The following is a 123,298-nucleotide window of genomic DNA, read 5'->3' on the forward strand; positions in this document are numbered from 1 at the left end:
TGTGCTGTCCACTGACCATCTTACCACAGCCATCACACTCGACCTGTCAAAGTGAAAGTGAAAGTGAAAGACAAATTAATTACTATTTAAGGGCAAGTTGGCAGGAAGGTATTACAAAAACATCAGTATTATATCATTTAAACAAATGCATTTATTGATGGTCCCTAAATCCTGTGTCCTCCTGAAGCTAGCAAGGGGAAACTGATTAAGAGGATGCTGCCAGAATAAATATCAGTATATATTTCTACAGTTCACTTCATTTTCTTGAATGAAAATTAAATTTAATCTGTGGTAGTTTAAAGCAACAGTTTTAAATTGGACGGTGACTTAAAAATGTGACATCTAAATTGGATTTATTTCATTGCAGTGACAGGAGAAGGGCTAGTGCACTCCTGTAATATTCAAAATGATACCCTGGGAACAGCTAAGCCAAGCAGCCAAGCAGCCAAGCCGAAGAGATGTTGTATTTGGAATCAATATAAAGGATTTGGATTATAGGACATTTCATATAGAATGATGTTTAATGATGTTCACATTTTTAAGTTTTATTATCAGGTTCATTATCTGATGTCATTTTATATTTTCACACAGTTTAGCCTAGTGTAATACGTTAATATTGTCATATTGCATTATAAAACATGTATTATCCGAATGTCATCTTAGAGCAAATGGAGTACTTCGGTAATGAGTTGAAAATCTGCCTGATTTTGCAGACATCGATAAATATGCAAGTCACTGAGGACTCTGGGAAATGCCTTCAGAAAAGGAGGCTAGTAGAAAGGTAGTGCTGTGGAATGACCTGTGAGACTGGATTGTATTATCTTTAAGAAAGCTGATGCTTAGCCCTGTGACTCAAATACACTCCCCAGTGTGCAATATATACATTTTTTTAATATATATACATTTTTTTTTCTTTATTAATGAAAAGATGATTACACGACAGGCAGAAGCTGGGGCTAATAGAGCTTTATTATCTCTGGTTGCACAAAGAAGAGAAGCAGTCATCTATTCTTGTGCAAGAGGTAGCTTTGTTGTCATAGCAACTGATATCCATTTTTATCCTACATCTGACAGATTGAGTGGGCGGGACTTCCGACTGCTACGGCATTTCCAAAGATAATTAGACTACATGAAGATAGTCATCCTCCTTACATGCTTCACAATGCTGTTTCAAGTGTTAATTTCTGTACATTAAATAATTCCAACTGTAGGCACTCAGGTTATTGACTAACCGTAGCTGTAAATAGCCGGCTGCACTACCAGAGACACAGGCTGTCATTTAAAATAATCAGTGGGAGGAAACGAGTGACAGCAGTGCAGTTATCTTAGCAACGTTTGTTAGGGTTGCGACACATTTACGCTGCATTAACGAGCAAAAGTATAATAGTTTATTCGAAATAATTTGCTCGCTTGCTCCGACCGTTAACAAAGAAAACCGAAGCCGTTGTAGATTACTATCTTGTTTCTTTTCATCATCTCCGCTTCGAGAAATCAACGACATTTCCCAGAAGTCTTTGCCGGTGAACTGTCACCCAAAATGTCAGCACCCTAGCAGCTCACGCACCGGGGTGATTACAGGACTATTTACCTCCAACATTCGTGTATTCTTACCGTCGTGACAGGACAACAATGGTCCGCCAATGTGGCGATAGCCCGGAGTTAATTCATTACAGTGCGGAGGTATTTCACAGCTAGCTTAGCTAGCTAACCCCAGCTAACGTTGTTTATCCTTCATACTGTTGGGTGACTTACTGACTTGGTAGCTTAACGGAAAACATGACGTTCTCTTTAGTGAGACGATGGTGTGAAACACCCCTGTTAAGACGTGTTTTACAGTTCAAAATGTACAGGAGGAAAATACTAAACTACAACACGACCTACACGCTGTTCAGACACCGGTGGATGAAGAGGATGCCTGTGTTCTCCAGCAGCGTCAGGATGATGAGCACACACACAGACAAGGTAGCCAACATCAGCAACAACAACAACAACAACAACAAAACTTAAAACATAGCTTCAGGTAACGTGTTAACAGCATTAGTTTGGAAAATTAGGTGTCTCTGAATTCTGTAGTGTCAGAAACTGTGTACATAAAGAGGCTGAAAGTAAACTGAAGGGTTGAGAAGCGCTGAGAAACTTAATATTCATTAAACAGTTAACAGCCTAATGATGATGCCATGTATGGCTCTGTACCTGCCCCAAATAGAAATAGACAGACTTTGTGTGTTAAAGAAGGTTACTGTAACAATTCAGCAGTGCTGAAGTGGCTGTCATAGACATTAACAGGTTTCTTTCCTTTTGCGTTAAGGAGTCTATTGACCTGTCCAAGTTCCCTGCAGACAGAATCAGGAACTTTTGCATCATTGCTCATATTGACCACGGGAAAAGCACTTTGGCTGACAGGCTGTTGGAGATGACAGGTATGTTTCCTCATCGCATATCACCTATTAAATTACATAATAAAAAAACACTTTTAAATAACCATCAATAATAAATGCTAATTAAACAGTTGATCAAACTTAGCTTAATAAAAAGAAAAAAAAAAGAAGAAAAGACCGCTGGATAACAATACACCTCAGTTTTCTTAGGTTGCTAAAACTACGTAAGCTAGCGGTCGGAAAACTTGATTTCTCCGGGGGGGTCTAACTCACGGTGTGTTAGACCATGGATTAAATTTACACCGGAATATCCCTTTAAGTCAAGTTTGATTAACTTCAAATTAACCCTGTATCAATGATGGTTATTATAAAGTGTAATAGGCATTGGTCTGAAACATACTGATATTAACAATAATAACAATAATAATAATAATTTATTTTGATTCAGCTGGATAAGTGACACTGTGATCTGTGTGTGACTGTTAATATCCACATAGTTGTTAATGACATTGCTATGAGAGCTTGCATCTGTCTTTCTCTCTCTAATACACACACACACACACACAAACACAAACGACCAACAATGGACACTACCGAAAATCAGATTTGGCAGGTATATTATCTGTTAATAGATAGATTACAGTAAACACAATGTGTCACTAATGGATGCCATTGACAAACAGGTGCCATAGCAAAGACTGAGAAGAACAAACAGGTGTTGGACAAGCTTCAGGTGGAGCGAGAGAGAGGGATAACAGTGAAGGCCCAGACGGCCTCTCTGTTTTACAGCCATGAGGGAGAGCAGTACCTCCTGAACCTCATCGACACACCGGCAAGTGCACCGCTCCTGTCTGGTGCTTCTGGGTGAAAAAGTGTATAATTACAAATGTTTGTATGACTTTGTTTGAACCTGCATATCCTTACCTCCACTTAGATTGTAATTCCACCTAACGGCTTTGCTTTCTCACTGTTTTCATTCATGTTGTCACTGCTGGGAGTTCTCTGTGGCTCTAAAATAGATTTCAGATGTGGAATAGCTCAAATCATTGTTTCGTGGTCATCCTGTTGCAGGACAGTTGCATGTCGCAGATTTCTGCTTTAGAGAATCAGCTCCCTCATCTAAAATTAATTTATTACTGTAACATTAGACCAAAATGAAATCTAACTTCAAACGTGGGTAAGAGTTGACTGAAACTTTTTTGTCATTGCCATGTCTTTCAGTTTTTTTTAAATCTATGGCTTTTCCTCTCTGAAGGGTCACGTTGACTTCAGTTATGAAGTGTCTCGATCCATTTCTGCATGCCAAGGTGTCCTGTTGATTGTCGACGCCAATCAGGTACAAAACCAAATTTCTAACTCCTGGTTTTCTCAGTGATTTGTGATCAAATTTAAATACTGTATCTGAAGGAGTCATAATAATTGTGTTGTCATGCAAAGGGGGTTCAAGCTCAGACGGTGGCCAACTTCTATCTGGCTTTTGAGGCTCAGCTGGCAATCATCCCTGTCATCAACAAGGTACACTGAGGCTAAGTTGTTTTTAGTTTAATCACACGTTGTTTTTCTAATTCTAATATTTCCAAATTTATTTTCTAATTTAATGTGTTCTGTAGATCGATTTGAAAAATGCCGATCCAGAGAGAGTGGAGTCACAGATTGAAAAGGTGTTTGATATTCCACGTGAAGAGTGCATCAGGGTGAGTTAGAGCTTTTTTTCTGTTTTCAGTATCACTTATCTGAGAAATTTCTCTTAATTTGCAATCTAACTTTTTTTTCAGATTTCTGCCAAACTTGGAACAAATGTTGAAAAAGTTCTCCAAGCAGTTGTGAACAGAATTCCAGCGTAAGAAAATTAATCTGGTTTAATTTCTCACTAAAACATATCTGAAACATAGAAGTTAAGCTTTTTTTCATCACTGTGTCCTCAGACCTGCAGCAAGTGTCGATGACCCATTCAAAGCCCTCGTATTTGACTCCAATTTTGACCACTATAGAGGAGTGGTGGCCAACATCGCTTTGTTTGGAGGTCGGGTCAGAAAAGGGGACAGGATCGTGTCTGCATATCTCGGCAAAACCTACGAGGTCAACGAGCTGGGGCTCCTCCGGCCAGATGAGCTCCCCACACAGAAGCTGTACGTGACAGTCTTTATCCTCGTTTCATTTCTCACTGTGGACGGTGAATGCCAATCATGCTGGTTTGAGCTCTTCAGTAGTGAGACTTTGCTGCTTAGTTTGTCTTTTTTGATAATAAACTAAATATCTTTGAATTAGGAAAGAAAATTGGAACGCATCCTTAAATACTGTATAGTATTTTTTTTATTGATTGAGTGGTATTCTAATGGGTAATCTTTATAACACCTATGTAGAGAAAGGAAAACAGTCGGATGCTTGTTTATGTATCTGTTGAAGGCTATTTGGATCAAATGCATGAATATCACACTGCATGAAATATAATAGAGGTCACTGAATGAGATCCACTGACTGTAACAGTATACCCGGTAAAAAGTAGGAGGTATCAGCTATTTTCCAAAAAATATAACTGAAGGAGTAATGCAACATGAATATCAACACATTAAAAAGCTTCAAGGTTGTTAAACAATCCTTCTTGGGAAAATGTACAGTTATTAAAAAGTGAGTTTTTCAGCCAGGAAGCTATGTTTAATAACATCTGTGGCATTCAGTTTAATATACAGGACCAAATAACTTCTTAGATATGATAAAACTACATTAATACCACACTCAAAATTTAGAGGTGTTCATTTTTGAAAATGAAAGATTCTTTGTTTTGGTAAAAATAAATATTTATTGTCATCAAGTAGATTAATGTAGCTATTCTGTAACAAATATTGAAATGAATATATTGTGGCACGATTGACTGAGAATACACAGACAAAGAATCAAGAAAATGATTCAATTTAGCTCTGAGGGTCACACAATTAATGAATTAAATAATTAATGATTTGAGGTGCACTATGTAATTTTTTTGGCAAACAAAACTGTAGGATTTCCAGATGCTCTGTTATTCTATTTTTGATCTCACTTCACATTAACTCAAAATAGAATCTGTTTTTGATCTAATGTTTACCATTACCTATGTAAACATTGCTTTAAAGTGCATGAAGAACTAATTTTAGCTCTTGGAAACTACCTGTCTCTTTTTTGTTTTTAGAAAAGTATTAGAGTAAAATGATTTTGCAAGATTACGTGGTTCAAAAGATGTTTTTACATGACATTTTTTTGTGAAAATCCATGACATGAGCTGCAAAAAGCTCTGAATTCTGGGTGAGTTGAAGCGGGAATGACCCTTGTCTGTAGATGCAGATTCAGGAAAAGTTCATTTAAAGCCACTATTTTGCAACATGTAGAATAACCTAAATTTGTGATAATACATGACATGTTTTAAATGTAGTTAGAACAATGCCTCTACAGCCGCCTTTGACTACCAAGCCAGTTTACTGTACTATCCAACTTTTAGTACTGTTGGAATTTTACTGTAGCTCAGAATAAGACTCCAAGTAGATTTTCACATACAAGAAATCTGCCTTTGTATTTTGATGCGTAAGAATAATCATATTTCGATTGTTTTGCAGGTTTGCAGGCCAAGTGGGCTACATAATAGCAGGGATGAAGGATGTGAAGGAGGCCCAGATTGGCGACACACTGTACCTCCAGGAGCAGCCAGTGGAATCTCTTCCAGGGTTTAAACCTGCCAAAGCCATGGTCTTTGCTGGTAGGGAGTGTCCTCATATGCAATCGACTCATGTTGTCAGATAGAACTGTGATAAGAGCTGAAATTAAGGATACCGTTCTGCATAACAACATAAGTTACTTGTTATATAACTGTACATCAGTGGTGGATATTCCAATATCATTTGACATGTAGTCAAACATAAAACCCCTTCCGTGTGTGTTTCACTGGCTAGTACAGTAAGTGCAGTCAGTGCCTTCTCAGGAGATGAAAAGAGTGATGTGCACTCTGTGTTTTGTTTTCCTGTCCCTCAGGCATGTATCCGATGGACCAGTCAGAGTACCCAGGCCTCCGCAGCGCCATAGAAAGACTGACCCTGAATGACTCAAGTGTCACAGTGCATAGAGACAGCAGCCTGGCCCTGGGAGCAGGCTGGAGGTTTGGGAGGACTTGCTTTGAATTAAAATGAAAAATGGCTTTCAGAGCACAACGGAGCACAACGGAGGAGGCATTACATACACTGTGATGGAAAGAAAACAAAAGTGTGGACACTCAGCAGTGTAGCTACACAAAAGTTAAGAGCATTTTGGATTCTTTCCAAGTGCTTCGTTGTGACAGAAATGCATTTTTCCTAATAGGCATCCAACCTAGGGGACATAGTAAGATATATCTTCTTTCTTATTGGTTTCTACACAACACGTGACGTGATTGATTGAGCAATATGTTCCTTGGGACAAACTCTCGAGTATAGCCAGGTAAGAGTTTATTTATCATCAGGGGTCATATCAGTCCAGATGGTGAACATTAATAAGTGGCTGTGATTTAGATCATTTGGATTGGTAGAAAACTGCACTGGAAAAACAATGAATCTCACTCACTGTTGAACTCTTTCCAAACCAGCTCTTTGTAAAAAAAGCATGAATGTCAATAATACATTTTGAGTGAACCTGTGAACCTCCCTGTCCCCCCGCAGACTTGGCTTCCTGGGTCTTCTCCATATGGAGGTATTCAATCAGAGGCTGGAGCAGGAATACAATGCCTCTGTTATAGTAACGGCGCCCACTGTGCCCTACAAGGCCGTCCTCTCCTCAACCAGACTCATCAAGGTAAGAGCCGCTTCCTGCTCGGGGGCACGTACTGTAATTTCAGCAACAAGAAAGTTTGAACAAACTTGGAAATGAATAATAAATGGAGGCTCTCTATTATTGCTGGCATGCTTCCCTGTGAAATGACATCAGCTACTTGATGGGAATTATTTCAGAAGACCATTAAATTGTCCTGTTTCAAAGGCAAAATCAGAGCCACAAGTTGAGTTGCCTTTAGAGGAAATACTTTGTCATTCCATAAGTTTTTTAATATTTTTTTGAAGAGTAACATTTGACTTGATTTAATGAAGGGGAATCCTCATTTTGCTAGCTGAATGAACATCTAAAATATTGGATTGAAGCTCAATTCTGAGGCTTTTCTGTTAGTAGTTATCTCATAGATAATAAATGCAATAACGTAAAATAATTTGGGACCTTTAAATCACTTTAAAAAGGTCAATTTATAATCATCACAAACATGATGTTTTTAAGGAAAAAGATATTTTCATACTGCCACTTTCGACAGTCTCTGTAGATGCATTATTTATAAAGAAAAGATAACGAAACTAAAACTAAACAATATTACCTTAAATTAACATTTTGCAGTTAGGTCCCACCAATCAACCACTTGGGGTGTAAGCCTTGCCCATCCCCAGTATGCTTAGAGATGGACATAATGGTGTACTGTACCGCATGACTGTACAGGTCACCTTTTACAACAATATTTCAAGGCCGCAGGCAATGAGTGTTTCAGTCTTCTGATATCGCTTTTAGTAGAGTATCACTGTAAATTCCTGAAAGCTTCTGGAAAGATGTTTACCAGTTTCACTGGGAGGTTCAGATCTCATTGGTTCTCCCGACAGGAACATGGCAGCGAGGAGATAACCATCGTGAACCCCGCTCAGTTCCCAGACAAATCAGTTGTGTCGGAGTACTTGGAGCCGATGGTACTGGGGACCATTCTCACTCCAGATGCTTACACCGGCAAGATTATGACTCTCTGCTTGGTAAGAGGAACATGGAACATGCAAATATAATTAATGAAAGACTGTTGTTTACACAATTTGTATTTGTATTTATTATTTCTGCTTCATATTGGGTTCATTTATTTGCCTGTGCACCTGCCTTGAAAGCGTCTTGTTTAAAGGGTAAACCTTTTAAGTCAAAGAGGGATGTTGTCTCTGAATACTCACAGGCATGCTGGCCTGATTCTCAAGCCTGTTGGAAAATGTAGTTTGACAGGAGATACTAGAGTGCAGTCCTTTTTTTCTTACTCTTTCCAAACTAGTCTAGAGAGTAAATATTTTTTGAAAATTGGAAGTCAGGGAAACGAATCATTTGTATTGGAAAATATGTTTATATATATGATGTATACTTTATGTGCCAATGTTGAATGTAGTGGATTAATTAAGCTACAAAAGTAGCCTTTCTTTGACTGAAGAGATGGAGGAGGCAATAATGTAATCATATTGTTGTGTGTGGTTTTCTCTTAAGAATCGCAGAGCCATCCAGAAGAACATGGTGTACATAGATGACCAGCGTGTCATGATGAAATACCTCTTCCCTTTAAATGAAATTGTTGTGGATTTCTATGATCTCCTCAAATCGATATCCTCTGGATATGCAAGGTAAAATTTAGCCAAGTGAAACATCTATAAATGCATTTAGCACACAGTTATATAATTTGCATTTAGTGTTTTTAATTGATAGTGTGCAATGTTTGACTGTCATTTGGTAGGAGGTGGGAAGATATCTCTTTGCAGCCTGTAAATACCAGTGCACTGGATAGATTTATGAACACTTTGTTGAAATTGTGAAGGATTATATCCTCATCATTATAAAATCAATTTAGAACTTGCATTTTAGTTGTCACAAGGTAAGCGTTCTTTAATCAATCCTTTAGTTTTCTCTCTGTTGTGCTATTTATTGAATCTTGCATTTAAAGGAAAAGTTCACCAAAAAATGGAAATTCCTTTGTTATCGACTATGGAAAATTGGGTGAATTTAGTCTTTAACAATGTCGGATGAAGGAAATACTGTATAACTTTTGACTCAATGGTTTTATCCTCCATAGCTTTGACTATGAGAATGCAGGCTACCAGGCTGCTCATCTGATAAAGATGGATATTCTGCTGAATGGGCGACCGGTGGAAGAGCTCACCACAATTGTCCATAGGTACTGTTTGTTTGAAATCATATTTTTAGATAATCTTTTACATTTCTTTATCACAGCAGGCTCACATGGTTTAATTATTATCACTGCCGTCAAAGAAAGGAATGGGATGGTTGAGTTTACATAATTTCAAGGTTATATGGTCCGTCATTACTAAAGTAATTCTCCTGGAGCCTATGGAGCATGAAATGTATTCAACACGCAGTAGGACATTAAAAAAAGGCCTCTTGGCAGCTAGTGTTAACATTATCTATTACCATGACTTTACACTGGACAAGGACTTCACTCCATTCGGGACAAGGACGATAGAGTGACTTCACAGGCGAGAAGTGATGACGCACAGCAGATCTGTATTTAATGTACTCACTGCCAAAGCCAGTACAGACTTTGGTAATTGAAGGGCGCTACGCTTCACCAACAATGGCTACTCTTTGACCATTGACAGTGTAAGCCTTGGAGCCAAGCCGAGTGTAGCTTCAGTCTGCTATTCTTTAAGAGCAATGCAATCAGAAGTCTGAATATATATTAGAAGAGGCTTGTTACAGAGCCACTGAAATATATGGACCGTGACTGGACCTAAGTGAGACAAGGTTGACCTGTCAAGCACAGAAGCCATTTACATCTGTTTGATGTGGATGCTTTTATCTGAAGGAGCTTATATGACAAGGGCACACAGATGTACAAGTGGACCTGTCTGGCTAAAGAGCTAACCTGTCCAGGTCCAAAGTTCATGTAGAAGCAGTATCAACACCAACAGTCCTCGCGGTCCTTGAACTCCCAGGCCGGACTGCTAGCTACATGGCGAACTGAGAGACTTGGTGATATGCCCCTTATGTTTTGAGTATGAACCTGACAGTTGGCCAATTCTGTTGTGCCTTTCATTCTTAGCTAGGGTAACTGTTGATATGGTTATTTGTGTCAAGAGAATAAAAATGCTTTCATTCACTGCACAGGGCTGCTTCAGTGGAAAATGTGTCAGTGTTATGGCCGCTAATATCAAACTTTTTCCAAACATTTTTCACTTGAGAGACTTTTATAGCATTTTCATTGAGTGGGGAACCTTGATGGATTTCTTTTATATAATTTGTAAAAATGATGTGTTTTGGCATTCTGCTCTAATTTGAACTTTAACACTGATTATTTTGATGACTGCGCTGTGATTTAAAATTGATGTTTAAATAAAACTTGGATGGATGTCGCATCTTGTTGGTGACTTCCCAAATGGGTACCTGAGGTGTATTTATAATTTTAGCTATTTAACTGTCGTACAGCAGATTATTTGGATTGTGTTTTCTTTTCTTCATTGTCCTACTGTTGTTTCCGGTTTTGATGGTGCATTTTCATTACAGAGACCGTGCGTACAGCTCAGGGAAAGCCATGTGTGAGCGACTCAAAGACTCCATACCAAGGCAGATGTTTGAGATCGCTGTGCAGGCAGCCATTGGAAGTAAGGTCATTGCAAGAGAAACGTAAGTACTAAATGAAAGACTTTGGCTTTGATTGGTATGTGATGCGAAAAATGGTCATCTAAAAAGTGCTGTGAATTATATTTGTGAATTAACACGCAAACATGTGACATGACAATATTTCAGAATAAAGGCGTACAGAAAAAATGTGCTCGCTAAATGTGTAAGTGAAGATTTTTTTCTCATCTCTTAAAATTTCTTTATCTACAAATACATCACAAACACTCTGAGGTATTTATATATTCTGTTTTCTGCTGGCAGTATGGAGGTGACATAACACGGAAGATGAAGCTTCTGAAAAAACAAGCGGAGGGTAAAAAGAAGATGCGGCTTATTGGCAACGTGCAAGTTCCAAAAGACGCCTTCATTGATGTTCTGAAGAGGAAGGACTAACAGACTGCAATAGTGTTAGTATCTTATTGTATTATAGTGTCATTATCATACAATTGATCCTAAATAAAGCTGTCATTGTTGATACAAAGCGCTGAAAATATGGTGATTACTTGTGTCATTACTTCGCTCTCTTTGACATTTAAGAGATAATTTGCAGGAATTTAAAGGTAACATGTTCAAAATCAATGCCTGATAAAAAAAAATCCTGATTTCACTCAGCCTCAATTATTTTCATGCATTATTAACATTTTCTGTTGGTGAAGGTGATTTCCATGTCATCACACAGTGATAAACATTGCTTTTATAAAACTGTAGATATGAAGTGGTTTTATGTAAATGTCAAGCCTAATTTTATGTTCAGTGCGTATTGTGTTATGTACATAATTATTACTGGCTTTTGTTGCATTCTGAGAAGTTTGTCAATCAGTCAGTCAATATAATGGATAAATATGATATGATGATGTTCATCTTTTAGGTAATTTTTTCTTTGTTAATTGGACAGAATATGCAAATGTCACGTCATTCAGTCTTTAAACATTTTATAGACCATGTTTATGGATAAAATTGAAATAAAGAAGGCCTGTCATAATCAGTAAAAAATCGTAAATGCCGATGGAAACATTTCCAAAATATACTAAATATTCCTATTTGATCATGGAAGTACATCACATTGTAGACTGTGACTGAAAAGACGTTCATTCTGAGGTGACTGGGTGACAAACATATTGAGCTCCTGTGCAAAAGATGCACATGCATTGTTTATGGAAAATATTGGTCTCATATTTGTTTTGTTTTTTGTCTCTGGTCTCCACATGAGATGATCTTGAATTTAACTTGGGTCAATTATTTCTTTTGTTTTTTTACACTAATACAAAGTCAGAATTAAATCACTTTCAATTCATAAGTGGTGTTCTAATGTCTGACAGCAGTGTTTGTTAATTCCAGCCCTGGAGGCGACCTGCCCTGAATGTTTTACATGTTTCACTGCTCCAGCACACTTGATTCAAGTGAATGGGTCATTATCAGATTTCAGCAGAACTTGATGATGAGCTGATCATTTGGAACAGGCACCAGGATTCAGTAACATTTTTCGACAGTTTGAGTTTGTCATAAAGAGCATCCCTACCCTTCCTGCTGCAGGACACTGTTGTAAGCCTGAATCTCTGATGAAAAATTGAATTGTGATTATAATTTGTGCCAGCTGTGCTTGTGGAACATGAAATCTCAGAAGTCCTTAAGCAGAATCCCCAGTAGATGGCAGCAGCAGCTCAAACACACAAGCACAGACCAGGCATTAATTCCATCCTGAGCTAATTTCCTCAGCCTCAGGCTCCATAAATGTCAAGTTTAAACCATATTTTTAAAAAAATCTAGACAGTCCACTTACCTTTTACCCAGTGGTTATAGTGGCTCAATGAGGATGCCTCATCATCCCAATGTGCTGGCCTTTTTACTTTGCAAATTAAAGCACATGTGATTTAAGGACTAACTGATATTTAGCTAAAGTGACATGATGAGAGTAGTGCTAACTTTGACAAGTTGTACTTGAGCAGCGTGCAGTGAATTCAAGTTTTCATATCAGTTAAATGATAAGTATTAGACCTTTTTTCACTGCAGGCATTTGGACACTATAGCAGGTGTAGCACAGGTGTAACTCATAGGATGCAGATATAATTATTGTTATTAAATACACCTGTGCTTACATGCTGTGTCAAAGTGACATTATGAAGCCAAAATGTGTTTATTTAGTTCAGTGTTCTATCAGATTAGAATCCATGGCCATGTGTGCTGTCAAACTAAGTTCATACTGATGAAATTATCTAAGTACACTTTCTGCAATGACTGATAACAGTCCCCAACTGTAAAAATCAGCAGGCACTTGATATTTGCCAATCAGCTTATTTCCAGTTACATTCAGATGTCACTCATCTTGGTTTCAGAAGTTTTTAGTTTCAAACTATTCAAAACTTAAGTATTCAAACTTAAGCTGCACTTTCCAAAGATTTAAAAAATAATGCCACCAAGTTGACATATTAAAGTTTGTTTACATTACAGGTGTTGGGGTGAACTACAAACTAGCATAAAGCCTTTTTATGGCTCCAGAGGAGGCTGCATGGTGGAATTACCCTTTAAATGACAATCCCAATTAAAATACCTTCCTCCTCATACATTACATTACATTAATTTACTCCATTACAATTAATATTAATGACAACTTTCAGATGGATCCACATTGAGGTTCCTCTTGGGTCTGTTTTAGGAGCACTTGTATCATTCCTACATAGTGATTTATCTGGCAAATATGGCATCATGGCAATATTTACACTTTAGGCAGATTTTCATTCCCCACAACTGGCTCTCATAGATCTTTGTGGTACCAAATTTAAAGGGACAAAAGAAGCACACAGAGCCCTATGATAGCAGTTGACAGCTTTAGGACTCATCACTCATACATGACTGACCTTCTGCGGTCATTGGAGCCTGACCTGCTCTCTTTACTACATATTTCTAAAGCTCTTTTGGGAAAACTACCCATACTATATGCACACCACCAACAATGTCATTCTTTCTCTCTGGGATTGTGTGACGATTTGTGAAACAAAGCTACTGTCATCAAGTTCTTTATTTGTTACTCTCTTGATACACACTTGGCATACATGTGAATGAAATATTGTTCTCCAAAGCAACATTCAGTTGACAAGACATCTTAAAAGAAAGTCACTAAAACTAAAATACAACAAAAAACAAAGAAATCAGTCCCTTGATGTATATTTATGTTAAACCAATAAATCTGTCCCTGATCAGGTTTTTTTTTTTCCCTGATCCGAGTCCTTTGATATTTAGTATCTGCCGATACAGAGTCCCGATCCAATACTTAGCCTCAACTAATATATTCCTGTATAATATAGCTGCATTAAGAAAAAAAATACCTGCATCCAAGCTGCTCCTTAATAGTTTTTATTTTGTTTAAACAAAGTATATACTTTAATATGTGTCTTTCTTATTCTGCATATGCTATTGTAACATTGTCTGACCAGCTTCCTTGTGTTAGCAGGTGAGACTGTGACACTGCGCTGTGACAGCAGACCCTCGTGTACAGCCAGCTGAAGTGTGCAAGATGCAGCTCACACTGTATGCCTCCATATCATCATTGTTTTTTTCATATTCCTTACATTGTCGCATAAAATGAAGTTTTCGAGTTTTTTGTCTATTTCACATGCGTTCAGCATCTCCTCGGTTGCCTGTTTTGGATGCTTTGCTGTATGAGACCCACGAAACTAGTGCACATACTGGCACGTTGTAACTCGAAAGTGTAGTTGATGTAATGTAATGCCTAGGGATGCACCGATCCACATTTTTTCACTTCTGATGCAATCCCAATACCTGAATTTGGATATCTGCCGATACCGATATTCTTCTGATACCAGAGTATGATGTGTACATATGTATGCATGTATGTCCCAAAAGGCAACTTGATGTAAGTATAAGGTCAGAAAAGGAAGTCAGAAAAATAGGAAATCCTTTTAACAGGACAAATACCATCCTGAAAAAAATATGCGACTTTAAAGGCCCCCACACACCGCCCAGACTCAAACCAACAGCCAACTGCCTTTATCCGGCCACTCTGTTGCCTCTCGTCTGACCCGTTCAGCAGAAAAGTTGCATTGAACACACCGCTTTGACATGCTGCCAGCGCCACAGTAGCGTGTACGTTCTGCGCTTGCGCGAGATGCAATAAGCGAGTGGTGCTAGTCTCGTGCCAGTACTCCAAAACATGAAAACAAGAAATTATGGAATGGAGTGCATAGAAAAACAAAGCGCACACAGTTTTCTGCCCCCCCACATGCACTGCGCTGATTCGCTAGCACACTGCCAATCAGAATGGTCATACAGCTGGCACACAACCAATCAGAGGATAAAATGGCTCCGATGGCCAACAGCCAACCTTTTCAGACTTCACATGTTGAATCCAAGCAGACAACGTCCTCCACGCGGTTCCAAAAGCTTCTAATGCAGCAGAACACACCAAACAGATTTGTTCCCAAACTCGTCCGAGTCTCCCTAAACGGTTCAGACATCCAGTGGTTGGGTCAGTGTGTTCCTGCCTTGTTTCAAACTGATTGTCAATATTTATTAAAATCCAAAAAACAAAAATTACCTGTTATATTAATACAAACAATTGTACACTTGATACAAATCAAGTAGACACTACTAAAATACAAAGGGATGCTTCATCTGATCATCACAAATTAGCGTTATCTGCTGGGAGTTTACTTTGCGTTTGTAACGACTCCAGAAGTGATTCCTGGCGGCTCCTTTTGTCTTTCGGCCCCCTGGTGCTCTTCCATGTGGTGCTTTTTTAAATGTTTGATTGCATCAGTGGTGTTGTACATTACATGGGAGCTTCTGCCTCTCTGAATAACATTGCATTTTGCTGTCTTCCTTTGTGGTGTTTCAAGTGTAAAATATTTCCACACAGCAGACATGTTGGCTAGCCACAGTGCCGCTCAATGCTAGCCTGCGAGCTGGCTGCAAACTGTGGAATGGGTTTCCTGAACGGGGGCGTGTCTCATAACTCTACAGTCATGGAAAAAATTATTAGACCACCCTTGTTTTCTTCAATTTCTTGTTCATTTTAATACCTGGTACCACTAAAGGTATAATACAATGAACACGACAAAAAATGCAGCTGATCACATAATACTTTATGTCCTATTTGACATTATTAAGCTTAATTGTATTCCCAGGGTATATAAGAGGCCATTTCATGTCATAAGCAGCACTGCACATGCAAAGGCTTAGAGTGGTTTCCTGCTTACATTCAAGCCATAGCACAACTCAGAAGTTGTCAGCTCTCACATAATGCCTAAAACAAAAGAATTATGTGAAGCCACAAAGGCAGCCATCTTGGCACTGCTGGAAATTGGCATGAGTGAGAGACAGGTAGCAAAAAAACTAAAGATCTCCAAGACAGCTGTTCATTACAACAAGAAAAAACAAGCCGAACACGGCACTACCAAAGGAAACGTCTCTCTACCCCACGAGATGACCGTGCACTCGTCCGTTCCTGTGTCAGGAATCGTCGTCCGACCTCCAGGGACCTTCAAAATGAGTGGGCACTGTCGAGAAATGTGACTTGTTCGGCAAGGACAGTTCGAAACCGACTTGTTGAAGCTGGTCTGAAGTCACACAGAGCACGGAAGAAGCCCTTCATCAACGAAAGGCACAGGAAGGCCCGGTTACTCTTTGCTAGGGATCACAAGGATTGGACTGTTGATGATTGGGCTAAGGTTCTCTTCAGTGATGAATCCAATTTTGAGTTGATGCCCACTCCAGCTAACTTACTGGTTAGGAGGAGGCCTGGAGAAGCCTACAAACCAGACTGTCTTGCCCCTACAGTAAAACATGGGGGTGGATCAGTGATGATCTGGGGTTGTTTCAGTATGAGTGGAACAGGGCAAATGCAATTGTGTGAAGGGCGAATGAACCAGGTCATGTACAGGGCTACTCTTGAAAACAGTCTTCTTCCATCAGCTGGAAAACTCTTTCCTGCCTCGAATGACTGGATTTTCCAACAAGACAATGCCCCTTGCCACACAGCAAGGTCAGTTAAAGCCTGGATGGAGAACCACAACATTCGCACCATGCCTTGGCCTGCTCAATCACCAGATCTGAATCCAGTTGAAAACCTATGGAAAATCATCAAACTCAAAATGGAGAACCACAAGCCCAAAAACAAAGCAAATTTGTTTGAATTTGTGCAACAAGAATGGGCTACTGTGACAGCAGAACAATGTCAGAAGCTGGTGGAGAGCATGCCAAGACGCATGGCTTCAGTCATCAAAAACAATGGTTACGCAATCAAGTACTATCTCCTGTGTGTATCATGTGTTTAAAGCAAACAGAAAAGAAAACATGGAATGCTTAAAAGCAGTGTTTTTGGCAGTACAGTGCCATAGCTATTGATGTAAGAACTTAAGTGATTTTGGTTACTATCAAGAAAACCATGGAAAATGGCTAGATATCAGCTCTTAAATTAAACTCTTACGAGCTATTTTTGTTGTTATCATTATATTTGTCCAAACAAATGTACCTTTAGTTGAACCAGGCATTAAAATGAACAAGAAATTGAAGAAAACAAGGGTGGTCTAATAATTTTTTCCATGACTGTATGTCTCATTGAGCCGCGCCTCCATTCAGGAAATCCATTCCACAGTTTGCAGACAGCTAGCAGATTAGCCGACAGGAATCAATTGTGAAGTCATTTCAGCAGACGACATTAAAGCACAGACATGGCTCATGGATCGGAAATCTCCGCTGGTTGGATCGGAAATTTCTGATCCGTAAATTACGTTAGTAATCGGAGCCTATACCGATATTGGATCAGATTGGCCCCATTCCTAGTAATGCCGATATGGAAGGGAATACCGGGGATTCAGAAAATCTAGATGACGAAGAAAACCCTGATCCTCGACCACAGAGATGAGCTGGTTATCCAGAGCGATTAATTCAATCATCTTCTCTGTAATATTTTGGCCCTGTCACTGTCTCAAGGATATTTCTCTTTCCTTTTGAGAGTCCGTGAAAGTGTTTGTTGCTTCGGTGTCTTTGCCTGTATTGCTTGAGTGAACTTTGTTATTCCTCTGCGCAGTGGTCATATCGCAGATGTTAGGCCCCCCCACACACCGCTCAGACTCAAACCAACGGCCATCTGCCTTTATCCGACCACTCCGTTGCCTCTTGTCTGGACCATTCAGCAAAAAAGTTGCATTGAACACACCGCTTCAACGTGCTGCCAACTCCACAGTTGCATATACCTTCTGCGTTTGCGCGAGATGCAGTAAGCCTCCTTAGGAGCGGGTGGTGCTAGTCTTGTACCAGTGAAACATGAAAACAGGAAACACTCCGAACAGATTTGATCTCGAACTCGTCCAAGTCTCCCCAAACTGTTCATACAGCCAACGGTTGGCCGGGTGTGTTTCAGGCTTTACATGTCGCCGTTGGACTACTTTTGCTTTCTAATTTAAGTTATTCCCATACTTACGACATTTTATTCAGAGGTTAGCAGAGTAACGTTACACACGCGTCTGCGGTCTGCCACAAAATGTGCTCTGACATAAAAAATCAGGCTTTGGTCCACGTTCAAAATTCCCGATCCTGATGAGTGAAAGAATGCCCATATTGGCCCAATCCTGATCGGGACATCCCTATTATATGAATTAACTTTTTTATATGTATTTAACTTTAATATGTTTCTAAAAGTAATTATGAGGAACTTTGAAGTGCTAATGAAATAGTCTTGTGATTCCTCTGATGATGACCTGAAACCATCAGTCTACAGCATTCATGCCTATACATTTTTTGCTAGAACTTCTTCACAATAAAAGCCCCCATTGTTTATTTATAACATGTTGTTTTTTTCACAGGCAGAATGTTGTTTTCTTAAATGTAGTTTAAAGGTCCCATATTATGAAAAACACATTTTCTCTGGTGTCTACATATATAAACTGGTCTTCCCTGAGTCTACCAACTTCCAGAAATTTCATAGGCCTCCTCTGCGCGATGATTGAAGATATCCGAGAAGGGGGTGTTCATGCCCGAGGTGAAGTTCGGTGTGTCCAGCAGTAAGATAGCAGTGTTTTGCAATATCGTTGCTCAGAGCTAGACATGCAGATTGCTCTGTTGTTGGTTGTGTAAATCAACATAAGTGCCTTTAAGAGCTTCATCACTGTCCAAGGTCAAAACGAACATTTGTTCACATACCACAGCGGCTGGATGTAATTAAGGCAATAATAAATAATAAATAGCTCATTTCTCGGTCCTGCATCTCTATGTTCATGTGATCTTGTGTTTACCTTTTCCCTCTCTCCAGACACTGCCTCTAGCTCTTCCGGGAGGATCCCAAGGTGTTCCCAGGCCAGCTGAGGGACATAGTCACTCCAGCGTATCCTGGGTCTTCCTCGGGTCTCCTCCCAGCAGAGCATGCCAGGAACACCTCCCAAGGAAGGCATCCAGGGGACATCTGATACAGATCCTCAAGCCGCTCTCAATGTCCTCTCAATGTGGAGGATTAGCGGCTCTACTCATCCTATCTCTAAGGGAGCGCCCCACCACCCTGCGGAGGAAACGCATTTCGGCCGCTGGTATCCGGGATCTTATTCTTTCAGTCATGACCCAAAGTTCATGACCATAGATGATAGGAACGTAGATTGACCGGTTAATTGAGAGCTTCGCCTTTCGGCTCAGCTCTTTCTTCGCCATGACAGACCAATACAACAACCGCACTACTGTGATCCACCCCAAGATACTCCTCCAATTGAGGCAGGCACTCTCCCCCAACCCGGGTAGGACCAAGCCAACTTTTTCCGGTCAAGAACTATGGCCTCAGACTTTGAGGTGCTGATTCTCATCCCAGCTGCTTCACACTCGGCTGCAAACCGCCCCAGGACATGCTGGAGGTCCTGGCCCGAAGGAGCCAACAAGACAACATCATCTGCAAAAAGCAGACATGAGATCCAGTGGCTCCCATGTCAGCCAAGACAGCCCAACATCATCCAGAGACTTGAGGTACTCAGGGCGGATCTCATTCACCCCCGGTGCCTTGCCACTGGGGAGCTTCTGAACTACCTCAGTGACTTCGACTTGAGTGATGAATGAATCAACCCCTGAGTCCCTAGTCTCTGCTTCCTCTATGGAAGGCGTGTCAGTGGGATTGAGGAGATTCCCAAAGTGTTCCTTCCGACAATGCCCCCAGTCGAGGTCAACAGCTCCCCACCTCCACTGTAAACAGTGTTGGTGGAGGACTGCTTCCCCTTTCTGAGGCGCTGGATGGTTTGCCAATTTCTTTGAGGCCGACCGGTAGTCCTCCTCCATGGCCTCCCTGAACTTTTACCAGACCCGAGTTTTTGCTTCAGCGACCGCCCATGCTGCCGCACACTTGGCCTGCCAGTACCTGTCAGCTGCCTCAGGAGTCCCCCAAGCCAACCGGGCGCGAAAGGACTCCTTCTTCAGCTTGACAGCATCCCTTACTTCCGGTGTCCACCACCGGGTTCGGGGTTTGCCGCCATGACAGGCACTGGAGACCTTACGGCCACAGCTTTGAATAGCTGCGTCAACAATGGGAGAGGAGAACATGGTCCGTTCAGACTCAGTGTCCTCAGCCTCCCTCGGGATCTGTTTAAAGCTTTCCCGGAGGTGGGAGTTGAAGATCTCCCCGACAGAGGGTTCTGCCAGATGTTCCCAGCGGACCCTCACAATGCGTTTGGGTCTGCCAAGTCTGTCTAGCTTCCTCCCCTGCCAGCGGATCTGACTCACCACCAGGTGGTGATCAGTTGACAGCTGAGCCCCTCTCTTCACCCTAGTGTCTAAGACATACAGTCAGAGGTCAGATGACAAGACCACAAAGTCGATCATTGACCTCCGACCTAGGGCGTCCTGGTGCCACGTGCACTGATGGACACCCTTAGGCTTGAACATGATGTTCGTTATGGACAAACTGTGACTAGCACAGAAGTCCAGCAACAGAACACCACTCAGTTTCAGATTGGGGAGGCCATTCTTCCCAAGCATCAAAATCGCTATTTTTAAAACACTAGGCTTGACACAACATGAAACTTGGGCGCGCCACCGTCATGGCAGACAAAAAGTGTCAATCCCCGAATGCAACCTAACAGGAAGGCTTGAGGAGCAGTCCACCATTGACACTTTGTCTGCCATGGCGGCAGCGCGCCGAAGATCCAGCTCCTACGGTGAGTCATTCAGAAACCTTCTTTTTAGTAAACTCTGCATACACAAACAATGTTCTCAATGCTCGTGTTCATGTGTAGAGACCCTGGTGATACTACAAGCAAAGTTTCATGTTGTGTCGAGCTTTCTTAGTGTTTTAAAAATAGCAGTTTAGATGCTAGTGTGCCAGTCCCCCATGCACTCCATTGAAAATTAGCTTGCCCGAAAACAAAACTATGGTAAATCTAAAAAGTGTCTCTTTTGTCATAATTATGTTTTTACATGAAGGTTTGACTTATATTCAATCACAAATAAAGCCTTGGTTGCTTTTTGGCGAGAGTTTCACTTTAATGGCTGTTTGCCTGTAAAAAAAATACGTTTTTATTCTTCTGTTTATATGTGTGTGAGAGGCAAAAATTGTGGAATGTAGAGGGCAAAGCACACCACAGCACATACTGGAGACTGTGGCATCCTGGACAAAGTAATTGGAACCACTAGTCTGTTCTCACTTTGAACAACTAATACATTTCAGTGTTATGATAATCACAAGTGGAGTGAAAGAGTCCTAAATGATAATGAACTGATGATTTAGCACAAATATTTCTGTTCTTTTTCCAAGTCAGACACTTCAGTTCACAAATGTGATAAACTCTGAATGTTTGAACAACAGCTTTGAATATGTCTTAAAACAAGTAAACTCAGTTGTCCTAACAGAGATTACAGCCACATTTACTTCACTCCTTTCGCTACGTTCTGAGGTTGGCCTGCACATACTTCTATCATTTTCATGGTTACAATAATATATATTTTTAAGCTTTTTATGAAAAATGGCCCACCCTTTTTTTCCCCTAAGAATTTGACAAATATGATATACTTAAACTAAAATAAGTGTTTTCAAACTACTACACCTTTTTTAATATATTCTACACATTCTTTTTACTGCATTGTTCTTTTACTAAGATGTTAATGTTATAGCTATTTTGTCAAATTGTTTTGTCAGTGAGCATAAACAAATCATGATGTTTACAACGACATTAGACTACTTGCATGTTAGCATTGTTTCAGCTGAGTGTAGCTGTGCCATGACAGTATTTGTCCCAGCCTCATCTATGGGTCAAGCACTTCTCCCTCCACTTCCGGCGGGTGGCAACCAGCAAGTGTTAAGGTGAAAGCTCAGAAACGTAGGTGCTGACTGGCTGAAGAGGAGTCTTGTGTATCTGCTCTCGACTGCTCTTCCTCAACTAGCGGGATGTCTGTCACAGTAAACTGAACTTGAATTTTGAGAACTGCATTTTAATTGTGAGAACTGAAAGTGAAAATATATATAGATGGATAATTATTCAAGTTTAGCAATTCAAATCCAAATATAAATAATTCAAATTCAGTTTCTAGTGGCACATATTTCTGGCCACATGACATATGCAGCACAGGAAAACACAATTCTTCACTATTTTCAAGGCTGATACCAACACCCAAACAGTCAGTATTGACCCCACTCAGATGAAATAAACTGCAGCAAGATTTAAAATTACCTTTGACTGAGCTGCACCTGCAGTTGCATCATTTATGTGTAAGTGGAAGGAGAATTTAACTATTTTTTTTACATCAAAATATTGTTTTTAAATTACAGTTACAGTTCTTATGGGCTGATTAAAATGTATATATCATGTTCCTGTTTTTATTACTTTATATATTTTATTTCTTATAAACATTTCTTATATATTAAATAGCAATATTGTACTGTGTTTTTATTATTCTTTGCACACACGGCAGCAGAAAAAAAGCCAGTAACCACTTTTACTGGACCACTTACCTGCACTCACTCTTGTGTTTTTTTCCCTTTAACGCATGTTTTTACAAGCTATATAATTTCACATTAACCTCCATTGTTATGCTGTCAATAGCTGACCCTTTAACGTCACTGTGGCAGAAAAAGCGTTTTGGTTTTGTTTGGTTCTACGTCGTACCCGTAGTTTCATGCTCTCAATGCGGAAGCGGCTATAAATCGCTTGAGCGCTAACTGGTTTTAGTGTTTATATATTAATTATAGTCACAAATATCAAATATAGAGGCGGTTTACTAAAAGTTCGATATTCGTGGCTTTGCAATATGTTGTTTGAGAGTGCGTCCATCTGACATGGGATGTTATGGCTTTCTATCTTCTCCTCCATCTGGCTAACCTGTGTAGGACTCGTCCTGTCGGTTGCTAGCTAAGCATAGCGAGTTATCAAACTAAGTGAAGTGCTCGTCCCTTAAAGGGTCCGTCCAGCAGCAAGATGAAAGTGCGCTCGTCTGTTTTTGCCTCGTTCATTTTAATATCTGAAGTGATTGGCATTGCTCTCTTCCTTCGGGGATTTTTTCCTGTACCTGTCAAGTCTTCTCTTTCAGCCAAGAACAGGCTGTCAGATCTTCCAGCGGAGCCGCTGACAGGTGAGCTCAGAGCATCGCCTGCCTCTAGACTTACCTGCGTCCGTATGCGAGTGTCTGACTCCACTGTTGACTGTTAAGCTGTTTAAACTCATCAAATATTATTACTTTAATTGCAGGAGGCTCTGTCAACTCCTCTCGCCTCCCTCAACCCCTCTTTAAAAGGGTGGTTATAATGTTAGTGGATGCCCTCCGGGAGGACTTTGTGTTCGGACCCAATGGTCGCATGTATATGCCTTACACCAGACATGTGGTTGAGAGAGGCTCGTCCAACAGCTTTGTGGCCAAGGCAAGACCTCCGACTGTCACCATGCCCAGGATCAAGGTAAGTCTACCCTGTGTTAATAGTCTGTCAGCTTTCTTGTTCTATTTGACTGGCAAGTTAAGGCAGGCTGCGAATAAGTTTGCTGTAGTTAATCAACTCTTCAGATGCAGGTGATCAGTATTTTAGCAGTTGTTCCCTGTCCTTACTGTGGCTCTCAGCTCCAAGCCCTTCACTTCCAAATGAAAAAAAAATCACTAATACATAGTTTGATTTTTATAAAGGAAAAGCGGTTTCCTGAAACGGGCATGACACCTGCGGCGGTCATGTAAGCTGTGATCTACTCTCTGTTTACAGTATGTTAGACCAGCTAACCAAAGCTGATGGAGTCTAATGTCCGAATATTCAGGTGTTGGTGGAACTTTATTTTTTATTTACAGAGGTGTGGATTCGATTGGATGATCATTTCAGAGGCTACAGGTTGTGATGCTGTTCAATTGAATAATGTGACCTGCATGACATTTTGTCATATGTATACCAGTGAGGGTATGTATTACACCACAGTTTACAAAACTGGAAAATGTCTCTGTAGTCAAGAGGAACCTTCTAGCCAGCCCCTAGAGGTGTCAAACCTTTACCAATTTTAAAACAATACACGATCGTACTAGCTGTAAGACTAATTTCTCACCAGGGATATAGGTTAAACTGATACCATTTTTTGCCTTCCTGATATAGATTCTTAAATATGCTCTTTGTGCATCAGCCAATACAGAGTACTGATACTATGACAGTGTGTGAAGTTAGTCATGTAATAGCAAAATGTAAACAGTTGCCAATATGTCTGCAGTCCTAATAAATTAATAATGTTGTATCAGTACAACCCTAAATAAAAGTTGAAGTTAATGTGAAGTTTGTGCTGTTATGAGGTCTTGACAGACACACGACAGGTGTATAATGACAAACGTCCCCAGCTAGAAGTGAAAAGAGGATGCTGCAGTTCATTGTTGCCACATTAAACCCTCTGCTGCCATGGAACACACATCTATTTATTTATTTATTTATTTATTTATTTATTTGTTTGTTTGTTAGAATTTTTTGTAAGAAATCGCTATTCACAAATGGTGCAAATTGACTGATACAGATTTAAAAGTTAAAAAGTTATCTGGAATAAGTTCACACGTGTGAGTTAAACGTTTTTTAATCACTAAATGGCAGTAATATCAGATCGACTGCAATATTTGAAAATATTCATTAAATGCCTTTTTATCAGTTGTTTGCATGTTACAGCGGGACTGTAACCATTAATCACATGACAAAACATTTTGTATGATTAATAGTTAAAGTAGTTTGATGTGCAAATACTGCTCCTGTCTTCTCAGGCATAAGTTATAATGAATGAAACAGCAAAAGGAAAAAACTAAATCAGTTACTTTTCCACCATTACTTCATCCAGCCCATCAAAAGAGGTGCAAATGTTGGAGCCAAAAATGCCTCAACAGTATTCCTCCTGTGAGCCCAGAATACTCACCGAAAAGGAAAGTGTGACTTGGAATAGGCGTTAAGTTTTCAGCCTACAACTGAAAATGGGTTGGATGGCAGAATTTGGAAAGGGTGAAAACGTGGTGTGTTGTCACACTTGGGTGATGAGTCACACTGATGAGAGTATTTTGGGAACAGAGCCAGAAGGGAATCACAGTCATGTCATATGTGCCTGGCATGACAGCTGGTTGTGCTGAAACAAAGTAAGATTGTGAGCAGAAAGAGTCTGTGTTTTTGTCAGCAGTGGTGCTGGAGAGATTTTGCAAAGGGAATGGTTTTAATAGTAAAGAGAGCAGCTCAGTCTTGGTGCCGGGCAATGCTGAGGTGGTGGAAAGGCATCCAACTGAAGTTGCTAGGTGAAGCAGAATATTCAGGCTGGGTGTCAGAGGGCAGAGTAAAAGGCAGCATCCATGTTTAAGCAGTGGTAGGAGGAACAGGGATGTGCTGACAGACTGGAGACACAACTCAGTGGTGGAGTATCCTGCTGCTTAAAGATCCACAGTGTGGACAGAACCCTCCTCATTGATGGCTGATAAATGTGCTCAGGCAGGTAGTAGGACAGCCGGTGCAGACTCAGTGATCTTCAGGTCAGCGAGGGCAGGAAAGAGCATAAGTTGACCGTGTCGAAGACAGTGGGCAGAATGAGCAGTGAAGAAGAGGAGAAGAACCCCTGATACTGATTTTTTTTTTCATTAATAAATTACTTATAAAAATACATTTAACGAGAAATGCCTATTCAAGGTTATCTAAGAGATTAAATTAATTTCATTTGTAGAGGGACCATGTACAGTATTAAACATAAATTTCATTTGATGTATTGCACAGAGTTAACTTGAAGCCAGTTTACACCTTCAGCCCCCATCAGAAGTCAGAAGTGATATATTTAAATCAATGAGTCAATCAGTCACACTTTATATGACTACTTTCATAATATAAAATGAGTAAGACAGCAATTAAAAAAGTGAGTTTAAAATATAAATGATAAAACAAGCAAGTAAAAGAATGATGCAAATAAAGATATATATCAAATAGCACATGCAATAAATAATGCACAGTAAAAGAGTAAAATGTTGATTAAAAAAGGATAAATACTACAAAACTACAAATCCATTTTAGTTATTATTAAATCTCTATCAACTTGATCATTTAATCCTACAAATGTATAATATGATTGATTTTCTGTGAGCTAATGTCTTTGAGTTTTTACAAGAACAGAACAAGCGTTAAGTCGTTTTTGTTTGGGGAGAGTGGTGCCCTTCCTGTTTTTGATGATGTGTACAGTGTACAGCCACAGTTCTTGTGGCTGTGGAGTTTTATTGCGCTATGTGTTTAAGTGTGTGTCAAAGAAACTAGCTGTCGGTAACTGAATGGAGGAACGCTTTCTTAGACTCCTGTTTCAAGGATGAGTTAAAGTTGTTTGCTGTGAGACAGAGCGGGTCAGTGGTGATGTGGATGAGGGATGACGGTGGGATAAAGCTGAGCGTGATTGAGGTGCAGGGAGACAGATGTTCAGCTGTAATCCAAGGGTTTAGAGAAGGAAGCAGCGATGACGGAGGGAGAGGGCCTTAAGCCATTTTAGAAAAACAACTGCAGACCTGAGCCTCCTCAAAAGATTTGTGATAGTAGAAGAGAATGTAGGGGGAAGATCAATAAGAGAGGAAATTCAAAATAAAATCTTTCTGATTTAGAAGCACAGGCATGAAGGGTTTATATTGCAGCGGAGGTGTGCAGTACAGTACAGCATATGGAAGAGAGGAGGATTGAAGATACCAGCTCCTAAACTGTCCAGGAATGTGTAAGTTTGATTTGCAGGCTTGGTGAGACCATACAGATACACATCTATAAGCCCTGCAGAAGGGAAACTTCATCACATTTTAGGAGGCTGAACAGTTACAGTAGACTTGAGGCACAGCACTTGCAATCTTTTCAGCCTAATATAGTGACTGTACTTGGGCTGCAATTATCAGTGATTAATCTGCTGATTATTTACATTATTAATGTTAAGTCTATAAAAAAATGTAAAAATGTAGCAAATGCTGGTTACAGTTCACAAAAAAATACACAAAAGTGATTATATCTTCAAAAAGCTTGTTTTGTCCAAATAACTGTCCAAAACCAAAGCATTTTGAAATTATTATAATCTGAATCAGAAGCAGATTGTCTTACTCAGCCAATTATGCGTATACACACAAGGGCAGTGACTCCTGCTCTTAGTGTACAACAAAAAATCACATATACAGTTAGTGACGAGAACTTGACAAATGAATTAAAGTCAAAGAATAGAGGGTGTTGATTAGCACAGACATAACTGTACAGTAGCATGTTCGAAGTACACACCAAAGAATTTGTGTACAAGTCATCATTTCTACTTGTTGTAAATAATAATTGTAAGTAATGCCAAGAAACAATAGAGGTAGCGCAAAGAAATAAAGAATAGATATTATTTATATAATATAAATGACAAAGTAAAGTATAGTAAATACATACATTTAAGAAACTAGAACCATCAAAAGAGGGTTAAATTGCTCCAACCCAGCACTGAGATCTTGTGATACACCAGTAGGTGGCAGGACAAACCAGCTGCCATTTACCACCCGCTATCACTGCATTGCACCCAGTTAACTGCTATGACACAGCCAACTAACCTAAATCATAATCTCTCAGTGGCACGGCCATTAATTCACACACACATTAGAGCTAAAACTGCCTCCACTGTATACTATAAAGTCACAAGCCCCCTGCCTATATACAACACCGCTCAGTTTGAAGTCTTCTTCAGATACATAGTTGGGTTTTAGTATCTATTTTCTTTTTTGTCTATGGATCTTTTTTTTTTTATTAAACTTCCAGGCATCAAATGGGAAGCTCTACCCGGAGTCGTGCCACTAAATTTAATGGTTCCAATTTTCTTGCTCTCTCTAACCATGACAGGGAGAGAAAAACAGTTGGTTATCCTCCCCAGTCCTGTATTCACATGTGGCCGGTTGAGCCTCACTCTCAGACTGGCACAGCGGTCAGTGGACAGTACGGAGCCAGTGGATTTGGACAATGAATTCAGTAAATCAGAACAGCAGCAGCAGTACACTGAGGGAGTCTGAAAGGCTGGTTTGGTAGTATACACACACATACTGTTGTTAGATGTTAGATATTATCTGATAATAAGGCCTGAGAGGTTATTTAGAGGATAGTTTTGAGTTAATGGTACAAAGTCTTTCCTTTTCAAAAAGTAAACGAAAAGGAAACTGAACTTTTGTTTTTCCAGGCTCGAAAACTCGATGTCACAGCCCCTTCCATCTGTTTTTTGGCACCTTTACAAGTTCTCATCGCTGTACCAGAGAGTGTCTGTATACCCCACTGACAGTGTATTTGACATTTAAGCAGTGGCACATCGTAAGCCTGGACACATACTGTGGCCCAGTAATTAGTATGTTGATGAGTCACTGATTCATTTGGGCAGCTTCTCAATGTTTTTCAGTGTTTGGAGAGATTTCTAGATTTAGTCTTTTTAAAGTTTTTTCACAAAGCTCTCGTACGTCTCCAGCTGATGTTTGTCTTTACAGTAGAATTACCACCATGTACCTCTGTGTCATTTAGGCCTGTTTTCACCCAAACCACTGGTTTCATTGGCCAGACCACCTCTATTAATAGACTGTATAGGCAGAAAGAGAGGACTGCTTTTGAAGCGGAACCATCCATCGCATCCTGAAACGAGCATCTGCACCGGCAGGAGCAAAACAATCGCTAGGAAGGGAGGAAGTGGTAAATAATTGAGCTCAGGAACAAAAGCTCATACGACGATGCTCAAAATTCCAGCTCCAGTTTCCAGAAGCGGAGTAATACCTGTGAATAAACTGACAAAACTGAAAGGCTTCTAACGTTATTCTGAGATAAAGTGTGTTTATTAGTTTGCCATTGCAGGAGTGGGAGACACAAAGCTTTTAGAGTGACTGAGGAGAACTTTGCTCCAACAAATTGATAAAACACGATTGTCCTTGGTGCGCTGAAAATGAGATGCCAAATAAAAAGGTTTGAAGCTCATGACACTTCCTGAGATTATTTCAGGGGCTGTGATGTCTTCAGTTTATTGCCATTTGTCTCCTGTGTCTGTGAAGTTTGACAACAGCAACAGAGTTGCTATAGGTCAGCCACTCACTCAGTGACTACACACAAACTGCAACAAAGTGTTTAGGAAGCAAACAAAAACTGATAAGATGAACAAACAGCATGTGAACTGAAAACGGGGTAATATGAGGACAAATGCATCAACAATAAAACAGATAAAATAGTGTTAAAGGAAGTAATTTCAAAGATGACTTTGAATATGCCGGCCAAGCTCCCTCGACAGCCTCCTCTAACACTGCAGCCCTCACACAATAAAAGGCCGGTCACCTCTGATTTTTGCCTGGATCTTTGAGCGTCCCACAGGATCTCAGGCTGTGCTCCAGGCAGCTCATAGAGGGCTTAAATAACACTGTTTCCTGCCAGCATCTGCAATCTCATGTCTCCTTCAGTGCATCAAGACAAGGCCTTTGTGCTTCCCCCGCGACGATACATCAGCCTCTCTCCTGACTTCCAAAACAGCCTGTGTTTCCCTTGTCAGTCAAATGGAGGCCAGTGTTGTATTATTTCAGATTCCATGATGAAATCAGTAGAAACTGAACTTCATAAATATCATCAGTCTACCTGATTCAGCTTTCACTTTCCATTTGTGGCAGTGAAATTGTTTTGGGGGTGTGGGGATTAGTTTGGCTAACAATAATCAATTAGATAAATGGAAACAGATTTGATCTATTTCTTTTCTATAATTGATATTAAAAAAACAACAGATTTTGCCAAACACCATGCAACGCTGCGGCACACATTTTAATTAGCTGGATTAATATGATGTAACCGTGAGGTTGTGTAACACCATTAAAAGACAATTATTGTTCAAAGGACAATGGCGAAAACATATATCCCTCCACAGGCTCTTACCACTGGCAGCATCCCAGGCTTCATTGATGTGGTAATGAACCTGAATTCTCCTGCACTGCTGGAAGACAACCTCATTTGGCAGGCCAAAACAGCAGGGAAGAGGATCATCTTCTACGGAGATGACACCTGGGTGCGTCTCTTCCCCAAACACTTCATGGAGTACGATGGCACAACCTCCTTCTTTGTATCCGACTACACAGAGGTATGTCTGAGTCAAAGACACGGGGACTGACTGTTTAGAACCTACTGTATGTTGTAATGTATTTATCTGCTCTTGTGGTTGATGTGATACAGGGATTTTAAAGCTAAGCGGTAAAGAAATTATGAAACCTTATTTTCTACGGTAGCCTAAGGTTAAAGTTAAAGGAGACATTATGTTCATTTTCAGGTCACAGTTTTATTTTTGGTTATTGCTAGAACAGGTTTACATTCTTTGATGCTCATATAACACGTCAATTTTCTGGCGTAGCAACACTGTGCACTTTAGCTTCTGTCTCTCTCAAATACCCAGACATCTCTCATTGGTTAGCCCACACATAGAAGAGCCAGCGCTGCTAACAACAACTGTGTAGCTGTGCAAAATGAGTTCCTAAGCTCCAAACTAGCCGTTAAGCATAAATTATGCAAATGTGTGATATGGTGATGTAATGTGAGAAGTCAAGAAGTCGTGGAACTGAAGGTGGGGCTAATGACGATGAATTTCAGAAGCACTGTTTTCTGGAAAAGAGGAGCTTCTGTTGGGGCGGATTTTGTGCTTTTAAAATTTCAAGACCTTTAGATGCTTCCACAATGGACCTATTATTATATCTGGACACAGCCATGGAGGTGGAGTCCCATTCATTTCTATGAAAGCTGCTCAGTAGCGCAAACGAAATGTCTTGACTGTCTTCTTCTTCCGCATAGCTTCTGCATTATGGGGCCCATAGGATTTTCCAGTGACCGAGCCAGCTAACTTCTGGTTTAGTGCCCAGCTAACAATTTTACTGGACTGAATGGCTCAAATTCTTACAGTGAAATAAGTAATTTGCATCGAGTTTTGATGCTCGAAAGAAATGTTTTACAGAGGATCACATGATTTTTAGAGCAACTTCAGAAAGTTCTATACAGGCAATTTCAAACGCATAATTACAAAGACCCAGAAGTACAGTGTTCGACGGGTCTTAGTTAATACATGATTTATTGATTGATAACCCCTAACCCTTACGGATAAGGCTCCACGATCCACCATCCATTGGAGTAAATGGAGATGATGCAGCTCTCTCCACTCAAGGGCACTGGATTCAGTCTGCAACCTCATTGCTAGATGCCATTAAATCCTTCATACTGGACCTTTAAGAACCAAAAAAAGGAAGAGAAGGACGACCTGTATTACGAAACCGCTCATCCTTACTTTGATTATTCATGAAACACCTTCAATTGTTTTTGCATGCAGAACATTTCACCTGTGTCATATGATTTACACTCAGGTTCCTCCTGACGGCTGCTGCTGTACATTCAAACATTTAAAAACCATCCCAATACCCAAGACACACAGTACAGGCTATAGATAATGCAATAATGATTAGTCTCGCAGTGGGTTTTGTATCTTTTCTGAGCAATATGCCGTACATGTATGTGTGGGAATGACTCACTGCATTATCTACGAGTGATCTGCATTAAAGAGATGAAGGCGGCTGATCCACCGGGGAAGCGCGGAGATGAGATGACACAGAAAAAGGCTCATCAGTTCAGCTCCATATGCCGCAGCTACAAATCTACTGTGGGACTGTATGCAATCTGTTCTTGTTTATACTAGAATATTGGTGGTGCTGATTTCTGAGCCTTTACCTGCAATGTGGGATGATGGTAAATATCTGCTGGAAAATCTTTGTGTGATTATAATCAGACCATCAGACTTTGTCGCAGCTTTGGGTAAATCTCCTCCTAGCTCCGTTTGTGTTTGCTCTGGGGTGCGATTTTGAATAATATCAGCTGAAATTGGTTAACAGTTGAACTCCTGTAGATCGGTAATTTTGTATTGTTTATGCGTTATGTCTCTACACAGGTTGATAACAATGTGACCCGCCACTTGGATAGCACCCTGAAGAGAGATGACTGGGACATTTTGATCCTTCACTACCTTGGCCTCGACCACATTGGTCACATCAGTGGACCCCACAGTTCCCTCATCCAGCCCAAACTCCTGGAGATGGATGACATCCTTAAGAAGATTCACAGCGCCCTCATTTCAAAGGTGATTTCCCATCCAAATCCCTCTAAATTGCATGTTACATCTGTATGTTGTTTTGTATCGGTTTTGTAGGAGTGTCAAGGAAGGTATGTGAAGATTTAAAAGTAACATTATGCTACTATTTTAACCTTTTTGATGTTACACTGACTAATAGGGAGAATGGTGCCTCTGTGCCTGTTCTCGCTCCAGAGGGTTGAGTTGAGTATGATCTCCTGCGGGATGCTTTGATGAAAATAGTAGCCTGCTGGGGTCTATCACAACTAATGTTAGGGCGCTAGGGGTCACTCGATCAGAAGTATGGGATCATGGGAGTTGTTGTGTTCCTCATTAAACACAGATCATTGCCGTTTTATTTAAAGTTAGGATTTACTTCATTGTTCATTGTGCAAGACTTTTTTGCAGTTAATTTATCTACATCTACAGGTCTCTCCTAAAAACAGATATGATCATAAAAGCCAGTAATAACTCTGAATAGGCAGTTTTACATTAGATATCAGTGTCTCCCCAGCACTCTTCAGGAAACACGGCATGTCAGATGGAGGGACTGTGAGCCAAGCTGGTGCTAATGTTAGCCCAGCTTGTTTCTCTTATAATTTAAAGCAGCATTATGTAACTTTTAAACTTCAAATAACAGCTTCACAATCATTTTGATGGTTCAATGTGTTGTAATAGGCTGAATGGCGTCTGTCTCAGCCACATCGCCCTTCTTATCACTGGGTGATAGGAGAGGGTAGCATCAAATCGTTACACACATGTTTACTTCAACATACAGGTTTTCAACGTATAAGATTGTTATGATGTAATGAGCACCTATATTATGTCTGACAAATAGTTAACGACCTGGGATTTGTATTTTCCACAGTGGTGTTGCACTCAGCAACTCTGGGGGCGCCAAATCGCCCAAAATGTCAATTTCTACATAATGTTGCTTGTTCCGACCATCCAGGCGATGGACAGGACTTATGGTAACTTTCACATGATACTCTACAAGCAGTGGATGTTCAGCTAAGAAGAAGCTGACTTGGTATTCTCAGACTGCTTATATTGTTTTTCCAAATAACCCCGTGCACATGCTGGTCCTGCAAAATATGAATGCTACAGTAACTTGGAAATAGCATTTTCTTCAGTATATGATGTGACAAATGAGACAAGAATCAAGTTAACCATAAACAGCAGAGTGGAATGTTTCTGCAGGTGAAACTAGAATAGTCAGCGGGTTTTCTGAGCATGTTTTTTGTTGAATGTCTTAAATAAGGTCCATGGTTACCACAGGCTTAAGGGATTTTGTTCAGCAACATAGAATACTTAAGCAAATAACGCTTGTTTGAATTATACAAATATAGCCTCTTGTTAGCAAGATGCAGTTGCTAACAAGAGGCTAAATGAGACTACAGAAATAGTCCCAGACTGATCTTTATGGTCTTTCCTGACAGGCAAGTATTTTAACTTGTTGCTGGAGTAATTCCTTGTAACTGCATACGCCATTGGCTGGTTAGCTGGCTTAGCTCAGTTGGCTGTGCAGCTAGTGGTCTTAACAGCTGTCTCTCTCCGAACTGAGATTCAGAGTACCAGTGAGCGTTGGTGGTTACACCACCAGGACGGGAACTCTGGACAACCAGGAGGAAGAGGTTTTTAGGCCCAGTGGTGGGGGGACACAGTAGGGAATGCAGGCGGGGGAGCATAGCGTATTTGTGGATACTGGTTTGGTTTCTAATTTTCCAAACAAGTTAATTAGACTGATTTGCTCTGTGTGGCTGTGCTGCTGCTTAATTTAATTGTTGCTTGTCAACACCTGTTTCTCTCTATTAAGATTCATTAAACTCAATATACTTAAAACTGCAAATAGTAATTTCATCATTTCTTGAGGGTTTTTAGGGTTCTCATAACAATAGTTGATGCCATTGTATAGTAAATAAATGAAATATGCTAATTTGAACTAATGATCAATAGTTTATATATTAATGTGATGCTATCAGGGATTGTTCAGTCTAATCAGTCTTTGGATGGTCATTTAATTACACAGATCATTTGTAGTGTTTCCCAGTAGTTATTATGTTATCTATTGTAGCAACCCCAGAGATTTAATAAACTGTTAAGCCTTTGTGTTATCTTTAATTTTGTCTTTGATCAGCGTGCAGGTCTTGTGGCCTTGTTTTCTCAGTGCGGTCTGACAGCTGTGCATGCATATTGTCTCCACGCCGTGTGTGTGTTGCTAATGGGCATTGTCTCACTGTCATTCATCTGTGTAGCTCGTATTTAGTTTGTCTAGTCATGTCAGCACGAGCCTGCAATCTTCTTTATTCTTGTCCTCTTACGTCTGTGAAATGGCAGAGAGAGAACAGAAGCCACATGCAGATATGCTTGTAAACTTTTCTGGAAATATTGAGGCAACAACATTTCACCATATCCCCAAAGTTGTTACTTCTGTCTTGTTAAATCCTGTTTCTCCAGGCACATGGTGACATCTGTGTGTTTTGGGCAATGGCATCCTCGTGCGTGCTCCCAGTGAGCTTTTTGAATGAAATGTGTTTGAAAGTCTCGCTTCAGTCACATTAGTGAAAGCTGTGGCTGTTCTTTTCCCCAGCAGCAGCGTGACCTAAAAATAGACAGCCCAGTGGGGTCCCACAGAATACCTTAGAAGCTTCTACAAAAACAACAATGTTTTCTCTGATCAGCATATGCTTTTAACATGTCAGGGGGTGCGCTCTCAACATTTTATGGTGTTTTGACTGATGATGACTGTTATGCTTCTTGCTGCTGCACACTGAATAAGAAGACCAGGGTGTCATCCAGATGATGGCTCTCAATTAATTCACTTACATTTTTGTGAATAATGGCTGTGCGAATTTGACTGGTTAAGGTATCTCAGAGAGACAAAGTTCATGAACTACAGATTTTGCAGTGGTTACCCGCAACATGTGGCAAACACGAAATTTGCAGGTAATGCTGGCACTACACAGTTAAAACATAACACACTGGTCAAACACAGCGCTAGTCTAAGGCATAAAATATGCCATGACCTGTTCCTCAATGAAAATGCAACTCCACTGTCAGTTGCATTTAGAAGGCAAGAGGCTGGCTGAAGGCAAGGCAATGTGCTGAGGAGGCCAATTTAATATTTAAGTTTAACACGGCCTTCATCGTTGCAAAGGAAGAACTACCCTTTTCCAAATATAAAGACCAACTCAACCTGCAAAGAAAGAACGGCTGAACTCAACATATGTTATTTATTATCGTGTGTGTGTGTGTGTGTGTGTGAGTGTGTGTGTATATATATATATATATATATATATATATATATATATATATATATATATATATATATATATATATATATATATATATATATATATATATACACATACACACATAATAATAAATAACATAAATACTAAATATAGTTTAGTCAGTATAATTGATTGACGGTGTGTGCCCCTTGTGATTGGGCTAAAATTTTCAGTTAAGGCCCACTGTGCTAGTAAAAAAAAAAAGTTAGTCTGGAGCCTATTTCATCAAGTTCCTATTAAGGCAGAGACATGCTCACAACACTCTCCATTAAAACATGATTGGAAAGCAGGACCTTCTAGTCATACAGACCTCTATCAGACCTTTGTGTTAATGGAGATCACATGGCCTCAATCTTCTCTCCTGGATGTTTCAGATTTCAGAAGGTTGGGCTGCTGCCTCTGCTGTTGGAAGTGCTTAAACCTGACCGGCAGTGCAGTGTATAATCAGATCAGTTTTATTTATATAGCCCAAAATCGCAATCACATTGCCTTAATGGGCCTTACAATGTACAGTGAACGACATCCTCTGTCCTTAGACCCTCGATTCGAGTGAGAAAAAAGTTGCCATGTTGATGGAAAGAAAGACCCTTTAAACAGGGTAAAAAAAAAAAAAAAACGATGGAAGAAACCTCAGGAAGAGCCACAGAGGAGGGATCCCTCTTCCAGGACAGACAGACATGCAATAGATGTTGAGTGTAAAGAAAAAGAGCAACAAATCACAGTCGTATTGACAGAATACCTGATACAAATTATATATAAAGTGTGTGGGTCCAGATGGTGGCAGCTGTAGCTCAGCGGGTAGAGCAGGTTGACAAGGTCACTGGTTCAAATCCCAGCTCCGGGCAACCCCACATTGCTCATCAGTGGGGGCAGTGAGGGCCCTGTGATGAGCTGGCGACTTGTCCAGGGAGTACCTTGCCCTCGCCCTGAGACAACGCTGGGATTGGCTCCAGCAGCAACAACCCGTGGCCCCATGGAAAGGGATAAGCGACAAGACAATGAGACGACTGAGCAGGACGAGGCATGTGGTGCCCGAGCCACACGACGTCCTGTCCACCCTGGTGACCTGGAAGAGGGCAGGCCACACACGATAATTAGTAATAGACAGAGAAATCAGAGTTAAGAGGCAACAAGATTTACAGAAATATAGATATGTGAAACAGAGTTAATGATTCGATTTTATGATACAGCTGTCCACATACAGAGCCCCCTAGCATCTTCAAAAGGTGCCCCTGGTGCAGCAGTACCCCTGGTGGTAAACTAGAATGGGGTCCCACAGGACACCTTAGAAGCTTCTACAAAAACGCCATAAGCCTGGTAGCATACCAGAGTGAAATCCTAACGCAGAGTATGAGTCTGAGTCTGAAGACACAAATGTGGAGAAAAAGGGCAGAAAATACCATTTTCGTGAAGAATGGCTGTGCGAATTTGACTGGTAGGGTTTCTCAGAGAGACGGATTCCATGAACTGCAGATATTGCAGTCGATAACCGCAACATGTGGCGAACATATATATTTTAAATCTGCCTAAGATAACATGATTTTAATACTATGATAGTATCTGGCTCCTTATTTGTCTCCTTAACACAAATGACCTTTTCTGTTTGTTAGTTGAATATATTTGAGTTAATGATACAGCTGTCCACATACAGAACCCCCTGGCATCTTCAAAAGTACCCCCTGGTGCAGCAATACCCCTGGTGGTGAATCACTGATTGACTAATGTGATTGAAGGGTACAACTAAAAACCATTGAGCTTGTTTTTTTCTGGCTTGCTCATGGGGAACATGAGCTATCATCTGATTCCACTTGCTATCACGTGTATTGGTTTAAAAAGGTTTTTCTTTCAGTGTGAAAAGAGTTCTGGTGCCAAGAGAATAGCAGTAAGCTCTGACTTATACTGAAGAGAGACTAGACCGGCTCAGTGTGGGGCTCAGTGGTGTTTAGTACTGGTCTTGAGGTGTTTTTTGGCTCCCTCGTGTCCTATGCCATTTATAACAAACATCCATGAGGTAAAATCTAGGACAAAAGGTAGTCTTTGCTCCTTTCTTAACTGAGTAGTAGTAAATATAATGGGTCAGCTGAGCACGATGGCATAGTGCGGCTCAGGCTCCAACCTGCAGTGTATTATTGTATTCATCAAATATGTATATCATGTTTTAACAGCATCAAAAACGTTTGATCGATATGTTATGAAAGCTGTGGCTAAAAATACACTTGTGCTGACACTGGCCTTTTTTATGTCTCTGTTAGCTCACCTCTGTTAGAGGCTTTAATTTTGGCCGATTGAGCTGCTTCCTTTTGTAGATTGCAGACACGTTTGAACCCCCACTTTTCTGCATGCAGCTATATTATTTGAGCTGATAAGGACCCTCTTGTTCCATCAAGAGCTTGTTTCACTTCTATGGGGGTGGGTTTAAATTAAAATAGAGGAATCTTGAAATCAAAGTAGAATCATGTGGAATTATTGGTAACTTGAAATGCTAAAACTAGAAACAACGTAGGAGGACCCATCCAACAACATTTTACATTTAATTCATTTATGTATTACAAGCTGTTAAACTTGAATGGCACTCAGTTCAGGGCCTATGTCGACCAAGGCCCAAAGGTCTGCATGAAATTGTACTCACTTATAGATACCAGCCACCTAAATACACCAATGAGTTCTTACATCAAGACCCATGCATTATTCCCTTAAAATGTACAAAAGCTCTATTTTTCTGAAGTCAGAAAAAACCCTCACATTCAGCAGTTGCCCATCTTCTGTACTGACTCCACCAGAAGAGTTTCATGCCTTTGAGGAGCCCCAACAGCATCTGGTACCTGTAGCAAATTAATGGGACGCTTGCAAAATAGACAGCAAAAACTGTGTCCCCAAATTAAAACCTAAATCTAAGCCATTGTCCTGTCCTTGTCTGTGGCCCCAGATGTTTAACATTTTTAAATACTGCTGTAAGGAGACCAGTCATCCTAAATGAAACCAACATATTATCTGACTTGTCTTCCAAAAAGAGAAGCAGAATTTATCTCAGCCCTCATCAGTCTTTCTGTCTGTTAATCTGTGGGGTCAATAGAAAACAATTTGTTATCCGTAATTATAAAGGACGTCCTTTTCTCTTTATGTTTGACGCAACACTAAACTGAGGCGTCTTTTGAGAGCATTGTGATGCCTGGTAATATTTGTTTATTTTTTTTTTCTTTCTTTAGTTCTGTTAATGTAGTCATGTTTTTAAATCAGCCTCCACCACCATGACTCATGAGGTATTCTTGTTGAATTTCTATCAATGGAAGGTTCTCGTGGGTCTTGAAAGGGAATCACTTAAGGAAGAAACCAAGTCTGTCATCCTCAACAAACAAGTCATTCCATGTTTGTTTCCATCCTTTACTATATTTTTCTTTGTCGTGAGCTGCAGCTAAACTGTGCCTGTAAGTGTTTGTCATCACTTCCTTCCAAGTAATAATTCAATACTTTCCTCCAATCTATAGCCCAAGCAGCTGTAATCTTGTTATGCTGTTGCTCTATTTTCCAAACTGGATGTATTTTTTTTTTCTTTATGTTTGTGCCAAGTTTAAATTATTCACATCTCAGAGCTTTGAGGTTTGCCCTCCCACATGAGCACATAGAGCAGGAGTCCTTTAACCTTGGTGTTTGCTTCTCTCAGGAGGCAGAGGGATCCTTGCCCTACCTGCTGGTGCTGTGTGGAGACCACGGCATGTCGGAGACCGGCAGCCACGGAGGCTCCTCAGAGCCAGAAGTCAATACGCCCCTGGTGCTCATAAGTCCAGCCTTCAAAAGAAAAGGTAAACAGTCTAGTGTCGCTTAAAAGAGGCTGACAGCAGCAGATGTGTAATTGAATCGAAGAGATTCAAGGGCTAGTCATTCGACTACAGCTGTCATGGGCCCATGAATAAGAGTGTTTTGTTCATGAGGGAAAATTTTGAATAAGTCATGCTAAACCTTTTCAAAAGAATTCTTTTTTCTTTCATGCTCACTCTTAACTTTACAATCATTTTCGTGTGTCATCGCAAAACAGTGCATATAGAAACTCCTAAGCAGGACTTCATTTTGCGGTGATGTGGCAGGGTTGAGTGTGAAAGTGTGATCTTGATAATTGGCTGTCTCTCAGCCAAGTCTATTTCTGAGATCTTTTCATACATGGTTTATATTTATAGACCTTTTATGTTAATTAATCATTTACAGTTTAGTTGAGTTGTTGCTCCTGGTTTTGCTCATCTCCTGTGGTGCCAACTGCTTGAATGTCTTGCTGGGGGATGACATGCACATCAATTCCACAATTTTACCAGTCAGTGAAGGGAAGTAAATGCCAAATCCTGTGTTCTCTTCAATGAAATCCATCCAGTTGAATTAATTCATTAAGTCATTAATGCGGTGCTTTTCTTTGTTTCATTAACATGGAAATTAAAAGACGCTTTGGAAAGTAAGTAAAGTGATCCTCCTTAGGGCTGTCTTAACGAGTCAATAACGAGTAAAACCCAGTATATGTCAAGACCCCATGTGGTCAGTCTGCTTTATTGTGGCTGAAATTGTTACATAAAAAGTCATTGAAAGTTTCTCTGATATAAATTCTAGGATATTAAATGGTAATCTGCATCTATTCCTGTAAACCTAACCTAACTGAAAAGAGGGCCTGTCTGGTGTGATTTGATCACATTAATTGAGAGGGAATTAAAACAAGCATACAAACAAACACCTACAATCTGTCTTCATAGTCTGATTCATATACTGATATCCTGATTTGTATATGGAAATACACAAAATCACTTTCTTCCAACTTAGTGCCTCCTGTACAGCAATGATGAGAGCTCAACGGGGGGAAAAAAGAAATTAAGAACTCTCTTGTGTGGAAAAACCTAAACTGTTCCCTAATTTAGCAGAAAATTGTGTGTTAATGTGAGGTTAGTGTGAGGCCTCAAATTAGAAGCTGGTTGGGAAAATCTATTTTCAGGGCCTTTAAGTAAAAAAAAAGAAAGTGTTGTTCTGTGTAGTTGTGTTGAAGTTGTGGTGCATATCCAGCCATCTTGTCTGTGGAGAAACACTTATCTGAAAGCCTCAACCTTATGCCACATGGTCTTTTTATGTAGAAGAAATTCTGAAAGATTCTGAATACAAAAATGTCTTTTATTCACTAACTAATTATAAACAAAACTCATTACATTACAACAATGTTATGTGTTGAAAACGTGTATGTTGAAGTAAACATGTATGTAACGCTGTGATCCTCCCCTCTTACTGAAGTTAGAGAGCAGAAACAAGGGGCGGTGGAGAGGCTGAGACAGAAACATCATTCACCTATATTACAAAACACTGTACCATCAACATGATTTGAAGACGCTATTTCAAGGTGAAAAAGGTCACATTATGTTGCTTTACATTTCAAAACATGGGGTTGTTGTCTGTAGTTTTCTTGTTGAGATGCATATCCTGCTATCTTGCCTGTGAAGACACATTTTTTTGTGAACACCATCAAGCCAACATTTGAATTAGATTCTCAAACAACGAATTTAATAACTAGAAAAGAAATATGTTAATTGAATTGTATCTGTGAGTGCAGTCAGTTTGCTCATCAGAATAACTGATTATTTTTATCATGGTAAGAGTGGCGGGTCGTTAGCAGGAGACTCACCTGGCTGTTGTTTCTCATTAGAACATGCTGCAGTAGATAAGAGATCATTGCTAGCTCAGTACCTGAGCTTCATTTGTTAATCTGAGTGCGTCGTTGAGAAAACAACCCTCTTACACAGATTGGCAGAACATTTAGTCGAAATTGCTGGGAGGATCCTAAGAGGCAATGCCAGTTTAATCAGACAGTGTAGGTGTTAGAAGCCATGCAGTCATTGTTTACCTCAGTGTCTGTGCATCCTTTCCTTTTCTTACTTTCTTTGAGAAAACAAAGACAACTAACCCTAGCCAAATAAGAGAGAATGGATAAGGTGATAAGTTCCAAGCTTCAAAACCCACAGTAACAATGGTGCAACTAGTAACTGATGCAACAATGTTTTGATACATTGAATATACTGATGTGAGAGAGATATTGATGAGTTGTGTTATAGTACTATTATATACATTTCAACCGTGTGCCAGCAACCAATGTAAACCCAGCTGTGCCAGACATTGAGGTAAATGTGCTGTAATCCGTTGGAGAAACATTGTTATTGTCCCAGCTTTGGTACAAAGTATTCACCAAGCTGAGCAAATCTATGACTCTGTACAGTAATATTCAAAAATGGCTGTAACAGGGATATGTTTGAGATATCAGCAAGCTTGATACTTCAATGCACATGGCTTCCTCGTCAAATGCAGTTTTGTCATCTATGAATCAGCATTATATGTGCGTAACCTTTTACTGAGTTGTGACACACCTGTCCTGTCAGAGCGTGTGGCACTCTGTTCTATGTAAACCAAACATACTGTACGAACAGATTGAATATTTTTCTACAGAGGTTTGGTTGGATGTAGGGTTCAGCGATGGCTGCTGAATTGGCATATGGTGTTTTGGCGAGGCATTGTGTCCCCTCAGTGTTGTCGTAAGGCAGCTGTTGCGTATTAGCTCACCACTGAAGCCGCTGCTGTTTCCCACGGTTGCTCTGACATGAACCTCCAACTGTCTCACCCTGCAGAGGAAACTGACACACATCCCTGAGCCAGGTTTAAAGGTGCCCACATGTCCCTTACTTAGCTTTGTTCAGCCCTAGCCTGTATTCATAAAACAACTTTGGTCGACTAGCCAAGGAAGCTAGGAAGCTAAGCTAAGAAAACTGGGTAGAAAAATGGCATGACTGAGAGAAAGAGCTGCCTGCGGGAAAGAAACTCTGCAACACTGCTGCCACAAATTTAACCGCGTGTTGTGTTGAATGTTCACCCGACTAAGCTGGTTTATCAAGAAAATAATAAATGGCACATGGAGACCTAATGTTTTAGAACTGAGTAGCAACATACTTCTTGTTCATTTCCTCTCCCCACATGTCACAAACTACTCTTGCGCTACAGCAACTCTGCATAGTCGATGGCTGACAGCCCTTGTTGGATGTAACAGTTTGGACAGGTAACTGGACAATAGTAATCTGGCAAACTGATTGTTCTTGGCTTGTTTTCGAAGATGTATGATTTTACACATTAATATGGGATTAATGTTGAATTTTGATGAAACATCTTCAGGGTTTTAAAAATCTTTCACTTTACAAAGAGGGTTTTTTCAGCTTCACTCATTAGTGTAATTGCTGAAACTAATACCATGACTAAAATATTTTCAGTCATTCAATGCTAAGTAACAGATTTAAACATGCCTCATATCCTTGGTAGATTCATGGCATTATCCTGAAAGGCTTTGGGCTTAATACGGCAAAGTCCTTGTCTTGTTGCAAATCCGTCTCCTTTTAATATAAAATGGATAATTCCCAGGCTTATTTCATTGTGTCCAATTACCAAATTAGCTCATAGCTCTGGGGTTTGTTCCAGTCTTTAGTCTGCAGCTGCCTCTCTTCCCCACACATGTGAGCTGTGTTGTTAATTTTTCCGGATATATTATACAGCAGAAAAACTTCATTATCGCAACCTGAAAACTTTATTCAGACATAAACAACTTGGGAAATGACTCCCACTCTCTGTTTGTATTTTTGAAAGCTCTCTACAGGAAGCCAAGTGTCAACATAAAAATGTCTGTTCACTTTTGACAAGAAGGAGAGCTAATGATTTTGTGTTTTCATTCATTTTTTTGTTTTGCACATTCAACAACCCTCCTGATGGTCATACCCGCAGGCCTTTATACAAGAGTAATTACCTGGATTGTTTTTGATGCTTCTCTCAGATTCAGGTTTTCTGTTTGAATTCAGCTTTAACATAACCCTGATTCTGATCAACAAAGAATATGTCACTGATGGACTTGGTCTTAATTGATAAAGAGAATCGGTTGCAGACGTTCAAGCATAGTTTGACCATAGTTTGACTGTCCTGAAGGGACAGAAATGCTGCAGCAACTGTGATTGGAGTGAATTAGATATATTCTACATAATCGCTGGCCTCCACATACCAGGATGGCCTGGGATTGTTCACTGCTAGTGTTTGTGTCAGGTTGATGACTTGAGAAGGAACTTCTTTTTCAAAGTTATTTTAATGAGTGATTCTTTCAGACGAGCTGTTCTGTTCTTCCACCACAGACAGTACGAAAATTGAGCCATCTCCTTACATCTATCGTGTAAATAGCTTTTATCTGTAGATTGCTTCAGAGTTTGAAGAAATAAAATATGACTTGACTAGTTCTTATAAATATGCCCATTTTGCTTCCTGGTATCACAGATTGACGCAGCACAATTGTGATTCATCAATTGTTTCATTTTTAAAAGCTTTTTTCCATTTCCTGTGTCTGACACTGAGCACAGAAGGTGGTACATTTTAACGGTGAAGTATTTTTGCAAGAAATAGAAGACAAACTTGATAGTTAATATGAATTCAGGTTGAATAGGTTCCTAGAAATGTATCTGCAGGAAAGACATCACAGTACTGGACACAATGATTGACAAGTAAAAAAACAACACAGTGAAAAAAAGGCAGCCAACAGAAAAATGCAAAGAACAATGCATCAAATTCATGTATCATAATTTATCATGTATTGCAAGTACAATAACGCCTCAGTGTTTTGTTTGTTTGTTTCTTGCCCTGTGATGTCAGTGGGGATGGAGAAGCCTGGAATTGTAGAGCAGGTCGACTTAACCCCGACCCTGGCCCTGGGACTTGGCCTGCCCATATCTCAAAACAGCGTGGGCCGCCTCATCCCCGGTGTCTTGGACGAAACCTCACTACGAGATCAGCTGCGCTTCCTGCATCTAAATGGCCACCAGCTCAGCTGCCTGCTCAAAGACAGCATGCCCGAGTACGAGAAAGGTGAGTCACAAATTCACTGCGTCCAACTTGTAGACTTGTTAAAATCCCAGAAAGGCAGGACCTTGTCTGACAGAGAGTCTCATCAATATGCTATTAGTCCTTGCTGTTGACCATACCTGTGTCTACTTTTTTCTATGCCCTCAGCAATGTGACTGTTGTAACAAAACAAAGCACTTCAAGGACTAATTCAGTCCAAAATTAGGAAGCTGTCATTTTTTCCTTACACCTATGTCAGTCAGACTGTACTGAATTTGCTAGAACTACCAAGCACATGGTTAGTCAGTTCCTATTACACCATCTAAGTTTTCTCACAAATTATTGAAGGCAATGTGGCCCTACCTTACTGAGACTCCAAAAAGTACCACATATTACCCATAGCAGTGATCACTCACAGGTATCGTAATCCAAAAGTTTTTTCCTCATAACTAGCCTCAAAATTCCATTGACTGACACTAATAAGTAAATGTGTTAGCTGAACTACCAGAGTGCTGTAGTAATGAGTCCTAAAACTTGGAATTCACTTGGCATTCTTGTGCTTCAGGTTCCCTCTTGTGAAAGTCAATATGTTTTTTTAATGGGTTTTTGGTTAAACACTGCTTACCACAGACTTAAGAAATTTACACTTTTTATTCTACGATTTTAAATGATACACCATTAAATGCCCCACAAGTGAATTACAAAGTGCCCATGTCAAAAAGGGCGGTTGCGAACAAGTGGCTAAATGAGACTACAGAGAATGTCTGAGACATTAAACAACATCATGCCGAGACTCATCGACTCACTAGTCCATCTTTACAGATCTACTTAAGTTACAAACTATTCTAGCTCTTACTTTGAAACCTGTAGATTGATCAATTTATAGAAAATGTGTAAAATGTATAATAAGACACTTCATAGTGGTGATGTTTAAGTCATGCAACCACACTGTAGTCTGTTTATAGCTGCAGCTTTTTACTTCCAGTGATTTAACCAGGACGATGCAAACCTCTGAGTTTTCTATGAACAATCATTGAAATGAAAATGCTGGTTGTCTCTAAGTGACAAACCCACAGAGAATTATCACCTGACTGTGCGGTTCCCCTCATTGTTTTGGCCATATGTGCTGCTCAACCCTTTTTTCAATGTTTTTATCCAATGACAGAGCTCTGATAAACGCATTGTATGTCACACAATCACAACTAAGCAACAGACAGAGTTAGTGGTTAACTAACATAGTGGAGCAGACCAAAACAGTGTTTAGTTTTTAAAGGACTTCATCAGGTGTCTAAAAACATGTCTTAAAGGTCCCATATTATGAAAAACAAGTTTTTTCTGGTCCCACTATATATAAGCTGGTCCTCCCTGAGCCTGCCAACTCCTAGAATGAGGAAAACAAGTGATTCCTGCATGGTCTGTGCAGCCCACCCACTGGTAAAATGGCGCTCCTACAGGCTGTTAAGATTCAGCTCCTGACGTTACGTAACGAAAGGAGTCATTATCATAGACCGTCCTCCTCTGCGCACTGATAGGAGATATCCGAGAGAGGTTCGTTCATCCCCAAGGTGAAGTTTGGTGTGTCCAGCAGTGAGACAGCAGTGTTTCGCAATGTCATCGCTCAAAGCTGGACATGCAAATAGCTCTGTTGTTGGTTGTAAAAATCAACATCAGTGCCTATATTCTCTCCTAGCTATAGAGCAACTGAAGAAACAGTGGTTGCGTTTCATATTTTAAGACAACGTGCCGGCTGCGGTTCGTGTTACCTTGTGTGTGTGTCTGCTAATCGCTTCACATCGGACTGCTTCAGTAACGAGGGTCAGTGCAAAGCTGGCTTTGCCTCGATGCTGACCCTCGTAAAAGGATCAGTCCCAACCGTACTGGACCCAGCAACTGCACCCGAGCCATCGATAAGTGTCTATGGTGAAGTCAGCTGGAAATTGGCTAACTAGTTAGCTCCGCTTCGGTCCGCAATGGTGTTTGAAACGAATTTTATGTTAATAATATTACAATGGCGAGCCATAACCTTATATCCATCGCAAACATTAGCGCACACTACCAGTAGAGCAAGGGGCTTCCCCTCCCTGAGAGTGACATAGCAGGCAGGGCTGTCCAAGTAGGGGTTGACAGATGGAGCTCATTAGCATTTAAAGGTGCAGGCACATAAACAGACTGGCATCAGGAGAGCTCTGTAGAGCGACTTTTAGACAGCTGAAATTCAGGACCAAGGATGGGTTTGGGGCAATGCATATCGAATAGAGAGTTGTTGGACCGCTGACTGCTGTGTGAAATTGATGAAAAACAGTATAATATGGGACCTTTACAATGAATGGATATCTTGCTGTGTGTTTGCTGGATGTGTATACTATATAGGCAGCTGTATGGTAACACTTTGCTATTTGGTCTCTGAAAAATGATAATATGTCAATATGGTGCCCCCACCCCCAAATAGTTAATGCTTGTTGAAAGAAATTACACAATATATTCTGCCAGGTCCTCATTACAATAAAAATCTGTACACTCTACATAAGTCATTGAGATAACGTATTCTACCTCAAACTAGCAGCATTATTGTCTTGTTTAGATGATGGTTTTATTTGCGTTCCAGTCACAGTTTTGTGCATGTAGTGTTTTCACAGAGGAAACACAGATGGCACAGATTTAGGTTGACTCAGAAGTGGTTTGCTGTAAGCAGACGTCCGTCTCCTCATTATTCCCACCATGCTGACAACTGCATCAAAGCAGCTTCTCAGAGCGTTTAACCTGCAGCAGTCTTATTAAGACGAGGATAGACTCCTCTTACAAGTTCAAAAGATTCACCAAAGCTCAGAGGCACTTGGATCCTTTATTAAGAAAGACATGTTTTGAAATTTAGATTTCAACATGTTGGAGATTAAAAGAAATCCATTCAAACACATGCCGTTGTTTAGTTAATGGTCTCTAATGGTTGTTAACTGATTGAAAATATTCATCCTGCAATTAGATAATCCTCCAAATGTTTAATCTAACAGCCGTCTGTCGTATTTTTTTTTTTTCTTATTGTCAGATAAATCAAACATGCATTTACAGTACACATGTTGCTGAAGGCTGCAATAATACAATTACCATGCTGTATGATACAAAAGAGTAGGTTTATGAAAAAGAAAATACTGATCCTAACACCAACAGAAAGCAAGTATCTGAGTGAGAATCGGGCAAGCCTGTTCTGAACATGTGGCTCCTGCCATGCCAGGGGTGGAAGTGTGGAAAATCTGTATACTGATTTCTTTAAGTCTGTGATTGACTGACCTTACAACTGAGAAAAATCCACATGGGAGCACCACAAACAGTCTGTGGTCTGTTCTTGAACATTAATGCTGCCCACTCTTTGTGCAAATACATGCACATATCCTCACTGAATTTTACTCCCTGCTTATAGCTCGGGGTCACACGGTTTGTCAGAGTTATCCATCTTGCAGCATTTCCCCCACGCCTCTTATCTGTCTCCCCCTGCGTCTGTCTCTCTGTTGCTGTCCTTCACTTTCACAAACATTTGATACACCAATGGCAGCAATTACCATTGCTAATGTTTGATCGGCCGGAAGTAATTTATCTTATCATTTTAAGTGAGACAGAAGGAGGGAGGCAGAGAGAAAAGTCTTTGAAAAACTGGCTTGTTTGGTAAGTTATTAGACATGTGGCATTTAATTTAAACTTTCATAATCTTCACAAAAAAAGCTGGTTTCCCTTAAACTGGATTTTTTTTTGACTGAAGCAGCTGGACCATGCACATGGAATATTTCTGACATGATGACAAAATAGATAATAGGTGGTGTCAAGGTTGGCCTGCAGTCACCCAGCCTAATGTGAATGCTCTGAATGCAGAAAGAGGCACAAGAACAGCTACAACAAACCTGATGACCAGAAAACTATGAAATAACATCCAAGATGTTAGAAGTCCAAAGCAAGCATTTATGGACTCATTTGAAATAATTAATCTGAATTTGTGAAATAAACGTACTGTTCATTTGTTTTTCAAATTGGTTTAAGATTCCTGTATGTGAACAACTGGGAGGGGGAGGTGAAGAGATGGGAGGCCACATGGAAGATGACAATGTGTCCTACTTTTGGTCTGTTTGGACTGAAATATCTTGTAAACTTTATAGTGGATTGCCATGAAATTTTGTACCTACGCACCTTCCTGGATTCCACACAAGGAGTCCTAAATTGTTCAGATTTGTGGCTTTGATTAAAATGTCTCAATTGAATGGACTGCAATATTATTTGGTATATTCATTCTCAGCACATAGCTCGAGGCGTCAAACCTCCACTAGCTTAGTGGGATTGCCATTGTAAAGTGAACACAACTTACCACTCTCCTGCAGCAGTTCCTGTTGTGGGGAAGCCCTGCGAGTTGATTACCGAGTGTAGTAGAGTTCCGCAGCTCAAGGATGAAAATGTATGATTATTACTCCATGGAAATGCATTCAAAGTTCATATGTGTCTTACATACCAGTTTATAACAGTTATTATCGAGAGCGGACAGGAAAAAGAATGGAATTGAGCATTTCTAACTGCACTCGGCAATCGACTCGCAGGGCTTCCCCACAACTTACTCGGAATGTCCCTTTAACACCCTTTGACCCAGTCAAAATTGCCTCACTGTTATACTTCGGTTTATGACCAAACCCCTGCACAACTAATCACATTCCCATCGGCCGCAATTGTTATTTCAGTTTACTGTTTTAGCAAATGTTGCATGCTAACATACTAAACTGTTAGCATGCAACTTTAGCAATATGATAAATATTATTTTTTCTCAGCATTTTTAGATTACCGTTGTCATTGTGCATGCATTAGCATTTAGCTAAGTACAGCTTTACAGAGCCGCTAGCATGGCTGTAGATTCTATGGGCTCTGTCTGATGCCTGGTGCAAATTGGTGCACAGTGTCATTGCATTTCTGACCCGTGCAGGTGTAATTTTCACACCCAGCGCTCACGCTGTGTAAGTAGCAAATGTGGCTGTGCCCATCCGCTCACCCCTGTGTGTGTTTTAAAGGAGGTGTGCATTGCTGGTGAATTGCTATCTTGAGGCACCAAAATACCTGGTCTAGAGTCTGAACAGTGTCCCTGCTATTTAAAGCAGGTTCACAATACATACTCTTTATTTAACTGATTTAAGAGGCTACTTCCAGTCATTTTAAACATTTCCATGTGAGTCAGCAATCTCTGCGGCAAATATCATGATTTAAGCATTGAAAATTAAAGCTGCAGTTGTAAAGTTGACAGGACAGAGAAAACTCAAGTTGAAACAGAATTTTCTAGATTTGTAAGGATGGTGGCTGCTTTACTTTATACAATACCCCTGTATGAATGAGAACTGTGTGTCACCCTCTGAAATGTAATAACCACAGAACATTGATTAACAATAGAGCCCGACGATAGACAATTTGAATTATCAATGAAGTTAAACTGCTGTGCCTCATGCGTAAATGCGCACAGCATCTCTCTTAATAGAGAGATGCACTTATCCATTCTACATCTAGAGGATCACTGCAGGTAATTTCACGCACCAGCATCCCATCCGCCATTAATCAGAATGATGATATTAATGACCTGTCCCACCTGATCCTTTCCTTCACTGTTACATACTGATGGGACAGAAGATTGGGTTACGGTTGACGCAGATGGTCCAGCAGCTAAGGGCCACATACCTGTACCTAAGTGAATTCAAGTGCCACTGTTTAGATAGCAATTCGCCAGATCCTGGCATAGCTTACAGTGAATGAGAGGTGAAAGTGATTTTATTTATTTTATGTCCAAAACACACCCATGACTTATTAAGAGTCTCAGTACAACTGCTTGCCCCTTGCTCCTTACTTTGTGGCACGTGGCCTGTTTTCAGGACTACTTGATGATAATAATCAGTGCATGTTGTCTTGTGTGTCTCACGTTGAACTGTCTAAAAGTAAACTGACACAAACTTAGGAGTGTGGTTCACAGCATGTTGCATTCTGAACTAGATGTGAAACAAACTTCTTCCTTTCACATTAAAAAACTTACCGCTCTGGCAGCACAATTTTCACTCTATTTTGGTCTCTGGTTTCCATAGCGATGGGATGAAATGGAAATTATTTCAGCAGACCTACATTTGGATGTGTTGATTTTTTTTTATTTTTTTTTTTTAAATCTGTCCACTTGGGTAATCATGAAGCTGTTATGCAGTGGAATTTAATAGTTGTCACTGCCGGGAAATTCGCCTGGGATGATATTTTAAGTAGCATGCCTGTTGGACACCTGTTAGGGTCAAATCTTACTGGGTGGGAAATAAATTGCGTGAGAGACAGCTACCCTCTGTCTGAAAAGGATTGCTGATTCAGTATTCAAGTATGTTTCATCAGGGGTTCCAAAGTACATCATCTGAACTCCCAGCTTGAGCGTGTCATCTTAACTGGATGCGTTATAATTTTAGCATTATTGTGCAATGTCTTTTAAGTTTTTGCTACCACTCTACTTTGACCCAAAGTAAGAATAACTGGACAAACTTTAAAGTAATATTGTTAAAAGTTCCTACACAACTGGTGATAGAAGGTTTAAGCAACCTTGTGCTGCCTCTACCTCTCTCTCAACCATTTATGTGTTGGTCTTAATGGTGTACCAACATAGCAGCATTCACACAGCAGCCATTTTCCCCTTATATGAACCTCAGGATGGAAAGCTTGAATGCTGTGATAATGTTATACTACTTGTTCCAGGTTGCAAGTTGTTTTAAACACCGGGAATGTGCCAAATTCTTGCCATTTGACAACTGCTAATTGATCAGCTACTAAAAAGTTGACAATAAGAATCAGGTGGGATAATGGGCCTTTTTCAAGGTAAAACAACATATTAGATAAACTATAATACTACTACTATTACTAGTACTGCCACTCACAGATAAAATACATTTTAATTTTCCATTATTTTAAGGTTCTTCAGGGTTGTATCAGAGACAAGACCTGTGTCACAATAATCGCTATATTCTAGTCACAAATTTGTGTGTGTTCTCTGATATGCATTGACCACTTAAACAACATTTTGAAATTCCCTTTAAGACTCATTTATAAATCCATCAATGTCTGCCTTGAATCAATCTTCATATTGTGTTTTTCTTGTGCTTCTAACCTCAGGCATCTTGGAGGGGCCATTAACCAGTCCCTGTACTTTTAGACAGATGAAACATGGCCAGGGCCATCGATATTGTATGATTCATGCCTGTGGCTTAAGGTTCTAATATTTCTACCAACCCATCTGTCTGGCAGCGCCACACTAACTATTTATCACCCCTTTGCCTATGCTGCTAAGATAGGTGTTGCAAAATATTGTCACTAGAAGTGTGTGTGTGTGTGTGTGTGTGTGTGTGTGTGTGTGTGTGTGTGTGTGCGTGTGCGTGTGTGTGTGTGTGCGCACGCGTGTGTGTGTGCACGCCTCACTGATGTATACCACAAATCAAACCTCCACGTTGCTTTGTCCTTGAACAGGCTCCTAAAGCACTGAAGTAAAATGAAAGCAGGCTTCATTTCATCTGCTTTGAGTAAACATGTGAATGAGTCATAGCTTGTCATCGTTAGGATCCTGACAAATTACACTTTCTTGTTTTGTTCAGGATTAAATGCCGTCTACCACAGACATATTATGTTTTCAGTTTAAGGGACATTATCGACACTGGAGACAGAGAAGGGAAACACTGAAATTTAATAGATTTCCCAGTCAAAATCCAACATGCATCAGAATGATTGATGAAGTCAAACAGGATTAGTGAACATGAGGAAAACAATATTTGGAAAATGCCTGTATTTTCTTTATGATGAAATACAGCAACCTAGGCAGCAGTAGAGGCGACTCCCTTCTGCCTTCACTTTTCTTTACTTTTTCATGGTTTAGTTTGTTCTTAAAATAGATGATAGTAAAAAAACAAATAAGCATTTCTGCCAGTGGTTCCAACTTTATCCAGTACCCCACTGTTAATTGTTAACTTATCCCTGTATGGTGACAGGTTGTTTATATAGACATACCCAGAAATAATACTACCAATTATGGGAAAGAGGAGAGGCTGTTTTGTTTTATGTATAAGTTTGATTGTCCTAATACATCTAATTGTATTGGATGGTAGATATACAGTAAAATGAATGTGACACAATATATCAGAAAACTCTTGCTGCAAATGTCCTTGTCATTTTGCCAAATCTATATGAATGCAATAGCTGCTGCAACCCCAACAAGAAATTTTACAGAATTTTCTTGGACAGTAATGCCAACTCTTGACAGGTACCTGCCAACAAACATCACTGTCAAGTATTCCTCGATTTATGTCAGTCTAAAGCCATATAAATTGCACAGATTAATACTGGTGTCCCCCTTCCCATTTGTCGCTGATCCAGAGGCAGGCTTTGAGCAGTTCCGTGTGGCAGAAAAGGCTCATGGGAGCTGGATGAAGCTCTACCTGGAGGGCAACACTTCTGAGGTGCTGACCAACATGGGCAAAAAGGTCCTGAAGCAGTATCTGGAGGCTCTTGCTGCCATGAGCTCAGCCCTCAGCAAACAGCTGGGCAAGTACGACTTGTACTCCATGATTGCAGGCATGGTGTTTGTGTTTCAGGTGAGTACAGAGGTATTTCATTCATCCTAAAGGCTAATACACTGGTGTAGAACTTTTCATCATGGTACACATATTCAGCCTTAACTAGGTGCTTATTAGCATTCAGATTAGTAGCATATTGGCTCTTTATTTGTCATTATAAAGCACCTTTTATTAATGCCTTATTCTGCAACTTTTGGGCCTAAAGCATGATAAGATGTAAAAGGTACAGTATGTAAGTTTTGCCCACCTGTAGAGTTCATACTCAAAAGAAATAAGGTGGCAGCATATTACTAAAGTAACCGTCAACTGTTGTTAACTGTAGCTAGTTAACTCAGAAAGCTGTACAACTAGCCATGTGCAATGGGAACTCAGAGCACCAGGGCGGTGGTGGTGTTTACACCGCTAACACAGGAACATTGGAACCGAGTTTGGCCGGTGCTAGCTGGCTAGTATTGCTAACTTCAGAAGACACCTCTGCAAATCAATACATAAACGTCTTTAACATAGTGTCAAAACTGTTATATCTTCACACTGTTGATAGTGTTAGTTATTTATGTTTTCAAATACAATTCTTACATATTGCATCTTTAAGTAATACAAGTAACTCAAGGGACACTGTGGTTTTGGAGAAGAAATTCAGATGCTGTATTATAACCTCATTAATTATCTAACTTGAAAAATATTTATTTTTTCAACATCCAAACAAACAAACTGATCTCAGAGGAAAATAAGGTCCACAGAACACTGTTTTAAGCTGGAAACATATCAGGGTCCGCCAAATATAAACAAAGTTGAACAGTATGAAATTGTGTTGTCCTTTAACATCAGTTTGTTTATTTAGTTTGTTTAGGCATTAAAAAAAAATCACTCGATGAGGAGCTTTCACTTCTGATTTGAATTTCTTCCCCAAAACTACATAGAGTTCCTTTAAAGTAAGACATCTTCCTTATTTACTATTATTAAGCAGTAATTTGGTTGTAAGTTGTTGAGAGAAAATCCAATTTAGGGGTTAACGGGGTAGCTGGTAGGTCATATTTAATCATTTTATGAAAGTCACAGATTTGTAGGAAAAAATATAAAGCTTAGTTCTCATAAAGAACCATGCCTACATTTGAAAGCTTTATTTTTTTAATTGAATTAATACTCTGAACAGTGTAAGTTTCAGACAAAAACTGAGACAAACTTTGATAAGATGGATTACCATTAGATATTAATACCACAAACTCAAAACAAAACTTTAAACATGTATAGGCATTTGATATGTGAGTCCATTGCTCATAACTTCCAAAATGAAAAGGAGTGGGCTCAAGTGTTCACATATTCTGGTCAAGCCATGCTACCTTAGGTTTCTGCAGTTGCATCAGTTGATAAAAAAGTCCTGAAAACTTTGTCTTCCCTTCTCTCTCCATTCTCTTCATTCGTCCTGGCCCTGAAGCTCCTGTTGGTCTTACTGCTGGCTATGCCTGAAGCCCTGAGTGGTGAAGCAGCAGTGGACCTCCCTGTTCTCTCAGTCCTGCTCTCCCTGCCTTTCTACCTCTTGTGCCTGCTGCTCGCCTCAGTGCACGTCTTGGTGTGCACATCTGCCGAGAGCTCCTGTTACTTCTGCAGCCTCTCCTGGGGTCTCGTGTTTGCTGCTGTTGCCTTCTCCTCTGCAATGTTTTGTATTCTGGTCTCTATGGCAGCACGCCAACTCCCCCTGGGCCCCAAGATTCACGGGAAGGTGAGTTTGTGCACCTTAAAATAGCACCCAAACATAGGTACAGATTGTGACAGATGTTACAGTTGTATTCACATGTGCTTTACCTTTATATACATACAGTCAGTTCACCTGACGTGTGATCCCTATATAACAAAAGGCATTAAGGGACAAGTGAGTACAAGTGTCAAATATTTGTGAATGTAGTGAATTCTTGATGGAAAGATTTCCTGCTGTTTAAAAGATTTTGCTCTTAAGTTTGAATATTTCACTACCTGTGGGTAGAGAAGCATTACCGTAGAGACGATCAGAATTTATTTGAGAGAAAATGTACTAAATCTACCAAGGCTCAGGGAGGATGAGACGGTCTTGTCTATTGTACCCCCAACTCTGTGATTTAGCTAAGTTAGCAAAGTCTTTACGAATGCAGCTTTAAATCACTGGAATGTTCCTGTACTCTGAAACAAAGGCCCGAGGAAAAGTTTTAGTAGATTTAGTAGCGAAGTGCCTCTTTCAGCACCATTTATTTTAGCCAAATGGTGCTTGGCTGTATGCACACCTTGCCGTGTGTTTTTTTTCAAAAAGAGCACCCTTAGTTACTTCACAGCAGGGGTTCCCAAAGTGTGGCAGGTGAGCCATTGGCGACCCTGAGAAACATGTTGACAATTCCCCAAACCTGACGTGAAATACATGTTATATTCCAACCATTCAGTTTCAGTACTTCCACTTTCAATGGCCTAAATTCAACAAACTACTCCGGTACTGTGTCACACTTCACCCCCCTAACAAGCATCCGTCAGGTAATGAATGACTTCTGGTTGCATAGCAACTAGTGGCACCTTGTGAGTGTTGCAGGGATCAGTTCCTGTCATCAACCCTAGTTCGGTATTTCGGTTTAAGACTCTGCAGTTTATTGTGGAAGATTGAAGCCACCATGGAATAAATCCTGTATGTTTGAGGAGAAAATGTGGTTTTAGAAAAAATTAGTCAGGACAAATAAACACATTTTGATGGACAATGAGATAAAGTCCATTTGACAGCATTCAATAAGAAAAAAAAACATCAACCACATTAACGTTTACAATACAGAACAAACTTCATATTATGCATGAGAGGCCACTGAGAGATGAACAGAGACTGACCCTTTTCATGTCAACAACACACAAAGCAGCTGAGGCAGATTTATTTGTTTGTTTTTCCTGCAATGGAGGGCGTTAAAGCATCGTGGCCATTGTGTCTAAATTGGCAGATATGAACATTACAATGACAGAGAATTAGAAAATTAGCCCTCACTTGACCGGCTGTAGCCTAACCCGAACTCAAACCTTCCTCCTGTTCCACATGGACTTAAACTGGATGCCTACTTGAGCTTAATCAAATGCACCAAGGGCGAATGTTGCAGGGACGATTGTCTTGAAGTTTTGCATCTTTGCATCAGCCAGGGGACTCCTCATGGCCGTTTAAATTTATTTCTGAACACGCGCTCTGCTGCCACATTGAAGGCTGGATGTACCAGCGCCACTTCAGCCAGAGTTTTGAGGTTAATCCTGCAAGTATTTGCTACTGTACTGGTAATTCTAAGTGCGGTATCGTAGGCAACATGACTTGTTTCCGTTTCTTGAGGCGATTTCAACGAGAGGCTTCTTCAGTTCTAACTAACTAAAGGAGGCTTTAAACCTTTTTAAAACTCCAGCATTTAACTGTTCAAGAAACAGCACAACAAAGGGCCCATTACATTATATTACAGAAGCTGCTGCAGGATTAATCTTTGTTCCATGCTCCCATTGTTTTCAAAATCCATTAAAACCAGGTCACATTTCTGAAAGACTCTGCCGCTTTGATGAAAAGAATCCATCATTTTAAATAGCATATGTGTTGTACTATTTTTTAACACGACTTTATAACCCCACCATCATTGCACTCATATCAGAAATGTACCGGTCTACCAGACTTGAATCTTCGGATATCATTGTGCGTCTCCAGAAAAACCGTGCCTTCCACTCTGCATTACTGCCAGAGGAGGGTTCCTCCAGAGTGGCATGATAGGGGAAGTGAAAATTGTCTTGTCAGCCTCAACTATCGGCTGCATTGTAAAGTCATATTAAAAAATGCAGTAGCTGTGGTGTTCAACATAATGTAGCCTGTAATATCAGTGCAGTAGTAGACTGTGGATGTATTAAGAGGACTGATACACTGTTTCCAGATAGCACCCAGTTCATCATGGTGAAAGATGTTCACTAGACACTTACACAAAATAGTTTTAGCACTCACCAGACCCACTGGTGTAGTTGTAGTTCATCCTGATGGTGTTATTAATTAAGCAATAAAAACGTTATAGCCTTCATGACAGAGGATTTATTACAGATTGCATGCATTTTAGTTAGGTTCACCTAATAAACTAGAGTAGTTCTTTGGCTAAGTCGGTTGACTTCCTGCTGGGTCCTTCTAATCTACAATGGACTTAATTGCTCAAATGTATTTATGTATGTATTTTATAAGTATTTATTATTATTCATTATGTTTCATTTATAAACAAAACATGATGCCTCAAGCAAAGGTCAAAGGTCAGGGTTACTGTGGGGCAAAACACATTTTTGGTCCTAACTCAACAATTCAGATAATTAAAATAAAATATTGTGCAAAACCCAAATAGTATAAAATGATAAAGATATGACATTCTATATTCTAAAAGTCTGAGGTTTAAATTTTCTGATCATTATTTATTGCCATAACTCTGGAACAGCAATTTAACTGATTTTCGGAAGCAACAAGAAGTTCATCCTAATTTATCACACAATTAGTCCTGCTGGAAATTACCACTATTTCTTGTTTTATATCATTGTCCATAGGAAAATGTATTTTTGGGTCACGACAAATGTCAGCTGTTTTAAAAGCACTTTGAAAATAGAAGAATCTTATTAAGTCTGTTAATGAAATGGACTTTAGTACAACAGATCGAGGGAGGGCTTCACTAACAGCTTGAAAATGATTGATGCATTTACAAGAGCATTATCAGTTGACTGAATGGAAAAGCAAAAATGACGTAAATGTGACTTGCACTAAGTAGTAAAGTCATCACAATTACAAACTCTGTTTCAAAGTTAATGAACGGTAGTTTTCAACTTAGTCAGCTTAGTCACTTAGAGGCCACATCATGTGCATCAGACTGTCAGTGCCTGAAGAAAAATAATTTAACTTACAGAGCTGACGGACGAAGAGGATCAACAGTCAAAAATTAAAACTAACAAGCACACAAAAGGAGATGACCGTGCTTAGAAAGGGTTCTTTGTGTTATTTTGTCTTCTCTATAACAGCAATGTCAAAATGTTTTTCAACAAATGAAAATAATTGGCAGCAGTGTTTTGACTGCTCTTCTAAATATGAGCAATTAATCAGACATAGTGGGGTTAGTTATTCAGACAGTGGAGGCTTTCATTCTTAAGTGTTTGTTTAAATTGGCCTAAAAGATGAGTCCTCTTTGCTGCTGCACCTCTTTGCTCATTATAATTTATCTGTAAAGGTTACATCTCATTTCCCTTCTGGGAACTCCAAGAAAGTGCTGATACAGCAAAATAAAAGTCAGGAGAAATCCACTCGGGCCATTAGGTCGGGTTAAGACATAAACTTCCAAATATATACTCTGGAGCAAATATGGAGGAGGAAATATGCTGTAGATTTCTATGTGACTCGGACTTCCTTGAAAAGACTAATTGGAAAAAAAAAATTCTTTGAGTTAACATGACTCAGAAATGTCAAAATAAATGTGCAAATCATTTTATTATGACAATGTTGGACTTATGAAGAGAAGTGTGCTTCCTCACCCAGCAGATTCTTGGGAAGTCAACAGAGCTTGGCTAGAGAGATGAAACAGTCAGACATAAGCTTGCAAGCTTGACTCATGTAAGCAGGCAAAAACAAACTGGACCAATGAATGCATCAAACATGTGTACAGTAGACAGTAAGTATTACATTTTAGTTTGCACCCTTTTTTTCTGAGTGAATGGCACGATGACCACAACATTTTATGAATGTATTAACCTAAATTTAAGCGAAAACCTCAATAAATGACTCAAAGCATCACTGATGCAGGTTCTCAGCCATTGGATCATGGTAAGTCTAGGTGATTTAAAGCAATATTGTGTAGAAATTGGCGTTTTGTGGGATTTGGCGCCCCCCGCAGTTTCTGAATGAAACACCACTGATAAAAACACAAATACAAATCCCAACGATTACAATTACGATAACAATTTGTCAGACCTAATGTAGATGCTAACTAAAAACAAACCTCATTACATTATAACAATGTGTGGAAAACTTGTATGTTGAAGTAAACATGTATGTAACGCTGTGATCCTACCCTCTCACTGAAGTTACAAGTGATTGGGGTGGAGTGGCTGAGACGGAGACACCATTCACCCTATTACAAGACACGGAACCATCAACATGATTTTGAAGCTATACTTTCAGCAATAAACACATGGAAGTGTATCTTAAATGAATATGAGTACATGTAATACATACACAGAAACATGTATATTAGAACTTCAAGGCTGGATCCTGATCAGCAAGTCGCTCCAGCCACACAGTCTAAATGATAGAGGCTGTAAAAGGTCATAACAGTCTGTATTTATGGACAATAAACTGCAGCTTTAATCTCTCCTCAGCTGTAAAAACTGTTAATTTAGTTCTAAAGATCATTCTGCAGGTATATTTTTACCTTGAAAATGTAACAATTCTTCGAGGGATCACATACAGTAAAACTACAGAAGTATTGCCAGAAGTAGTGCAGTTGAATTAATCAAACAAATCTTATTGATTACTTTGACAACCTTGGTCCAGAAAATGTGATTAATCATTTTCAATCATGGCTCATATTCATGGCCAAAATCTTTATCTCTGTAATAACCTGTGTGAGGAAATGCAATTAGTAGAGTCTGAGTCCTCTAAGTTATGACTGACAACCTCATTTTGATATTAGGACTAGATAATGAAGCTGTTTTATTGTTACACTATATTAGCATTGGTAATTAATCTGCAGGGAAGTCTTTTGAGACTCTTCCAAAGAGCTTTCTGCCAAAATTAATCTTTTCTGACAGTTTTCAGTTGACAAAAACACATCCTAACTATTGAGGAGAAAAAAGTAGGATAATGTTTTGCAACAAATTTCAAAGAAAAATGATTTAAAGTCAGGTAGAGTTTTGTTATATTATATAATCACTTCTACATGCAAAGCTGCGCCTGGTTTGGCTTGACAAATGACTGCATTGTGGGCGGCATCCAAAACCTTTATTAGAGCTATCCTGATTAGTTTCTCTGCGAGACAGAGTTGATAACTGGAAGATTAAACGCACTTACTGACTCACAACTCACAAAATATGATTAAAATTCCAATTGAATGAATTTCAATAACCTAAAGGTGAATGTACTTTATTTTAAAATGTAGTGTCTATGATGACAAGTTATGACATGTTTGAAAGAGAATTTGAGACAATAAAAATGTGTAATGCTAAGTGTAAAATACCAGAAATATAAAAAGAAGATTAAGAATCCTTTAACAAATGTATTAACTGAGCCTATAAGGAGTGCAGTAAAACTGTTCGAATAGGTTTCTCTTTTGTGCCAGAGTGAAAATATCTGCGTATATTTCTATTCAGAGAGTTGGAAAGTCCAAAAGGTTGAGTCAGAAAGGGTGTTTCACAGCGGCATGATGGAAAGTTGAGTTCAACAACCTGCCAGTAGAATATGATAAATCATATACCTGTCTTGGACCAAAGAGTGATTCAAATATTTTCAGAGGTATTGCAACTGATTTGTCACTTTAGTAGTATATTTCTTTAAATTTTAGAAATTTGGCATGAACTGGGATCAATGCAATGATGGCAGCCGAGGTCTTTATTTCAGACAAAAGGTCATCCTTCTGTCATTTCACTGTGCTTTGTCATAATGCAGAGAAGCGCATTGACAGGACAGAAGAGTAATATCCTCTATCTGTCCCCGGCACATTAGGCTTCAGTACAGGTTTATCTTGATGGATGTTCTATAATATAGGTTGGCCCTGAGAAAATATTTCTTCATATTACGTTCTTTGAAATAATATAGAAGCATACCCTAACTCTCTTTTCTGTTTGATTAATACATGTTTTGATAAATAAAGGAATAGTTCAACATTTATTCACTTTCAAACAAGGGGAAGCAGCTAATCCACTTATTAAAGGGTAACTCCGCAAATGTTCCACATTAAAGTGTTTACTTACTGCATATGCATATACCTATTTTCTAAGTTAGATAACTATGATATATAATAAATATGAAATGTAATATAAATATATGAAATAATATAGAATAAAATGTGATGTCGTACGTTTCCTCAACTGAAGTTGCATTATGGGTAATGTAGGCACTATTTTTTTAAAAACAGTACACTGGTCTAGGTTTGCACTCCCATAACACTGTTGATCAAAATCAATAGAGATCAAATCACCTTTTTTATTCCATATATTATACTTCCTGCAACTAAACCACTAAATAACATCACCGGAGGCAATTTATTAGATTACATGCAGCTTCCTCTAGAGCCAAAAAAGCCTTCATACTCTATGTTTACACATATTTAGTAGTTCTCCCAAGACCTTTACATTTACAAATTTGCTGCATTACCAGTGGTTAAGTGCTAGACTATTAGTTTGTCGGGCTGTAACTTCCACGAGTTCCTGGTGATTGCAATGGTTTGTGCCACAAGACATAATTTTTGGTGGGGGTTCGTACATAGGATGCACGTCAGACACATAAATTTGATTCTAGATCGGTAAGTGACTGTAGATCAACATTATTAGGGCACTGATTCTCTACCTTTCCAGTGCCCACTGCAAAGACTTGAGATTGGTTGTAATATGTCCATGTTTCTTTGTTTTGCTAAGAAATTTGCCAGCTGCATTTTGGGTAATTGGTCACTGGCTAAACAGCAGTCTAAATAGATCGAACAGAGGGGGCCCAAGTATTGATCCTGGTGGTACTCTCCTCCCCCCCCCCAGTTATTTTCAGGTTTCTGTTATGTTTGTATTCCGACTAGTTTGAAAGAAGGAATATGGAGAAGACTTACTCAGTGAAGGAAAACTCAAGGAATTGTTGATTTTGAGATTTCGCCAGCCACTGGAGTAAAAAGAGACATGAACAGGAAGCACCGTAGCTGGGAAAAAAAACATCTCACAGCTCCCTTTGCTGTAAACTATGACAGGTTTGTAGGAAAACAGGATGTTAATCCTCTTCCCAGTGATGCAAGGGTAGCAAACCCAACTTAACCTTGGGATATGTGTGGGGTAGAGAACTGTGTTGGAGGAGAGTTTAGTAACGTACAGGGTATTTCATCTGGGAGACTCTCCATCAAAACATGGAACCAAAAATTAAGATTGACTTTAACAACAAGACGACCTAGGTAGTCATAATGTATGAATATACACGCAACATAGAAGCTGCAGCACCTAGATTTGCCACAGTTGAGTGGTATTTTTTTCCTTTTGTGGGAACACAACTAAAGAGCAGAATATTTAATGTCACAGATTCTGTATAAGTGAACATGCATATGTCTGAAAGCTGGGCAGAATAATAGCCTGTAGATTTGTAAGGGGGTAATTAAGTATTAAACAGACCCGTCCCACACTGAGCTGATACTGATGCCTGCAGGTAGCCTATGTACAACCTCAGACTTTCACCTCAAGGTGAACACAGGCTGAGATGCATGTCTGTATTTGTTTGTGGGGCTAAAATATTGCTGCTGAACTAAGAGGTTGGCTGAACTCCATTTGAACTTTGCATGGCAGTGTGCTCTCACACGGTGAACAAAATAATTTGAATATGCGACTGGACAAACACCAAATTTAAAAAATGTGACGGAGGCAGCATAAGTGACCGATCACATTTTACAAATGACAGCTCACGGTCACTGTGTGATGCACTAAAAAATGGCCACTTTACATACAATACAGTCTCATATCTTGGCAAAGTCTGGATAGTGTTTCTTTTACACAAGTGCATCCTCATTACAGAGGTAGGAGAGGTGAAAATATTGTCATAATAAAATTTTTGACAAAGGAAAGGTACCACATTCACCCTTTTCAACCAAAGCAAACTCAGTGCTGCTTATGTGTTGGTGCTGGTTTGAAGTTGGTTTAACTTGTGAACCTTATAAGAACCGGTTTGCTTTTCCACAGGCATGAAAGCCACTGTAGAGTCACAGCATTCAGCCACTATACACTATATACATCTCAATTTCCCAACATTACTAGGGACTACTATGTTAAATTAAATCAACCAAGTGCTGGTGCCACTCTGGAACCAGTTGTCCTGGCCAGGAGTCAGTTCTCTGGCTGTGGAAATGCAAATCGTGGTTCCAGAGTAGGCACTGGCTCCAAACCAGCACCTGGAGCACCTTTAGATTTGGCATTTGGCCAGTGTTGCATTTTCTACTGTTTTACTGCTAAAAACAAGATACCAAAGTGTTATTAATCTGTTTTTAGGTTCAAGACCAAATTGTCTGCAAAATCTCATGGACATCTGTTCTTTGATTTCTGTGCACATTTGGACTATCTGCTCAAAAGCTTCTTCCACTTTTGTTTTCTTTTCTAGTCTCCAGTGAAGAGCAGCGGCAGTGAGTGGTCACTATCAGAGCTGGATGTTTTGCTGCTGGCCGGCACGGTCGGACACACTCTCAGCTTGGCGGCTAGCAGCTTCATAGAGGAAGAGCACCAAACCTGGTACTTTCTGCTCAACACTCTCTGCCTCGCCGTCTTCCAGGATGTCTGCCGCAAGTACTTCAGAGAGCAGAGAGGTTCTGGAGATGAAGAAGATCATATCCTCCCTTCCAAAGACTACCACTCTGCTCACCCTAAAGCAGAGATTTGCTCAGAGAAGTGGTTAGCGTTAGCCACACCGCCCTTCACTCTACTGTGCTGCCGATTGCTGCGCTCCCTCAACCAGACCGGGGTGCAGTGGGCTCATCTGCCTGATGTTGGACATTGGCTTAACAGGTTGGATTTACCAATATTTAAAATTGTGAATATTATATAAAGAGCTATACAAAGCAAAATTGATCACCCATACAGTAAAAAGTTCTTAAACTATGAAACTAGAGAATGGCCAATGTTACGGCCCCAAACTGAACACAACCAAAGACTCGAACAAAAAGAGGCCAGTAACATATAAAGGACGCCGACTCAACACAGTCAAGTTTAAATGTGTTTATTTAACAAAAGATAAAGGCAAGAGTTCCTGGCCAAACTGAAAAATAAGAGAGAGGAGACCCCAGACCAGCCATGACCATCGCATCTGGGGAGTCCTCCCAACTAAAGCTGCCTAAACAACTACTAAACCTACTTAGAAAAAGGAAACCAAAAAGATACGAAAACAGGACTACCAGGAACTCAAACCCAAATTAAAACAACAAAGCCCTGGCACTCTAACAGGCCAGGGAACTGAACCCAAACTCAAATCAACAACAAAGAAGAAAACAGCAAAAGACTGTGAGGCCAGCGCAGCCTCCCTCCTCCTGCAACACACCTGAAATGAGAGAGAGAGAGCGACACCCTGATACTGCCTCCTTTTACCTGCTCAGGTGATTGCCCACACCTGAGCTCAGGAAGGCAGAGCAGGGCAGAGACAGGACACACACACACATAGGGCACTAACCTGGCCACACGTAACAGCCAATATTAAAGATTATCACATAAATAAATACAAAACAATATTAAAGAAAAAAATACCAGTTAATTATAATTATAAAACCTCTGTTTCATAAAGTGTTTTATTATTTCATGTATTTTATTTTGGCAGTTTTTATTTAAAAATTCTATTTTTCCAAAAGCTCTTTTTTATTTCACACTAGCATTTCAGCCAGTGACTCATGATGTCACTTGTCATGACAGCAGTGTTGTCACCTCTGACTTCCTTTCTCTCACCCAATCACATGCCCCCAGCCTTTTCGCAGGCTTGGCAACTGCTGCCAGATTATTTCATTACATCCTTTTTTTAAACAGCCAGTCTCACTGAAACCCTTTTTCAAGCAAGATTTGTGCTCAGTAAAACAGACAGTATGAGCATAGATAAAATACACAGATATGTACATTCACAGAACAGATGTTACACATTGAGAAAAGCCATAACAAGTAGAAATCTGAAATGTTTAGATATGTTTTTAAAACCTTTCAAAACTTAACCCATTCCATTTGTGAGGATAATACACTTATTATGCTAATCTCCTGCTTCATAATTTTATTTAGGGTTACTAGAATAAGTTTACAGGCTTTAGTCCTCAAAAAGCACTTAGATCTCTCATGATGCTGCAGCACTGTATTCCCGCTCTGTTCAAGCCTCTCAAAGGTCCACATCAATACCTTATTAACTTTCAAGATCTTTTACATGCACAAGAACCTAAATATAACACTGAAGGAAAGGAAAAAGACAAGGAAGTATATTAGGACTCCTTAAATCCAGTTTTCGAAGTTCTATTTGAACATGTCGTTAAGATAAATATCAGATTTAGGTGTGATCATGGAACGAAGATTAGCCAGCTACCGATCCTACCTATTTAGTCAGTTACATTGGCTTGAAAACTTGGATATGTTTATCAGACAGCAAAGCAAAGACAGACTGTAAACAACATCATATACCTGGTTAACTGAGAATCACCTTAGCACCATTATGTTGCTGAGAAGTTCCCCAAATAAACGACACACCACCCTATTAATAGCAAAATGAGAGAGTGGTTTTTCCACCTCTGCAGTCTCAACAGTAAAGCACTGCATATTCAGAGCGATTACACTGAAGTTTAGAAGTTAATCTAAAGGTGCATTTAAAGGTGCACCTTTTGAGTGTAGTGTCTACAGGTCTTTTTCTCTTCACTACTGTTGAGGCTCCAAGAACAGCAAAATCTTGTTGCTGTTTGTTCCATCCAACACTTTTGTATCGGAGACTGTAATGAGCACGGGGCTGCTAGCAGACTGAGGACTATTAGTCTTCTGTTGTAGTGTGTATTCTATGTGGATATGTGGGAACATGCAGGTGACAGGGCATTACAAGAACTCATTTTCAACCCAGCTCCAGTCGACGGTGCGAGGGAGGATATCACTGGTAAACTTGAGGCTTTAGTGTGCTCTCGATGTTTAAGAACTGATGTGCAGCGCTCACATGGGGATACATTCATTATTCATTATAAGACAGAGATAGCAATTCGTCCAGATTCCACAAGACAATAGTCTCAGGAGGTGAATGCAGCAACAAGATTATGATCTCCATTTGTCTCTCCACCCACACCTAAGAGAAACAGATCATTGTAACAAGTTCATTCCTGTTCTCTGGGAACAGCTGAAAGCCATTTTGGTAAATATAGACATTCTCCCAAAGGTGTAGACCAGGCTGGATGGGTGTAATGTAAAGGGTGATTACACTTTGGGAAGGATTTATTCATAATAGACATTTCAGAGAGGGTACAGGGTGTTAACAGTATACATACAAGGTTTTTAACTTGTGACACCTAGAGATATTTAAGTGCACTTTTCTGGCTGAGAACCTGTCAGGACCCTCCACTTAGCATTTTTTTTTAAAGATTCAAGAAAAGAAAATAGCCCTCTGTGATTGCTAAGATTGTAGAAAAAGTGTGATTTCTCAACCTGTGACTGCCTCAGAGCCATTAATATTCTGTCAAGAGCACGGGGCAGGGGGATTATGGTTCGTTCTTTAACATGCATCACATTGTGGAATAGAGATGTGGATTCTGACCTTTTCCCTGTCCGGCGCTGCCCTTTCTTCCTACCTGCACTGCCTGTTGCTTGGATAATGAGATCTAGGCAGCGTTATGCCTCGTCTTGTCTCAGAACACCGGAATTGCACTGCTGTCTGATCCAGCTAACAGCTAAATACACTGCTTTTGTCCAACTTTGATACGTCCTTTGAGGTCTTATTTCCTATCTGTTCTGTACTGTATAGCCTTAAATTCAGTGAACAATTGAAGAACCTCTTTAAAGTTTAAACTACTGCCGGAAGATATGACTGACAGTGTTGGTCTTATCAAATGTTCTCTGGTTCTCTATAAATACGTCTACTTCAGTGTTTCAGTTTTCTGTTTTTTGATCAATTAAATAACTTTTGTTTATAATACTTTGAAGATGCAATATGTGAAAATTGGCTGCCTGTTGAATTCATACTCATATATGGGGCAGCATTTTACCAAAGTAGCCACTAACAACAGCCAACTGTAACTACAGATCGCCGGTTCAGTTAGCTCAGTTAGCTCTGCAGCCAGCAGTTTAAGACTGGGAGCTTGTGTTGGTTGTTGGTGTTTACATCACTGGCACAGGAGCATTGGACCAGGACAGGCCAGGGCTAGATGGTTAGCATGCTAATTTCAGTAGATGTCTCTAACATTATACATAGACATCAAAGTTAATGCTGTTATTTATTCACATTCATTGGACAACTGATTTAATATTTTAACGTTTTCAGCTAAAATTATTCCATATCGCACCTTTAAGGTAAAATGAAAAAAAGAAAATATTTAAACAAATACAAAATGTGCTGTAAATGAATTTCAAGCTCTACATTCAAAGAAAATGAAGGTGTTTCTGTCTATGTGTTTTGTCTTTCCAGTTCTGAACACAGGACAGTTCTCTCCCTGCTTGCCGCCTTCTGTCTGGTGCTTATCTACCTCCTGGTTCAAAGACGGTGCTCCTGGGTTTCCAAGGTTGCCCTCGCCCTCGGACTTTTGGGTGTCTACAGCTACCGGGCAGCTGTCGGTAATGTCCTGTTTCCCTGGCAACGCTCCAGTCGAGCTACATCCAAGTAAGTTTTGTATGAAGCCTACAATCATCTCCTCATTCACTTTAGTCAAATATCTGTCTTCTTGTAGTGATTTGTATTCGATTGCTGTAATGGAATGGAGCCTGCGGGCCTCAGTGCTGCCTGTGTCATCTGACAGAACACTCAGACCCACATCTCAAAATTATGAAGTGATTTTTCTTAACATTTTCTTACAGTACAGTAAGTAATTACATTGCGGGAGCCACACAATCCATGACTGTTGATTTAAATTGCAGTGATATCGACTGTCCTTTTCTCCTCCAATACAAGTCTCTAGAGCAGCCACAGCCCCTCCCGTCCTCCTCTGTAACAGATGAAAATAAAGTAAGCTAACTAATTAGACTACTGATTGAACAGGGAACTCTTAAGATGTACAAAATATAGTAAAGGCTGGAAGATGGGATTCGAAACCAGAAATCTGATACCGTGACTTCTCATTTAGTGCCATTGTCAAATGACGTCAACTGGGCAACTCCTGTACCAACTTTATGCTCCGACTTGAGGTCACAATAATTTTCCCAGTTGGAAATACGTGTTTCTGATTGTTCAGACACCACATGTACGCCCCACTGCCTCAGAGAGCTGCTAACATGACAAGATAATCATATTAATCAAGCAGTTCTTATTAAGAAGATATTGTAGTTACTGTACTGATTAATGATGATGAGGTTTTAACAGATTTTTGGAAAGAAAGGGAAGTTTTTTAAATAGCCCCAGAGTTTCTCCCTCTATCACTGAAAGATAAATCTTGAGAAGAGTTTGGAGTTCTTCAGCCAGCAGATGCACTGAAACCCCTGTGGTTTATTCCTGAGGGTATGAATCTCCTTTCCTACGCCCTTAAAGCTTAATCTAGCATATTAGGTCCATAATCACACTTGCTTTGCACAGCATATGATAAAACAGGTTAGTGCAGCACAAACCTTCAGTGTCCTGTGCATTTGAGACACTTTATGTGTCCTTGAAGTCAACCTGAATATAGAAAACCTGCAAACTTGCAGCTGCTAAGCGTGGTAGTTTTTCATCCTGCAGACTGTAGGAGTTATCTGCTACTAACCCCGTCAGAAAATAATGAGTTTGCCTGGCTGCACACACTTCTCCTGTCTAGTTTTCCTGACCTCCCTTCATCTAAAACCAGTACCTGGCCTTCCCTAACCTTTCCTGTTCTCCTTGGCAGTCTCTCCTACTTGCTCACCTAATTAAAAGCTCACCCTCTCACCTTTACCCATACAAAGACACCTGACTGAAGCCATGCAGGGACCTCCGGCTCCTCTTTGAAGAATTGTATGATTGACAAGGTTGACAGTTGACCCAGTCCTTCAGCCTTTTTCTTGAGACCTCAACAAGTTGATCATTACAGTGCTCCGCCCTGTGGATGTATTTTAGACTTGGGTCCAGATTGCTTAGGAAAGTTCTGTATAAAGCAGAGACAAACTTCAGTCTTGGGCCTCGTAACATGCAGTTCATCTCTGGTGATGTATTTTGATTGCTGGGCAAGGAGAGGCTATATTTGTGTAATTGCACTAGAATGATGCCTCCAACTTCTGAGTTGTTGGAATCAAATAATGTTGATAATTTCCCCTGGGTCTGATTTGTTTTGGTTTGTTACTTCTGAACCACTGTATAGACAAATTATGTTTATTTTAGGTGCGACTTCAGAGCAGTTTGTCTTTCTCTGAAATGTAAAATGACAGAAATGTTACATTCCTTTCCACGGCTGTGTGTTTTCCTTCACCACCTAATGTGAGTGTAAAAAGGAATGACTTTGTATAATGACCCTTTTTCAAGTCTGGTCTTCCTGGGTTGCTCTGTGTGTGTTTTATCAGAGTGAAGCCCCCTGACAACTGCCCACTTTCCTCCTCGCCTTCCCTTTTGTGCCAACTGCCTAATTGCACTGTTGCATCTTTCAAAATGGCTAATGGGGCTGGGAACAGCCAACGCCGTTCACTTTAAACGGTTCAAAGTGTTACTTGAAATGATGCCGCTGTGGATACAGTTTGTCTCAATCTTTCTGTTTTTCTCTCTGTCGCACAAACCCTTCCTCATCAGAAATTAGCCTAAAAATAGACAGCAAGTCAAAGTAAAGACACAGCAAACGTACTTTGCATTCTTTTTATTTAGTTGAATATTGAGAGACCAAAGTTTAGGATCCAAGCTATAAAAATCTATAAAGATACAATCAAGATAATATAAAAGATGAACAAGTGCTCCAAAAGGAAATTGCTCAACATCAAAGCAGCCGGCTGAGGGCCAAGCCTGTCTGTGCCTGTATACATCATAGCCAAAGTTTTCTGCCGTCTCCGTCCTCCTTCTTGGCAATTATTGCACATGTTCTATCTAACATGAAGGCAGGGGAAGCATTTACAATGTTCATGTGTCTGTATGTGCTGCACACCTGCACAAAACATGACCCATTTTTAGCGTGCACTGCTTAATGTGGAAAGGGTCTGTTGTGCTGGTTCCCACTTTAAAAATATTCATGCATACCGATCCCGCTTAAAAATGGAAATATATTCAAACTCGTCTCAAAACACCTGTGAACCCCTGCCACACACACACAAACACACATAGACAGACAGACACAAACACACACACACACACACACACACACACACATTGACAGACACACACAGACACACAGAATTCAGTTTTATTACCCATGAGGTAAACCATTTTATAACCCTGTTTCAAAGGCAGTCTGTGTTGGTACAATATATCAGTGATAACATTTAACAAATCATTATCCTCCACTGACTTCAGAGCAAAGTTCATAAAAGTGCTTCTGTGTGTGCTTTATCTTTCTAAATCACTCTGCTGTTTCATAAAGATTGTGAGTTTTTACTTACTAGTCTAACATAAAGACACAAAAACAACACACACTGGCCCCAGAGCAGATATTGATCTCCTGGCTTGTTGTGTAATTAGATGCTTTGTCCGTAACCATTGTTTTAAAGTCTGCCACTTTGTCCCACAGAAGGCCTATGGCTCAGACAAAGTGTCTGGTCCTCTTTATTCTCAGGCGTCTGCCTCTAAGACTTCCTCTGGCAATGAATTACCTGTTTTGGCTGATTTACTGTAAGTGTTAGCCTGATGCAGCTGATTGATGATGGGCATATACCAAACATGTTGCAGGGACTGGATGTAGTCTTACCTTTTCTTATTCACCAGCACTTGTTTCCAAGGTAACATGAATCCAGACAGCTCCTCTGGACTACAGCTTGACAGGCTTCTATTTTCTGTCCACTGTTACTACAATTAACTTTAAGAAATGCAGCAAATACTATCAGATTTGATTGACTGGGTAGAAAATGCATAGGATTCTCCTTGAAAACGTTCAGATCTTTAGTTTTTTTCTCAGTAGTATTATGTATTTATGGATAGATAAATAAAAATCAAAGCTTAAGGCTTTACATTTAGAGTCAATACTTAGAAAACTTAAAAACCTACTTAGACTTTGCTTTGATCAACATAAGCAAACAACTTCACTGCTGTTTTCAGTTCTTTTGATCCAAGCATTGCTCAGTTTTGATTGGTGCATGGGCAGTGTCTGCTGCTTTCTGCCAACAATCACACAATGCGATGTGTTGCATTTATAGATGCAAAAATTACAGTCATGCAAAATGACAACTATTCATAAATGTCAGGTATCTCAAATTACTGCTGACTGAACGACTGAGCATTTATCATGATGTGAATGGTGAATGAGGGAGTAATTTCAGGAAAAAAACATCAGTGACAACAGCTTTTCCCATGTGAGCTCGGCCCACCTCAAACCAGTGAGAAGTAGATTATGGATCTGGACGCATCTTGCTGTCCAAACCTGACTGAGTCTGAGAGAGTACTAAATATGCCCAACCCCAAGTTGACAGACATTCTGTTGTTTTTACACCCACACTTGAGCCAGATTCAGTCAGTGGAGACTGGTTGAATGTATTCTGCCTGAAAAGTAAGAAAGTTGTCATTTGATATCACTTGTTTTACAATACATTTATTTTTACGTTACTGTGCTGAAGTGATCACATGCAACAAAAGTACAAATCTTTGATGTTAAGTAATCAAATCTATTCTAACTTTGGCAAAAAAAAATATGTGTTCGTGTAGGAATCTGTCCCTAAACAGTAATAAGTTTGTTGCAAGAACTTGTTTTCATGGTCTTTAAAGGAGACCTATAATGCTTTTTCAGTTTTTTTTCCTTTTCTTCAGTGAGTTAAATAGGTTGTTGTGCATGTAACAAATCTTGAAAGTTAAAAAGGTCAGCGTCTACACAGAAACACTGCTCCTGAAATTCCTGAAACCACTCGTCAATAGTCTCCCCTTTATTCCTGTGGTGTTGTGACATCACACTACATCACACGTTGGCATAATTTGTGCTGAGCAGCTAGTTTAGCAGGTAAGAACTAATCTAGCACGCATGATTAGTTGTTGTTAGTGGTGCTGGGTCAGGCATGTGTGAGCTGACCAATCTGGCTATTCAGGAGGTGGGCCTTAAGAGACAGGAGCTAAGACAGAGTGTTTCAGACTGACCGGAATACAGAGGTGCAGCAGTGGACAGTATGAGAAAGCTGACGTGTTTTTTGAACATTAAAGCATGTAAAACTATTCTAATAGTAACCCAAAATAAAATGATGAACCGCAAAATGAGCATAATAGAGTCATGTTCTAGCGTGGACTTCCCTGACTGGATATACTTCAATCCACTGATTAATGAATACATCTGGGGCACAGTCTTACTGTATCTCCTTTAATGACTGTTTAATGACTGCCTCATCTTATTAATCTGATAGTGGCACTCTCTGGAAGGACTTAGATTTTAGGGGTGTAGTTCTCACAAGTCCACAAGTATTCTCAACAAATGATGCTAAAAATAACCAAATGCACTCTTACCATTGTTATTTCTGATAAATGGTGCTCTGCTGGAAGACACAGCTGAACACAATTATTCCAACTACTCTGACCTTTTCTTTGTTACTGTACTGGAATAAGACTGAGCTCGCTGTGATCCCGACCTTTGCTTGGTGGTCTGAACTACAGCATGCTGAAGGACGAATAGAGGACTTTTACAAACTCTTTCATACTAAACAACAATAACATATCTGAGGAGGGTTGATAGGATTAACATTAAGTTCTAATGACTCAACAAATACACTGGCTGTAGTCTTGATTAGAGCAAAAAATGTCCCTCTGGACTGGAGCTCCAAGATGCTTTGCACACACGCAGCATCATAAATCCTGCTTTTGCCACAGTTATATTCTGCTTCTTAAACTGGCTATTAGCTTCCTTATATCTCTCTATTGGGGATCATGACTTTATTGTTTATGTCTATTATAAACCACTTTGCTTCAAGTGGATAGGGTGAGAGGACTGGAATGGTTGCAAGACTTGTTTAGTGTTGTTGCAGTTCCTGTTCTGTGGAGTTGGACGGAAATCATAGATTGCGTAATACCCCTTTAGCTAATTTAAGTAAGGGCTGGTGAAGTAGAAGAATCTGATGTGCTCTGTGATATACTATAATCAGGAGGCACTTAAAATAACTACAGGCACTTTTGAGGTGAAATGACATAAACAGCAAATAGCCTTTACTGCTCAGACAAGGAGGGCTTGTTCTTTCTGCCCTGAAAATGTCAAAGACAACAAGATTTTCTTTCAGCCCTCAGAATCTTGCATGCCTCGGTGTTGAGGGAAGTGTTTATTGTTTCAGACTGATGTGGATTAGCGGTGCAGTCTTTGAGTTTGATGCAGAGTTTTCAGAAGGGAAGGTGTCTTTTAATATCCCACACGTAAATCTCATGGGTTTTCCCTCCTGCCTCCTTTGTGTAAAGCATAGTTGTAAGATAACAGCCACATGAAGCGCAGAATACAATACTTTTTTTGTGAAGCACAAACATGTAGCCACAGAAAAAGATTAGTTTGTAATTCTCTCACACCTTGCACACGAGTTGGCGAGTAAGCCCGGCAGCTCAAACCCATCAATGTTCTCGCATAAAATCAAATCCAGGCCAGGATTTTCCACTTTTCCGTTGCATAAAATAATGATGAATACAATCCCCGCCACATTGTTAGGGGAGTTGTGAATAATAAAGACTCCTGCTGTATGAAGCATATTACTCTGCTCCTTCCCTCTATTGGAACAGGTTTCCATAAAACTCACTGATTAATAATACATGTCCAATACTTGCTCAACTCCTTCAGGGTCAGCTATTATCCTGTAGTGCTTCTGCAGCTTTGACTGCATCCTGCTGCAAAAAGAGACGTCCCTTTACTCTGAGGTAGCCTTCGACTGAGAGGAAGCGGGTTTCCGATGTCATGCTTGGGAACAGAAGATTTGAACAGATTTTCTAAATGTGAAGAAGGCTTTTGAGCCCTTGCAGTTTGGAAATATTTCCAGAAGCTGCTTTAAATCAATGTTAGATATGATTCTGAATATCTTGGTGTGCGCGGTCAAAAGGTGAATTCATTAAAAAAAAAAATGTTGTGGTTCTCTTCATTTTTCCAGAGAATATGATTAAAAGCCTCAGTTTCCTCAAGGTGTAACTCCTTGAAAGTTCAGTGGCTCCCTCAACTTCACTAGCATTCATTGATCTTTATTTTCACTCCATCCATTATAATATAGAATAAAACAACTTGTCGTTGCCATGACATGTACCACCCTTTCGTAGTCTGTTTTTGTTGTTGTTATTGTTAAGGCTAATTTACTCTTTCTTGGGTAAATAATGATGATGAATTTAAGTTAATTAAAGAGCGCATTTGATGGGTAGAAAATGCTTTTCATTTAAGGTTGTGTGGATAAGGGCAAATGCTGAATGCCTGAAATGGAAATTAGACTCAAAGTAATTTGCCTTCATAATCGAAAGCACTTTTCCCTTAAAGCTCCAATTTGGGACTTTTTGAGCATATGAATTATTGATAGTTGAAAAAGGATTTTTGTGGAGTAAGCCTTTTAGAAGGAGCAGAGCCTTATGGAAACTTTTTTTGACCTCGTAGTAGCTTCAGAAGTTCGACCCAGTCTCGCTGTTATAGGGGACATTACATGTACATTACAGACCCGTAAATCTGTATTTCATCCTCCTGACATGAATTTGAAGCTTACATTCTTTACATCCATTGAGGGTGTAGCCTCCTGTTTTCTAAACGTGTTACATAAATTGAAAAAAGAGGTTAAAGCAACATAATGAACCTTTTTCACCTTGAAATATCAGCTTCAAGAATCATGTTGATGGCACAGTTTCTTGTAATAGGTTGAATGGTGTCTCTCTGCCCCTCTACCCCTTGTTTCTACACTGTGTAACTTCAGTGAGAGGGTAGGATCACAGCGTTACATATATGTTTACTTCAAGATATACGTTTTGAACACATAACGTTGTTATGTAATGAGTTTTGTTTTGTTTGCACCTACTTTACATCTTTTTCCATATTTAGACATTTTGCAAAATGAACACCTTCCTCTACATTTGGCCTCCCGGTAACACATGATAGTGCTTTAGGACAACAATATAGAGGGGTTTTCTTAGGCTTTTCTTACGCTTTCTTACTCTTGGTTAGCTCCAATGTTAGTTCTTTGTCAGTGTTACAGCCTCCTTTGACCATTTAAACACAGGGCTCAAAGGGGGTTGGAGGATGTAACATATTAAAGATGCCACACGATGTAAACAATTAAGCAAGCTTTATTAAGCAGTTCTCAAAAGAATACCCAAGAACAAAACGAAAGAGAGCTGAAGATCGCGGCCAAAAAGAACAAAAGATGAGAAAATGCGTGACCAGCCACGCAGTCGTTCCCGCACCTCCTCCTGAACTACCTAAAGGAAAACTAAACCTAAAACAAAGATGAATGAAATGAAATAACTGAACTGAATGAGATGAAATAACTGAACTACCAGTAATCTCCAGTCCAAGAGGAATACAACAAACTAAGTCAACAAAACCCCAACACCTAAAGTGCATGGAGGTTTTGACCCAAACCTTTTTGGAACAATGGTGCAAAGGTTGAGGAGAGAACCCTCCTCACAAGCGAGCTGCTGCTGCTGTGTGTGATCTGGAGTATATTTGGACTGTCTTCTCGGCTCATAGACTAAAAAATGCACTGATGTCACAAATTTTGCAATTGCTTTTCTCTTTTTTTGCAAAAAATAATCTCCATGGATCACAAATTGATACCAGAAAGAGTTATAATTGAGTTTGTTTGCAGTTCAAGGTGTCCTGTCAATAGTTTTACTGATGTCTCAGTTATAATGATGCCATGAGAAAATGCAGTGTCACCCAGTGACAAGTGGCCACTGGACAGAGTTGGAAGAAACACCCTCCTATCCAGGTGTGTGAACGTGTGAACATCCTGAGCATGAATAGAGAGCATGAATGTATTTAAGAAGAATATCTGTATATCCGTGTAGTCCACATGCATCAGGAAAAAAAGAACTAGACAGACAAATAAATGACAAAACTGAAGCAGGCAGGAAGTTGGCCAGGTACGCAAACAGAAATAAGTGTGAGCCATGGTTCTGAATGGAGTTGTGTCATTATTTACATAAATATTGATTCAATAACTCATAAATATTTACAAGTATAGTGAATAAAAAACATTGTAGGCAATTCAAGGTGATTCACAGGGGCATAGCAATGCATTAAAAGTAAGCCATTAAGAACATGATAAAATGGATTTAAAAAGCAATAAAAACAGAGAACAAGAGAACTAATGTACAAAAAGCAAAGTTAACAAGTTAAAGATTTGCAGATTCAGACAGTCATGAATCTCGTAATTGGAAAGCTGCAGTATACAATAATGTTTTAAGCTCTGATTTGACGGTTTCAGCAGACCTGAGGTTTTTTAGGAAGCTTGTTCCACAGGTGAAGAGCATAGTATCTGAAAGCTGCTTCACCTTGCTTGGTTTTGATCCCAGGAATGCTGAGGAAACCTGGCCCAGAGGACCTGAGGGGTCTGTATGCTTCGTAACATACAAGTAGATCAGAGATGGGTTTTATAACTGAACTCCCTTTAAAAGTTTGGCAGTTAGATTTAGCCTCAAGGCCTTTACACAGCCATAATCCTCTCACAACTGTGTATAAACTATGCTTTATTGATATCTCCCTCACTTTCATATTAGTTTTGATGCACTTGGTAGGGCAGGACAACTTACTGTACCATGTTATCATTCTGATTGGTCCGCAAGGCTTTGTGATTACTCCCAGCACAGCTCCACCGACCTTCAGTTGACACGAGTTCTAATCAGCCAGAGTGAAAACACCTGTCGGCAAACAGCTCATGCTTTGTTAAACAGTGTTGCGGTGGGTTGATGCTCAAATATTGCCATGGCTTGACTCTTGTAACTTCCATAGGACTCTGATGTTAAAAAGCATAAAACAAAGTACATTTATTCATATTTATTCACAGTTTAGTTGTATCTTTTTCTTACAAGAGTATTTTTCCACTTGTTTCCACGGTGCCCCATGGTATCCTTAGTTTGTCTTTGCTTGTTAAATTTACATTTTAGGGCATTTAGCAGACGCTTTTGTCCAAAGTGACGTACAGTAATTCATACATACATTCACACACTGATGGCGGTGGCTGCCGTGCAAGCTGACCAGCACATCAGGAGCAGTTTTGGGTTTAGTATCTTGCCAGGACACGACATTTGGACATGTACTACTCCTGAGCCACAGCCGCGCAATACCTGATTTATTTTATCATTCGCTCTACATTTTAGTGCAGGAGACATTATGTTTTGAGGTTGGCCATCCGTTCCCACCATTTTCAGGAACGCTATCACAGAAATGTCTTGAGGGAATTTTCTAGGCTGGCTTTGACTCAAAGATGAACAGACTAGATTCTGATGGTCAAAGGTTGCTGTGACCTCACAAAACACATTTATGCCTTAACTCAATAAATCATATGCTGGGTATAACAAAATTTCACACAACACATTTATAATAGGATAAAATGATAAAGTGATGACATTTTAGATCGGAAAGGTCAAAGATCTTCTCCACTTTGACATCATGATGTCCAGCAGAAAACTTATCTGGTCATTATTCAACACCAGAACTTAGGAACAGAGGTGGAGATTGGATACCGAATTGGTCATACAGCAGTAGTTGAACATGAGATCATTGGTTTGGATGATAAACAACATGTTCCTCACCAGAAATGATTCACCTTAACCCCGACATGTCAATATAGTGATAACTTCCCTTTTGCCAGGTACTGCTCCGAACTTCTTTTCTAAATTCCTTCAATGTCTTTACTACAGACATAGACTGTATAAAATGAGTCTGGACAGACATGGATGTAAACTACAACTTAACTGCTGTGTAGAGGTGTACAACTGCAAGGTTGTAATTCTAGTGTATCACAATTTTAAATAAAAACCTACACATAGCACCTGTAACATGTGGATCCTGTTAATCTGGAGGCAGATAATCCCCTGAGATACCCTTCTTAGTGGAATTTGGTCCATCTCCAAGATCTGTGTAACCTCCTTTACTTGATTATGTTATGTTAGAAATAAATGCAGTCTATGTGTTGTGATTAGCACTCTCATAAAGGCAACATTATGCTCTATACAAATGAAAACAGTGGGAGTCCGTGATGTCCAGTGGCAGGAGTCTTGTGACTGTGTGGCTATATTCAGTAATTAATGACAAAAGGAAATTACTCCTCTGAAGATTTTTAGTATTCCAAGACGGCCATTGTAAAATCTCCCTGTGACCTTCAGGAGTCATCTGTACGCTTGGTTGTTTCACTGCCACTCTTCTTATCCCTTATAACCTCAGGTACTCCTTACAAAAAAAATATCATTTGGAAATGAGTAGCAGCTGAAATACATCATGTGACCCTAAAGTGAACCGACAATATGGTAATAGTGGTGATGCAGAAAGCACAACGGACAGGGTGATGGGTGTGAGAGAGTCTGTTTCCCTCAGGCAAGTCGTTCTGTCTTCCAGTCTCTTACCTTTCAATTATTAATGTTACATTGACACACTGCATACTGAGAGAGTGAAGGGTTATGTGTTACAGAAATATAAGAAATACTGTCTGACAAGAGAAAGGGAGTTTGAAATAATGAAGTAGTGAAATCTGAAAACCTATTTTAACAAAGAGTCTGAGTGAAACATGCTCTAACCACAGGTGTGTTAGACTGAACATCATTGGCTCTCATATTAGATAATCTCTGTAGTTAAATGCTATTTCTGTAATTAATGTTAATGAATGAAACTTATGATGATGAGTCACTCAGTGAACTATTGTTTAGAGCTTTTTCAATCTGCAGTATCACAGAGATGACATGAATCTGGTTAGTTGTTGACTGTTGTCTTTTGAATGATGTCAAAGATATCACAGGCTGTTGTTTTACTTCACTGTTTGACAGATTTTTGTTGTCACCCTTTTTTGATGAAAAACGTTTTTCTTTGATAATTCATTATATAAAGTTTGAATCAAATAATCATACTGTTACCTCTGCATATTTAATGCCTGAAATGCATGAACAAGTACAGCAAGACTGCCAGAATCCACATCCCAGAGTCACTTACTGCAATTACTTGAATATTGAACGCAGTTTTTTTAGAGAAAAATCAATACTGGCTTCTTGCAAATGCAAAAATGACACTCTGTAATCTTTCTCTTTTAGGGGAACAGTGGAGGCGCGCTTTGTTTATGTCTTCGTTTTGGGCATCCTCTTCACGGGCTCCAAGGACTTGCTGCGGTCCCAGATCATCACAGCAGATGCCAAGTTGAAAAGCAGGGGATTATGGGAGATTTACAGTGGCTTGGTTTTGTTGGTTTCTCTGTTGTTTCGTGCTCACAACCTGCCAGTCCTCTGCTGCTGCCTGTTGATCCAGACGCTCATGGCTCAGTTCATCTGGAAGAGGCTTCACTATGACGCAGCCCAAACCACCATCATGCATTACTGGTTCGGTCAGGCTTTCTTCTTCTTTCAGGTAAGCAACAATAAAAATGTCAGTGATTACAAGTCATTGACAGCCACTTTGTCTGTGAAGTACTACTGTGTACTGGAAGATGTCTAAACTAATGTAAAATCTGTAAGAACTTTGCTTTAGAGTCCGAAATGGAGGTTCACTTATATTTACTCCCTCTCCGGTTAAAGGATACTTATTCAGCTTTTAGTTAACTACAGGTTTTCCTGCATGTAAAAGATGTTGTAACTTAAAAAGCCCACTGTCTGAACCAACAGGAGCTCCTCTCTCACACACAAAACACTGCTCCTAAAATTCCGGAAATGCTCATCAGTAGTCCCGCCTTAAACTCTGTGACTTCATCACATTATGTCACATTTGCATAATTTATGCCTATATTCACAGTCGAAGTGAAGCTAACAGGAAGCTGAAAACAGTATAGAGCCAACCAGAGATGCGGTTAGAAGTGCTGACCAATCAGACTAGGTATTCGGGAGGGGGGGCCTTAAAGAGACGGGAGCTAAAAATTGTTTTAGCACTGGATGGTATGATAAAGTCTGAAGTATCAGTGTTTTCATTAAAGTATGTAAACCAATCCTAGTTGGAACCCAAAATAGAATTATGAACCTTAAAATGGGCATAATATGTCTCCTTCAATGGTTTCAATAAATAAAGGAATTGTTTTCAGACAGCTATCCAATAAGAATGAACAGTACAAATACATCTTTTTTGGATAAACTGTGAACATATTGTCCTGTTAGGAGCAAAGCTGGCTAACTGACAGTTGGCAGCCTCTGTTGCCTAAGTAACAGTTAACCAGTTTGTTAGCTCACAGAGCTTTTTCCCCCCTCTCTGTAATAAAACAATGTACAATCCTGACAGAAAAATACCAGTGGGCAGTAAATGTCAGAGTGCAAAGAAGATAAACAAAATGAGCTCTGTGAGCTGTTGAGACCAATAAGAGCCAGCAGGTTCTGAGCTTCCTAGTGTGTTAGAGTTGATCTTGCCAATACAGCAGTTCACCAAGTACATCACCAAGCTTCAAAGGAACACATATTTCAGAAAGATGCACAGGTTAGTTTTAATGTGCCACTCTCTTGTCTGACTGGGCCTTAAAAAGCCTTCTAACCTCAAACAGCTGAGACTGTGGTTGTAGTGGACAACCTCCTGGTGTGCAGCTGTGTGAGGGCCTATATGAAAAAGAGCTGCTCTCAGCTGCTCTCTCTTCCTGAACAGATAACGGTTTTAAAAGCTTTGTTGCAGCTGTGGACAATCGGGACTGTTCTGAGCTACTATCTGTCTCTCAAGAGTCAGAGCGGCCAACTTCTGCAAATAAGCTCTGATTGTTGTCCAGACCAGATGACTTGCTGTCACTCTTATAAATAAGCCCAGCAGTAAAAAAACAAACAAAAAAAACATTCAAACATTACCAGTTTATTGATCACAACTATTACACAAACTGCAATACATATTGGTGCTGTAGCCAAAAGGGCAGAGGTGTGAAGATTTGTATCAGAGCCAAGATCCCCAGTTCCTTTAACTATACAAGGAACTTCAGGTAACAACAACACTGTAAGGAAGGTTTTCTTGTCTGATTGTAAGAGACATCTAATTTCACACTGTGACACAGAGTGTAGCAGCATTTAGGAGAGCTATCACCACTGATAAAGTGTTGGATACTGTAATAGGTGCAGTTCTGGGCAGAGGAAGTGTTTGTTTGTAAATTACATTACTTTCGCCCAGCACTGGCATGAAGGTGAGGCAGTCTAGTTGTTTGATGTCAGTGTGTTTGGAGTTACAAATGTTCCTCGAAGGCGGATTTGATCCTTGCCTTTTGGTTTCACCTCCACCCAGGACAGATATTTTGTTAGCAGATATGTATTGTTGTCAACAGTGAACTTCTTCATTGCAAACAATTTAATAACCGTCATCACCCTTGGGTCATTAATACTTTGATGGGCTCGGGAATAGACCACCACCAGACAATTTTCAGTGTAGGCGCCCAGGCATGTAATTACAGACCTTTGAGTAATGACGTTCACAACGAAGCTGTAGCCATAATGGATCTGTAAAGCAGCGACATATGTGATTTAAATTTGCTGCTCTGAAACAAAAAGTGGTGTCACGCAGAACAATCAAAATTATGTTGAATTAAAATCTAATCAGTTCAGTTACAGCTGATCAGTGAGCTGTGGCCTGCAAATTGATCAGAGTTCTAAGATATTAATGTGGAGTGCAGGAACGTAGTTGCATTTTCAGTTTTGTTTTCAGATGCTTTATTACGAATTTTGGCAGACAGTTGTTTTGAAGTGTCCTTGTTTTTCTGGCAAACAAACACACATAAACACAAGAGGATTATGGGAAATATTCCAGGTAACCTCTGATGCTTGCTTGTGTCACAAAACAAGTTAAATCACATCATATGATGAATTAACTGTCTCGCAGCAGACATTTTGGCCGTCTGCATTTAGCTGTCAGGATCATTTGGGCTGATGGACGAGTCAGACTTTGCAGTGGATTTTCTTTGCATTTATCACTGTCCCAAAACCAGATGGTCAGAGACGGAGCAGTGTCATTTATGCTTCAAAAATGACGAGTCATATTAAGGGTATGAATGTGATGTACAGTAAACGTACAAGTTACTGTAGATATTTTTTTTTTTTGTGGTGATGTGTTTTGGTGGACATAATACTAATCAAGTAAATAAACATCACATGTTTTTAGGGATGCACCCCAAATGAATTGGGATGATACTAATGTTAAATAACAATTTGGGCATTAGCTGATGCCAATACTGATCGGAGCTTTTTGTTGTTGTTCCTGTGAATAACTGATTGGTTTTGGAGTCATTCAGCTCTTCATAACACCAGGCTCTGTGTATTGGCCATATGTGAACAGACTGCATCATGATGTGAAAAATGATATGTTCTCTGTTACTCTCGGTTGCCTTTACAAGCCTGTGGGCGGTTTGTTTCAGCTGTTTAATGCCGCTGGACTATGAATTTCTTTGTAAAGCACTCGGGTTCACCTTACCCCAACAGCCCAAAGGGTCTGTGACGTCATTCCCGTTCTCAAGTGCCTCGTCTCAGTGCCTCTCCCCGCTCCGCTAACAGAAGCTAACGTTAGTTTAGAAATGGAGTTGGCTAATGCAAACAAACCCTTTTAATCATACACATTTAGACATGGAAACAACCTTTAAGAAAATCTTCTTTGGAATGTGGTTGTTTCAAAAGCCTTTTTTTTTAGCTGCCATATCACTATCTACTCAATGAGAAGAACTATCAGTACTTCCGTAGCTTTACAAACTGATTGCAGGGCTGTCATGCCCCTGTAGCACATGAATGTACCAGCACTTGATGTGACACATCAGACAGACATCAGCCACTGCTGTCTGCTGGATTCTGAGATGATAAATCGGTACATCTCTAGTTTTAAGACCTCTGTAATCGGACTTCCCTCACTCTCATGAGAGTTGTTCTGGCAGTGCATTTGTCTGAAATTAAAACATAGAACATTTTTGCGTTTTTGTTTTTTATTATATAATATAGAATATAATAATAATATATTTGTTGTTGGTGCAGAATGATGCTCCTTACATAAAGATCGCAGCAGGATTTCAGCAAGAGAGCAGGCATAAAATATCCATATGAATATCCTGCTCCCTGATATTCGCTGTGTGTTTGTTTTAATCGGAGCCAGCTGCTAATGTTCTCATCCTCTGTGATCAGAGACGTCTGCACAGAAGGAAAATAAACCACTACCTGTCATGTTGCTGACTGGATCATCACTGTATTCACATTTCACCAGAGAGATTTTTGATCTCGGCCCATTCCCAGAGACTTTTCCTCTCCATATGTGTGTGCGTCTACAGGGTGGAGCTTGCATGCCGCAGCCTAAGGATCACAATGAATTTTTTAAAGAAATAATCACTTGTTATGCGCAGGGTAACTGAATTTGTTAAGCAAAACACTTGCAGAACGAAATGCTGTAAATAATCCAGTTGGATCTTGGTAGGAAAAGACGTGAGCAGATGTGACCGTGTTTCTCTGAGTTGCTGCTCAGGTTGACTGATGTGCCTGAATGCTTCATCTCAGGCATGAACAAGACTCAGCTGAATTTGATAAACTGAAAGTGCCACCTGGAAATTGTTCAAAGAACTTCAAGAACAGTCTACAGTCAAAATTTGTTTATGTTTAAACATAGTTAAATAAGTTAAATTATTTTCAGTGCTATTCCAGGTTTGTTTGGCTTTGTACAGGATTGTAATCAACTAGAAATACACTGTTTTTAAAAAACTAATTTTGCATGTAGGCACATGCACATATGAACAATTAAACAGTAGCCTGAGTGGCTCTAACTAGAGTCCAGCTTCAGACAGAAAGCTGCGGGCTGCTCTGATCAGGGACTGGAAAACACAAACAACTGTGCTGCTGGGAAGTCACCAGAAGCTCCAAGTAATGATGATAAAGCAAAGGGCTAGTTCTTTAGAGCTTTGAAATGCTTACAAAGCTTCACCCACGGATCTTTGTGTACTCATTTTGTCTGTATACAGGGTAAGTTATTCCTGTGCCCATGGTGGTGCTAAAATAAGCTTTCTTTGTGTTCCTGCAGGGCAATTCCAACAACATTGCCACCGTCGACATTTCTGTCGGGTTCGTTGGACTGGAAAGTTACGTAGAAGCACCTGCCGTCTTCTTAACAGCCCTCAGCACTTATGCGGGGCCCCTGCTCTGGGCGTGTCACCTTGTCTGCTACCTCAGCTCAGAGAGAGACAGGTAAGTGTCAGAAATGGTGTTGTGCTGATCTTTATTTACAATAACCTGTAAGCTGCCCATCAGAAGGGAGGAACAGCCATCATTACAGACTAAGCTACAACAACTAGCAGCATCATAAGCATGTTGACAATGTTTGTGTTATTACTGTTACTTAGAGTAATTACTATGAACTAAATTAAAAGAAACAGACATAAGTAGCCTAAAGAGATAAAAAAAAAAAAAGGTGTTTTGAAATAATGACAGAAAGTTACAAATAGTTAGCTAAGGGTTATAAATAAACATTTAATAAGTGAAGCCTGCTAATGAACAGTTGAAAAGCCGATACTGATAATTCGGAGTGAAATATTCTGATATCAGTATATTGGTCAGTGTTATTCTTTACATAGAGTATGTTATGCTTAGAGACAAAAGCTTTCACATTGGCACAGATAAATCTTTGTATAAATCTCTATTTATTTATGAAAGTCAGTACTGGCCAATAATATTTGCCAGTCGAGATACCAGTCAAGTACTACTCAGAGTTGTAGAAGTATGGATTTCAACTTGTTCAAAACAACTCAAACACTGACAATTTCATAAAAACAAAATTCTAACATTTAGCACTTTTGAGTTATTAATAGTTTTAAATTATATCAAGTTTTTAACCCATTATAAGTATTTTGAAAATAAGAGGTGGCGCTAATTATGGAGTTCAGTGGGACTTAAGTTCATCGGATAGGACTACAGGGGTTTTCATTCAAAATGCTGATCTGCTGTAAATGTTGTTTAAACAAGTTGCTGTCTTCAACTTTGATTTTAACCATCTGGGTCAGCGCCGCAACAGAGCATCATCACTTATATAGTCACTTTTCAGAGTTGGTTGTTTTTATCCTTTTTCTTTTTGAATCCTGATTGTGGGCGGGGCACTACAGGTGCACAGGGATATTCTGTTAATTTGTTCACTCGTGGAAACAAGGAGATTTGCCTGCTGGGTATCAAAGATGCATGTAAACAGCTTAACCAGCATAAGACCTTAACTGGAGAGAGGCCAGTAGCTGTGTTGCTGTATGTGTGTGAACGCACCCGATAAGTACAGCTTCACCTCAGCATGAGGCCACTGTGCAGTGTTGAGCGATGAGGCCTGTGGCTGCAACAGCTGCCCTGCTGATGGAGCCAAAACTCAAATGCTTTATGTAGACAGAGGATGGTGTTTGTGGAAGGAGTTTGTTTAACCTGCTGATGTTGTTTGAATGCCAGTGGTGAAAATGCATGGATATATCTACAGCTGCAGAGTTGTGATAAAAAGTAACTTTGTTATATCAAAAAAAGTTGAAATCTTGTCAGCACAAAGGTCCCATAGACATTAAACTGCGGGGGGTGTATGTACCATGCATGATTTATATTCTTCATAATCTTTGATCCCACATTTGAATGTGATGTGTTTAACATTTCAGTAGTCCAGACAGTTCTACTCATCTCACATTTTTTGTGCTGCTCGCAGCAGAGCCGAGGGATGATGACGCTGATCTTTACATCCAACCAAGACTCTGGTCCACAGGTTCTGACTGGTCTGCCATGAAATTTAATGTGGACTTTAAAGGTCCTCAGAGAATAACTCAGTGATATTGGTGACCTCCCAATCTTTGGTTTAGCACAACCATGAGGTAGAAATGTCACAGCGACCGAACATTTGATCATTTGATCCATGGCAAGATGTTGCCAAACCTCTATCCATGAAATTCTCACCATCATCTAACCAAAAATATTGAAATGTACTTGGCTTATTAAAATGCATCTGGACACATATTTTTTCTGTAGCATCACAAGCAAGGAAAACAAATCTTTGACTGCCCTAAAAGTCAAGTGGTTACAAATGAAAAGTTAAAACATGATGAGAATTTAGCTATAACACGGCTAGCAAATCACCGGTTTACAGCAACAGAAGAAAGTAACTTCACAGCCATCACATGCGTAGTTAACATTTGTTAGTTCAAACTGCGGCCTTGAATGATACTACTTATAAAAACTAAACTGAAATGCAGCTCAAGCATTGGTCTATTTTCCTGTGAATCAAAAACTGCAACAGCAACTCAAGCAGACAATAAATTGTATTTAGACTGAATGATCTGCCCACAAGCAGGCCATTATGAGAGGTGATGATGGAACCTCTTCCTCTGTGGTCTTAGCCTCTGAATAGCCAAATCACTTTTATGTTGTTTTGTCTGCTTGAGTGCTGCAATTTAGTCACGGGCTAATTGATCCCTAAAGTATTGACAGTAATGATACTAATACTAATGAAACAAAGTCTTCTTTTGATTATCCTAGCATTAAGCTAACAATCATAAAAGCCCTTAATGGCAGTGCTTGCAGTTATGTTTTTAATAACTTTATTTCGAGATCATGAGTTAATTAGTTTGTTCTCGAGATAACAGAGCTTGTTTCCTCGTGATGACAGGTTCATTTATCTCGAGAAAAACAAATGGGAGATTTGTTGCGATAAAAAGATAATTTATCACTAGAACATGACCATGATTTGACTTAAGGTATTTATGCAAAGGACTATTATCGTAAGAGATAAGCTTACATACATTGGTCAATTTAAAGCATAAGTCCAGTAACATAACAAAATAAATCTCAGTGGCACAGGGGAATCGAAAAATAAACACATACTGATGGATGTTTGAATGGTATACTAAGGTATGTATATGAATAAGTAACATTGAATTACAGTCTGAAGAGTTGATTAATAGCAGGTGCTCCTTCATCTGACAGTTTAAGTTAAACATTTCTATAGTTGTAAAAGATGCCATCTCTGCATGCTGGCATGGCCCTCCTGATCTCTGATAAACATTATCATAAGAGGAGGCGATGCCCCTCGTGCTAATGTCACAATAAATCCTTCTTGTAAACATTACATCCTGCATTTCAATGGAGGATACACATTCATCCCTTCTTGTTGTTATAATTCAAAACATGGTGCTTTCCCCCAGAAACCCCACCTGTGATATGCACTCAGGCGTTGAAATGAATGTGACAAATGAAAGTCCAAAATAGCCTCACGTACGGGAGCTCATTCAGGATTCACTCTGCTGCACCATCAGCAGCTCGACCACAAGGCAAGTACTGGAAATGGACCTTGATCAATAGCTTTTCAGCAGGTCTCCCCTGACGCACTCCAGTTCTACTTAGAGCAGCCTCATAATTTGAGGAGAATGTTTTATTGTTTTAGTGCACATCACATCACCGTAATAAACCCTCAACAGCGGCCAATCAGACCCATCTACACAGATTTATTCTCATCATTTAAACTGTCTCTAAAAGGTTTTCTGACATATTCAGGTCTGACTATTTTCACTGTGTACTTGGTTTCTAAGAAGCTCCGCTGCCACTTTGTAATCACCTGTGTTGGGAGTAAAAGAAGCTGAAGGGGAGATGTTGACAGACAGTTAATATTTTGCATAACTTTCTGTTTTGTGAGCTGTAACAGTTTGAAATATAATGTACTGTTATAAATGTAATGTAATGGAGCCTTCCATCAGACTCATATTACAGTGGTTTGGTGCAGGATGTCCAGCGAGGAGATCTGCCCCGGTCAGTGCTTCGGTTGATCTTCATGTGCACATTTTATGCTGTGTTATTTTGCAAACCTATGACAGATATTCTTAGTGTTAAAAGCAGGCCATCTTTTTTCCGCTTTCCTCGGTTTGTTTTATGATTTTCAAATTAGAGGCGACGCCATACATACCACACATCCTCGTCCACTGAGAGGATTAAGTCACTGGCAGGATTTTACACAGACTGACTGTTTACCCCTGTTAACCCACCTGAGAGCACATGAATGTTTTAGTGTCTCTTTGATGTCGGACATAGAAACAAACTTAAGCAGTTTTTTTTTAAAAAAACAGCTGCTCTGTGTGATTCAATGTTAGTAAAAGAGCTTAACCTTGATGCTGATTGCTGATGCAAGGCGAAATTCTTTTTTATTTAATTTTTTTCAAAGTGAGGATTATTTCATGATGCTCAAAACCGTTTTCCTCCAGGTTTTCATGATATTATACTCACCAGTGTCATTTCTCTTCATCTGGGGACATGGTGACTTTGCTAGTCCCAGATTTACAAACGGCTCCATTAGAGCATCACAAGTCCACAGTTTGAATACTTTTACTTCAAAAAGCTTTTGGATATAAAAAGCTAAGATTGTTATTAACATTATCACCAGTTAGATAACTGTGGTTCACTGGGCATTTGTTGTAAAGGTGCAGTATGCTTATTTTTCCCATCAATGTAAGTTAAGTTATCATGGAAAGTATTACTAAGTCTGTAAAAACAATGTCCTTTCATCAAAATGAGGCCTTGATATTTGAAAGACCTAGACATTTATTAGGCAGGGAGGATTTAAAGATCTAATATGCAGGAATTCAGCATTAAAATGGCTAGACCTTTGCTCTGTAGTTGTGTATTTACATGATCAGAGAAATCAACAAAAACAGCGAGACAACCTCATTGTACATTAACTTACAGTAGCTCTTTGGCACAGTGGCAAGATAAAGTATGTGAACCTTTTGGAATTTCATGGTTTTCTGAATAAATTTGTCATGAAATGTGATCTGATCTTCATCTAAGTCGAGAGTATTGACAAATATAATGTGTCTAAAATAATAACGCAACATTTTTTTCATCTTTTTTCATCTTTCATGTCTTCAGAACAACGAAAAAAAAACCTCATAGTGCCTGTGTGAACCCTTGAGTCAATGACCTCAAAAAAGCTAACTGGTGTCAGGTTTTAGCACACCTGGAGTCTTGTTAAGATGATAAGTTTGAAGGTGAGGACTACAGCTACTTTGACTCATAAAAACCCCTCAAACTTTTGGAGTTTGCTCTGCACAAGAAGAACACACTTATGTGAGCTATGCCTGGCCAAAAAGTGTTTTCAGAGGATCTACGATCAAGAATTGTTGATTTAGATAAAGCTGGCAAGGGTTACAGAGTTATTTCAAAGACTTCAGAAATTCACCAGTCTACAGTTAGGCAGACAGTCTACAAATGGAGACACTTTGGGACTGTTGCTACTCTACCAAGAAGTGGGCGCCCTGTCAAAATGACACAAAGAGCACAACAAAGACTCATCAATTAGGTAAAGAAACAACCTCGAATGACAGCCAAGGACTTGAAGGCATCTTTGGAAACGGGCTAACATCTCTGTTCATGAGTCCACAATACGTAAATCATTGAACAAGCAGGGTATCTAACGGCACGACGCCACGAAGGAAGCCACTGCATACTAAAAATGACATTGCTGCATGCCTGAAGTTTGCAAAAGAACACACTGACATTCCACAGCAGTATTGGCAAAATGTTTTGTGGACTAATGAAACTAAGATTGAACAGTTTGGAAAAAACACACAGCACAACATCTGGCGTAGATGGGGCACGGCATATCATAATGAAAACATCTTCCCAACTGTAAAGTATGGTGGAGGAAACATCATGATTTGGGCCAGCTTTGCTGCATCAGGCCCTGACCAGCTTGGAATCATTGAGGGGAAAATTAATCCCCAAGCATATCAGACAATTCTTCAGGATGATGTGAGAATGTCTGTAAGTCAGCTGAAACTGTGTAGAAGGTGTGTGATGCAACAGAACAACGACCCAAAACACCAGAGCAAGTCCACAACAGAATGACTTCAGAGAAACAAAATCTGCCTAATGGAGTGGCCAAGTCAGAGCCCAGACCTCAACCCAATAGAGCTGCTATGGATTGACTTGAAGAGGGCCATACACATGAGACGTCTAAACAGTATGACAGAGCTAAAGAAGTTCTGCCAGGAAGAATGGGCTAAAATTCCTCCTCAACTATGTGCAGGTCTGATCCACAGCTACAGGAAGCGCCTGGTTGAGGTAACTGGGGGGTCAACCACTTATTAATTCTAAGGGTTCACTTACTTTTTCCACTGCCATTTTGAATGTAGAATGAGTGTGTTCAAGACATGAAAGATCAGAATTTTTTTGTCTATTATTTAAACACATTGTGTTTGTCAATACCCTTGACTTTGATGAAGATCAGATCATATTTTATGACAAATGTATTCAGAAAACAATGAAACCTTTACCCCTAACCCTTTTTCCAGAACTGCACGGGTACAGATTATTAGCAGTTAAGTCGACCAATGACCAATATTTGTAATCCATATACATTTTCAGTAAAAACCTCAATAACCAGTGATGGCATTTAACCAGCTACAGTTTACTCAAGTATTGTACTGTACTTTCTACATTGTACTTTCACTCCACTACATTAATGTGATAACTTTAGTTACTAGTAACTTTGCAGATTAAGATTAGTCAGTGTTGATAGGCTATTAATGCTGATATGTAACCAGTCAGATAGTTCTGTGGGTGGGACATTAAATGAGTCCACAGATGGAGAGAAGATGCTGCATCAGAGCCAAAGAAAGAATTTCTAAATTGATTTATTATATCTGTAAATACGAATACTGTTAATCAGAAAATATGATGAATATTGATATCTTGGCTCTGCTGTTACAGATGCGACCTTGTGTTAATCATCCTAACAAACTACCACACATCTCCAGAACGTGATTGGTGGCTGAAATGATGCCCACCACCATGAAAACAAGACTGAGTATCCAAGACATTGAACGTTTCCTAGAACACTTAGCACACAGGTGTAGTTTTGGACAGTAGTAATATTGTTCCATGAAATATTATTGACTCTGACAGCAGCATAGAAACAGATGCACGTGTTGAAGTGTTGAAGTGTTGCATTCAAAAAGAAGCTCATTATTTGACACATTTGTGCCAATACGGATCGTAATAGAAATCGACATTGTGTGTTTGTGTGTACATGTGTGTGTCTGTGTGTTTGTGTGTTTGATTTACTGGCCTTTGATTGATTTTCCACCTCCAAACTGGACTATCTCCCATGTCTCCTACTTCTCTTGTCTTGGGAAAAGGCTTGAAGTGTCCTCCCCCTCAGCTGGGACTCTGCCTGTTTGAATGAGCACAATCCCTGTACTGATTCATGTATGTGTTTCACTGCGTCAGAGATGAACTCTGTGTATCCGTGTGTGCTTGGCTTTACATCATCACCTCTTAATCTCCTCTCTACATCCCCCACCCCCTTCCCCACCCCATCATGCAGGTTTTAAAGTCATTAACTTCTTTATCAGAATTTGCCAGCAATCCGTATTATTGTGAGGAGATAATGGGATCAGACTCTTCTCCTGGGTACATGCGTAAGGTAAAAACTCCAAAATGTGAAAACGTAGCTCTTGTTACAAATCCTCGGCGAGCTACAGCTTTACTGATTTGACATCATTTTTTAGAAAACATAAAGCAGCTGAGGATGACCTTGGTGCACATGTGAACTTTTCTTTGTGGCTCAACAGGAAGTTTGTCTATTACTCGCAGCAGTGAAACGCTTTGCTCTCTGCAGTGCTTTCCGCCTCTCTGATGAATCCTTTTCCTCTCTGCAGGAGCCCGGTTGCAGTGGGCCATGGCTGCTACTGTTTGGCCCTGCTGCGGTCTGTGCCAGCCGCAGCTTACATTGTGCTGGTAACTGTTCTGCGATACCATCTCTTCATATGGAGTGTCTTTTCACCCAAGCTACTGTACGAGTCCATGCACCTGCTGCTGACTGCAGGAGTCTGTCTCATCTTCAACACAATGGAGCAAAGCCACAGTCCCAGTAAGTCTTAGGGAGCCAAAGACAAACAAGTTCCCTGACGTCACACACTCGGACACAGTCGGACACAGTCTCTTTATAGTGTGTGTGAGACGTTCAGAATGACACACACAATAATATGCTTCCCCTCACTCTGTAGTATACTGATCCCTTTACAATATGTGAAGAGATGCTTCAGTCATGGTCCTTCTTCTGGATGTTTGCTTTGCAAAAAAAATACATTGAGAATACACTCATAATGTATTTGTGAGCAGCTTATTTAAATATTTCCCTCTTTCCAAGGAGTCATTGTTTCCATATGAATAAAAGTGGGATGACTTAAAAAAGCTTTTTGAAAGAAAACCTTTTTTTAAAAAATATATATAGGTATATTACCTCAGGGACAGGTGTACAGTTTTTCGCTGCATGTTTAATTGAATGACTTTGATGTGTAGTGTGGAGAACAACATGTGTTAATGTTGAATAGAATGTCAACATGTGATGTTTGGGAGCTGAACTCCATTGATTACAGCCTGCACTCTCAGAGGTGTTTTCAGTCATTTGGCTGATTACAACTTCAAAGCTGCAGCTGGGCAGTAACGTTGTCACCAGAGGAAAAAAAAACACAGGTGTTACTGATGAAATTAATGATGGCTGAGTTCCATTTAGCTGCAACAGTTTTAGGGTCCGGATATAAGAGCCAAAGTCACTGCTCTTCTGGTAGACCTCATGAAACCCTATTTCGAAAAACATTGTACAGTAGTCGACGGGCAGAGAAATACATTTTTGATCCGTTTTGAGTTTTATCATGAATCTCACATATGATGGTTAACAATTAAAAGGGTACATTTTCAGGTCAATGAAATTGCTGTTTGTTGTAATGATTGTAAAATATAATTTAGTTTTGTGTTCCCTGTCAGTGAATTACACACACCAACATAGCCACAGCCTCAGCATCGAACAACTAATTATAAAGGTGAAAATCACAGTAAACCTGCCCAGATTGACAAGTGCAGTTATGTGAAAGGAGAGTTGGACAGTTCTGTTAGCAGCTTTGCAATGTTTAGGTTACGGGTTTTGAGGACGATGTCAATGACAGCTGATCAAACTGCAACTTTCTTCACTTAGAAATTATCTTTTTGAATTGTCAGACATCATGTGTGATTGATGGCAAAGTCAAACAAGATCAAAAATTTATTTGTCCCTCCCCGTTGACTACTGTACCTTGTTTTTTTTTTCAAAATAAGGTCCCATTAGGGCCACCGGAAGGGGCATGACATCAGCTCTCTACTGCACGCGCTGTCTTACTGTCCCACCATCGTGCGTGTGAGCAACACTTGTGTTTTCCCTGCTCTGGCTGGTCAATCTGTCTGCTGTGAAGAAAGGTCTAAGCACTAATTATTAGGGTTTATGTTGTCCTGGCCTAACGGGTTCAACAGATGTAGACCTCAATCAAGAACAGTCTGCCGCTGCCCACTCTGAGCAGAGATCTACTCAGGCAGCAGTGGAAACACCTATGTGGGTGTAAAATGGAGACCCATGGGTTTAAATGTGGGCTTTTTAAAGACATGTTTCTCCTCAGAACATTTTCAATATGCTGGTAAAATATTGTTATTTTCTTCCTGTTCTTTTTCACTCGAAACCCTCCATTTACCGGGGACACTTTGAAAATGACTCAGACTGCTTCAGATATCTTTCTGGGTACAAACACATGCTCCATTCTAAATCGCATACCTTTTCTTTTTACCTTTTAGTACATATTGCAGCTTCCCTTAAAAAGTGCATACTGTTGCATGCAGTATACATCTCAAACGTTGACCCTCTTGCTCGCTAAAAATATATAGTATTACACTTTAATTGACCATTTTCACATGGCGGGCATTTTCCTCTCCATAGCGCTCAGGGTGGGAAGATCGAATGTTGGGATGAAGTTGTGCTGTGTTTCACATTGCAAGTCGTATAAATGTAGGGAACCTGACAAATTCTTATCATGTCAGTGCTTCCCAATTTATCAGCAGCTGGGAAGATCTGATGGAACAATGGACCATATTTAAAGATAAAAGAACATTAAAAAAAAAAAAAAAAAAAAAAACAGCAGCTAAGATTAGCATTCAACCAATTTCTAGCTAACATTAATGTCTGATTACTTCCAGTGATTTTTACTTAAAGGTCTAAAGAAATGTCCCCCTTCCTATTGTATGATATAACACTATCAGACTCTGATCTGGGAAGAGGTTGAATGCTAACGTTAGCTGTTAGTTGTTAGCTGTTGTCTAACAGAAGCTAAAGGGTCATCAACTATATTATCTTACCTCAAAAAGGATCAGTTTCCCCTCCAGAATGTCAAAGTCCTTCATCTTCTCAGCTTCTGATCAGTGAAAATAATAACAATTCATCAGACCACCTGCGTTTGTAGGACAGGTAACAGTGGTTTAACATCTGAGCTTGACACCTTCAGTGTGATGTCAGAAAAAAATGGCCGCCATGTAAATATGGTCTGTTGCAGTTTCCATAATCTGTCAGTGAGCTGTCATTTGTCTGTGCTCTCTCAGCAGCACATTTTGTCTTGTCAAAGCAGGAAGAGCACAGGTGTGACCAGTAACATGAACGATGACTCCAGGAAGCCTGGTCAGTGAGGAAGCATGCACAGCACCAGAGCCCAGGAACCATCTCACCTAGATACAATGCAGCCATAACTAATGTTATAAATTTCACCTGTGCTTTCTCAGCTCTGTCAAGTCAAAATGTCTCCAATGAAAGGGGTCTACTGATGTGACGTGTCTTCCACTGTGCAAAGGATTGTGGGTCAGACTAACCAGCAAAGCACGCAGTCTTTGACACTGTAAAATGCAACTGGCTGCAGGAGGACATCCTGGTGTTTTTGACATACTGCATTTAAGATACTATGTTTGAAAACGTACTAAATCTATTGATGGCATAGTAATAGTTTGACAGTATGACTATTGGGTATAACCAGATATTTTCTACTGATATTAAGGTGAATTGGTTAAAAGGTTCAGGTTGTGGCAATCTGTGTATATGCAGTTAAAACAATGGGCCTTTTTTTCATAGTCCAGTTAGATGCATGACAACATTATAAATATGGTAATGACTACATTTATTCATGTAATTTTATTGATTCCCATGTAATTAAAGTGAGAACTACAGCAACCTGTGACATCTAACCAGAGTTTGGACCAGCTTGTCAGTTCACAGCTCAATCAGACATCCAGTACACAGCCAGCCACAAAATAAAGGGAAAAAACCATGGTGTATTTCATTTTTAGTTATTTTCTCCAACCTTAACTGAGCCTTTATTAATTCAGTAGCAATTTCAGTGTCTTGGCAAGAATTTCTACTGCATGTAATGTCAACTGGAGGTCTGCAGTGCATCAACACCACCAGACACACTGTTCTTTTCTTACACTCAACCCTGTTTATTTCAGTGTATCGCAATAAGGGGTTAGCTTTAGTTATGTTAGGCTGTGTAGGAATGACTTCATGAAACTGGCATGCAGTGGCACCCTGGTAGCACACCTGGTGGAGCACGCACCATGTATCAAGGCTGAGTTCTTGCTGCAGCAGCCGGGGTTTGGTTTCAGCCCGAGGCCCTTTCCTCGTGTCTCTATCTCCTGTCTTTCCTGTCTCTCTCCAGCTGTCATGATCACAAATAATAAAAAGTAAACAGGTAAAAAGTAAGTAAGTACAAAAGTCAGTAATTTAGGTAACAGACCTGTGTGAAATAAATTCAGTTGCATTTTTGCTATTCTAGGGGAACTATGTAGTTTTGGAGAAACCATAAACTAAAATCATATGAAACTATGTTGTTCTTTAAGGTCAGTTTGCTCAGTCATAAAAACAGAGAGTTTGTTTGGGCATTTTTTTTTTAAATTTATTTTTGAGTCACAGATCTGTCTCTTTTGATTGAAATGTCTTCCAAAAAATTACACAGTCCTCCAATAATCCTACCGAGGCAGGATGTGAAAGGTGACTGGTGAAAAACACAAATACTGAACTTCAAGAATTCTTTTTTAAGAATTTAACTGCACTTCCTCAGTGTTTTCTTTATTTGCCACATTGTTCAGTAGGAGATAAAGTCAGGAATAAAATGCCAACATCTGTTGCAGTGGGATGACCTTAAAGTTCTGCTGCAGGAACATAATCCCTGTTTTACTTGCTCTCCTTATCCACCTGAATCCTCTTGTATATACACTGTGTAAGTCATATAATCTCCAGGGGCTGGCAGTACACTGCAGACTTCTTTAACTTGTACTCAATATGCTCTTGCACTATCACTGGAAATACAACCAAAGTAAAGTTGGCTATCCTCCAAATCAATAAAAGTGTGGAGCCAAAAGAGCAAACAGTGTATTCCTGTCCGACACTTTACTGTTATAGTTTCTGGACTCCGTTTTTAAGGGTAAAATCAGAAGAGTCTCATAAAACGTCCAGTCCTATGTTTGCTCATGTAATTTGCATCATTAAAGTGTTCCTTCCTGCAGTACAGTATGCTGTGCTACAGTGTTTTGTTACTGTGGTGCATTAGAAACTGAAAGCGAGGACTTCCATCCCTGCAGTTATTTTGTTGAGTAATGTGCTTCTGTGATGTCAATGAACAGCTGTGACTACTTCAAAGCTCCTTCCTGATTACAACCTGGCAGTTCTTACATCATTACCCTTTGAGATTTTTCCAGAAAAAGGGCAAGTTGAAAGATTCAGTGTTTAAGCTACAGTGTGCAACTTTTCACCCCGGGGCAAAAAAAAGTGAATCGCAAGCTCCCTCCCCAACACTTGTCACTCACCTTGATGAGCTGTCTGCCCCGAAACAGCACCTCGCCCGAGGCTAAGATCACTGACATCCCCCAAGCTGCCACAGGCGTCGGAGAAGCAGATGCCAAACTGAGAAATGGGAGGAGAACAAAAAAAGAGAAAAAAAAAAAACTAAAGAAAAGAGGCGGCACTGATGTTCTGTGTGTTTTTCTGAAGAGATTTTCTCTGATGCAAGACGAGCTCCACACTTTGTTTTGCTGCTGTTGTGGTTGTTTGCCGCGGCTCACCTTGACAGGGACAACCTCAGCGCCGGCACGGAAAATGGAATTTTAAATGTTCCGAGCATCATTGAAAAGTCAGACAAACAAGCGGATTTACATCTGAATACACAGGGTCAGTGACACCGACACACGCTGCATATGGATCACCGAGGTGAGCCGGTCTGCATCAGAAGCAGGACACATTTAGCTCTGAGGTGACTGAGCTCAAAGCCGAAGTGACCGTTTTCTAAATTGACAGCAAACTGTTGTGGAGTGCCTTCTCCTCTCGTTAGTTATGTACAAAACTGTCAAAGTCTGATGGAAATTGTTTATGAACCGGATAATAATCTACATCACTCATGTGGATTATCTGTCAGTATGCTTCACATCACTGTGCTTGTCATAACAGGTTCGCAAATTGATGTCTTTAACCAACAAAATGGCGTCATGTAAACCCACAGTGTGTCCGTTAGCAGATACAACATTAAGCCTATGATAAATTGTATGTTGGTGCAAATTTATTTATTTTGTTTTTTTTGTAAATATTACATAAGTTTCTCCTCTTGTTGTGATTTTTGAAGGCACATTAGGATAATTTAAAAACGAACAGCGATCCATTCTCTCAGTCGGAGATGGATTTTCTGTTCCGAGCGATGGAGATGAATGTTGTTGTTGTGAAGTACTTTTTATAGTGCTGAGGATCAATTATGTTTGACAGAGAAGAGTCCCTCTGCATCACATCACTTTTTTTTTTGCACTAAGATGAAAACCTACGACACCACTTTAGTTCGGTGGAGTCAGAGACTGTACTTTGGGACGCAGAGTTTGATAACATCATTACAGAAGTCATTTTTCTTGGTGTTGGCAGCGGAGTTTGCCGCCAGCAGCCAGCAATGTGATTTCGGTTGATGAATTTAGTGTTTTTATAAGGGATATTTTTCTGTTTGCTTTTTTTTTGTGTGTGTTTGTCCAGGTATACTGTGGTTACTGGTGAACTCATAAGAAAAAAAGAAAACTTATTCAAAATGACCTGCAAGACAATAAAGGGTAACTCCACATTCAACAGTGTGTACGTGGGGGGGGGGGGAAAAGAAGAAAGCCTTTTGTGCCTCCAGGGGAAGCTGCATGTGATCTGACATTTGCCTACAGTGATGGAGTGTCTCATAGCTAAGTTGTATTGTGGGTAATGTAGGTGCCAGTTTTTGGAAAGGAAGAAGAATGTGTGGAATAAAAAAAGGTGAAGTCTGGTTCTGCTGGATCGTTTTTGATCACTTGTTCTCAAACTGTCTATAATGTCTCCAACAGTGTTGTAGCAGTGCAATGCTAGATCGCCAGACTGCTTTTCAACACCTGGTGACTACATTGCCCACAATGCACCTCAGCCACTGAGTGACATCATTGGAGGAAATCTATCAAATTACACGCAGCGTCCTCTAGAGCCACAAAAAGCCTTAATACTACTTTTTCCACATATGCTGTTGTACATGTAAGTACACACAACATTTATGGAGTTGACCTTTAAGTAATTTGGGATTTTTTTTTTTTTTTAATGCAAGAGAAAATAGTTAGTTGCTAATTTACCCAAAAGGTCATGAAATATGACTCAGAATCATGAAGTCTGAATGTCTAACAGTAAGTGAGTCAAAGTCACTGTAATGAACTCCATTAAAGAAATAAGAGAAAATAAACCCACAGTGGCATCTTTCTTCTTCTTCTTTTTTTTTTTCTTCTTTGCTAAAACCTCATGGATCTTTATGTAAAAACCTGACTTCACCGGTGCACGAAGGAGCCTCAAAGCAGCTTCTCACAAATCTGATGGGACGACAGTTTCTGTGTGAAATCATTCCTCTGTATCCAAATACCTACCAGCCCATGAAATGGATCAGAATAATTGTAGTGTCCACACGGTTGAAAGCTTTTGAGCACGTGTTAGCAATACAGTTCTGCATCACAAGAAAAGTGGACTTGTTTTTGTGCTTATTTTCCACCTTGTTATGATCCTTCTGTTGACATGTTGATTGCATTTAATTTGTTTATTTCAGGTCTGATGGAAAAAGAATGAATGTAGTTAGCATCACAGTCAGTAGAAACATTAGAGGTTTACATCAGACTGCATTCGATTATTTTCCAGCCCCTAATATAAGACATTTACATATTTGGTTCTTCTGGATACATCTAACTTGTGTTTATGTAATTTATTGTTTCTATGCAGTTCATCCTGGTTCTGTGTGTGTCCACTCTGTGATCCTTTCAAAAATGAAGTGATTTCCCTTCTTACTTTTGATTTCTGTATCTCCTGAGTTGTAAAATAAATGCCAAATGACGAAAAGTGGAAGAGGATCATCTCCAGTGTTCAATTCCTAATCAAACTCTTGCGTTATTTATGCTCTTAATAATGAAATAAATGATTTACTACACTACTGTCTTAGTTTCTGCGTGATTGTCTTATCAGTTGTGACAACCGTGCCAAGGAACTTCCAGAACTTGATTTTGGTTGAACATTCACATATTTTAATCAGACGTTTTAATAGGACATTCACTCTCAGTTCTCCTGTAATATCACTGATTAGCTGCCCATTAAATTGTCTCTCGGCTCCGTGCATGGAGGCCATCTGTCTGCAGCCCCAGCCTGCTCTGGAGAGTGAATGACATACGAGGAACTTTTCACCTGACTTTCTCTTTGTCAAAGTTTCCTCCTTACTTGGTAAAACTGGACAAGAAACCATCCCTGAGAGTGCACCTAGCGTATCTACACGTACAGCGCAGTAGTAGGTGGATGGTAATTTAGTAATCATCCCTCTATCTGCTATCCACCCACTAAATAATAATTTTGTGCCTTCAGGAGCTGGACTTCAGTGCCATCATTAAAGGAACCACACATTTCATGCTGTGCTCACTTTTGAGTGGGAGTCTCTCTTAAAGCCTCCACTGTGATGATGCACTTAAGATGTATTATTGCCCTGCAATCAGAGATGTTGTGGACAAAAAGCTGAATTCAGTTCTTAATGGAAACTGTTTTTCCAAAATGTCCTTTAATGTGTGCTTTCACAAATTACTCGAAATGACGCATTTGTTGTCACTGTTTCCTTTAATTTCATATATAAACACGTATATTTTACTAGTTACTTTTAGCTGTTTAAATGTTCAGAACTTAATGTAGAACTTTAAAAAAAGGACCTTCCAAATTGAATTCTGTACTTATTTTCCACAAAGATGTTTTGAAGTTTTGAGCGGACGTTAAAGGAGCAATTTGTGAAATAAACTAATATTATCGGCAGAGTATGAAGAAACAACAGTGCTTACATAATGTCAAAGACGTCTATGCACTGTGTTGTAGAGATGACCTGTCCTGTAATACCACCATGTATCAGCGAGAGGTGATAGTCTAATAGCCCCCTGAGATTCAGCTAGCAGATACATGCCAGTCATCAGCATATTGGATGAACAAAATAAACTGACAAAATTTCAAAACAGTAGATACTTCTATTTTTCATGGCTAACTCAGCTGTGAGCGAATACACATAGCAATAGCTAGCTACTGCCAAGCATCATTAGCACAGAACATCAGATGTTGTTATTATGGTGATGAATTGCTCCCACTCTTCAAAATCTGGAAATATTCTATAAATTACCATTTAAAATTCTCTGTCACGATGGCGACCTTCTTCCCAGACATGTCCTCCAGCTGTTCTGGCTGATCCTGAGGCGTTCACTGGTTTAAAGGGATCTGGAGTCTCTTTTGCATGTTCAGAGTCTGGCCCCAGGGCCTCCTTCCACTTAGACATGTCCAGGAGGCATCTTGATCAGAAGCCCAGACCACCTCAGCTGGGTTCCCTTCACTGCAAGTCGCAGCCGTGTATCACCAAGCAGGACACACTTCACTCTCCACCAGTAAGTCTGGGCAGAGCCCTGCTTCATGTGGTGCCAGAGCAGAACTAACAGAAATGAATTCTGAATAGAGTCACCCAGCTCGTCCCACACACGAGTGTGACTTCCGTGACCACAGAGGCTGCTGTCCTTTCGACCTGCCAGTATCACTCGGCAGATTCAAGAGTTTACTGGGCTAACAACCCAGAGGTCCTTTTCTCTCACCTCACCTTGTCATCGTTTGCATTACAGCTGGCACAGATGGCCTTCTGGCCGCAGCACTGAGCCGCCTCAGCCATGGAGGCCTTCAACATCTGGCTGGAACCTTTTTTACCTGGGGTAACTCTTGAGGAGAAAAGTGTCTCTGTCCAGGATAAGGATGAGTTCGCCCAAAATTAAAAATTCAGGCATTATTTTTTTTCACCCTCATGCCGATGGTAAATCAGGTGAATTCGATGGGGACTTAAAGCGTATAAAAGTGACTGAAGCTCCACACAGCTCATCCTTAATCCTCCAAAGCCCTGAGATCCAAAATTCATTTGAAAAGAAATTACTTACACCCTTGACGGGCATGCAACCTCTTCAGAGGTCATCTTTAACTTAGCGAAGGGTGTAAATAACAATTTTCCTATCATTTTGGGATCCCGGGGCCTTGGGAGACTTGGATTATATCAAATGAGTTGTATGGAGCCATTTATGTTATTTGTCGGTTGTTTATTTACATTTTAAAACAAGTCCTCATCTACTTCAGTCATGTCAAAGAATGCTGCAATGCTGTTTTGCTGTAAAATGTTTTTTGGACTTTTAATGTTTGGTTGAACTGTTCCTTTAAGAGCAGGTTGTGTGGATCTTTTTTTAGATGAATAAACGTTATCCTTTTTTTCACACTTGTTCACGCTCTTGGTTTCATAAAGGAGCTATATGGTGTTATCTATCAAATTCAGTCTCCCCTCGTGTAGTTTAAAATGGATCCAGTGATTATGTGTGATGTCAGGGGAGTCACTCCGACAGATGAACTTTAAAAGTATTATCACTGGCGTCTCCAGTTTCCATCATCTCTACGGTGTCTTTTGAGTAATAGTTTTGGTTTTAACAGTTCACCCAAAAAGTCAGTCATTATCTATCCAGCTTTGTGCCGAAGCTGACAGTCAGCTGGTAAAGTTTTGTAGTCCACAAGATATTTCTGGAGCTTCACAGCAAAGAAGCTTTCCAGCATTCAGCCAAACAACTGAAGTTGGATGGGGATTTGTTTTGAAACTCAAACTAGAAGAACATAAAATGGAGATCAAGTTGATTCAAAAAGACGTTATTTACACCTTCAACGCACTATCGAGCTCGAGCGCTAAATACTGACGGGGTGCACGATAATGCTTTTAGTTCAGCTAACGTCAACATTTTGGCATATAGAATTTATTTTGTGTGATTTGTTTATCAGAACTACATATTGATGGATTCTTATTTTATTTGAAAATTCAGTTCATAACTCCTCATTTTATTTCCCATTAGAATATCAAATAATGAATTATTTATTAATAGGTTAACAAATTCATTTGTCAACTCATTTATGAATGCCTATTTTAATTGTACAGTTAGTTAAATGCTTATGCTTAACTTCGTATTTCCACAACACTTGAGGTCCTCCATACCATAAAGAGTATAAAAAACATCTTTTCAAATCAGTTTTGGATTTCGGGCCCTTCAGAGACTTGGATCACAAGCAGTTTGGAGCCGTTTCATCTTATTATTTTTTGTTGTTGTTTCAGTTGTTCAGAAGAAAGCTGCAACACTATTTAGCTGTGAAGCTCCAGTAATGTTTTGTGGACCACAAAACTTCACCTGACTTTCCATCAACATCAAGCGGTGAGTAAATTATTAATCAATTTTCATTTTTAAGTAAATTATGCCATTAAGGCCACAGCTTTGCTGTTTTGGTTCAGCTCTCCCACTTTCATCAGCACTGCTTTTGACTGCTTCAGTGGAAAAAGCTCTGATAAAACCACTTGCCAGCACCAGGGAGCAACAAAGTTGGCGAAAAGGAGATTTGAATGCCGGATGCACATTAATCAAGTGGCCTGAAACACGACTCTAATCTGCTAAAAGCTTAAATTAGAAGCCGTTTGGTAACAGGTTTTCCATATCTACTAAATAGATGATAATACAGTTTGTTTCAGGTACTGCCAAGTGATAACTGCAAGTTTAGGTGACGTTGAAAAGAAATAAAAAGTGTGTTGCTCTAGAGAGGAGAAACAGAAAGTGTGAAACGACCACCTTTACAGTGTGCCGTGTCTTCATCAGTGCTTCTGTTTGTGTGCATGTGAAAGGGCATAAATTGTGCTGTCATAAATCTGTAAGTGCTTTCCGCCTCGTCAGCACAGACCTCATGCTGTTCAACTCCACATCTGAAGCACGCTGATTCATATGTGCTCCTCGTTTCGCTCTCGTGCGATCCGAGGACCAGCCACGTCTGGCTATCCAGCAGAAAATAATTACAGGAACAGAGCAGCTGCAGGACTAAATTGACGTTGTGCCTCTGAGTTGGAGCCCCCCCCCGTGAAAGCCACCTTACCTCAGCTGCACCACCCTGCTCTTTTGATGCTCCAGGAGTTGTCTGCTAAGTGGCAGATGGCAGCGAGCCAAAGAGGTTACTGCAAGTTTAGAGCTGGCTCCCTGTGAAAACACCGCCACTGCAGGAGCTATTGATTGACGCACGGCTCACTCTGTGGCTGCAGACGCTGCCAGGGTTCCCCTTCTCCCATCGCAGCGTCTCTGCTGCACTTTCTGTTCCAAGCGACTGAGAGGAATCCAGCTCACTAAAACTCTGCTCAGTTGTTGAGAAGCCTGGAGGGAAACACTCGCTGTTTGCATAAAATTACTACTGGCTTGACTTACACAGCAGCTGAGAGGCAGCTTGTTTACCCGTCGTGAGCCACATTTCCACCGTCTGCACCGAGATCCCTTCGCTGGTAAATACATGGGATTGGACTCTTCAAGGTCTGATTACGTGTCCAAGTCGCAGCAAAAGTTTGGAGGTGGTTCTGTCCTGAAAACCTGAAAACTTGGTAATTTTACTCCACCTTGGATGTCTGGATGTGTTAAGAGCACTTTCAGGGACTTACATAATGACTACATACTCAGAATAATACAGCAGAGTCTCTCTTGGAGAAGTTTCAGGTGAGAGATGTGACTCGGTACGTTTGAAGCGAATGCTGCTCATTAGTTGGAATGCAAATGGAGCAAATGGATATCTGGCGCAGAAAGTTTGGTTTATACCCAGTTAAAAAGACCTGTAAACTAGTGTAAATTGGTGGAGTTACCCTTTAAGTGTTAATCCAGCGGGCCACCATGTGAGATGAACCGATTGTAATCCGCAAATCCTGCTGTTGGTTGGTGATGAGTCCAACTCGGACACTTAAGTCATCCGTGACCCTCATCGACCACTTTTAGGCAACCAGCTGCAGATCGATCGATCTTCTACAACGGTGGCTATTTCTGTAGTTAGGGAGGTTTCTTTCTTTCCAACACAAACTAATGATGGAAAATAGACATAAATCTCAGCACTTGACTGTAGTCACTAAATCACTGGCACTGATCGACAAACTCATAAACCTCCCAGAGTATGGATTTGTGCGCTCGAGCTGAAAAACAGTACATGTTACCCTTTTAAATGAACCATCTTTGAATGAAGCATTAAAGGTCCTATTGACTTTGGAGATATTAGTTTGGCCATACAGCACAGGTCCTTTAATCTGCATACAAATACCAACACTTTAGACTTTCAGGGGGCAATTTTGTATGAAGGTGTTAGATCAGTCCTTCTCATTAAGTTCTGTGGGGGGAAAAAAGGCATCCAAATACTATGTGTGATGTAAAATAGACCAAATCGCCATAATACTAACAACAGTCCCTTCTGGGTAGACGACTGGCAGGTGATTGTGGAGATATGTGAAATCAGCAAACTTGTGTTGTGATGTAATCTGAATTGTCTGATGTTTCTGTTCTGCTTATTTAATGTGCTGTGTTGCTTTGTTAGCATCTTTGTTAAACCAAATCTACCCAACAACAAAACTGTTGTCATCAGGCCTCCAACCCCACTGTTACTATCTGGAAAATCTGACCTGAGTCCATCTCGAAGAAAATCAACTGTCCATGAGCATGACACATCTTAAACAAATCATCCACGGACTCGTACCGGCAGCTGAGAGAGACGGGAACGATCTCATTTTTCATATCATGTTACAATCCACTCACATCTGGTCAATAATATAGTGATTAATACACGTGAGTCTCTTTAAGTGGTTACATAGAGCCTCTTTGAAATGTATTTTAAATTAATGAGACGTATATGCTTTGAAAAACCATCATGAAAAAAGCGAATTCAGCTGAATGTAAGATGGTACATGACATAAAGTGACAAGAGTGAGAAGGTTCCAGCCTGGCAGAGGTCGGTGTTGATAGCTCAGTCAGACAAACCCAGCTGCTGTTCATGTCCAGTGTGACACCAAAAGTCAACACTGAATGATTTGAACTTTTGTCCGCAAGTTAGCTGACATAACATATTTAACTTAGCATCACCCATGTAACGTCATCCTTTCTTGACCAAGTAGTTTTGTTGCCTAAACTTAACCAAAGTACAAGTTCGCTACCATGAGGACAAAGGTCGGCTCTCTCTCTGCTCTCCACAAACATGAAGGATTGTCACATCACCTGCACGCAATTTAAAAGTGTACGGTTGTTGTTGTCGTGTTGTTTGTACGCAGATTGATGGTCTTCATTAGTTAGACCACTGATGCCACATGCTGGCTCAGCAGCAGCTACATGATTTTGTTGCCCGTTTGTAAACTGTGATAAGGTTTAATGTTCCAGAAAGACCAGGTAAGTTAGGTAACTGCCTTAGTTTAACTCAGAACTGAAACAACACCAGAAAATTCAGTGGCAACTATTGGGATGATCAGTGAATCATTTATGTCAATTATTTAAATCCAAACATAGTCTGACCACTGTGAGTGTTTGTTGCTTTTCTCTGTGATGTCATTGTAAATCAACTATCTGTCTGATAAACAATTGCATACGTCACATTTGGCTTCAGGAAATTGAGATTTGCAATGTTCTCCAACATTTTATGGATTAATTGATTGGTTAGTGAAAGAAAAAAGTCAGTTTAATCCAAAATGAAAACTATTTTCAGCTCACTTGTCAACAGAGCTGCATTTCACAACTAAGCAAATGCCAACAACCCCTGTTGAAGACCAACAATGTGGTTGACAAAGGCTTGTGAGCGGACTTTAAATTTGGATTTTGGTATCACCTGTTTAAAACAATTTAAACTTAAAGCTGCACTATGTAGCTTTGGGGAAGACATTCTGGTCAGACAAGAAAGATCTTCATCAACTGAAGTTTTACGTCTAAACAAAGAAGATAAACAAACTCTTTTTGTTTGTAAACTGAATAAACAAACCGACCACAGCGGACAGCAAAATTTAACACTGTTTTACTTTGTTTACATGTGGCGGACCCTACCACCTTTTAGCTTCAAACAGTGTTCTGGGGACCTTATTTTCCTCTGAGAGCAGCTTGTTTACTCAGTTACAGGACTAACATTAATATTATATTATACAAATCTATATAGTGCACCTTTAAGTTATCCAGTGTGTCTGATTATCAATTTAGATGTTTACTGTACTGTGTACTGTAAATACATTGAAAGATGCACAGCTTGCTTCGGTGAATACAACCCCACTGAGCTATCACCTACAACACAATGCACACTGGGATGATACAGTTTCAGAGTGTACAGTATCAGCGTGATCAGTGAATATAAATGCTCCCTCGTTCTGCCGATGATGCGAACACACCGTACACAGGTATTTGTTAAGCCCCTGCGATGGTGCCTCTTTGTTGGGTTTCCTGTAGCTTTGCTCATTGTGCATTCAGTCCTAACAAAGGCTCTAACACTGTTGCTCCCGCAGACGAGAAATGAAAATCACAATCTTCAAAGAGAGAATAAAGAGGGGATCAAGTTTTTCAGGAATTGGCACAAGCGACTCTAATGACTTGGAAGCTTACGCAAAAAGGTAGTGAACCACTTTTTTGTCATGAAAGGCCCACTGCCGGTTTTTAAAAGCCACTGGAGCTCTTCCAGACACAACTTTCTCTGGCAGCCTCACACAGACAAATGGATATGTGTCTAATGAAAGGCTTTTAGGGAGTATTGATTTTTTTTCCATAAGTATAACGGGCGGTTTTGTCCTTCACATACATTTAGAGAAAAGATAATGCAAAAGGCATGTGTGAGTCCTTTATGCCTGTGTTTCTCTCAAAAAGCACAACTATTATTTTCACTGTGCGAGCGGCTACAACATTTAAAAGGTTATTACACTTGTTAACGAGCTAAAAGTCTCAAACAGGGCCAAAGACACTTCTGATCTCCCTTCCCTTGACTCAAGACTCTGTCAGCTCATCCCGGCTCTGCGCTCCTGTCCACGTACATCATTCATCCAAATATCTGCAGTGTAATCACTTGTGCAGAAACTCCCTCGCATTCCTCAGAGTGGGGAACTTTAAGATGCAAGTCAGCGCTTTTAACTTTGTGTGACCAGAGCCGAAGGCTGTCATTACACTAATGCAGTGTCACTATCCAACAAAGGATCGGCCACCAGGAGAAAAAAAAAGAAAAAAGAAAGCTCCGGCCCACAGAGAAGACAGATCATAAGATAATACACTGCCCTACATGACAAGTTGACATGTCTTTGCTTTTTGAAAATGTGCAATTACTCATCATTAATAGCTCTGAAGAGGCAACATGTCCTCGAAAGAGCTATCCAAAGTACTGTTCCTACATTCATGCAGATAATTAACTACAGATGCACACTGAGAATAGCATCTTAAGGCAGTTTTGACATTGCATTAGTGCTGAACGCTCCAGATAAAGCACACATCATTTTCCTTCCAGATTTTATGTTTGCAGTCAGTTTTATCTGGCATGTGACCGGAGAAGTCAACAGGTCAAACCTGATGAGAAGGTGTCACTGCTGCTGGGCTAACAGTGTGAACGTGTCAACGTGAGTGTGAATTGTTGAGAAATAACACCCAGGATCAAACGGTCAGCCTCCCTGGATAAAACAGATTAGATTTATCGTGTAATCTTAGATTTTCTTTCCAGTGAACAGGCAGGTGACATTTGTTTGCAGCCATGGAACAGAGATGCATTTGTCACGACAGGCAGCAGGTTATAAACTGCTCCCACAGCGGTGACTTTTAGAAAGTTAATCTCTCTCTCTCTCTCTCTTACTTCATTTCATCAGTTAGTCTGATGGAGCTGATATTTAGACACAGCAACATCGTGAAACATGAATCAGACTGAAGGGAGAGTCCTCTTTATTTGGATAATATCTCTGACATGAAAAGTATGGAGTTATTTTAGTGCCTCATAAATGGGACGTTCTGGTGCCCTGTATTTACATGTTTTAATGTGTAAATGACTCATACCAGAAGTTCTGGAACTGGTCCAGTAATCGCCTCGACTGGCAGCTACAACATGATGACCGTCAGAGTAACAAGTGCTTTGTTTTTGTGACTGGCAGGCTGAGGTTGTTATTGTAGGCGTTACGTTACGGAATTGATTCCTACGGAGACAGACAGTTTGGTTGAATAATAAGATAAGACTTTTGTCACTGGAAACACAAAGCCTCACTCAAGGAGAAGTCTCTCTCTGAAATCTCATGAGAGGTAAGTTTTCACAGGCAGGCGATGGTGGAAACTAAGATGGAGAGTTGGAGAGAGAAGTTTGCTGTTTGGAACAGACAAGAATTTATATTTAACTTACTTCTTACGAGATTTCAGAGCGAGACTTCTCCTTCAAGGACACTTGTGTACAAAAACACTTTTGTACGAAAAGGATCTCATTATCTAACAAAAGGTAAATCTCCAAAGACATAATTTCCATTATGTTGTCAGGATTAGAATAACAACCTCAACCTGTCAGTGCAGACAACAAGCACTTTCAGTCAACGTAACTTTGACAGTTGCCCCAAATGATTATGTTACAGCCCGTGCAGCCATGTAGCAGCAGCCAGCGGAGGCCGTCTACGTCGGACCGATTGAAACTTCTTTTGGTGAGTATCACTCATTTACACACCAAAACATGTAAATAAAAGCCCCAGGTTTACACATATCAGCACACACAAAAAACAGTTGCTTTGAATCATTTGTATTTGTGTTACTTCCTTCTGACACACATAACAGTGTTTAAAAGGACTCTATGTCACAATTTCTTGCAATTTACATGTATTAATCACCTCTTTATTGGCCAGATGTGAACAGATTGTGATGTGATGTGAAAAATTAGATCTTCCCCGTATCTCTTGGTTGTCTGTACAGGCCTGTTTAAGTTGTGTAATACTGCTTGACTGTGGATTTCTTTGTGAAGGACTCAGATTTTCAGAAGGGGTCAGATTTTAACTTCTGCCAGATAAACCACAGGTTATCTATGTACGCTAGTTTGCTAACTTGATGACTGCAAGTTTCGCAGCCATGGCATTATGATAAGTTGTGCAGTTAAATAAAAACTTTTTTATTTAATAGCACAGTTGTAAAAAATATGTAGTTGTAAAGCCCTGAAAGGATTCTATTATTTATGTAGCCTAGCCTAGCTAACAGACTCGCCAGTGGTGGAAGTTAAAGAAACACAAGCTGACCACGATATAAAAAAGACGACTCTTTTACAAGTAAAAACATTTAGGTCAAAATACTATCAGCAAAATGGATTAAAAAGTGGGCTAACAAAAATGGATTCATTATAAATTACCCTGTGAGCACTTCAGGATGAGGCTACATACTGTATTATTAATACTGATGTGTTAATGTGGAAGTGTACTGTCGTAGCCAGTCAAGGTGGAGCCAAGTGTATTTAATATATACATTTGAGTAGATCTATAACCATGTTTCATATTTTATGGACGCCTCTTTTTTGTAGGATATGAGATTTTCTTTTGACTTGTCAATGAGTAGAAGTAAAAAGTGGCAGTAAATGGGGATAGGACGCCTAAAATTTGGCTATCTATATTTCTGCTTTACTAAAGCACAGTATTTAAGTGGGACTCGTGACTTCCCTGCAACTTGATAATTGCAAGGAGCCACCTTATAGCATGCTTTTTATATTGAATACATTATAGATTATAGATTTGCTTAAAGTTAACTATCCAAGAGTTTCTCTTCGATGTACATGCATATTGTATATTCTTTCAAACAACCTCTGACTCTTCTCAAAATGACTCAAAACAATTATCTCGCCGGAGGAAGCCGGATTGTTGTTTCAGATCGATGGGTTCCAAAACTATGTGACCCAGTCTGTCGTGACGACCACAGTATGCTGTTTAAAGTAAAATAATTGGGTCTGATATGGCAAGCTGATAAAAAAAGCTGTGAACAGTGATCCAAATAGGAGCGTTACGGCTGTACAGTCGTCACTAAATCGGTCAGTAGTTAAACCAAAATGTTTGTCATTCGTTTAGGGAACCAAATTTATTTTTTTTTGTAGAATCTGCCAAATAACCTCCCCATGTTATCAATGCGATATATATTTGGCAGCAAATGTCAGAAAATGTTAGTCTGGACATCTGCATGAGTCACCCTAATCTTAAAGATAGAAATCAGCAATCTATCTAAATTTCCTGATGATGTTTATGCACTGTTGGACTCAGAAAATATCGTGGACATATTTCCAATTATTCCATATGTAAATAGACCTTGTGCACCCTGAAAATATGTGAAATCTCCATGCTTAGCTTAACCAGACAATCAACTGGAAAATGGGAAATATCTTCACTCCAATAACTCCCAATACAAAACAAAGCCCGGAGTTTCATCACCATCTAATTTTAAGGTTTATTCACACCACACTGAGTCCCCCCAAAGATCCCATTCGTAGACAAGTAAAACCAAATGATGCTTGTCTACCTTAGAGACTTCCTGTCTTATGTTGACTTCAGTTATTAAATGTCACACCACCTTTTTTTTTTTTTTTTTTGAGTAACAAGCAGCGTGCGTATAAAAATATATGCAGTAGAAGCAGCGCAGCTTCACTGCACCGGCTCTCTGACGGATGGTCTTTACAGAAAATGACACATTACGTTACTTCAAGGCAGTAGAAGGTAAGAAGGAAGGCAGGAAACAATCTCAGAGACTCTGTCTAAAAAAGTTAAACCTGTCTATTTGTTACTCAGTGGAAAAGTAATTTAAAGACTGAAAGGCTGAAACATAATCCCGTCCGGCACACTGTGAGCCCGGTGTGTTACTGCTGACCTGGGCGTCTGTGCTCTAGGTTGAGGAGGTGCTGCCGGCAGGAGTTTGAAATTGTCTGAAGTCTGGCTTTGTGTTCTGGCTTTCTGTCAGCAGATAGTGCTGATACAAAGCCCCAGCAGGTGACTTTTACAGAGCCCTCACCATTAGCATTGTTTGCATCTTTCTTTGGACAACCCTTCCACGAAACTTTTAGGGCACTGGCTCCCTGAGGACCTCTTTTGTTCCCTGGATCGGCTGAGTTGGTATCAGGTTGTAGCTGTATGGTTTTTTAATGGCTGGAAGAAAGAGAGGAGCAGCGCTTTTTTGGCCTATCGCATATTCAGCTCTGGCACGCAAACCCCAGCCAAAGTCAAATGAGTGAGTGGAAGGCATCATCACATGCTTTGAAAATGATGAGAGGAGGATTATTACACTGAGCCAGTACAGTACTTCTTCAAGTTTTTTTTTCTGTTAAAGTGCCTCTAGGGAAACATTTGGCTACGGGCGCTTGTTTCAGGCCTTTAATTTGAGGGAAAAGGCACCGTTTCAATTTAATTTGCCACATAGAAAGTGTTGTCTGAAGGTGGGCACATAATGATGTCAGCCAAATCTTTTCTTCTTTGTTTCTGTCACTGTTCTAGCTGCTAAGTGAAATTAGCAACAGAGAGGTTAAAAAAGGTTTCGACGGTCCAGGGAGGAGGCATGCTGAGAGCTGATGTGCGTATTTGTGTGCAGCGGAGATATTTCCAGTCACATCAAATGGAACAATGTGAGGAAGCGGCGCTGCACAGTTTCTGTCTTTTAAATTGGAAACCACCTTCAGCCTGTATCATATCCGAACAGCCCGCGACATCTGCGAGAGCATTAAAAGAGTCCAGAAATGAGGGACTATGTATCATTATCACTCCTGCTACTTTAAAGCAAATGGTGCATTCAGGCTCAGACGGTCCTTCTGTTTCCTCTGATACCCCCACATACTCATTATCAATAGCAGTCATACATAAAATACCAATTTTACCAGCTTATCTTTGATCTGTTGGGATGCATTTTTGACTGAATTGAACCTTGAAGGAGCACTCCACCAAATTTACACGTCAAGTTTACTTCACTCAGACTGGGAAAACAGGTACGTGTAGATTTAGTGGCTCTGGAGGAGTTCAAAGTTCAGGGTTGTCTCAGCACAGGCTTGGAGGAAACTTGATTAATATGGAGTTTTAAAGATGTTTACCAGATGAGGAAGGTCTAATGAAACGTGCTGTCCAGTTGCATTATGGGGAATGTAGGCTTGAATGTTTTTTCTGAGCTTGAACAGTGGGGAAGGTCAGGAGATGTTGGCCTCTGCTACTCTGCTATTTTAAACTCTTTCCTTTTGAGTCACTTAACTTAAAAAATATAAACTAATAAATCCCTGCAGTGTGCCTTTAGTGTGCAGTGTGTCTTTTCTCGTCAACACGATTTCATTCCAGGTGGCTGTTTTCCCAGATGATGACTTACAGAGTAGAAAATAACTGCTTATGTAGCGTACTAGGAACGGATCTTGGTTATTCTCATAATAAATAAATAGTTAAATAGATGCGTTCTATTGATTGGTTCCCTTGAAAATGAAGTTTAGATTGACCACACATCAAGAGGATTCCCAGAAGCTAAACCGGCAGGAGCGTCGGTGAGGTTAAATACACTTTTTATTCACATGTAAAAATGTGGAACAGCAAACATTCAAAACACAAAAACTGCTTTTGTTATATTAGCAAGCTGTTGCGTTTATGGGCCTCGATCTGTCTGCGCTGTCTGGGCCTGTAGCACTTTGATCTGCTCATCTACATCAGTCTGACTGGTGGTGATGCACAATAATAAAAAGCTACCGGGCGGATGTAAGAAAAATATCAGAATGAGAAGGAAATCAGGTGAATGAGAAATCCACTGCTGTTGTCCTCCTGTGTTAACTTACTGCTCTCTGTCGGGTGGTGCTGAGAGGAGGAGAAGAGACGGGATTGTTTTAAGCACAAAGTCATTGATTGTCACAGCAGAGGAAAAAGCGCTGCTGGGGGGGTTCGGATCCAGAGCGGCTATGTGTTGCATGCCTCAGCGGGGAAAATGTCCTCGTATGCGGGCGGCAGTTCGCTGGGGAGCGGGTAGGAGAAAGGGAAGCAACGGTTGAGCTCCGGGTCCGTGGGCGAGTATCCCGGCAGCTCGATTGACGGGTGTCCCCCTGACTGCACTTCTGCGCCTGTCTCGTCAAACACATTAAAAACACCCAAATTGATGTAAGACACCGGCTGGAAATCCGCCGAGGAGCAGTCCCGCTCCTCGCTGAAGATGATCGCGCCGGCGCGCTGCCTCTGACACTGTCGGCTCCTAGAAAACTGCGCGGTTTTGTACCTTTTGATCACCACCAGGTTGATGAGCCCTAGGACGCACTCCAAGGTGCTGAGAACAGTGGAGACGACCAGACTCCGCTGGTACTCCCTCAGCTGCTCGCACGCAGGGTTCACAACCAAAGAGTGGAAGCAGTAATGGGAATATTTCCTCTCCACCAGAGAAGCCGTGTCCCCGTCCACCACCGCGCCGGAGAAGGCGGTGAGGACCCCCAACAAGAAGACCACAACACCGAGGAGAAAGAAATTCCTGCAGCCGGGCTTCTCCATGCAAAAGAGCAGCGCGGAGCCCAGCAGCACCTGCCCGATTCCCACAAGTAGCCCGGAGTAGAAAGCCCCGGCCGCGGCGCCGAGGTGGAAATGCGCTCTCACCATAGATCCCAACGAGACGCATCTTAATCCAACGACAACTTCGCTCAGGGCGCACACGAAGAGGAGGGTGCTGGAGAAGACGGTGCACAGTCCTTTCCCACTCAACTTCATTATATTCCACCTCTGCCGCTCTCGATCCCTCTCCCCCCTTCTTCATCCTCCTTCGTCCTCTCCTCCGTCTCCTCTGGAAGCACTCTCACATTGGGACATCATCTGCCGGTGACTCCTCCGGTTCAGAGCGGGCGATCCTCGCCGCTGTGGCGTCTCTTACGCATCCCCGCCGCTTTACAGGAATATATAAATAACTAATGGCAACAACGCGCTCCTCTTTTTTTTTTTTTTTTGCACTTATCGATAATCCATACACGAGCAGTGACCACTTTACCCCAGATCACCTAACCGCCCATCAGCACTCTCCTCCCGACCAAAAGTTTTCCTTTTATTCCTCCTCCAGGAGAGAGAGACAGAGACAGAGAGAGAGAGAGAGAGAGAGAGAGAGAGAGAGAGAGAGAGAGAGAGAGAGAGAGAGAATCTCCTCTGCAGTCCGCCAAGTCGTCGGCTTGAATGCTGTGTGGCGTTTTTGTGGCAGAGGAGGAGGCGGCTGCTTGAGCCGGAGATGTTTGAGCGTCCTGTGGACCAATGACCACTGACCCACGGGCCTCCGAACCACTGCAACACTGCTCCTCGGGGGCCACTTTAACTGCGTCGTAGAGAGTTTATAGCGGCGTGGCGTTAAATGGAAAGGTGGGCCAACGACTTCTGGCTGGCGATAGAGGAAACAAACAGTCCGACAGGGACAGAAATAACTGGCTTTCAGGAGCATTAATTTCTCTACACCCCTTTCAAGCCCTCGAGTCAGTTGTGTAGCAGTAACTGTGGGTCCGTGGATTTGAATCTGTACGGGTGCTGAACTGTTTTCCTCCGAGTAAAAGGTGCCGAAAGGACCTCAATCAGCGCATCCCAGTGGGAATTATAAATAGACCGCATACATACAGTGATATATCTATCTTCCTCGCATAATGGGGGTTGTTGTTCGTCGTGTGGATCACCGTGGAGATGATAGCAGCATGAATAATAGAGCAGTCGGCGGTGGTGCCGGGGATGGACGGAGGCCGGGTCGCTGTCCGTGGTGCTGAAACATCCAGCCCGGGCCAGATGGCAGCTGACTGGACTCCTCAACGTCTGAGCCAACCTCCCCCTCCAGAAACAATACACCAGCACAAAGTTCTCACGTTTTATTTAGCACACGCTGAATGACTTGTTGTGTAGGTGGGGGCATAACGGCGGTCTGTTTTATTTATGCTTGTTTGGACCTCGATGTGAGGGAGAGGGCCACAGACACAGAGAAAGAAGAAGTAATATGCTGGATTACAGTTCTGATTTTTGGAGAAATTGTCTTTGATCCCAGAACAAATGTAAGAAGTGCATACAGCGTGAGTCATCAATGCTGTAATGTCGACAGAAGTTGATTCACCCACAGTCTAAAAGTAAATGTTGAGTATGAAGTCCAATATGTCTCCTACTGAAAGATGAACAAGACAGAAAACAATGGAGGATAAATATTAGCAAAACAGCAGAGTAGAAAATGATCACGGGCATATCTAAGTAAAACATGTAGGACAAAATAATACAACAACTGAAATAATAAAAATAAAATAAATAAATAAAAAAAAAACTGCTGACAATATTGTGTATTTCGAAAAAAAATATGTATGAAAGTGAATGTAGGGAAACAAATACATGTTTATGTAGTTCAAAGCACAATACAAGTGGGACACAATACATTTCTTGTCTTTTTTCATTCACTACCATACAAAGTGTTTTTCATAAATGTGGTCCACCAGAAGTGGCAGGGCCTCAATGTCCGGTTACCATGCTAACCGCTTTAGTTCAATTAAATAACAGAGGTCAGGAAAATATCTCAGGAAAACATGCAGTTGTTGTAATAACACAACAAATTACTGAAATGCTTAAAAGTGCAAAAGTGAAAGTTTACAATAATCAAAATTAAAAGTGGTGTTTGCTGACGATTGCTATGTTATCATGTCCATAGTTAGCTAGTTTAGCTTGTTAGCATACACGTGCTAAATTGCAATAAACAATCAGGTGGGGGCTGTTGAGAAATTCATATATGTCATATAAATATCCTATTTATTTATTTTTGTCTACAGAAAGCAAAGTGGGTATGTACGTATGTATATGCATACGTATGTATATATATGCCTGTGTAAATATGTTGATATGCATGGTGAGGGCTAAGTGGATCCTGGTAAATACATACTAAAAAAATCACAACATATAGAATTAACTATGGGAATAGTACGTGTTTATAAAAGACAAAAAAAATCAATATATAAGCTATAAACATAACATGATGGTTGATAGATTTGGTTGAATTTGTTTAACAGAGCTGGACTGTGGATTTCTTTGTGAAGGATTCATTTTTTTGCAACAGCCCAAATGATGTGATTTTAAACACGTCAATCTCTGCTCTGCTAACAGAGACCCTAAGTAGTTTTAATGTTTGTCCATTAACATAAACTAATGACTGGCTTCCAACACATCACAGAGGTTCCACAGAGTCCATTAAAGAAAGTGTTGGATAAATTTATATTTTGATAGTTGTCAATACATTTCAGATAAAAACATGTGGTGACCTCATAGTGGCACCAGAGCAAAGTCAAGCCTTCACCAAAGTAATTATGAATAATCCTCCAGAGAGACGCTGAATGTCTGTACATTATTCGGGGCAATATTTGTTGAGAAATGACCATCTGGATCAAAGTGGTGGACTCACTGAACGACTGACATTGCCACCCGCAGAGCCACGCTGCGACTGTGGCTAAAAACAAACACCTGTCGTAGAACCAGCTTGCTGAAAAAATGAGAGAAATTACAAAATTAGTTTCCAAACTCCAGAGGCAGCCACCTGAGAAAAGTTCAAGGATATGTAAAATGATGCTATGGTGTGGCTCGCCAGCAGATTGTTGCAGGTTGCTGGATTTGATCTGTTTCCAATTCATTTACCCTGAATGTGAAAACTTTCAGAGGACAAGCAAGAGTTTTTGACTTAATGAACCAAACATTTGATGGGTGCAGGTGAGAGAATTACACCAGGGAAAGCCCTCGCCCATCCATTCATCACAATGAGCCACCTCATTGACTGTACCAGTACAGCTGCCAGTAAGTGTGTGTGTGTGAGTGTGAGTCTAATTAGGTCATTACTACTTTGCATAGGTTTGCAGATCAGAGAAGGCGCTGTGAATGATGTGCTGATGATCTGTTCTGTTGATTGGTTGATTGATTGGCAGTCCTGCTCGCTGGCATTGTGGGTTGGTCTATTGGCAGTGCTGTGGATGTCAACCATCAACAACAACCCCTTCACCTCACATCCTTTGACCCAGACAGATCAGGCTTCAGCAGGAAAACCCACAGCTCTGAGTTTACCCTTCTGTTACAGTACTGTATACTGTCCACGCTCTGCTGACCAGCAGATTCAAACCAGTTTTCACATTTGTTTTTCCATAATGTGGGCGTCGTGAAGCCTTTTGAGACTGAAACTGTGATTAAGAGCTATACAAATAAACTTGGACCAGGCCAGCTCAGAGAACGTCTTAGTTAACTCACAGTGGGAGCACTCACAGGTACGCGGCATGCATTTTAATGTGAGGAGAAGCTACTGAATTCAATTGACCGACAAAATTGATGAAACAGAGGTTGTTAACGGCATATGTCTTTCATTGGGGCACAAGGAGAGCCCTTCTCACCCCCATAACACAGACAATTTCCCTGTCATGGTCACAAACCTGGAAGAGGCTGCCACTGAAGAGGAAAGTAATTCCAGTCCTAATAGGTAAGATTGTCCCCCACACACAAGGCTGCAAGAGGTGGAAGGCTGTAGACCACTGGAGAAGTAACTAAAATTTGATTTAATTTCAAAGTGGAGGACACTCTACAGATTCAGTGTGTCAACATCTCGGTACATTGTTTTTTACCCAGCAGTGGAAGGAAAATATGATGAGTCTGGCCTGGTGTCAAAGAACAAGTCAGATCGATTCCTCACATTGTGATAAAATCACCTTTTACCCTTCAAGAGCAGCTTTTTAACTTAAATCACTAGTTACAGATTGTGTGTGTGAATTTGTGTGTGTGTCTAGGGCTCATTGCTTCAGCTTTGCCAAGAGTCAGCTGTGAAGGGACTGCTCCGCATCTCAGATGCAGTTTTACGGCGGCAGTTACAACGTTGGTGACAGGTCAGCCTGTAAAATCCGGTGTTAGCCTATAAATATTAATGAGTCTAAAGCAGCAGCCTCCACTGCTGTTGGCTCGAACCAGGAGGGACTCAAACAATGTTTGAGAAATTGACTCAGAACTCTACACAATCGATACAGAGGCAGAAGACCTGCCTGGCCAAGGTAGGACTTGTCAACTGGGCAGGAGTGTACAAAAAATGAACAGAGAAGCAAGGTGGTCAGGATGCAAGAATGTTGTTTAAAGCTGCACTAATCAATATTTTTATTTTAGCAGTGGATGAAACTACTATGTCTAAGGTAAAAGGTGTTGTTTGTTATTATGAACTCACAGAAAATCATCACTTGACTGCTGTTCCCATCAGCTCAACAGAGCTTTTTAGCCTCTTTCAGCAAATAGTTTTGGCTGTCCAGCCTGTAAATTGTGCAGCCACAACAGGCTGTTGTTTTCACACTTCGATAAACCTACTGTAGGCTACCTGCCCAGCTGTAAAAAGAATGTTAGTAGCTAATACTAGCTGGTGAACATAGTTCAGGATGGTGTTGGGCCTGGTGGAGACCAAAGAAGAGCTACACAGAGAGTGAACTGGACTTAAAGTGAGTTCAGTGACTACTTGACATGATACTACACAGTCACCTGTGTGCATAATTTATGCCTACATATGACAACATGACAGAGCCGACCAGAGTCATGGTGAGCAGTGCTGGCTGGGTATTCAGGAGGAGGGGCCTTAAAGAGACAGGAGCTACAGCAGAGCATTTCAGACAGAGAAGGAATACAGTGCTGGAGCACTGCACAGTATGAGTAGTTAAAGCATGTAAAACTGTTCTAGTAGTAAATCAAAGTAACATGTTGCACCTGAAAACGAGCATCATATGTCTTCTTTTAATTCACCAGTCTTAAAACACAGCTAAAAATGAATGCTAATGTCTTTTTTGTCTGCAGTAATGCAAGCAACACTTAATGTTACTTAGTGTTTCCAGTTTGCTCTGCTGCCTAAAGTGGCTTTTAAAGAGATTTCAGGATAATTCTGTCATTATACATAAAATACATACAATGATTGCAAGATTCTAATGTTTTTGTAAGCTGCTCTTTCATGTAATGGCCTGATTTATCTGGAGGTCTCCCTCGTAAAACTGCCCTTAAAAAAATCAGTGAAGCGTTCAGTGTAGCCTCTTCTATTGTACCTGCTCTTTGAAATGTTGTTTCACCACCACATCTGGAGAAAACACAGAATCTCGGCAGCTTTTTTAGAACTAAAACAATCCCATTAATAATACTGCCACCAGTGTTACCACTTCCATTACCAGTCATTGTCTCAAAGAAATTCTGTGAGTATAAATATAATTTCTTCTCATAATCTAGATCACAAGTCAATTGAACTTTTAAAAGAATTTCCACAACTTGATGCTATGATAGACTTCATCGCCCAACTATATATAAATGTCCAAATGGTTTCCATAGAGTTACAAACCAACCGTTGGAAATTATACCACACAGTGAGAGTGAAGGACACAAAGAGCCACATTAACTAAATCAAGGAAACAGGTTTAAATCATAAGGACTGAACACAGTTAGTGTGCGAGCAGCGTCTGCTCATTCAATATCCCAGTTAATTTTTTTTATGCTTGAAAAAAATTGAGGCCAATTATAAATCATCCTTCAGGCATCGAGAGGCTGGTCTGGAGACAGCAGATGCAGAAACTTGATTAATACATAAGTACATTTCTTCCACGTTCAGTAACATCATTGTGATTGTTCTGCTATGCCTTAAAGAAGATTAATAGTGGCATTTGTTTAATGGATATCCACGTAGGTTTAATAAAAGGTTGGGTTTTTTTTCCTCTCACCATCTCTTGTGTGGAGCAGTGCCGGGATGACGATGGGGGTAATGATGATGATCAGACTATTACAGTGGTTCATTAGTGAGGAAGGAAGAGGTGTAGTAATGATTATCACATGCATGAGGTTAAAACAGTCAATGAAGTTTGTTTTGTTGAAAGATTTTCCATTGCATTTTCCCTTTTTTGTTAAATATTGACACACTGTAGATATAGAACTGAAACACAGGGAAGGAGAGAGAGGGGTATGACTTGCATTTTAAATTCTTTATGTATGGTGAGGGACAAGAATACCTTGTGACTGCTGAAGGCACATGTTAATTTATACTTTTCTTTTTGTCAACAAATGTCATGTAATGTCATGTGTAGATAGATAGATAGATAGATAGATAGATAGATAGATAGATAGATAGATAGATAGATAGATAGATAGATAGATAGATAGATAGATAGATAGATAGATAGATAGATAGATAGATAATTACAAATTTAAAAAAAACACAATAAATCATGTCTTAAAACAGCTCTGTTATGTAGGTTTCAGCAATTGTTACTCAAATAAAGAGCACACCATGGACCAGTGCATTTGCAGGGACTATTTTCGGCTGTGGATGAACACACATTTTTTTTATACTTGTGTTTGAGGCCTCACTGTGATGAAAGAAAATATTGTTTGCTAGCGGAGCAATGCAACCACCTGATGTGTTTTTAATAGTTTTTGGACAACAGTGGAGATGTTTGCAATACATGTTTTAGGTTCAGCTCATTGTTGCTTTTAATCTTTTCAGAGCTTGTGTTGATATCAAGAACAATTAGAATAGTAGCAGCATTATCCTTAGAGCTTTTTGTAGTTCAGTTTGCTGCATTCAAATAAACAAGGGACAGACTTCTACAATAGGTTACCACTGTTCTTCAAGTAATAAAGTGGTAACAGGCTTTGGAGCCATGTTGCTAACGCTGCATGTGACTGTAGCGGCAACAGTAATACGACAGGGACACATCAGGAGGTGGGGTTTGAAAAGTTGTCTGTCTCCACTTTAAGTATTTTCTATTGTTCTCATTTAGTATAATTCTGTGTGACAACTGTTGTAATTTATTTTTCTGTTGGGGCTTGAGGAGGTCAAGTATTTGAATGCTTGCTTTTCTCGCGTGGTTGAATTCATCTTAGCTCGCCATGTGGACCTAAATGTGGAATTGTGTATTTTCCTATAAATTCATTGTAAATACAGAGGTTTCTGGGTTTCTGGAGATGCTTACAACAAAACTCCTTTTAACATTGTGGCAGACATTATTTTTGGATGTGTTCAAACTCACGTCTTCCAAAAGTGTCGGTGTTGAAACAGTCTGACAGGTGACAGAAATGCCACATGGAGTCACAAGTTATTTTCTCACTGCTAGTTTCCAAATTTGCAGTCTCCTTTCATCACATCACACTGTGAAAATACTGTATTTTCAGCAAATACGTGCCCCTTCAAAAAAAAATCTGACATGTGCAGTATGGTTCTGGTATCACTGCTGCTGTGGGCTGACTCTCAGAGAGGAGAGGATGCAGAATCCCACACAGGATTAGCTTCCTTCTCCGCCATTTATAAGAAACAGATGTCTCAGAACCGAGCTGGATCTCGTCCAGGCATCCACACTGATACACCGGCCTCATGTTAATCCGCTATGCCTGCATGTCAAAGAGTGGCCGGTGGCATCAGCAGCCTTCGTGATAGTTGCTGTTGTAGAAGTCACATATGGACACCAGAACAGAGGACAGATTTTTGGCTGCAGTCCGTCTCCTTCACCTGTATTTAATAACTTCCACAGACTGCGAGGGGAACCTGGGTGGTTTGTTTGGACTTGTGCTTGATTTTAATTAGTATTTTAATTACACACTGTCTGGGCCCCTTTTTGTTTTTTTTGTTTTTTTTTTCTTTTTGTTTTGTTTTGTTTTTGTTTTGTTTTTGTTTTAAGTTAAACCTCTGGGGAACAGTGTCCTCCAAACAAGCTTGACGTGATGCAGCAGCTACCTGATCTGTTTTGATTAATACGTTTGAGAGAGAAACACTGCGGCCAATATTCATATTCACTTGGCAGCCCGAGGTGTAAGCTGTGTAAGCCTGTTTTGGTGTTTCAGTTTTTAATCAAAAAACGCGGATGCTTCACACTCATGCAGATTGACTTAAAGTCTTACCAACAAAACAGTAACAGGGCAGTGGCTGAAAACCTGTACTCAAGAACATGTCAGATACATTACTGGAATATTACTTACAAGTCAAACTCCTTGTATATTAAAATAACACGAGTAAAAGTACAAAATATTCCTCTCAAATGCTTCTACCATTAGTTGCCAATTAACTGTTAACTGTTAGTTTTTAATACATTATTATCAACAGCAGGCTTTCAGTCAAAGGGGTTTGTGTTTCTCCAAATCTTCAGTCATTTTACCCTCCACTCCTGCTCTGTTTGGCTCAGTGGTCAGTTTCACCTCTCCGAACCTGCGTCTGCTGCAGAGTTTTGCATTTTCTGTCCGTGTGTCAGTTTTCATTGACTTGTTCCTGATTTGATAGCCCTACTGGACACAAACATTCTGATGAAAGGATTATTTATTGATTCAAATTGTGAGTCAGTACTCAATTAGGGTTTTTAAATTATGCTGAGGTGCATATGTAAAATTACAGACAAAAAAACATATTTTTTACAGTAATTTGAGTATCTGTTATAAGTTCCTTCCACCCCTGAATAAGGCGAAAAATTATGTACTTAAGTAATGCTAAACTAATGCATGACTCTTGATGCATAAAATAATAGATAATAATAGATGTATCTAGAATTCCTGTTAATCACCGTTACTAAGATGTCATGTCTGAGGTAACTGTTAATAACCTTTCCTCAACTGATAATCTGTGTGAACTAATCACATAAAGTCATAGTAACTTCATCATTTGTTAATGGTGAGCAGCAGAAGTTCATGAAATATCCTGCATTAATTCATGTATAAATCATGAGTCATGAATTGATTATAAAGTCTTACTAACACAACTACATTTAGTTAAAGGACAGGGTTGGGTTCCTTTTGGAGTTGACTTGTATATAAAACTGAATAAATCACATAATTTCCCTTCATGCCTTGTGATAGCAGTGTCATATGTCCCTCAAGCTTAGTCATAACTGCGGATGACGTGAACTTGCCGATCACAGTGTCCTCCACACTGAGGAGGAAAGGCAGAGAAAAGCGAGCCGTCCTCCTCTGACATCAAGTATTTGGAGAAGCTAATTACACACTGCTGGCAGACCGACTGCTTGGTTAGAAACTGGAGG

The 123,298-nt window shown here is 40.1% G+C and overlaps 3 protein-coding genes across 4 annotated transcripts; 2 read left to right on the plus strand and 1 right to left on the minus strand.

Annotated features, from left to right (window-relative positions):
* The first annotated feature begins 1,111 nt into the window (after positions 1 to 1,111).
* guf1 (GTP binding elongation factor GUF1) lies at positions 1,112 to 12,067 on the plus strand. 2 transcript variants are annotated; one of them, XM_037078080.1, is made up of 18 exons: positions 1,112 to 1,680; positions 1,793 to 1,962; positions 2,309 to 2,420; positions 3,062 to 3,210; positions 3,634 to 3,714; positions 3,816 to 3,893; positions 3,989 to 4,072; positions 4,154 to 4,218; positions 4,304 to 4,507; positions 5,966 to 6,105; positions 6,378 to 6,501; positions 7,037 to 7,169; positions 8,012 to 8,155; positions 8,643 to 8,776; positions 9,223 to 9,324; positions 10,671 to 10,790; positions 10,914 to 10,950; positions 11,049 to 12,067. In XM_037078080.1, the coding sequence occupies exons 2-18, from the start codon at positions 1,843 to 1,845 to the stop codon at positions 11,178 to 11,180; spliced, it is 1,959 nt and encodes a 652-aa protein (XP_036933975.1). In that variant the 5' UTR covers positions 1,112 to 1,680; positions 1,793 to 1,842; the 3' UTR covers positions 11,181 to 12,067. The 2 variants fall into 2 exon arrangements, with proteins under 2 accessions (XP_036933975.1, XP_036933974.1); XM_037078079.1 differs by having other exon boundaries at positions 1,113 to 1,962.
* Positions 12,068 to 23,182: 11,115 nt separating this feature from the next.
* pigg (phosphatidylinositol glycan anchor biosynthesis class G) lies at positions 23,183 to 98,090 on the plus strand. The gene is made up of 13 exons (XM_037077262.1): positions 23,183 to 23,336; positions 23,453 to 23,658; positions 30,101 to 30,310; positions 32,153 to 32,341; positions 39,287 to 39,425; positions 44,311 to 44,523; positions 52,897 to 53,114; positions 54,532 to 54,816; positions 63,415 to 63,815; positions 67,429 to 67,620; positions 79,255 to 79,564; positions 84,152 to 84,315; positions 91,791 to 98,090. The coding sequence occupies exons 1-13, from the start codon at positions 23,183 to 23,185 to the stop codon at positions 92,011 to 92,013; spliced, it is 2,904 nt and encodes a 967-aa protein (XP_036933157.1). The 3' UTR covers positions 92,014 to 98,090.
* A 14,737-nt stretch (positions 98,091 to 112,827) lies between these two features.
* On the minus strand, positions 112,828 to 115,520 carry LOC119007544 (transmembrane protein 271-like). Its single transcript, XM_037077304.1, has one exon. It carries the CDS (start codon positions 114,009 to 114,011, stop codon positions 113,220 to 113,222), a length of 792 nt encoding a protein of 263 aa, XP_036933199.1. The 5' UTR covers positions 114,012 to 115,520; the 3' UTR covers positions 112,828 to 113,219.
* Positions 115,521 to 123,298: the final 7,778 nt, after the last annotated feature.

Source organism: Acanthopagrus latus, chromosome 18 (genome assembly GCF_904848185.1).
Source record: "Acanthopagrus latus isolate v.2019 chromosome 18, fAcaLat1.1, whole genome shotgun sequence".
Lineage (NCBI taxonomy): Eukaryota > Metazoa > Chordata > Actinopteri > Spariformes > Sparidae > Acanthopagrus > Acanthopagrus latus.

Coding starts and splice junctions, on each gene's coding strand:
- LOC119007544 (XM_037077304.1), bottom strand. CDS start 114,011: ATGAAGTTGAGTGGGAAAGGACTGTGCACCGTCTTCTCCAGCACCCTC.
- pigg (XM_037077262.1), top strand. CDS start 23,183: ATGAAAGTGCGCTCGTCTGTTTTTGCCTCGTTCATTTTAATATCTGAA. Junction 30,311..32,152: donor TTGTATCCGACTACACAGAG/GTATGTCTGAGT, acceptor GTCTCTACACAG/GTTGATAACAATGTGACCCG. Junction 39,426..44,310: donor TCCAGCCTTCAAAAGAAAAG/GTAAACAGTCTA, acceptor CTGTGATGTCAG/TGGGGATGGAGAAGCCTGGA.
- guf1 (XM_037078079.1), top strand. CDS start 1,777: ATGACGTTCTCTTTAGTGAGACGATGGTGTGAAACACCCCTGTTAAGA. Junction 2,421..3,061: donor CAGGCTGTTGGAGATGACAG/GTATGTTTCCTC, acceptor ATTGACAAACAG/GTGCCATAGCAAAGACTGAG. Junction 3,715..3,815: donor TGATTGTCGACGCCAATCAG/GTACAAAACCAA, acceptor TGTCATGCAAAG/GGGGTTCAAGCTCAGACGGT.